The sequence below is a fragment of the Pithys albifrons genome, chromosome 21 (assembly GCF_047495875.1).
Source record: "Pithys albifrons albifrons isolate INPA30051 chromosome 21, PitAlb_v1, whole genome shotgun sequence".
NCBI lineage: Eukaryota > Metazoa > Chordata > Aves > Passeriformes > Thamnophilidae > Pithys > Pithys albifrons.
In genome coordinates this window covers 402,557-503,610 of record NC_092478.1, presented here as the reverse complement: position 1 = coordinate 503,610, position 101,054 = coordinate 402,557, and the positions used below count along the sequence as shown (strand labels likewise).

Below are 101,054 nucleotides of genomic sequence, written 5' to 3'. Positions count from 1 at the left end.
CAGTGTTAGATGCCACAGAGGGCAGGGCCAGGGGTGGCAAAAGCCCTGAGAAGAACAGTCCCAATAGCTTCCCACAGCTCGGCTGTGAGCTCCAAATGCCTCCCCTGGGAAACATGTCACCGGTTTCCCTTTCCTTTAGTGTTCTCCAGTCTTTGCTGCTGTGGCAGATGAGATGAATCCCTGTCACTGTGGCTGCTTTACCCTTCTTTCCCTCAGTGAACTTCAATGCTCTGACTTTGGGCTGTTCATGCAAATCCTTTCCATTAAAAAAAATAAACACCAGAGAACCCAGAAGAGACCCCAGACTGTGCCTCTGGAAACTCACTGCCGGCAGCAGAATCCTGTTTCCTGAATCAGAGCCAATTTTCTCTGCTTTGTACCACTTTTCCACAGTTTCATCCTGTAATTGCTAATATGGAGCTTTTCATATATGCTTTGAAAACAGAAACCACGCAACACTGCATCTCTTTTATCCTCCCAGGCAGGATGAAAACCAAACACCTCTTGGATACTGAGAATAAATTTTTAGTTTATCAGTCTAAACCAACACCATGATTCCACAGTTTCTCCTGTATTCCCCATAAATTCCCAGACCACACTTGTGCCCCACCAGCACCAATTCCAAATAATTTTTGTCTCAAAGTTGCTTTGTGACACATACTGCCCTTCAGAGGGACAGAGCAGAACAAAAGCATCACTTCACATTTCTTGTAGCTAAATAACACTTTTTGCAGTCCTTCAAGTTTATCCTTCCCTAAATCCACTGTCTGTGTGTTCTTTCCCTGTCTTATCTTCAACCACTCCTCAGGAACACCTCCCGAGAGCCCATTTCCCATTGCATTACCAAGAGTATTTCCTTTTCCATCACTTACTATCTCCTTGAGGTCCTGTTGGTTGGCATCATCCCCTTGTTCCCCCAGCCTTTTTCTCTCCTCCTTTTGTGAAACACAAGATACTGACACCAGTGCTGATGGAGCAGTGATTCTAGGGATGCTTTTGTATACCTGACTGCGTTGGAGTTTGTGGGTTACAGAGGGAAGCAAAAGCAACTATGAAAGCAGGACACAGGTGCTCACACTTTGCAATGTGTGTTTTTGGAAAGGTGTCATGCTGACAAGCCAAAAACATCTCTACCCATATGAAAGTAGCCCCAGGAGCAGCAACCCTCCAGAATCCCCATCCATCTCTGTCCTTCCCTTTCCCAAAGAACTATCCTTCAACAGGGATAAGGATCAGTCAGCTCAGTGACCAGCTCTCTGGTTTCCACCCAAAAGCAGCCAATTTGGTGAACAAAAGCAAGCCTTATAACACAAGCCCCTGGCTACCCAGCTCCCAGCTCCCTGCTGCAAGAAGCTGCTCACTAAAATCCATTTTTCCCCCCCACCCTGCGAATGTGGGTGAAATTCTCCCCACGCCCAGCCACTCTGCAGATGCATCTTTATCTCTCTGCAGGGTCCTCATCTCATCCCCACCCTTGTCCACACCACCCGAGTCCTTTCCAGAGCTGTCCTCCATCCTCTTCCTCCTTTGTGAAAACAGAATCAAAATAACTGTTTAACAAATCAGCCATTACCTTCTCTCATGTCACCAATTCCCCGCTATCATTTCGTAATTGGCCAATTTTCTCTTTTACCTTCTCTCTGCTCTGAATACGTCTCGGGGAGCTCTGATTGTGTGTTAAAATATCCTCCCTAATTCACTGCTCAATATCTCTTTCTGCTCTTCTAATTGCCCTTTTAACTTGCTTCTAATTTTTTTATAAATCTCCTAATCCTCTTCCTGCACAAGTTGTTTACATGCACCAGAGAATGTATATGTATTAGCAGATGTTCCTGGGTAAATAATGCACAAAAGAATATTACTGCTTCACGCAAGCTGCAATTACTGCTTTCCTCAGAATAAGCCCTGTTTAACCCTCCTATTTAGGGCACACACCCCTGCTCTCACTGCACATCTCCAGGCTATTTCACTCCTGCTGCAGAACATTAACACCACCAGCTCCACCACAGCTCACTTGCTATCTTCTGGGATAAAAAGAGAATTTAAAAAAAAAAAAAAAAGAGAAAGAAAGAATCAAATAATAAAGGGAATGGTATAGTTATGTTCCAACAAATCTTTTTTTTTTTGAAACACAGCTAGAAGAAACGAAACAAAATAGCTACACGACTCGAACACAGCAGCACTACCCCAAGTAATAAACAAATTTGATAGTCTTGGTGCTCTTGATTTATGGACAGCTTCCTGCACTCCCTGCTCACAGGGAGTTGGCTGTCACAGCCCCTGTGCCGCAGACAGGCACAGGGTCAGGCAGCCGTTGTTTGCCATCTGCTTTGTAAAACACTTCCTAACATTACTCAAAATTTCCTTCCTCTTTTCCATTTCTCCTCTCCATTTGTTCCCCGTCTCCTCCTCACAATGCACTGCAGCACCCACCAGATGCTCTGAATCTCGTGTTTTCCAGCTCAAGTGGGATGCTAAATCATGAGTTTAAAGTTACGTATCTCATTTGGATGAAGAGTCGTGTTGTGTTCCATGGAAGGTGACCCTGGCTCCAGGCAGAAGTCCATGGTTTGCACCCCAACCTTTGATCCTGCCCAGGGACAGAAGACATCCCTGTACTGGGCAGCTCTGGGAGATGGGGCTTACTTTGTGCTTACATTTACAGAGGCACCTTGCTGCTGCCCAAGTACCAAATCGGGATTAAGAAGAACGTTCTGGCCACCAGAACATCTCGGCACAGCATCTGTGACACCTCCATTCTGACAAAACCAGGCCTTGCTACACCTTGTGAGGCTCCTGCACCTGCACCAGCATCCTGCCCGTCTGAACCTGCCTGGGGGAACAAGATTTTAAAAAATGGAGTGGGAGGAAAACCAAATCAGATGGAAACAGTAAAAGCTCCCTTCCTGCTCTGCCACACAGGGTCAAAAGCAAAACACTTCCATTAAAACACAAAATTGTTCCTGTGACAGACTGTGGATTTCAAAGGCTGTTTATGGAATAACAAAACTCTTGGCTGTTTGCTGACTCGCCTGGGAAGATTTCCACTTCTCCCCCATATCCATACATGTTTTTCCCAGAAAAGCAGCTTCCACTCCCCAGCAAGGTTTGCCATCCCCAGAAACGGATTTTGAGCTGCATCAGTTGATGCCCCTCCACCCCACGGTTCCTGGGCAGGTACCACAGCTCCCCAACCACAGCACTATGGGCTGCACCTTCAGCACTTGCAGCCGAGATTTAACAACTCTACTTTGAGCCTACCAGTGTGACTTGGTTATTTTTTTTTCTACAGACCTAGTGAAACTTCTTTCAGACCTGATTTTTCAATAGTGCATACAAATTGCTCCCCCTGGAAAAGGTTTTCATAGTTACTCCCTCAGTCCATCCTTCTGCAGCTAAAATATCCTGTAATCAAAGGTGTCGACTCCTCACACTTCTCTGAGGGAGCATTTCTGTGTGTTTTGTCTCATGAAGTGCCTCGCATGACTTCATGTCCTCCGAATAAGCCCTGTTTAGTCCTCTGGGGAATCCCAGAATATTCATATGAATTTCAACTCATGCCATAACCTCATTCTGAAACACAAAATTTGTAAAATAATAATTTTAAAGGAAAAGCAGAGTGACCATTTCAGCACCAAAGGGTCCTGAGAAGGACCAAATATGCAAAATCCACTGGTGCATGAGTCAGCTGCCTGGAGGGTCCTGTCCCACAGCCCTGTGTACCCTGTGTCCGAGAAGAACCATGTCACTGGAAAGAACTGACCCCATTTTCAGGGATCCACCCCTGACAGAGGGAGTCCCTGGGACACTTGCCCCTCTCTAGCTCTTACAGTAATGCTTTGCTAAAGGCACAGCTCAGGGAAGCAGCCCTGCAAAGGAGAACAGAACATGGAGCAGCAAAACCGCATCCCTGTTGTCACAGGAAGACTTCTCCACTCTTTCCTGCATCTACTTAGCACATAGAAAGCAAAAGGAAACAAGAGAACACACACATATGGAGCCTCTGTTAAACTTGAACTAAATATACCACGGGATGCTGACAGCCTGCCTCGGTTCCCTGGTGCTCCAGCTGGCACAGCAGGACCAGCCACTGCTTCCCTGGGTGGCTGGAAGGGCTTTGGCAGAGCCAAGACAGGAAACCTCCAAACCCCCTCCACACGTGCTGCTGACACAGCACTGCCCTGAAATGTTGGTGCCAGCACCCAGATAGCAGAGAGGCACAGAGCAGCCCTGCCTGAGAGTGTCTCCCTCTGTGATGATCCATCTCCCTGTGTGCCTGCAGGATCCCCTTCCCACAGTGCCCAAGCCCCGGGCAAGGAGCAGAGCTGGGACCAGCTAAGGACATCTGCATGAGAGAGATGCACAACACACGGCAGCTGGGGAAGCACCTGCCATCAGAAAGGGAGATGGGAACTCTCAAGGCTGGAACAGTGAGAGAGGAGGGAAGAGGCAGGAGCAGCAGGAAGGAGAGGGGAGGCTGGAGTGGGTGTGTGCAGCCCTGCAAGGGGGAAGGTGGACATATTTGTCTCAAGAGCTGAGAAATTATTAGAGGCAATTATGTGAGCACAGGACGTGAAAAGTAATCCCAGCTGCAGGGAGCTGGAGGGGGGAAAGAAATCATGATGTGATTCAAGGGGGCCCAAGAGAAAAAGCACAAGAGCAGTGATGACCTGGTTTGCAGATGGATCCATTTCTATTTCTGCTCAGATGCTGAAGCTGAGCCTCACCCAGAGCACTCGGCTCTCCAATGGCTTGCGTGACTTCTTCCCTGACTGGTCCAAGTGTCAGGCACATGCATGTACCACATGTCATCTGGGAACCCTATTTGCCTTAACAATCTGCACAAATGCAAGTGCAAACAAGAATTCACTATTAACATGCACCCTTCCTCTTCCAGCAGAACTGGGTTTTAGTCCAGTTCTGTTCCCAGGTGTCAATATTTGGGATACATGCTGATCACTTTAATTCTATTTTCTCTCTTATTTTTTACATCTTTGGAAATAAAAGCTAATTCAAAGTGCCGATTCTGGTACTTCTGAGTTGTGCACTAAATACAGCACTTCTTAAGGAGATTTTTTCCTTTCCCCTCTGCTTTGTAACTTCCCCCAAGTTACACTGTATGCAGAAAAGCCAACACCAGGGAAAGAATACAAAAAGCATCAAGGCAGATCCTAGCTCCTCAGGCTTCCAGCACATCTCAACCCAGAACTAGAGCAAAAGGGCAGATTATTTAAAGCCATTGCATGTAGGCCAATTTTCACTGCAGTTCCTTTTGGCTCTGATTTTCAGGCCCCAGTGGAGTGGTGAAGTCATGAATAAATGCAAGTAAACTGAGCTTATCCACTCTTATTTTGAGCAGTGGAGTTTACTCACCTCATGCTGCTTCAGATGGAACACCAAAAGGTAAGTTTAAAGGGAAAAAAAAAGCCAGGGGGGAGCAGGGGATAATCTACTGCTGCCCTTGCCTACTGGCTCAGCGAGTCCAGCATGGAGCAAGGGCTGGGATGCTGCAGACCTGCAGCAATTCCTGCTCAGGATATTGAACATACAGAGTTATCTCCTGGTGCTGTGGAAGGACTGGAGTTGGTCCCCTGCTGCATGATGGGCCAGGGGAGGCTCCTCTGCCCCTGCTGAATGGGAACTCATCTGAACAGGATTTACAGCAGGTCCTACCTAAACCACTGCAAACAGAAACCTCACTGGAGGAGGAGACATCCCCAGATGACGTTCCCCATCAGAAGGCAGCATGTGGTGGAAGAGAGCTGGATTTTGACTGCAAACAACATTACATCTTTCCAAAATGAAAATAAACAGAGCAAATATTGGAGAGTTTAAGAAGTTGTCACCAGTCTCAGAGCACATCCCCTGGCCAGCAGTGTCAAATGGACGTCAGGACCAACAACCAAATGCTGGTCACCTGGGATTTTCCCCAGGGACAGAGCAAGCTGGAGATGCTTTCAGAGTTAGCCAACAACAGCACTGCAAAGGTTGTGTAATTAATTACACCAAATACCATATTCTGCTCCTTGAAGCTGGGACCACACTTGCCCCCTCACCTGGTTTGTACAAACTAAGTTCCTTTGAGCTCTGCCCAAGAGTTGCAGAGCCTGTGTCTCCCACGTAGACAGGATCTGAAGTCTACAGAGATAAATCCATTATGATTATCATATTAAGTTAAAAAAAAAAAGAGGAAAAACACCCTGCAATTTTATCTCCCTGCAGGCATCCCTTTCACTCAGCTCTGGCCATAGTGGAGCGATGGCCACACTTGTCTCCTTGTGGTCTAAACAGCAGCAAGAGCCAGTTTCTTCAAAGTTAAAAGAAAATAGTAATAATGGAGTCCCCACATTCCTGCTGTGTTTATAAAGACATGTTTTCTTCATGAGCTATACAGCATGGCAGGCTTAATCTGAAATTTCTTTTTAATCATAGCAGGAGTCCCAATTAACGTGTTGGGTAATCGTTCAAGTAGAACTGGAGTTTTATGGCTGCAGCAAGGCAAGGAGGGGCTCAGGATCAGGGGACCAGAGGACGGCAGGGACCAGGAGCCCACCCAGGTGCCACTGGTGGCCTCACACCCTCCGCAAACCACAGATGGGCTGCTGGCGAATGGGGGCAGCTCCCCCCTGCAATTTTAATAGGCAAACCAGTCCCCGGGCTCCCCAAGGATGGGGGATGCAGCAGCTCCATGAAAATCCTCATGGCAAGAGCGGCCACACCGGTGCTGTAAAGCACTGAATTGCTTTTACATGCACCTTCCCAAAGGAAAAATCCCCATCACAGTCACTCCTGCTTCAGTCTGCAGGCGTGTAATCCAACACATGTGCTTCCAGCGCGCAGACCGGGAGGGGGACCTGGCACTGACCTACTTTCTTTTGTTGCTGGAAGTGCTGATCCCTATGCAGAATTCTGTGAGCAGGCAGAAGCTGTCATTAGGGTCTGGCTTCACCTCTGCCTTCCGCCGCTTCTTACATCACCGCAACCACCAATTCCAGCCCAATTGCTCTCGATTTACTCCAGTCCCAGCGCCAGGTCGCTCTGACCTCGCCCTGCCTGCAGCCACGGAAAATTGCCGCCTGTCACGAAGCAGATTTCGGCCAGGCAAGGGGTTACCTGCAGCCTGGGCTGAACGCTGTACTTACCCAGAGGAGGCTGCAGCAGTCAGCACGCCCTGACAGCCCCACCCAGAGCAGAACACGGGCCACCTCACTCCACGTTATTTTTATTTTTCATTCACAAGGAAGTTGGGTCGGAGTTGGCACCGCACTGACCTGTAATGCAAAGCTCTTAAAATTCAAATGCATACACTCAGGGTAGATTTCACTGGGAAGTGTTATGGCAAACACAGACACACAAGCTCTTAAAACAAGCTCCTAAACACATGGGCTTCCATCTGCAGGTTTAACGGGTCTGGCATGTGTGTGATCCTTCTCCAGCTCTCCTCTGGTCCTACAGTACCTGTGTTAGGATGCTGAGCCACAGCCCGGAGGTTTGGGAGTTGCAGGCTCACTGCAGTCACTGGGGCTTGTGTAAATTGGTCTTCAGAGAAAACCAACTCCATCGCCTTATGCAAAAACACTCTTTAGTAACCTACTAAAGAGCCTCCCCAGAATCTCTCCTCCCTGTGCTCCCAGGTACCTGGTGTAACACACTGCCTTGATTTTGCAGATTTTGAGATAAAAGGCTGTTACGTTAAACTCGCATCCTTCAGACTTTGTAAGGCAGTTATTTGAAACAAGTCTTCCCTTTTGCAGTGGCTTAAGAACAGACCATTTTAATTGATTCGTTTGCCCATTACAGATAAACAGAAGAACACCCTTGCAATTGAACTTCAGTCCTTGAAATGCAGAGACACATCAGCCTGCAGGGCCTTTGCAAGCCTCGGAGGCTAATTTCTACCCTTTCTGCTGTTCCACTACCTCAGTCTGGGATTCACCTGAGCACACAGGATGCATCTCCACACCAGGCAGGGGGGAACTGCTTTGCATTGACATTCAGTCAACAGATTTTAATGATAAAACAAATTTAAATCTGCACTTTGATTAAAATCAGAGCCATGGAAAAATCATGCTAAGGTTCATCCAATGAATTTTTCTTTCCATGACTTTAGCAGATTCCTGCCAAGGACTAAATCCAAGGGGTTAAAGCTAAACCTGATAGTATGATAGTTCTCTCCACCCCAACTCTTAGTGCAGCTTAGAAGTATAAATAAATCTGGCATGGCCACCAAGAAAATAATCCCATCTATTTAGCAGCAACAGTCTACTGGGGAGAGGATAAGAGGCATTTGAAGACAAAAACAACCATCTCAAACTGTATATATATGAAATTAAAGGATGTAGGTAATTAATTGTTTGATAAGATAATAAAATCTGTGCTAAGCTAGGGCCATGAGTCAGAGAAATGAGAGATAGAAAATATATTCATCACTCAGTCCACCTCTTTACCAACACATATTTTCTAGCATTTGTCCAGTGTAGGTTTTGTTTTGTTTTTTAAGTCAATGAATCAACTTTTTTGATATTCAGCCCAATGCCAAACAGGAGCTATTGGCATTTGCTGAGGATGAATAAATAACTAGTAATGGTACAGTCTTGTGAGATGGTCCAGAAAAATCCTGGGAGAGGTTTCCCCAGGACAGGGCTGGCTCAGTCACACTACCCTCTGCTTTCTAAAAGAGCATACATACCTACATATGTATAGATTTCTGTTGTTACACCACCCGCCAACGAGAGCCGCCCATCCTGCCCCTCTCCACGGATGCGTTTTTGCCTGCTGCTCCATCTCCCCGAAATACCAAGTGACTTGTTTTGAGAAAGCTCATTTCTCCCAGCACCCTTACCTCACTCTTAGCAACCTTCTATTTAAAGTCACAATCTGTTGCAGCAAACCAGCTTAGGAGTGTATAAACAAGCTGTTATGACCCCGCTGCAGGAAGGGGAGGAAATGGCCTATGCTTTAAAGTCAGCTGCCTTCAATAATTAGAAGCAAGTAGACAAACATGAAAGCAATGACACTTCAATGTTCCGTTATTTAAAGGGTACACTGCTGCTCCAGTCACTCGGAACCACCCAGGTATGCAGCCCCATGCAATTAGTCAAGCAAAGAAGAGTGTCATCTGCCACAGGAGGGGGTCACAAGCTCTTTCACCATTGCTGTTACTTGAAGTACGTGGGGCTTTTTATTTTAATCAGTCTTTGTTTCTTAGTATGCGAGAGCAGCTGCTTCTCACATCAGAAATCCTGAAAGGTTTTTATTAGTCCTAATGCTCCATAGAAGAATTAAGAAGCAACAGCACATATGTTCTGCTCTGCCCCAAAGAGTGGGAAAGGGAGGGTGATTAACTCTTCTGCAGCAGCACAGTCCAGGGTGCATGACTTCCTTGTACCCAGAGTCAGCTGCTGATGGAGTGAACACATCCATGCACAAAGCATTCCTTTTGCAAAGCAGCAGGCTCTGCATTACTGGCCTGAGAGGGAGAAGCTAAAGGTCCCACAAAGAGCAGGGGGAATGATTCTTTTGGGGTTGTCAGGAGAGGAGGCAATCTCCTCGTGAAAGGCAAAGCAGAATTCTGCTTTGTTCTGTCTCCCAAATGGAAAGTGAGGAAAAAGACAGAATCAGCACTAACACCACACCTGGGAAGCTTACAGTGCTGCATGGTTTAAACCTGAGTGGGGCACATATCTCCCATTAGGCTGTCTTGACATTACACTCACAAATAACCCTCAAGTGCTTTTAGTGTAAAAGCCTGAAACTTGTTTGCTGAGGGACTCGTTCACATCAGCATCCTGAGCAGGGAGCTGACTTCTTCAAAGCAGCTTTCTTTAGGGAAACACAACACCAAGGAGAGCAGGCACTCAGCAACTCCAGGAGAGATTAAAGAGGAAAATTAGTGAAGCTGCAGCCTATGCCCATGCCAATAAGAGCAGGCGTTTACCACCACTTAAATAATTAAAAAGATTTTTTACTGGTGACCAGGTTGTCACCGACTCATCTCCCAGCCACCCATGGATGCAGGCAGCAGTGACAGCAGGGTTGATCCAAGGGGATTCTGCAACCCAGGAATCCCAGCACAGTGATCTGCAAGGAAGAGAGAAGGAAAGAGAGAGGAGGGAAAAGGGAGAAAGAAGAGGAAAAACTTCCTGCATTCCCAGGAAGCTCTGCTATGATTTCTTCTGGGATAGGACCTAGGGTTTGTTAGAACAATTTTTAGCTAGACCATGTCATGCCAACTACATTAAAATGCGAAGACTTTGGAAGCAATTATCCCAAAAAATAGCATGCCAGGCAGCACAGTGCAAGTAGGCAATTATGCTGCATGTTAAGAGGCAGGATCCAGGCATTAGCACCCAAACCTGCACACGTGGGACACACACTGCATTTAGTGTATTTGCAACACACGATCTAATAGTAAAAGCAATTATTAGCTACTATTAATACTGATGGATGAAAATACATAGGAAAGGAACCTGCATCATTAAATATAAATTATTTATACAGAAGGGGTGATACAAGCCAGGAGTAAAGACAGCATGGTGTTGGATGCTCATCTCTGCCCCCAGCCATGGAAAGATGGGACAGGATGGTCCATGGAGGAAGAACAGCCTTTGGAGGCCTCTGTGCTGCATCCCAGGCTCACATGGAGGGTGGGTACTCCAGGCTGAAGCAGGTGGGTTTGAATCCCACCTGCATTTCCTCTCCACAGGCCAAGCTCACAGGTAGCAGCCGCTTCCTGAGGAGAATCTCTCCCAGATTTTCCAAATGCAATTAAGTCATACACAACCTGTGGAGGGTAAACCAGAAGGATGATACTCCCTGTCTTTTTACATACCCAAAATATTTCCAGGCAGTCGGGCAAGGCAACAACTGCAATGATGTAAAGCAACATCACGCCAGCTCCTAGAGCAGGAAACAGGACTTGGCTCAAAGCTTTTGTTAGGGAGAAGAGGGTCCTTTCATAACACAGCCCTTTGTTCTGCCGGAGGAATTCAAATGCTATAAATTCATTCCCCTGGTAAATGCAGCAGTTATCAGGCATTTTACCACAGGATTCCTGGTCTCCTAGTGAAGTTAAATGCAGTGCCATTACAGCAGCACTTTAACGTGTAAATATTACATTCCTGGTTCTTTAGGAGATGTTCATTTAGTGAAATAAAATCCTGCTAGTAAAACACCTGATCAAACCCTTCAGCTGAACTGGCCCAGTAATTGCTCTAGGACTGGAGGGAGTCCAATGACTGGTTGCAATTTATGACCACTTTAGAAAAAAATCTACCTTGAAGCATCCGCTAAGGAGTGAGTTGTAGATGAGATCATGGAGTACATTTACATCGCAGCTTTCTGTAACGTTAAGTGGCCACTAATTCGTGCTGAATTCCTTTGTAATTCTGATGGAATCACATCTGACAATCACATAAATAGCAAAAAATTCCTCAGGAATAATGTTACTACAACAAGGAGTAAAAGGCAAAGGAATGATTCATCTTTCATGGTGAGACATGCCCTTTTCTATCATCTCTACTCACCCAAAATAATTTGCCCAGCCCAAATTTCACAGCCAGGGCTGACAGACACCAAGTTGTAAAGGGGTCACTCTCCTGAGCCACACAACTCAACCACAGTTGCAGTTTAGGGAAATACAGTTAAAATGTGAAGCTGTGAGAAAGCATAAAGACAATTAAGCAGTGAGATGAGCTGCCTGAGGGAGGCGGCAGGAAAACCTTGATGAAGATTTTGCTGCAGGCAGGGGGCTGCATTAAATGTCCATTATCTCCACTGTTATTAAAAGTCCAAGGGTCGTGGTTGGAACCGGACAGAGAGAAGGGATGCAAAATACAACCATTTTAACTCCTTCCATTCAGCACAGAGTCAGGATTAGAAAAGGGCAGAACAAGAAGATCACAATGCAGGAAAAAGCAGAGTCAAAAGTGTACCAGGAGACTATGATCCAGCTCGAGAGTGTAACATGGCAGATCAGAGTCAGAATCACGTCAAAGACATGGAGGGGAGGGCTCTACACAGATTCTAAGAGGTTTGGTGTTTTCTCCTTCCTGCAGTGAGGGTGCACCCTCTCTGTACCCTGGAGACAAGTGATAAAGGTGGGCCTGGGCTGTCTGCATTCCCCCAACTCCACAAAGCAAATGCACTGGGTTTGTTGTGGAAGAAAAGCAGTTTCTTCACCTTGAACAGCCCAGCCCCACTCCAAAAGGGCTTTATTAGAAAAGCCACAATCATTTGGCACTTGAATAGCACCAAAATTAAAACAGAGCTCAGCTCTCCAGTCGAGCCTGCACATGGACAGCTCTGGGGGCAGCAGAGCTCCCTCCTGCCTCCCCACTGTCCCTTGGGACTTCCACTGGGAAATCCACTGGGACATCTCCTCTTGCTCCGTGGACACAAGAACCCTGGACATGAATTTAAAAAGCTGCATCTTGACTGGCTCAATTAACGAAGTAGCTTTAAAACTTCGTTATTTGCCTGGCACCAGTAAAAGCAGAGTCCATATGCTGAACTAGAACAAGAACTTGTTTGAGGAATTGCTGGCTGAACTGTGAGATGCCAGAAGCCAGATGGGGGATTTATACCAGCACAAGGCTGGCTCAATGGGCAGGGGCAGCTCCAGCACAGCGTGTTCCTGGAGGAGAAAACAGTCACCAAAGCTATGGGAAAGGGTTAAAAATAAAAGTGAGCAACTTTCTTATCATGTACTCCTTGCCTTCCACTAAATTAACATCGGAATCAGAAATCAGATGATGCTCCAGGCTGCCTGAAAATTGTTTTTACATTTCCAGTATGCCTGTGGCCAAAACCTAGACAATATACATTTGGTGTGAGGTGATTATTTAATGAATTAAAGCAGCAGATAGATTAGGAGGAGATGAAGCTCCATTTTTCTGTTCTCCTGAATAAAGACTTTGGGACCAATTTCACCCAAACAGCAACAGCATCACTAGAAGGGTGGCTGGCTGATTTCTCCACTCTTTTGGAAAGCAAACACACTCTCCATCTCTCACAGAGGCTTAGGGGCCTGGGTGTGAAGTAACACAGGGGGATACACAACATGAAGTTGCATTTTCAGATTTCCATTGGGTGCAATAATTACAGGTACACAGTAACTGCAGCATCTCTCCATAAGGTTGTTAATAAAGTTCACCTTCACTAGCTCAACCCATTCCTCTTTCCTAAAGACTGGAAGAGATTTTATAGCAGATTCATCACCTCCACCCTTTAATTCTATTTTTGGAGTCTATTGAACTTTTGCATATGTTGAAATGAAAAGAGTCTATATTAACACAACCACTTTTTTGTTACTGTAATGAGAGCCTTGAAACCACCACAAAGAGAAACATGCCTTTTAGCAGCTGAAACAAATTATTACAGCAACTGAGTCTTAAAAGGAATTTCAAGTGAAAATATAGTATTGCATGAAGTTGTTATGGCAACTGATGTTGTAGAGTAACTGTACTGGGGTAAGTTTTCCTCCTTCATCCTGCTCAGCAAAGTCTGGGAAAAACTTTGTGATAAAGTTGTGCCTTAATTAGTCAAATAAGTCACAAATATAGCTTATCCCAAAATCCTTAACATTCCAACCTCATGCAGTCTGTATGCAGTTAGTCTACTAATGAGAAAATATATCTACTAAAGCCCCACTTACCATTAAAAATCCTATCCAATATTTTTCTAATACAATTTATCAATTTAAACACATTGCACAATATAATATTCTGCAGCATTCCATTAAAATGATAAATAGCTATGGAAAAAACAAGGGATTAAACATACGGTAATGTAATCTAACAGTACTTAAACATAAATAAAAAACTTAAACATGGTTGGGAAATGTACCATATTTCCGAGTAAAAAGAGCCCAATCCACTCTCTGGGTTGGAGCATTAATAGGCCAGAGGAAGCAGAGCAATGAGGAATGACAGTCAACTTCAGAGGATATAAAATGTCCATTAGGCTTTGTTATAAGATTACATCAAAGCAGTTCATATGTTTTAATCTGGGGAAAGAGAAAGCAGCTACTTGGGGTCTGTGCCTGGGGGCTGCCTCAGTGTTCTGAACCAGACAGTTTGCATAATGAACAATTTTTATTCAATCAGGATTTCAGCACAGTTAGTTCACACTCAATGGGCTCTAGCACAAATGGGGTTGGATATTGATGCTATTCTTCAAGCTCCACCTGCTGGCTCCAGAAAAAGTGCTGGTGGCTTTCCAAAGGGCCAGTTTGTGGGGGGACATCAAGTTATTTGGATAAAAATCTAATCCCAGGTTCTGCACTTCTTGCCTTTCTCTATTTCAAAAAAACCCCAACAACAACCAGCCAAAAAACCCCTCCCAAAAACCAAGCCAAAATAAAAATCCAACCAAGAAATCCCCAAACTGTAAGCCCCTGCTTTCTTTGGATTGTTTCAGTGATGTAGCTGATTTGTTTAGGCAGATGTTGAGCATCAATCGAGCTCCTCAAGCAAAGGTGCACGAGCTGCCAAAACCTGCCTGTTTGATCCCACCTGACCACCCAGGGAGTTGCCCTGTGCTCAGAGTGCAGCCAATAGGGCAGAGCAGGCAGGGAAATCATTCCATTTAGCGTGTGCCTTCTGCACAATAATTACTTATTTAAATTTTACTCTGCTGCTTGAGCCATTAGAAAATGCACTATAAACAAAGGAGATTTCATGCAGACCTTAGACAGGCACATGATGACTTATCTCCCAGGATGAACAGCTCTCAGAGATAGCTGAAACAAGGTTTATAGCATAAACCCCATTTCCAAGGGTTATTCCAGTGGCTGCACTGCTGGATCACCTTCAGCTTTAGCAGCAGCACAGAACTCACTTTCTCCATGGATGCAAATCGGGGTCAGGAACAGCTTTATGGAGAGGAAGAGCCCAGGCAACACTTTGCTGCACAAAACTGTTCACTAAATCCTACCATGAACATTTAAGGGTTTCAAATACACACTTGATAATTCAGAATTAATTATTGTGGGCATATTAGAGATTTTTCTGCCCACACCTCTGGATTGTGCCTATTGATCAGGCACTGTGGCTGCTCTCAGCTCCAAGAGGAACTGTTGCAGTGAATTTAGTTTCCTGCCTGATTCAGGTAGGCTTTGCTTCTGACTGGCACCAAATCCCTTCTTCCTATTTCCAGAAGACAAATAGTTCCCTTTTAATCTAGGCCTTCCAAAGCTCCTGCCATGCCTGAGACGTCCTGAATGCAGAATTATGGCTTTCCCTGGTTTTTGCTCATTTGTCTGGAAGCTGGTAGATTGTTATATCTCACCCTCAGTACTTTTTGGCTCCATCCAGAAATACTCTTTTATCAATTCATCTGACAGCAATCCAACAAGAAGGGTGTGTTGGAAGACGATGCTAATCCAGAGAGACTATTCTTCAGTTGGAGCATTCATGAAGTCTAATGAACTATTGGCAGAAAGGGACTTCTGTAAAGCAATTAAAACTTGCTTCTGTGAGATACAAAATACTGCAACTAAAAGTTAACGGTGCCAAGCAGGGGAGGTGGATTAGCTCAGGGAACATAAATTGGTGAGAGAAGCCACTTCCTTCTCCCCCCCAAGCCTTACGCATTAAGCAAAGCTGAAATAATGAATATGTATTGCAAGGTGTTTGCTACAAGCCTACTTATAAAGTGCACAGCCAAGAACTCCTGGAAGGGGGATTTATGGGAGCAGTCACACACAGCTGGCACACTGTGCTCTGCAAGCTGCAGTCGGGAGGAATGCCCCCTCTGTAAGCACTTAGCACCCACCACAATAAACTGCAGTGTGTAAGCAGAGTCTAAAGTTTATTTTCAGGAGCATCCCTTGAGGAGGAATGCTAAATCATCCACCTTAGGCTTGGCAAATTCAATGAGAAACCTGAGCTGGGAGAGGGGACGTGGCACAGCTCTGCTCTGAGATACCCAGTGTCCTCAAAATGCTCAAAGAAGAGGAGATAAAGCACGGGAATAGGGTGTTGCTTGGGGACTGGACCAGTCATTAACACCAGATGACATCCCATTAATTACAGGAAATGACACTAGCAGGATCATTACAATGCTGTGATCTTTCACTAACTTGGTTAACTGGGACAAAAATCCCATCAGAAACTAAGTTTTAAAGTTTCACAAAGAAATCCATCTTCATTTCTTTGTCATTTTGTATTTCTTTCTAAATAATTAAAATGCTAAATCAAAATAGTTACTCTTTTTCATAAAAAGGAAAAAAGAGTCACCTTTTTCTTAAATCTCACTTAGCAAGAACCCTGCTCTCCCCAAAATCCGAGACAAGGCCAAAGTATAATGAGAACAAGTCAAGCAAAGCTTTCCACGAGGTGAAGGCAGCTCCTGGAGCTTTATCATCAGGAGGAGCCTTGGTGATACAGGCTCCAGCTGCAAGGGCTGGCTTAAGGGCTGCTGCTAAAGACCAGGTCCATTGATAGGTGGGATATTATATGCCACATCTTTCTTCTACTCCTCTAAGTCTGTACTGCTGCATGGACGAGGTCTGAAAACTAAGATATATTTTTTGAATTATTAATCTCTTTGCAGAAGCAGAACACTTGGAGACAGCATGGAAAATAGGTTAAGGCTCACAATAAGCTGAATGAGTTAAATCAGAATCAGGCAAGTATGCTGACAACCAGCTACCATGACTCTTAAGCTTACAGGACAAGGTACAAAGGCAACTAAAAGATCAAGTCAAATAAAATGAACATGTTGGATTTGACTAGTCTATAAGGAAGGGTCAAATATTGGAATGCTGGTGGGACCTGTGGCCAACATGGAATGACTGACTGAAGCAAAGAAGGACTGACATTACTTCTCCAAATTATAAATTCTGCTTCCCAATCTATCTGAATGGATTAACCTCAAAACATGAGATCCGGAATTTAAAGATTCAGAATCCAGAAGCTATTATGAGTCAAGAGCAGGAATTAGCATTTGAGTTATAAATATGCTCTAACAAACTGACAGGAGTCGGCTTGCTGTTCCTTCCCTTTTTGAAGATGGTGGCATCATACTCGCAGTATTTAGAGATACAAACCTAGAAGTGATTTTCACATCCCAGCTGGATGTTAACAGCATGGCTGGTTGGAGAACCTGCTCCTCATCTAACCAGTGCTACCAGGCAGGAAGCTGTTACGGCAAGGGAGGGTCTTGGTTCTCAGCACAGGGGATGGGAGTTGTCCAAAGAAAAAGGGCTGTCCTGGGACATGAGTCTGTGCCATGCCACCCTGAGTTCCTACAGGTCCTCCCTTATCCAAAAGAGACGCAGGAGAGAGGCAGACACTGGCACACTGAATAAACAGGAGCAACTGATATCAGAGAAAGTCTCCAGGCAGTAAGTAATGAAGGCACTAAATAACTGTACCCGCTATTCGGATTTTCTGCCAAACATTAGCCAATTTAAAAGGCAGCAAGAGGCCTTTTACACAGAGAGAATTTCTTTGAGCGCCGACTTAAAAGCTGAAGTTTGGCAGGAAAGTGTCTGAGAAGGATGGGGGAGAGGTAAAAGCCAATTTCACCTGGTAATCTGCTACACTATTTGTGTCCTAGCCAGACCACACTTCATGCATTAGGAACACACTGCAGCTCTCCTCCGCGCTGGGGAGCGGGGAGCTAATGGTTTCTATTACAGGCGTGTGCCGAGGGTGGCTGTGGCATGAACATCTGTCTGCAAAATAGATGTGAGCTTTGGAAACTGCCTAAACACCTTCCTTCCCCAGCAAACGGGGCCGGCAACGGAGCTTTCTGGGCTCCCTCCCAGCGTGAGAGGCAGGTGATTGACAGGGCTCGGAGCTGAAAGCCCGCACGTGCTCCCACTGTAAATAGTGATGCTTAAAGCCTCAGCCTAACTGAGTATTTCACAGGCTTCAACTCAGTTACTCTAATGAGGATTTCCACATACACATACACACACAAAAAAAAAAGTCTACACATTCTCAGTGCAAGGGGAAAAAACCAAACAGCAAAATAAACAGCTGGTGAAGTGAAATACGAGGTTAGAGCCCTCTCTGATTCAGGAGAAGATTATTAAAACAGCTATAAAGATGGTGTTGGCATCTCTTGAAATGAGTTTGTTACATTCAGAAGAGGCAGTTATACATGACAAACCATCTTCTGTTTAATTAGTGGGCTCTGCATGGAACACTTCCAGGCGGAGGAGGGGAGCAGATTGTTACCCAGCATCTCAATTATGGGACAGAGCCTTAACGATTCAACATGCAAATGTTTTTAACTGACCGCAGAGGGAAAAAAGGAAAGAGGCAAAAAAAGAAGAAGGGGAAAAAAAAGAGCTGTTCAGCAGAGTTAAGGAATAGGAGCTTTCTCCCAACCTTCGGCAAAGTTGGACTGTCTTACTACACCTGTGAGTGGTCAGGGTTTATTTCTGCCCAAAGAATGGCTTCTACTTGCTGGCTGAAAAAAAACTTCTCTGGGGAAAACCACAGTCATACCCATCTTCCCAACCCTGGTTAAAAGCCTCCTATTCTTCCAACCAGGTAAAATAATTCATGGTTCAGGAACAGAGCAGGACCCCAGCACGCACCAAAGCTCTGAAAGTAAGCAAGCAGAGAAAGGAAATTCTAGCTAATACAAGTTAAATATAGGTTATGTTAGCTGCATTTTACAAGCACTAAGAATGTTATTGGAGAAAGCTGTCACTTTTAATGACAGCACAAGCTCCAATTACCACATAGCTGATACACTTGGGATTTGGAAGTTTTTTTTAAATCACTTGAAATCTAAAAAAACCTTCATTATCAGCTTCTGAGTTGGATGTAAATAACTTCACCTGGTGCTAAGAAGTTTAACATTTCACAGGGCACATGAACAACTTACAGCCATTTATAAATGCAGCTTCAGCTTCCTGGCAATTTAAATGCAATTCCTGGCAACTGAAGCAGCAGGAAAGAACACAAGGCTGGGCTGCAGAAGAACCAGCTGGGGAAGAGGAGCAAGGCCAAGGGAGACATGTGAGTTACCACCCTGGGGTCAGCCAAGACCGTGTGGATACAGCACCACTGGAGCACGGCAGGAACACACACACCAGGCTGCAGGTATCTGTCAGTTCAGGGAGAAGACTAAATCCTGCTGCCAGGCTTAGAAAAGGCCACTTCACCTTAGAACAAAATCACATACCCCTCTGAGCCTAAACCAGAGCATTTGCTTTGAAAATAAAAATGCAGCTATGCTGATAGGAAATTCTTGGTCTGATGGAACCTCCCCAGGTCTACCAAGACATGTCTTGGATTCCCCAAGATTTCACTGCTCACCAAGGTTAGCAGAACCAAAAGCAAGTCAAAATAATCTGCAAACTTGCTTACAAAAAGCAGAAAGCTCCTTGGAAAACTCTGGTTTCTGAGCTGAAAAGAAACAGCACCACATATGCAGATGCTTCAGCCCCAAAACCTAATGCAAGAGGCAGCAAAGCTCAATGCTGAAAATTTCTGTTCCCCACAGCTCATATGAAAGCCTTACAGTCAGCAAGAAGAAGGGCAGCCTTCTAACTTGTGGCAAGCACAAAGTGGGATTGAATCATTACTTGAAGAACGTGTTTCAGTGTCTATAAATAAAAACCAGCAAGGCTACTTGCCAAAGAAGCTCAAGTCAATATTGCTTTTCTATATGCGCTGTCAAACTTTACTTTTAGACAGTATATTAATTACATAGTCAATAATTGTGGCTTTCATTAGTGTATTAAATGCCTCAATCAATAATATTTATCCTTCTCAGAGTCAGCCTTCACCAAAAACAAAGGGAGGAGTATTTTTTGATTCTGCAGTTCAAAAAGTCAGTGCAGCACAGCAGCAAGGCTTTAATGGAAAACATAAAACACTAGAAACAGACAAAAATCGGATTATTGCTCTTATTTTTCAGCCTTTTGTACAATAAGCCATCAGGGAATTCCGAGAGCTAAACTGATGGCAAAAAAAATTAGATTTCTTTCTCTTAATTGCTCAGCAAGTGATGTCAGAGTGGACATGACAAATGTTCACATCTTTCATTTCTCCATCAGATAAACCACCAACCTGGCTCTGCTCTGCCAACTTTCTCAGGATAAACTCTCAGAGCAAAGAACCCATTTCTGGTGCATCCTCTGCAGTGCAGCTTCTGAGGTGCCTTTTTATCCTAACCTGGACCATCCCTGGAAAATACATCCCTGTGAGAGGTAACAGATTCACGTGGGACCTTAACTGAGCTGATCTCAAAGAAAAATCACATCAGGCAACAGGAAAGATGCTCAAGAGGTTTTTGTTGTGTTTTTTTTGTTTTGTTTTGGGGTTTGTTTTTGTTTTGTTTTGGGGTTTTTTTGTTTTGTTTCAAATCTCTCTTTAAGGGGCAAAAGGTTTGGGATAAATTAAAAAAATGCCTTTGCAAGTGTTCATTTTTTTAAGTAACTTGCAAGAAGAGTTATATACAAGGATGGAAAAAGAAAAGCACAACAAGCAGCCCAGGAACATTCCCAAAGGCACGCTTTTGGCATGGCACAGAAGCTGAATTTAACAACAAATCAATGCAATATAAACAGGAAAAAACTAAAAACAAACAACACCCTACCCCACAAACACAGACACCTATGTATTCAAATCAAATACACAGAAAAATGTGTAACAGGCCTCATGAAAAAACCCATCTGGCAATCCAAACTACTTTTTTTTTTTTAATATGCATATGATTGAAATGCAAAAATGTAAACATGAAAAACAGACTTAAACTGAGAGAAGGTCTGTGGGCCTCTTGCATCCTCACAGATAATATATTAAAGAGAATTTCCACTCCCTGTAATAAGATTACTGATATTTACTCCACTACTCCAATATTTATGATGCGTAAGATGCTGCAGTCCACTCCTTTCTGAGAACACAGGCTTTGGAAGGAGGCAGCCCGATCCATTTCGTGTTTTCCTAAGCCTTTTATATCAAAGTGATGTGAAATTTCTTTCTTTCCCATCTGAGTCACTTGAGCAGCCCTGAGGGGCATCTCCTGCAGCCGCTGAGGAGGCCCATGGGGATGGAAAAGCCCTGCGGGGTGACCACTCCTCCAAAGTGGCCACTTCAAGGTCACTGGTTCAAGGGCTAGAAGGCAAGAAGGTCAAAGGAAAGGGAAGATGACAAACCAGGACAGGGAAGGAAAGCATGCCTGCCTCCCCCCCTCAAGATGTTATGCTGTATCTTGGGCAGCAAATGCAAATATCACTGAGAATTAGGAATCAAAACATCAGACTCATCAACTTCCACTCTCACACCCATTGCACTAAAAGGACAATCCCATCATGCTGGAACATGGGAGCCCACACACACACACACTCATCCAAGCTGCCAGGCAGAGCATACACAGCACAAAACAATCAGCTACCCAGTCACTCTTGATCCATCTAAGACCACCATTTACTCCTTACCACAGTTCTAACAATGTATTAGTCCTCTAAGCTTTACTTTGGGGGGAAAAAAAAGCCTCAAAGAAACAATAAACCACCTGATGCATCTTAAAAACTAGATCTGACTCAAACAGAATCTTCCCTCCAGGGACTCATAAGGGTCACTAACAATTAATTTAAAATTCACGCACAGTGAAAACACTGTTCAATCCTACCAGTGGGAATGAAGACAAACAGCAAACTACCTGAAGGCAGCAGGGCAGAGCAGGGTCCAGCTCCTTCTCTCAGCCATGCAGAACTTGCTGTTCCCATGTAATTGCCTCTGCACCTGCCTGTTCGAAACCAGCAGCTGCCAAATTTCATCTTCACTGTGTACTTTTAATTTAAAGCAAAACATGAGCAGCCACAGGAATCCTCACCTCACAGAGATCTAGTTACAAAGAATTCCAGAATCCTTCCCACTAAGCAAATACATATTCAGTCCAGGTAATGCTTGAAGCCATTCAGCATAACCTGGACAGGAGCAGCGGAAATTTATGAAGGGCAGAAAGACACAGGTTATTTTGCCAATAATCCCAATTAGCTTTGTGAGTCCACTAAATGAGCACAGTCAAAAGAGGCGAGAGCCTTCTGAAGAGTCCCATTTTCCACGGCCTGTGTCAGTAGCTGCACAGATCTACCAGGGTTTGGATGGTGTGGCCACCTGGCAATGAGGTGGGTGGAGAAAGGAGACACCTCCACAGCTTCTCTACCCCCACTCCTCAGATAAACTGCTTCAGAACTTCACCTGCCTCTGACTGACAAACTATTTATTAACCAATTACCTTCAGCAGTTCTAGCCTATGATCAGGGAAGGACACAAAGTAGATAGATGTATGCATATATCTTTTATGTAAGTGGGAAATCATATGCCCCTCTCAGGATTCATTTTGCTATATTAGCGCTTCTAAGCCCCTCCTAAAAAAGATCCTCATTCTCCTACTCAGTGGTGGAGTCCTCCTCTGTACTCGCCCCAGCTGAGTCTCTTTTTTGCCTCTCTACGTAGCAGGCCAGAGCTGTTCATAGCATTCAAGATGAGATCTCACAGCAGAAGCTTATATAATGCTATGGCACTTGTATAGCTACACTAGAAATACCTTGCCTCACATAGCTCGATGTTTTTATCATATACTAGCTGATTAAAGCATGATTAAAACCCTCCAACTCTGCAGTCACTAATGAGCATCCACTTTACAGCAGAGGGTTGTTTTTTATTAGTCCTCAAATAAATGGCTTTTCACACAAACTGTTTTAAGTTGATTTTATGTTCCAGTTTTCAAGGTCATTCAGCTGATCCTGTGAGATACCTTAACACTCTTGAGTATTGAGACCTTCCCTCTCCAGTGCTCTCGCTGATGGCACAGCAGAGCCAGCAATGTGGATGTACAGCAATTCCCTCAGGGAGAAGGAGCTGCCCCAGCAGAGGCAAGTCTGCAGCACCCAAGGCTGCAAAGCCAGCAACATCTGCCAACACAAACACCCATAGACACTTCTAGTGCACACGGGCCCAGGAATGGGAAACAGCTTCAAGGAACATTGTGCACAACCACTTGTTCCCAGTTCCCTGAAACTGGGAAGGAGGGATAGGAAAGGAGGAGCAGAACTAAAAGACTGGTTAGCAGAGTGGAAAGATGGATTATCACCACTAACCTACCATTTGTCAATCCAGAACTGTGCTGAAGACTGTAATTTTCTACTCACTGCTTTATAAGCAAGGTCAGAAGGAACAAACACTTCAATAAAAAAATGCAAGACATCAGCAGAAGAACCCAGTCATGATCCTGAGAATCCAAAAAGGAAGGGGTTGTGTTTGCAATTAATGGGCCCAGAATAATGTGCTTCATGTCCATCAATGGAAATGGCATTTACAGTACTTAAATATCAAGACTTTAGATGACAAACAGGAAATCATGGGGAATAAAGGGCACCAACTGAATACATGAAGAAACAGTGCTCTATGGAGAAAATAAATAAATAAATTTCAGTTTTGCTAGCAGAGACCCACTGCAGCATTGCCTGGATGCTTGGAGCTGTGCAGCAAATGCCAAGCTGTGAGCTGCAGCCAGGGAACACATAATTAATGTGATTAGGAGCACACAGAGCTAGCATGCTCTGCTGACTGAAAAGCCCAGTAGCATAATTACTGTTTTCTGTACTAGCTCTATGTCTGAACAAATCTCAAAGCCTGGTTAGTTTTAGACTGCTGTGTAAACGTCAATAAAAATCCCAGAAGTGCCAGCTCATCAGCATTCTCAGGCACAGAAATGGTGGAAATATCACCACATTTCCATGCTGTTAACATCAGGCAAAGAAGTCTTCATTCTTCAGTCTAACCTTAGAGTTTGTAATAAGGTAACATCTCCCCCAAGTGAATGCTTATTATGAAAGCTAATTAATTGCTTTCCAGTAATGAGAAATCTTTGGTGTTCAAAGAAAGCAAAATTCACTACACAGGAATTAAACAGTGTTTATTGAAACAAAGCTCTCCCCATTTAAAGATCTGTTTCTGAACAACATCATTACAAATAAAACTACAGAAACTGAGCACACAAATATACAAAATATGTATAGCCAGGAAAAGTGAGCTAAAAAAAAATCAGTCAAAAATCCATAGTATTAATTGAAGAGAAAACTAAAGCAATGCTTTGTAGTTGCCTGGATTTCCCTGGGGGATGGAGAGTCAATGCTTATCTGCCTTCCTCAGAAGAGACAATTTTGATTAATATCAGACCCATCTGACTCAGTCTATTAAACCCTGAAGGAAGGATATTCTTCAGATATAAGAGATATGTCTTTGATTAATAATTCTACCATATTGCCATTCCAAGCATTAACAACTGTATGGCACCTGTGGAAAGTGAAAGCCTTTGAATTCTATGGAAAGGAACTAACTTTTACTAATAGACCTGTTCTCTTTTGTCCATATCTGAAAGCAGGATGACACTCTTCCTCCTACCCTCTGCTGAACAAGTCAAAGTGTCAAGGTTGTCACTACTTCCTTGCAAAGAAGACAAAATGGTTATATAATTCAGCTTTACATACAGTAAGAAAGCAAAGTTACTTTAGACATTCTGAATGGTTTGTCTCAAGACCCAGGCAGTGCCTAGAGATTTCTCTTTCGTGCTGTCACAGCTTAAAAGACCATGACAGTCTACAAATGGTGGCCATCAGAGCACACTCTTACCTGCCAGGGGGGTGTCTCCAGAGAAATGCATCAACTCACTTAGCCCACTACACTGTGTAACTAATGCCAAATGGTCACAAACAGGGCGGGGAGAAAGTCAGTGTAACGTTAACTCTGGAGTTTTTCCTGGAAGGTTTGGGTTCAACCAGCCAGCCCCAGGCCCCTCACCCCAGCTGAGCGTTTCTCCTGATGCTGGCAACCAACCTCTTGCCGTACTCTGTGTGGTTCACAGGTTTGACATCCAGTGCTGTGGCCTTAATACGAGATTCATCCTGTGGAAAGAAATTTAGCATGTAAAAGAAGAACACTAAGCACTCAAGGCATTTGGTTCTAAACTCCTTCTGCCCCAGTAACTTACTGCTCTTGGTATCTGGGTTAGCTGGGAGTGCCAACACGGCTCCCAGAGCTGTTATGCTGTTTTCATTTGAAACCAGCCACTCTTGATGAACCTGAGGGAGCAGCGTGGAGCCCTTCAGCACTCAAGACTGACGGTATTTGTGTGATCCTTGGAAACTTCTCTTCACTGTGAGCAAGAGAAACCTCTCCCCACAAACATAAGAGGAGGAAGTCACCTCCTATGGAGACAAGTCGAACTACAAAAGCCACATGCTACACGATTTGCCTTTTGGGCAATACTTACATTGTAAGTCTCCAGTTTCACTCGGATCCTGAACTCGTATGTGCTGAAGTTTGCATTCTGGAACACTTCTTCAAATGCCTGCTCGTTCTGTGGGAAGGACAAAGACAGGTTTTCATCTGCAGACACTCCAGGCTCCTGCTAGTGCCGTGAACTTTGAGAGCAGCTCAGCTTTTGTGGGGGTTGGCAAAACAGTGAAACTACCCGGACCACACGGGCAGAGCTGGGTCTTCCACCGCATTTTAGATGCCAAAACTGTAACTTAAACTTTTTAAGACAAAATAGGAAAGCTTTTTGGCTGCCTAAACAAAATAACATACAATTGCACCAATTCTGCAATCAGGTGTACCTAATAAAAACATTCTAAAACTACACAAGATTCTCTCATGGTGCCAAACTGGGTAATTCTGATGTTCTGCTACGATCACAAACTTCGACAGAATTAACTATTTCCCCATTAATTGCCTTATTAGGCATTCTGGTTTTCTGCTTATCCATCAAGGCTGTGTGTATTCTTCACGCCCTGACACAGACCTATTTAAGAGGATGTTCTATAAAAACCATGGATGCATGTTTTGAACATGCTTTTACAACCATTAGAAGACTCTATCACATTTAAACATAAGCTGCTTCAAATTACCATATGAACACTAAACATAATCATTTCTAACAGAGAATTTGTCAAAACAGTAGAAAAGGAGCAGGCAAGTTGTGGAGACTGTGAAAAAAAAAATTTATCTTTCTAAAAATGATTTGTAAGAACCTTTGCTGACATTCCAAAAGAAACCTGCAGCCCATGATGATGCCGACAGGTAATTATTAACACATTTATCTACCAGATGCACTTGACTTGATCAGTCACTGCAGCAGCAGACAGAGCATCTGATCTGGAATTGAACCCACCCCAGTTCCAGTCACATTCCAAGTGTTACATCTACTGTTTTTCACTGTGTGCAGCACTATTTTACACCACATAATAAGTCTCCTAAGGTTTAGAAAAGCACAACAAATGAAGGTGAACAGGAGCAGCTAGTTTCCCAGATTGCAGAATTTAGGTATATCCCTCCTGAATATTAAAACTCTTCTTCTGACCATCCTACAGATTAGAAGATAAGTCACTTAATAAAGCATTTGGCTTCTCTTTCCAGCTCAGTCACAAACTATGCTAACCATTAGTGAGCTGAAAATGCCCTCAGCATAGCAGTCACTGCTACCCCACATCACTCCTTTGGTAACTAACAAGCACAGTGGAGCAGCAGATGAAAAGCCTTGCACATGCATCTGTGCTTCGTGTGGTCACTGACTGTACATGAACTCAAACCATACTGTGAAGCAGAGAAAAGACTCCCACCAATTTCACAAGACACTGCATCAGCTCTATCAGAGAAAAACCACTAAGAAAAGCCTACTGCAAATGCATTGAGCACCATTTTTTAAAGGCTCATAAAAGTGTCAAATCAAAACCAATTTCTCCTGGAACACAAAGCATTCCCGCTCAAGGGCTCACTCCATATTATGTTCCATTTTCTATCCTCAGCCATTTCCATTAGGCAGCTCTTCAAAAGACATTACATGTTTGTACTGGTACATAGGATCTGCTGTCTCTCCTTCCCCACCCAGTTCTCTTCAGCATTAAAAGTGACTAAGGAATTCTGTTTAATCTGTAGCAGAGATTAAGCACGGCTGAAGAAAGAAAATATCGACAAGTTAAGGATGCCTGAAAACAGAAATGCAAAATTGCAAGCACATCTCACTGGAATTCCCCAGCAAGACATCTTCCTACAGAAGAGAGGAGCCCAGCCTTCCCAACACCACAAAAACTCAGCATCCCAGAACCACAGGCTCTACACCCCTCACCTGTACAGCCAGAGTGCAGGGAATGCCCCAACCCACCCCTGCATGTAAACTACAGGAAAACTGGCCTTGCTTTGCAGAAGCAGAGAAGGTCAACAACTGTATCTCAGGGTAACAGCCTCAACAACCCCTCCGGGTTCCTTTCCCTCCCACAGACAAGCAGTGGGTTAACCAGCAACTGGGGTAGCTGTGGAGTCCTGGAATCAACTGGCCTTAGCCTGGGAGAACAGCAATGCTTATATTCAAGAACCCATCATGCATTCCACATCATCACTTAAAAACAAAACAAAGCCATGCAGTTTTTATACAGTAGACAAGGAAAATCAGAAAAAGATTATTTTGGTTGGAAGAAAGAATAATGCAACAGAGAAGCACAGAGTAACAAAGGAAAGATAACACTTTCTGTTAGTGTTTAATGACTTAAAACCTTAAAAAGCTGCTCTCATCTGCCAAAGGAAGATCATCTCAGCATCTCTGTCAATGACCCATTTTACAAGCCATGGTTTTCATATGACCTACAGCATTTCTGATGATGTTTGGGGGGAAAAAAAGCCTTAACAGAAGTGGGCTCACACACAGTAGTTCAAAAAGCTTCCTGCCTACTTACAAAGATACATACAAAGTGTTCTGGAACTTTCTGGTTTTGTAAACAAATTTCTGGAACACATTAGGGAAAATGTTGTCAGCAATTATTGCTAAAACAGGAGTTTTTTGCAGATTCTTCCCATCTAGGTACAATGATAAAACAGCCTGTCTTTCCTTCTGGAGTCAACACTGTTAAAGCTGTCAGTCCTCTCCAGGTTGTAGCACTATCATCAGGTGATCATTTGCCTCTCAAGGTCCAGGTGATGAGGACAGGCTGATCTCCAGTTTTCAGCAGCCAAAAGAGCTCAGAAGCAGACAGACTGACTGTGGGAACAAACTATGGGGGAAACCAGGCAAATCTCTGTTCTCCAGGCAGATGGCCCGTGGAAAATAATCCTGAGGAGAGTAAACAAGTCCCTGCCAAGAACTTCAGACTGTGGAGAAGCAATGATTTGTGAACTTGTAAAAGATACTGACATGTAACATCTGGAGAACAACCTCAGGCTGAGCTGAGCTGGCCTATCACTTGAGAACTGGCAATTCAAATGCTTCACAATTGAAACAGAATATTCCTTTCTTTCACATGGCACTTTTTTGTGTTTTAACTAATTCTGTTAATTTCCACAGCAACTGCATGAACATAACCCCCTGCCTTTGCCACGTTTCCTGTCATGCACACACAGGTATCAGACCAATCTCTGATGGATCAGCATTGGTGTTCCACACAAACCTTACATCTTTTTAGGGTTGCCTAGAAAGTCAACACTACAAGAGTATTTCCTTACCAGAAGGATCAAAAAAAAGCAACAGATTTGAGGACAGCCCAATACAAGATGTGCAAAACACAGTTCAACGTCTAGACATACAGTAAAAACGTAGTAAGATACTTGACTGACCTTTTCCTTCAGTTCTCCCAGGAAAGCTGCACTTTGCCCAAGAATGAATTCTGCTGCCTCTTGAAAACAAGTCACCCACTGATACTCAACACAGTCTGCAATGGTCACCTAAAATACAACAAAAAACTAAAAGGTTATTTTGTCCAGTTGCCTATCTAGAGGAAAACAACAATACAAAAAAACTACTTCACAGCTATAGAGTTTTAAATTTCCAGTAACTATCAGAGCCCTACCTGTATGTACTTTCAGTTACTGAGGGTGAAAGGCAGTGACTTACTACCTTTTTTAAAGCTCCAGAAAATGTCACAAAACCAAACTCAAGTTAATATTGACAGTAGATTGTGTCACAGGAAAAGGCCAACAAGATCACAGTGGCAGACACTGATGGATATTCAGCTGTGTACTGCTCTCACTGACGAGGTGTGAGCAAGAACAGGTAGCCCAGAACAACCACCACCAAGGGGGACACCATTAAGTCTGCACACTGCATTTACTTTGTACATACCTGAATACTTGAGCATAAATTCATGTTTGTGTTGTGTGGAAACCAGCAAAAACATTCAAGGATAAGACAAAGCACTGAAGACCAAGAACCAGCCTCACCATGCATTTCCTGGCTGATTTTACAACTAGGAATGGGGAAAGAGGAGACACACTCTGTTCTGAAGGCCTTGAGTGTACCCTCAGTATACCCTTTATTTTCTATGAGAATAGCTCTGCTATGTAAAGTAGTTCCTAGAAGTTATCTGATGGAAATAATTAGGAAGCAGTTTGTGTTTTAGTAAGACTGCAGGGATAGTTCCCCTTTCTCTGCATGTCCACCTGGCACAGCATTTCTAAGCAGCAGATACAACCCTAATTTATAATGTAAAACAGAAAAAGATTCAATGCTTCTGGTGTAAGTGGGCATCACAATAATAATACTCCGCAGTCAACTTTCCGAAGCAGACTCCATTAAAGCATGAAACAGAACAATACCTACAAAAAACTTGTACTAAATATAGGTAGCAGCTGTAAAAGTGCAATTACTGCTCTCCAGAAATGCCATTTTACTTCAGTTTATCTTCACTACTGAAGAGGCGGAGGCCATCTGTACTCTGCACCGCGTCGCACACTCGGAAACCAGAAGCAACTCAGCCAGCACCAACTTCTTGGCAAAGAGAAAAGCTTTTAATTGGAGCACGAGGAAAACAAACTGCTAATCAGCTCAATGAAACATCCCTCACTCAGGTACAGCTTACAAACCATCTCAATACCCTCTAACTCACAGGCATCATGGACAGACAGCACCAGCTCCTCGTTCCCACCCAGAGCGGCGCTGGGGCTGCGCGGGGAACACGGCACGGCGCACGCTCGGCTCTCGCCCAGGCACTCACCAGGAGCATCATGCGGTACTTGAAGTTGGGGAATTCACGGTCACACTTCTCACAGCGGTAGAGTCCATTTTGCTGGTCTATCACCTTCTTGTTGCAATCCGGAGAGGGACATGCCTGGTACATGGAGTTCTCCTTGCGCAGATGTACAATTGTGCCCACACAGCTAAAATAATCCGCCTAGGAGGGTGAGTGTGCACCATTAGCCTCAAAATACTCAATGTTTTCCAACTCTGAATTAACACACACAAGCAAGGAACCCATACTTGGATATTCAGGATTAGAAAGCTTAACAGCTATGGATTACTGGGCAACTGTAAATCAACCCCTCTGTTGCAATAATTTTCAGGCTTCCATTATGTTAATAAAGCCCCTACAGCAAGATTATTTTGTGTTTCCATTGCAGGAAACTCCAATTGCTAGGTTTTTCTTTAGATAAAGCATATTTGATTCTCCATTGTGTCTGTTCAAATCTCCACTTTTTCACAGGATTAAGATTCTGCACTTTCCTACGCTTCTTTTGGGAACCAATACAAAAACCAGAAAGCCCATTGTGCAGCGTTACAGATAAGCATTTGATTAAACTATAGCCTACAGAACAAAATACCCACTCACCACACTAAAATAATCATCATAATGGTTTAAGACCACGGTCAAGTCTTCCAGCAGAAAAAGAGAGGTTGCTTAAGAAGCATGTGCAAAAATTGTCACACAAAATAGCTGAATACCAGCTGAAGTGGAAGTGTTCAAGGCCAGCTTGCACAGGACCCTCAGTAACCTGATCTAGGGAGTGGCATCCCTGCTCATGTGTGGGGGTTGGAACTAGATCGTATTTAAGGTCCCTTCTAACTCAAACTAGTCCATTATTTCCAAAGGGTTTTTTCCATGGATAGAAGCTCTTGTGTACCCCAAACAGCATAGCACTTAAGTCCAAAAGAAACATTAAAAATAAGTCAAGAAGCAATACAAGCCTAGAGAGGTTTCCAGATTGGAAAGCCAAAGACCTGGGGTTTATTACCAGCTTTTCTATTGACCAAGTGTGCACCCTTGAAAACCACTTCCTCCTAATGCACCCGTTTGTCCTAGAACACTTTGTGCTGTTTATATGAACATCTTTGGGGTGAAAACATCCCCCCTCCATTTATACAAGGCTTAGAATTCTCTTGCAAACACAGTATCACGTTGCATCACCAACAAGCTTGACTTTATCGCAAAAAATTATTTAATAGCATAAATTCCAAGAGAGCAAACACACACTGCTCAACACCTCGACTACTTCAATAAGCAGAATACCTGCATAATGTTCAGCTTTTTATTTTATCTCCAGTACACAAGGCTTGGACTAAGTGCCCATGCTTTACCTTATCTCCTTGTCCCAAGTTCTCAGCCTTGACTTCATACAAAGTCTTCCAGTTGGCATTTGCTCCAGCTGCTGGCCCACCCCTCACATCAGAGATCGAGGCACATTCCAGCAGCTGCCCCTCAGAGTCAAACCTGGAACCACAGAGACCAACTCCTATTTTTGGAACAGACAGACTTACGAAAAGCTTACGTTTATTTTCATGTACTCGATACATGAGGGATTTTTTATCAATGATTGCAAAGGAAACAATTACAGTAATATGTGTATATTGCAAACAAAAATAGCATTTCAGAATAAGTTAATAGTCTGACTTAATTAGCACAGTATTTTATAAACCCACAAAAGGAGGACAGCTTTGTTCTATATAACTGCAATTTGTTTGCCAGCTAGTGGTCAAACCACGCACTGCACACTTCTTAGAGGCAGCCAGATAACGAGATTTAAGGGCATCAAGATATTTCCATAATTAAAATTAAATTACATGGTACCATTATCTTCGCAGCAGCTTCGAAAGAAAAAGCAAATAGCATTGAAAAGATTATGCTTCCTCTGTTAAAATAAGAAAGCACAGCTCTTCAGCAAAAGGTTGTACTGCCGTGCCATTGTGATGGGCTTTGTGATTTCAGAAATGCACCAACAAGGCTCAAAAATTGAACTTAATTAAAGTGTGACAGTAATAGCCAAGACACACAATCAATTTTATTTTCAACAAGCCTCTGAAGCACAGAAGATCCACAGCTATGGATGGACAAATGGAGCATGCTATTTATTTTATCCATGTTTGGGTGATGTAACCAGACCCTCAACACCCCAGGATTCATGAACACGATGCTGTTAGCACTCAACCCTATTCACACACACACAAGCACCACATCTCACAATATTCACAGTGGCAGCAGACAATTAAACAGCTACCTACAGGAGAAGTAACAAACAAAGAAATCACTTTGTTTTCTCGTGATAAAAGTGCTATTTTGCTATCTGAAAAATATCTGGTGAGGACTAGACACTGGAAGATGTCAAATAGTCCCTCCATACTAACTGAGGGCATATCAGATTCCACACAATGGAAAAGCCTGTGGAAAAAAATACTGTTCTCTCAAATCATTCCTCAGAACATGGAGCTGGTCAAGCCTGATTTCATGCTGCCTTCCAAGGCTTTGGGTCAGCATGCACTACTCCCATTTCAATTTTTTAAGGTCTGTCATGGAATTAAAAGTTTTTTGAATTGAACAACTTAAGAAGAACAGCCTTCCAGGCTCTAAGGCTTCCATGCAAGAGAAGTTTCTATAGCATTGGAAGCCATATCCTCTGCCACCTTTCCTCAGTACTCAAGTACAGAGAAACAGAATAAAACAAATATTCTGCAGCAGGTTGAAATAAATCAACATAAACACACTCATACCATCCTCGGAGTTTAAAAGCCTCTGGGCTATCAGGGTTGATGACAACTGTACTCGAGGACAGGACAGACAGACTTCTACCACCAAAATCTGAGACTCTGGCTCCTTTGATGGCAATCACAGGTTGTCTGGAACCATCAAACCGTTCAGCCTGCAGGTGTGAAAAAACAGAGCATTGGCAGCACGTTACAGCAAAGGTACTGAACCTGGGGTCATAATTCACAGATCAGGACAAGAGATCAAACCTGAATCAAATCATCTCACAGTATCTGAAAGGTAAGATTTGGAACGACGTCATTAGAGTTTAAGCAAAGGCAGCAAACAATTAAAGGTGTAATCCAAGAGCCTGTTTCCCAGGGAAACAGAGAATCCCTCAGTTACACCACTAGTTTGTTAAAAAGGATTGATCCCCGCCATTAGCAGTTTTACACCAGCATTTTAGAAAGGGAGATGAGGTTATGGGAATGAACACAGGAGAAATTCTTTCATCAGGAGATCAACTTGCTCAGCTTGACTGAGCCAACCACGTCCATTCTATCAGCAGTTAAAGAGGACAGGTGCAGCTATGCTGACCAAACACTTTTTGTCAACTTTCCATTTTCTGTTTTTTCCCATAAAGCTGCTTTCATGTTGCTCAACTGCCATCACTTTGTTACCTGAATAGTCTGACACTACCAAAGGACCTCATGGCATGAGTAAGGTTTTGTAAGGTACAGATTTTCTGGACCCCACCACCACTTAACAGGCAAAGGGAGGATCATTGGCTTAAAGATAAAAAACAAAATGGAGTTGCAGTCGTATTCACTGTATCCATGAGACACAAAACCATATCCTAGCAGTCATGGCAATGACTGTTATAAAGGACATGGAGATTCTAACCCTAACTGTGCCAGCTGCAAGCCACATATCAGTCCCCCTCAATGCTTATTGAGTCTCTCTTCTACAAGCAAGCAAACAGATTTAATTCTGTGAAGTGCAGACCCCGATCTCTGTTGGAAGTTATGGCAGGAATTGAATACCAGTAGTCTCTCCTGTAACAACCTGGTTCAACCTCAAGACTTTGTGATAATGAACTTCAAGTTTACTTCAGTTCTACCAGCAGATGGATAATGGTGTTTAGGTACCTACAGTATCAGTGCACTCGACCATTTAGCATAAAGCACCCCTGTCAAGCTGGCAGGATCACTCCCACTTTATACACCAGAAGGTAAAACCCTAACAGCAGTGGAAAACAAAGTAGCCTGTTAAAAAGATAAGGAAGCAGTTTACTGCAACTACTCAAACTTTCGCTTCCAAGGCTCTGGTGCTTTAAACTCCTGGTTTGAGATACAGCCTCTCAACCACCTTGTTGTGCAGCAATTTATGCAGGGCAACGTGTGTCCCACCCTACAAATAAAATTCATCTCAAATGAGACAGCTATAGCCACCAGGCTTTTCCATAATCAAGCTGCAACTCATACCCTTTCCTAAACCAGGAGCCTGTTACCTTCAGTAGTTTGGCTTGAGACATAATGTCTGCAGTTGTTCAGAACACATTAGTCAGATCATGTCAGCAGTTTGTCAGAGAAAGGTTAAGAACATCACACCTGAATGCAACCAGACAGTCTTTCACCTTCTCTTGGCCCCTGATCCTTAAACACCAAGGACTGTGTCACTGCTGTGTCCATCTCGGATGACAACAGCACTTCCTCACCCTGCACAAAGGAGCCTTTGCTTAAGGACAGGTAAGAGAGCACATACCTCATTTCCCCACAGCGTAGCTGTCACCAGTTTCCCTGATGTATCCATCAGATGCACATTCCTCTTTGAAACCTCCCTATTGTTAGCTTTCACTGTGATTTTACTGACATCTTCATAGCTCTTACAAACTCCAATTACATCTGAAAAACAGTTACTCAAAGGTCACAATTGGGGAATACAAGACCACAAGAGAAGCATTCAAACCTACTGTCAGATTTTTACCTTGTATCCTAGCTCCCTATTCAAATGAAATCTGATATGGAAATTAAGTGTATTATGGTAGGAATGCTCCACTACAGAACTCTTCAGTGCTTTAATTTTGTTGACACATTCATTAAGATATTCATGAATGCAAGCCTCACCACATTAGAGAGATCAAGGCATTGTACTATCTTTTCCCATCACAGTCTGTCAAAGGACTTGAGTCCTGATCATGTAACACACACTTGCTGTTAAAGCACAAGCAAGAGCTTCGCAAGCAACTGTAACACAATGAAGCAACTGGAAGCTGCAACTTAAACAAGTCTGCACCTCTGGGTAGCACGAGCTAATACAAACCCCTCTGCACTCCCTACAAATACACCATTTTTAATATTACAAATCAACCTCTAAAATTCCCAGCTGAATGTCTCTGAACGACAGGCATTTTGTGCCTCTGAAACCTGAGAACCCTCACCCCCACCCAAGCCTCCAAATTTTTCAGGGTACTCTGCCCAACAAATTACAGAAAAACAAACCTCCAATACTTCACAAAGCAAGCCAAAACAGTCATGCAACTTGGACTTGGATGCAATTAATTATGCCAAAATCACTACAGAGATAATTAGATAGTGAAAGAAAGCAAGATCACAGAAGGTATGAAATGCACACGTGCCGAGCAAGGACATTTTTCTTTCCGCCCTTTTCTGTGGAAAACAATGACCATAGTACAATAAACAAGTATCATTTACTGCCTTAAGTTTGAAGAAGAAGTTTAAAGAAAACATATTACACATTGTTAGAGAACAGGGCAAAGACATCCAAACAGGAAAACTGACTGAAGCATCACGGGTTAATTTCAACTCGGAGATGACAAGACTCACATTCAAAGCACCATATGCTCAGTATTCAGGACACACACAAACTTCAAAGCATTAGGGTTTGCCATTTTGCTACTTAGACTGACCAACAATGGAGTCTTTGGGCGTGTTCTCCAAGTCAGCGATGGATACGAAATCAAACTGAACGGATGGAATGTGCTGGGCATCGTCACAGGGCACAACTGAAGTGTCATTACTGAATGTAATCTCATAGTCATTCTTAACAGCTGAATATTGCTTGTTAGCAGTCTTCAAATGGCCTTTGGTAAAATAATATACCTACACGAGAAAGCAATGAAATGGGGTATTATCAGCAGTCAGAGAAAATAGACTGTGTTCACCTTTAAAAATTCTTGCTGTGCAGAAGTTCCTCTTTTCTAACTCCTGTCAGTCTAAGAAAGCACAAAGATACCATACCTTGTTCAATTCAATGAGTGGAAAGAACTTGTCTGCTTGATCGTTGAATGCAGTAGCTCTAATCTCACCCTGCAGGAAAATAGAAGAGCTGGTCAGGACTGAAATTTGGCATGAAAAAAGATTAAAAAAAAATCTTTGCACTGTTTAGTGGCATCAGTTCTGCAGACACAGTGGGGTCTGCCAGGCTTGCTCCAGGCATGTGAGAAACAAACAACGCTCTCTTCACATTTGTAGTTATAGCTAAAATGACATATCCTACACCTGACAATCACACCTCATATTCAAGTCTCATTAGTGTATCTACTGCTTCAGATTAGAAGGCACAAGAACTGTATCCATCATATACACCTCTGAAAATGCCAGTGAAACTGGCATTGATAAAATAAATTCAAATAGACCCCACAGCTCCACAAGTTAACAGGCAGTATATTGCAATGGCTCCCACACTGACATGATGTCTTTAAGAAAGAATTAATAACAATTATACACTCACTAGACATAAATAGTTTTTTTAAAAAAAAGTTTAATACAGACAGTATGCAGAGAAAACAAATGCCTGGTGACAAGACATTACATTATTAACCTCACATTTTATACTCAATATAATCCAGCAGAATCTTGTTTGTTTTCACGACAGAAGGCTATAATTTGATAAGAGGCTTGACAAACTGCAACTTTAGTTAGATTAACCAGATACCATTCCCCAAACAAACCACAGTGGAAATTTCTTAGCATTACAGTAATTTGTACTCTCGATTTCCTCATGAAAATTGAAAGCTTGTATCTTGGAGGCAATGCTTTTCTCACTCCCCATTTTGTAAGGTGCAGCTCAGCAAAGGATGAAACGTCACTCTCAATCTACAGGAAACCTCCACAACCCTCAGCATTAGATTGTCAGTTTGCATAAACAACTATATTTTGAAGCTGCAAAAATCCAGTCACACGCTATAGACCTTGATGAAAAATAATCAGCAATGCTGCACATTTAAGACTTCATTCTGGATAAAAACTGGCACGTTGATGTGCAACTTAATGAATGCAGGAATACAAGTTTCAGTTGCAATAAGAAAAAAAATCATTTCCTATAACACACTTTATTTCCTCTATTCTGTCTTTATGAAGGGTTCATCAGCATCTGGCATACATTATCTTTGTCTCACCATATGACACTTACACTTTCATCAACCAGCTCTATAGAAAAGAGCTTCCCTTCGCCACGGGAGTTGCTCCACGTGCGGATCTGGCCTTTCTGGGTCACACGAGCACAAATGGTCCACCTGAAATTGTGCAAGAAATCACTGTACTGTATACATTCATTTTTTTAAAGAAACAGATTGAATTGACAAACGTTTGGGACTGGAATGTCACTGTCTAAAAGCCAGAATCGTCCCACAGCACCTCAGCAACTCCACCTTCTTTTCCGCTGCGTTCTATTTTAATGGCCTACACCATTAAAGGCAGAACGTTGTAAAGAAGGCAACAAAGCAGCCATAAAGTATGATAATAATAGTGAACAATCCTTCTGCATTGAAGCAGGCCTCAAATCTTTTACTCTTCTAGGGTACATTTCTCACACAGCAGTTTGCCTGTTCTGAAAAGCCACGCTAGAACTCAAGAGCTCAATTATAGGATTCACATTTAACTTGAGTAATCAAATCAGTTTGCATAACTTAAAAATGTCATTCACTAAATAATTACATCCTCATGCTTTTCAACAGCACAGTAGCCAAAGTGAAAAGCTTACTGAGCTGTTTTGTCATTAATTTACCCAAAAGAAGGTTGCTTTAGGAAAAAAAACCAGAGAATTCAACCAATTTTCAACTAAAATATTAAAAACCTATCAAGCCCAGCAGGGCAGCTGCACCAAGACAATGCCAAGGCAAATCTGAGATTGCTGGAGTGTTGATGCAATTTTAAAAGATCAAAAAATCCCTCCAAAAAACCACAACACCTTCCTCCCCCCCAGAAAACAAAACCCCAAACAAGAAAAAAACCCCAACAAAACAAAACCCATCAGCTGTTTCCATGGAGGGGTTTTATTGCTCTGGGTGGTTTTCTGGCTATTGTTGGGTTTGTTTGAACTTAACCAATAAAGTCAAAAGAACTCAATGAATAATTTGACAGAGATCATACATGAAAAAGCAAGAAGAAACTACTGCTCCTTCCTGCCTGAGACATGAGGAATGCCTGGCAAAGCAGACTCACTTGGACTGGTATGGGTTCAAGCTGGCGATGGGCACCACTTTGGCCTGGGACCCCCCCGGCGTCTTCCCTGTGCTGGGAGCACTTGCTCTTCCAAACTGGTGGGAGGGAGCGTGGTACTTGGGAGCAGCAGGACCTGCCAGCAAACACAACAAAGCAGAATTGCAGCCTCGCACAAACCAACTCACGCTGCAAGGTCAGGCAGAACCTTTCCCACCATGCCATGGGGAATTTTCTGGGCTGCAAAATGCTGCAGAAGAGACACTCCCAGACCTTTAGAGCACTTGTACTGGAAGTGGAGATGTCTCCAGTAACCACTTAACACAGTTTAAGTGGGAAACAACTATTTAGCAAAATAACAGAATCACAGAATGGTTTGGGTTGAAAGGGACCTTAAAGATCATCTTGTTCCAATCTCCTGCCATGGGCAGGGACACCCCACTCTGGACCAAGAGCCCCATCCAACCTGCTCTTGAGAACTTCCAAGGATGGTACATTAAACTTGAGATCTGCACCACCTGATGGAGTAACTAAGGAATGGTACCCCACAATCACATAATTTTCTGACATGAAGTGATATTGGTAGTTCCAAACTCAAACTTGTCAATGTATAAGCACAAAACTCTTATAATAAGCTGTAAGTAATGAAGGGGAAGTTTGTTTTCTGCTCCGAGTTTCTACGCAAATGTCAAAATTTTACAATTTAAAAATACTCTTTAAACACTGGGATAAAGAATACAGACAAGTTAAAGCAAGAATTAGGACTGACAACTTTTTAGCACAAAAAAAAATTCTACAGACTGACATTTAAATTGACTGCTTCTTTCAGTATCACAGTGAAATCTTGATCAAAAAAAACATGCTTCTGGATGTGCTATCAAGTAATTTCAGTTCTGCACCACCTAAACTGTTTGGCCTCTATATCTGAGCATCAGTAACAGACTTGTTGGCCAGGTCCAAACTGCAGTTTAATTTTGGTGACCACAGTATGAAGAAATGTACCTTGAATAAAGTTGTTTCCTATTTTTTTCCCTTGGGGAAAAGGAAAGGGGGACAGTTTTCCCCCACTTCCCCTTTTAAATGCAAGTGCACAGTAGCCTCTTGAGAGAATTTCCCTTGTCAAGCTACAGGTTACTCTTCAATGGAGCATTTCTTGTGCCACACCGTCACAGAAAGGATTGTATTTAAATTTAAGCTGTAGTTTCTCACTAAACAAATGGAAACCAGAATTCCTGCCCAGGATTAGTCTTACCTGCTACTGACAAATTGCCATTTTGTTGCTGTGGGCTTGCTGCTGGAGCTGCAGAGCGTTGCTGCCCTTGCCCTGGTAATAAAGGAAAAAACACCAGAGTAGAGCAAGGAGCACAGTAATGACAGCCTTTTAGGAAATAAGACCTGCATGAAAAAAATAATTTAAAACACAGAGAACATGCTGAAATTCAAGTGCCATAAGACAGAGGAGTAGCAAGCTATCTGTTGAACATTACCATGGAGGAATTTCAGTCAGATCTCTTTCCTCAAGCAACTGCTTTCTACTTGGAAAGAACTCAGGGCTGACAGTGATTTAAAAGGACAGCCCCAAAGTAATCTTGACAACTTTTCAGAGTTTACTGGCTGCTATTGCTCTGACAGGTAGTTTCTGCTACTACCTAACAGCTAAGATAAAAACTGTAGAGAATTCTGTCTTAGAACTCAGAAAGGGCCAAAAACCCACCGGGTAAAGTCAAGCCTGAAGTTAACACAGGACAAAGAAAACACTTGCTGTATTTTATTTCCAAAATATGAAGATACTTGGTGGGTGATGGAGTCATCACTTCAGCATTCACCAGGGCCCTCCTTGGCACACAGCAGTACATTGCTTAGGGAGCAAAGTGATGCCATAGCAGGTATGTATCATCCATTTTTTTAGATTCCAGGACTTTTACTTGCTTTAAATTGATGATAAATTACATGAGAAAGAGCAGACTGACATATCCAGAGAAAAAGTACATTAAAAGACTAATGTACCATTCAAAAAATTGAATTCCTTTACAGAACAATTTGCCTCTAGATGAGAAAATATCCAACACTTTTGTCCTTTTGGATACTACTAATTCTTAAGCCACTGGCTTGCAAGACCTACACCTGAGCAGGCAAAGCCTCCCTGACTTGGGACGTGAGGAGAAGATGGTCAGAGAAAGTGGAAAAGGTCAGACCAAGCCTGTAAACATGACAAGGAACAAAAGAAGAGAATCCCATGACAGAAGGATGGCACAAAACTATGGTAAAGGAGCAAAGCAACAAAAGGAGACCCTGATGTGGTACAGCCTACAGAGGTAACCCTCTGGTTATGTTTAATCCAAAACAAGGTCCTTGCACAAAACCCACTCTGATCCTCTAACTTGCTGCAGTAGAGCCACATCAGTAGAGTCACATCAGTGAACTGGTGACAGAAGTCTCCCTGGCAACAGCATGACGTCAAACAGCAAAATGTGTATTTGCTGCAGGTTCCACTAGATGGAGGAGCCAGGTCTCACCCTCACTCAGTGGCCTCAGGTGCTCAGAGGGTCAGCACTCAACACCCAAATTCACTTTGTGCAAGAGAAGGCAGGAAAAAAACCCAACAAAACACATTAAGAGAAAATTATGTTTGGTCAGGGAAAGAATAGCCAGGCAGAACAGGAATGTGAATACGAAACAGCAAGAGGCTTCCTTGCTACTTTTGTGCCAAGTGTGTTTTTTCTCTAGGAATTTTAAAAAAACACACCAAAAACCAAACCAAAGGCCACCACATACATTAGAACACTTGGTGTTATGAAACACAAACCCGCATTTTAATGGCTGCCTACCCACAGCCCAGTGTTTCTCAACACAGTAAGAATAAATTCACACATCTGTGCATGTGTTCAAATACAGAAGCAGCAGAAATATCTCTCCAATTTTCTCGCTTGTAGAGCCCAGGGACTCCTAAACTGTGATTTTTGGTGGCTGGTGGCCTACAGATCACTTGAAGTGCTCAGAAAACCGACGTGACTGCCTGGTTTTTGCTGCTAGTTTTTATTAGCAGGAGGTGAAAAACTCACTTGAAATACCTGATCACATTTCTGCTGTATATACTGGGTTAGGCAAACCCAAGACCTTTAGCTGGAGCTGCCCCACAGCCCACTGAAATGCAATAACCAGCCAACAGGAATCCTCTGCTTCCAATAATTTGTTACCAACAGTTTCTGCCACAGTGCCCTGACACAAAACCTGCCCTGGAACTGAGCAGCAGCACAGCAGTGAAGGAAGAGAAGGGATGAAAATGCACTTTGAAAGAACACACACCTAATTGCAGTGGTGGGGAAGGACAAGGATAAAGAGTTCAAGTGAATGTAGAATTATATAAACATTTCAACATTGAAAGATTAATGACAGAGGTTAAACATAAGTAGCAAATAATTGTCATAGTGAAAAGAAAGTCCAGCGTTGGAGTAACTTGAATGAGATTAACAACAGTAATAACACAACCATCTAGTTTTCAACAAGAACTAAACTGTTCAGTCTTAATTTTCAATACTACTGTGAAATGCTGCCTGAAAAGTTTTTATGATTTGTAATAAGAAGACTGTGTCTTCTGCTTCCTTGTTAGGCAGATTAACCACCTCCTGCTCCTGTGTGAAGTGGCCACGAGCCAGTTTGTCACCCCCCTGGGCCCCACTCTGCTATTACAGGCTGGGAAGGAATATGCCTTAATCCTAGGGCTGCCAATTTAAGGTCTGTATTTCAAGTAAAATCAAAAGGAAGACTAAAGACACATTTTTAAATACCTGAACAAAGTATATTCAAGATGCTTGTTCTGCATTGGCTGAGTGTCCCTCAAAAATACAATTTCCCAACATACACAGAAACTTAAAGAATCTGCAAGTTGAAAGACAGCTCTGCCATTTCATCAAGACCTTCATGACAAATCTGACAGCCTGTACAGCAGCAGGGTTGGGTTAAGCAGACTTAATATAAACTATTACCATCTTCTGTAACAGAATCCTTACTTAGTATCAAATAAAAAGTTATGATGCCTGCAGAGTAACATCAGTATTAAAATGAAATACACAACACATCAATTCTGGCATCTCTTTAGTGCAAGCCCACACTTACTATGACCACAAACCTATGACATCTCCAAAAGCTTTGATTTGAAACCTTCACTGCCAAGTGCTTTTGTAAGCCCAATAAGGAACACAACTTTGATCAGAGTAATGATAATTTTACCAGATTTTATAGTCTTAAAAGAGTATTTTCAGCTCAGTTCTGTCAGATACCATGTTCTCAGTCGTTTCTAGGCAACAATGTAACTGAAAAACACTATAGTTCACAAGCTCATGTATCACATAAGCAGGGACATGGAAGAAAGGTACAAAACAGTCTGCTCAGGAGCTATTCTGAAAATCTTGGTCTCTACAGCAACTGTGGGATTAAACCATAAAATCTGAGATGTCAACACATTTTTAAACAGCAATTAGCTAAGTAACTATCAAAGGAACAAAGGATTTTTTAGGCTCATTTAACAAATGCCCCTCTAATTCCCTTGGGAGAAGAAAAATTAATGAAGAAAGATGTCTTTGCCTTTGCAACAAAGTCTAATTCCTACTTCGTTCAGTAAAGTAGATTTTTAACCAGATCAGCAGTGTACCCACCACCACTGTTTGTCCAAAATACCCTACAGAAAACTCTTCCCAACTAATATGTGATCCCTTAATAATAAAAATATATTAATTCACTTCTACAAGTTAAAAAAAATCTACATGAAGAGCTATTTGGTATTAAATTTCAGCGATTATCTGTATATACCTCACAGGCAGAGCTGTTCAAGTATTTTCTCCAAGAGTTTATTATTCTCCCTCTTTTTTAAAGTTCAGAACTGGAAGAACAAGAGACCTTTGAATGTATCTCGGGGGGGGGGAAATGTTTTAATTTTAAAAACATTTGCATGAGAAGTGTTAAGTTCAGAACATGGAAAATGAAGAACACAGTTGCTTATATAATTTAACAAAACTAAATAGATTTAGCAGGTCAGATTAAGGTCTGCCCAGTGCACCACCCTTTTCTGGGATGGCAGGGGGGAACTGGTGCTTAGGGAGGTCTGTGCTGGCCATGTTTCTATACCAGTCTCTCATCCATGTCCTTGGAGCAATCTCAGTTTTAGTGCTTCCTGCACCCAACGTTCATGCAGAGGATGTATTGTTATGTTTAACAGCCCTTAATGGATTTCTCTTTCACATCTAATGCTTTTTGAACCTGTGCCAATTTTTGGCACCTACTTCACCAAGTTCCATAATTTAACTGTGCAGTTCAGGGGTGCAGCCTTTGTTTTAAAACCACTGCCTGACAAGATGAGAACTAAAGAGCACCAAATGAATGTAGAAAACAGAGGGAGACTCATCATTCTTTATTCATCCCCTCCATGCCATCTTATACTTTTATAGATCATTATTCCATCTTCCTCCTGCTGTTTTCTTTCCAGACAGAGGAAATTATAATCTATTTGATTACTCATTATGAGGAGACATAAAAGAGCTTCCGTTTACTTACTGGAACTCGAGGCAGAGACCACTAACATATAATAAAAACTTGTCAGTGTTGTAAGGTAGATCCTCCCAATACCATGGGGAGACTGAGGTCTTCAGCAATGGTGTAAAGTTTATTAAACTATGAACAAAATCCATCTTGTGTTACACAAACAGAAAGGATTTCAAGACCTGGACATCACTGCTCCAGACATAAGAAAACTGAACATGTCTGATTGCTTTTTTTAAGTGAAAGAAACAAGACAGGTGAAAGGCTCTCAGAGCAGACAGAAAGGCATTTGCTTCCTGACACTCACCTTCATTGTACGGCTGTGGATTGCCAATATTCCCACCAACCTCGTCAGCAGTTTTCAGGATGTTTAAATCCATCAGTATAACCACTCTCCTACAACACAGAACAAACAACACAGACTGTCACTCCCTCAGCAGATCCATCAGACTCTGAATATCCTTTGCTGCAGGTAAGAGAATGAAACATTAGGGGCTGATTCCTTGGAGGAAGGATCTGGAAGAGAAAAGCTCTCCACTGCAAACTCAGCACTCTCTTGAGGGACAAGCAGGCTTGAAACAGTATCACACTGCAGGAAGGACAGATCCCACAGCTACAGAAAATACTTTAAACACGATGTTGTTTCAAGCACCAAAACCATACCAGATTTTACAAGATATATTCCCTGCCTCAATAGTTGCTGTAGTCTCAAAGAATACAAACCTCAGTTCATACACTGCTAGACACATACATAGTTTTTCTGTAATAACTTCACCTGGATCTCTTCTCTTTTTTCAGTATCTTACCTGCTCAAAGTTTTCCTCCCATCTTATTTCCTCAAATTTTAACAAAAATCCAGATTCCACAATACCTAAATAGTAAGGTGCCTCTACCATTTCTTTTCCACAGCAGAGAATTTTAAGTGAATTTTAAGTGAATTTTAAGTGAATTTTAAGTGAATTTTAAGTGAATTTTAAGTGAATTTTAAGTGAATTTTAAGTGAATTTTAATGAAGCCTTATACAATATTTGGAATAATCCAACTGGAGTTGTTGTATTGCAACTGGAAACTTTAAATTACCAAATCACTGCACTGGACATATCAGGTCCCACTAGAGTTCACATTCTGCAATTTGTTTTATTCCTTCAATTGCTGGTGCTGTGACTTTCCCTCTTGCACCCTAAAGCCTGAGTATTTTCAGATAACCCCAACCAAAGCATTTGGCCTCTGGTCATGAAGTGCAGAGTCCCCACTAATGCTGCTGCCTTTCTGTAGAACTGCAAGCACAGAAACCCAAATACCTTCCATCTTTCAGGCTGTTGACAATGAACCTGTTGACCTGGCAAACACATCGGGCTGCCAGGCGCTGCTCCTCCACCAGGGGGTTCAGCTGTGTTGCCAACATGAACGCTGCAGGAGAGAAGGAAAACACTGAAACAACTCCCACATTCCGGCCCCAAAGGGGCTGCCGTGGCTGGACACAACCCTCCAGCCAGTCAGGCATCCCCCTGGATCTACAGCTGGCTCAGTTTGTTAAGACATGGAAAACAGCTCAACTGCTGACAAGTCACCAAAACTGAGTACAAACTACACTGTACTTATTCTCCACACTTCAGAGTGCAGGGGCATCTAGAATGATTGTATACCAAAGAAGTGAGAAAAAGATGAAGCTAAATTACCCTAAAATCACTGTAAAAATTATAGTATTACGTATGTTTCTATATTTTCATTATATCCTTATCAAGTTAAATGCTTAAGGCTCACAAAGAAAGTTTTGGAAGAAAAAGATTTCACCAAATGATAAAATGCAGTTTCACACTTTGGAGTCTGTGGCCCAGCATGAGCCACATTCTCCTTCCGTATTCATCACTTTACCCCCAATCACTGGACCAGACACTTTATCACCATTAGCACCTGCACACTTAAACAAACGCCCCTGCAGCTCGTCATACTCACAGGACAGGGTGTTAACGCCATCGCTCATCAGCACTCGGTACCGCGGGGGGCCCGTTCCTGTCGCAATAGCCCGAGTATTCTGGGGCAAAATGAACCACGTTACTCTCTGGCATTAGGCATTTTGTCACTTCAAAAACAGAACGTGACACCATCAGCAAATGGTTTTATCTATTCAACTTCTTGAGTATTGATATCAACAGCATAGTCCAAGTAATACGAAACAAAATTAAAATAATTAAAGAGCCAACAGCCTCCTTGGCTCCTCCGCAGAGCGAGTTTGGCTGCACTCAGAAGCCTCTGGAAGCACACGCAGACACTGAGGGCCTGGCACAGGAGGGACAGGGCAGGACTCACCATGACCTGCAGTACGGGCTTGGACACGCTCTCCCCCTGCATGATGGCCTGGAGAATAAAATGAAACCGAACTTCAGAAAAGTGTCACCTCCTCCCCCGGGAAGGCCTCGACACCCACAGCTACAGAACCGCAGAATCCCTGAGGCTGGAAAAGACATCGAGTCCAACCTGTGCCGGGTTCCGCCTACGGAGCTGACTGAGGGGGAACTGCCGTGGACGGACAGAGACACCGCTGTGGCCGTCACTGCTGGACTCGGCCGGCCCCTCCCGGCTCCGGGTCTGGTTCTCCCCTCAGGCCCGGGCCGGACTCGGTGCCCGGGCCCGGTATGCCCTCCCGCCCCGTCCCAGGACCCGTCCCAGCCCGGGCCCCCTCACCGCGATGGCCCCTTCGCTCAGCCGCACGCTCATGGCGCCGCTGCCGCCAAATCCTCCCGCCGCCGCCGCCGCCGCTCCCCTCCTTCCGGCGCGGTTACGTCCCGCCGTGCGCCCCTGCCAGCGCAGCGCTTCTATTGGGTGTCTGGCACCGTACGGCGGAAGTGGCTCTGCATTCACTGCGCGGGAGCGCCTGGGCGCCGCCATGGCAGTGGCTGCGGCGGCGCTGCGGGGCCGGTGACGGCGCCGCCCGTGCCGGGGTGGCGGGGCCGGTGACGGCGCCGCCCGTGCCGGGGTGGCGGGGCCGGTGACGGCGCCGCCCGTGCCGGGGTGGCGGGGCCGGTGACGGCGCCGCCCGTGCCGGGGTGGCGGGGCTTTGCCGCCCGGCGCTGGGCCGCGCTGGAGCCGGCCCTGCGGGAGCGGCTGGCAGCGGCTTCGCTTCACGACATGGTGCGACTGGGCTGCGACATGCTCCGGTGAGCACAGGCTGGGCGGGTGTGAGGGAGACGTGAAGCTCCTGCAGCGGGTCCAGCGCAGCACAAAGGGGGTGACTGCGGCGCTGGGGAATCTCTGGCATGAGGAAAGGCTTGGGGAGCTGGGGCTGTTTAGTCTGGGGAGGAGGCGAGTGAGAGGACCTCACTAATGTGTACGCATATCTAAAGGGAGGGTGTGAGGGCATGGACAGCAGGACCAGGGGCGACTGGCAGAAACTGATGTCCAGGAAGTTCCAGCTAGGAAAAGTTCCACGTTCCTACCTGAAAGGACGGTGTAGCCGGGTGGGGATCGGTCTCTTCTCCCAGACAGCTGGAGACAGGACAAGAGGACACGGCCTCAAGCTGTGCCAGGGGAAGTTTCGGTGGGACATTACGAAAAATTTCTTCACATAAAGAGTGATTAGATTTTGGAATGAGCTGCCCAGGGAGTTGGTGGAATCACCGTCCCTGGGGGTGACCAGCCGTGGCACTTGGTGCCGTGGTCTTGTTGGCAAGGTGTGATCGGTCACAGGTTGGACAACCTCTGAGGTCTTTTCCAACCTAATTCATTCTGTGAATACGAGGAAGAACTTCTGTCCTCTGCAGTGAGCGAGCACTGAATGGGCTGCCCAGAGAGGTGGCTGAGCCTCCTTCGCTGGAGATGCTCCAGAGCCGTCTGGACGCCATCCTGTGCCATGTGCTCTGGGGTGGCCCTGTTTGGGCAGGCAGGTGGGACCGGATGACCCCTGTGGGCCCTTCCAGCCTGTCCCACCCTGCGGCGCTGACCCCCGTGTCCCGCAGGACGGAGGAGACGGCCCTGGCGCGGCTGTGCCGGAGGGCGAGCACGGACAAGGCGGCGGCGGCGGCGGGCGCGCTCCGGGAGCGGGGAAACCGCGAGTTCGGCCGCGGGCGGTACCGCGCGGCCCTCGGGCTCTACTGCAAGGTGGGTGCGGCGGGGCAGGACCCGCTCTCGGCTGAAGGGGGTCCCGCAGCCCCTCAGGGTGGGAGGGAGGAGCAGCCCCTCGCCCCGCGCTGACAAAAGGGCGACATGAGGCGATCCTTGGGGGGGCCCTACAGCCCCTCGCGGCCAAAGGGGATCCCAGGGAGGGGTTCCCATGGCCCCTCACGGCCCCTCCAGTGAGGGGCGAGGGGCGGCTCCCACGGGGGGATCTCTGGGAAGCGGGTCCTGCAGCCCCTCATGGCCCGGGAGTCCTGTGAGGGGATCCCCAGCAAGGGGGTCCTACAGCCCCCACGGGGAGGGACTGAGGAGGGGTCCCGGAGGCAGCAGCATTTCTCTGCTCCCACAGGCTGTGTCCCACGAGCCCCCCGGCAGCCCCGAGCTGTCCGTCTGCTTTGCCAACCGCTCTGCCGCCCTCTTCCACCTGGGGCACTTCGAGGTAAGCGCTGGGAGCACCCACGCCATGGGCTCCTGGGTGTCCCTGGGCACGGCCAGACACCCACAGGGTGGGCTGAGCCCTCCTGTGCAGCAGGGGGTGTGTACGAATGTGTCCAAGGACAACACTGCTGGGGAACACCCTGGAGCACAAGTCTGATGAGGAGCATCTGGAGGGGCTCTGGCTGGAGAAAAGGAGGCCCCAGGGGTCCTTCTTGCTCTCTACAAACCCCTGAAAGGAGCTTGTAGCCCTGTGAGGGTCAGTCTCTTCTTCCAAGAAGGAAGGGACAGGACAAGAGGAAATGGCCTCAAGTTGCTCCAGGGGAAGTTTATGTTGGGTATTTTGAAAAATTACCTCCCCAAAAGGGTTGTCAAGCCCTGGAACAGACTACCCAGGGCAGTGGTGACATCACCATCCCAGGAAGTGTTCAAAAACTGTAGATGTTGCACTTAGGAACATGGATTAGGGGTGGGCTTGGCAGTGCTGGGTTAGTGGTTGGACTCAGTGATCTTAGAGGTTTTTTCCAAGCTTAATGATTCTCTGATGTTTTTAAGAGAAGGGACTTGGGCAAGGAAGAGCCAACACACCATCTGAGGTGTTACATATAGCACAGTGTTTGCACACAGGAGTCAGGTGGGTGCTCTGCAAACACCCCAAGAACAGGTATTTCATTGTTAGAACAAGAGACTGTAGGTCATATGTACTTCCCAAGCTATACTTAAAGCATCCATCATTTTTTCAACTTTCTCAAGTGTTCCTCCTTTCCTTCATATATGTCAGGATCCTTTATTTGGGCAACAGATCAGCTATGCACATGGAATTTGCTTAATAACATATAGAAAGCTTTAATGAGAATATCTTAGGTGGAATAAAAGAGCACGAGTCTCAGGTGATTTTCAAGTGTGGGGGTGACAGTGTGTGTGTGGATCTCTTGAGGTCTGAGGTGATTGACCCCAACGCCGGGCTGCTGTTCTAGACTACGGTTCTGGGCTGCGGTTCTAGGCTGCGGTGCTGGGCTGTCAGGATCTCTTAAGGTCTGGGGTGACTGATGATGCATCCTTAAGGACCAGAGAACCACCTGTATAATGTGAATGCCTTGTAGCCAGTAGAATCTATCCATGTTTGTGAGGTGAACTGCTGACCAATAGTGTGCTGGCATGTTGGATACAGGAGTAGATAAAAGTGAAGCTGTTACTACAAATCAAGTCCTTTGTCTTGGGTGAGCCTTCTGCTCCCACTGCAGCCTGAGCTGTCTCTGCCTCCTCGACCACTGCTAAGCTGATCTACATTACCCTAATAAAGGGTGACCCCAATATTCAAGTACATGTAAAAGGCCTTGTCTTTGTTCCTAGGTTTGTTTGGAAGATATTGCCAGGGCTGAAAGCCATGGCTATCCAGACAGGCTGCTGCCCAAGGTGTTGCTGCGGAAAGCTGAATGTCTGCTGTGCCTTGGGAGGTTACAGGATGCAGCAGATGCCCTCAGTGTGGTGGAGAGTAAAATTCATATGGATGGGCTCATGACTAGTCCCACACACCAGACACTACTAAAAAAGTTAAGTCAACTGAAGGTTAAAATACATAAGAAAGAGAGGTGTCCAGAGCCTGCACCTGAAGCATGTGGTGACATGCATGGAAAGTCAGAGATCTGGGAAGAGAATGACAGTATTTCAGGTGCATCTTCATCTTTGAGCTTGAATTTTGATACAGAGAGAGGACGTCACTTGGTGGCCTCCCAGGACATCGTGCCTGGACAGAGACTGTTGAAAGAGGAGGCCTTTGTAAGTGTGCTCTGCCCCGGGGAGAGCCTTCCCCTGCAGGACAGCGAAACAGCGTGGGACACTCCAGTCACTAATGCAGATCTTTATTGCCACCGTTGTCTGAGGCAGCTCTTGGCCTCAGTGCCTTGTCAGAGGTGCAGTTATGCAAAGTACTGCAGCCAGGACTGTGCAGATGTGGCATGGCAGCAGTACCACAGGACAGAATGTTCTCTGGGAGCGCTGCTTCTCACTTTGGGGGTCTTCTGCCACGTGGCCTTGAGGACTGTTCTACTGGCAGGATTTGCAGAGGTTAACAGGCTGGTGAAATGGTCCCATAGTGGAGACAAGGACCCTCATAACTCCAAAGCAAGAGTCGCATGTCCAGGTGAGGCACCAGACGCAGGAGCTGGTACCAGAAGTATCCCTGGTTGTAATGACACTGGACAGTACCAGAGCTCTTACCAAGCTGTGTTCCACCTTTTGCCTCACACTGAGCAGCACAACCCTGAACACAAGTTCCTCTGCATGCTGAGTGTAGTAGTTATGTGCAAACATATGCAAGAAGCTGGCCTACACACTGCTGTTTTGAATCAGGAATCATCTGAGTGGTCGTCCAAACCAAAGACATCTGAAAAATCCTCAGATGAATTGTCTCCAGAGCTGAAGACTGTGGCAGAAGCAATGCTGAGACATGTATTGCAGCTTCAGTGTAACGCACAGGCCATCACTGTAATGCAGGAGTTGGGTAAGATAAAAACTTTTAAGTCCTTTTCTGTTGTCACAGAATCATAGAATCATTAGATTTGGAAGAGCTACCTGGAGATCGTCCAGTCCAACCCCTCTGCCAAGGCTGGGTTAGCTGGAGCAGGTGACACAGGAACATGTCCAATTGGATTTGGAATGTCTCCAGACAGAGAGATTCCATACTCCTCCTGGGCAGGCGTTCCAGTGCTCTGCCACCCTCCGTAGAAAGAAGTTCAGCCTCATGTTGAACTTCCTGTGTTTTAGTTTATGGCCGTTGCTCCTTGTCCGGTTGCTGGGCACCACTGAACAGTCTGGCACCATCCTCCTGACACCCATCTTTAATGTCCCCTCTCAGTCTTCTCTGAACTAACCAGGCCCAGCTCCCTCAGTCTCTCCTCATAAGAGAGGTGCTCCAGACTCCTCAGCAACCTGCTAGACTCTCTCCAGTAGCTTCTTGTCTTGTACTGAGGAGCCCAGAACCATCCTGTCCTTGCTCATCTGGCTTGTGTGAAGTGAAGAGATTGAATTATCAGCAGTAAAAGGCTCCCACTACAGATGAAAATTACTTGCTTAAAATTTAATGGTCTGTTCCATGCTGGCCTGTTCTTTGCTGCACATGCAGAGGGTGTTTAACTGTTATTTATTGCAGCAATATCCCCAAAACCTTTCTCAGTGGTCTGCAATTGGTCACAGTGCTCACTGTACAAGTTGCATGGGTTTGTGAGCATCCTGCCTGTTTTCCCTCTGTCTCCAGAGCCCGGAGACGGGGCTGTTGTGAATAAGAAGCCCGTGCGCCTGGCAACAGCCTTCTTTCCTGTGCTCAGCCTCCTGAACCATTCCTGCTGCCCCAATACCAGCGTGTCTTTCAGTGGGACAACTGCCACTGTCAGGGCATCGCAGCCAATCCCAAGGGGCCAAGAGATTTTCCACTGCTACGGTAAGCAGTAACTCTGTGTTTGTCCAAGGCACAGATGTCAATCACCTCTCCTTGGCATTCTGGTGGCTATTCATATCCTAATTCTCAGTATAATGTTGCTGTAATCTGTCTTTATGTGTCAGCCTGGACCAAAGATATCAACACAACATTTTATCTCTTGAGTTCACTGTTAGACTTTCAGTCTCCAGCTGTGTCCTCTCCAAAACATGTGCAGTCTCAATTATAACAAAGATCCATTTACCCTGATATTAAGAACTGTACCTGTTTAGAGATTTCTACCCTTGCTCTTGCTTTTCAGGGCCTCACCAGTGTAGAATGAGGGTTGCTGAGAGACAACAGCTCCTCAGTCAGTATTTCTTTGAGTGTCGCTGTCGGGTGTGCCTCGATGAGTTGGAGTCTGATGTCAAGAGTGTGGTGTCCATGAGAAACTCATTCTGCTGTCCCAGCTGCCAGGCTCCAATGCAGGTAGTTCGTCTATAGTTATGATTGTGGAACTTACTGGGGTGTTTAAGGTTTGGGTCTCTGGGAAAGCCAAGAGTAAAAGACTTCAGTTCAGTCCCTGCTCAGAAGGCAGAAGCCGCCGTAGAGTCATGACAGTATCTCCTTGTTTCTTGTAAAATCAAATAAGCTAATAGCAGTTTACAAAACAGTCACTTTATTTAATGAATGCAACTGAAAAACAATTTAGCTCTCTATAACACAATACAAAGCTAATGGAGATGGAAGGTAAATGCTGAGTTGAACATGAATGGGGATGATCACAGGAATGATTTCCACAGGAGGAAGAAGACCTGCTTTGTTGTTCAGATGAAGCTTGTGCAACCTCAGTCAGCAGAGAGAACCTGTCACACCGTTTATGGGACCTTCAGCAACAGATCAAGAAAGCTTTAGACCTGCTAAGAGACAGGAAGACTGGTGAGGCTCAGCTTTCTGCTCCAAGGTCAGGAGCTGAGGAGTACATGTTGGGACACGAAGCTGTAGCCATGAGATGGCACTGTTGCTCATGCCACTGACAGCTTACGGTGTGTGGCCTGCTGTCTCTGGGGACTTCAGGTTTATGGGTTTTTATACCCCTGATCTGGGTATTAATCTAAGCCACACATTGTTCCATAGTAAAGTAATTATATAAAAAGAACTCAGGGTAACACTGGAGTTAGGTATTCCCAGGCCTTGCTTTCCTGGAGTGAGTTGGGCCTACACGGGGGTAGATGAAGTCAGTGTTGAATCACAACAAAATCCCAATTAGATAGATTCTACTTCATGGGTCATGGAAAACTGGAGATTGGCCATAGGATAAATTTTGTAACCTGTTTTGTTATAGATCAGGCTATCAGAATTCTTCTGAAGTGTCAGATGGATGCTGGAAACTTCTTATCTCCAGAGCATTTGCTGATGGGAGAGATGGAGGATCATCTGGCACAGGTCTATGCTACCCTTGGTATGACATTGTCTTCTCATTATCCCATGTGTTCTGAACTTGCTATTGAACATAACTAGACTCTTCCCAGACTGCCCCTTACGTTTTTTCCCTAGTTTTGACAGCAGGGCTCTCAGAAAGACCAAAGCTGTGTTCCCAGCAGCCAGTGAACAAAAATGTGATCTCTTGTTCTAGATTGCCTGTCCTGGTTCTGCGGTCAGCAGTGCCCCCCAAATGCTGTGGACATAGTTCATCACACTGTGCATAATGCTGTCACATTCTTTGGGTGGCAGTAGCTCTAGAAAGTATTTATTCATTTCTCATTTCTTTTTTGGTTTTGTTATGTTTTTCCATCAGGGAAGTGGCAGGAAGCAGCCAGACACCTGAAAAAGAGCATTGAGATTGTGGAAATGCATCATGGGCCAACAAGTGAAGAAATAGGTCATGAACTTTTCAAGCTGGCACAAATTCTTTTCAATGGGTAAGTTTGGTTTCATCCTCAGCACCTTCCCTGCATCACTCCTGTGTGTCTGATACAGTGTCATGGCAGGTGGTCCTTGGCACCTTGAGGGTGTCTCACAGGACACTGGGCAATCTGGCACAGTACCAAAGTTGGCCATTACACGAGTGCAAATTTCTTAACTCCGTGGGGTTCCCTTATGCCTCAGGAATGTCTTTGGACCTGTTATCTCTGCTTTGTGCTTGTCTGTTTTTGACTTCTCCCTGGATCAATTTATTTGCTGTCCAATCATTTTATTCTGACAACTCATCACCCTTGGTGTTTATACCTCGGTTGTATTGTTGTATGTTGCTGACATCTTCTCAAAGGAGGGAATGAAATCCTCTTGCTTTATTGTCAAGGAAATCTCTGGACTGCTTCTGAAAAGCTTCTCACAATACCTCCTTTAACTGAACTAATTTTAGTGGGAACCACAGTGAGGAAATAGTGGATACCTATACTCAAAAATAATGTTTTCAGATTTTGTCCATCTCCTTACCTTTTCCTCCCCCTCGTCCTCCCTTCACAGCTGAAGTTGCACACAATTTGCCTGGTGCTGAAAGGCAGGGGAGGGTGGGATCTGTACCCATGAACAGGTTTAGGTTTTCATTAGGGAGGGCTTAGAGGTTGTGTAAGTCAAAAAGCTGAATTAAGTATTTTGCATACTGTTATTATCTTCCTATTTCAGATTTGCAGTTTCTGAAGCTCTGAGCACAATTCAAAGAGCAGAGAAGATTTTGTCAATGCATTGTGGTCCTCAGAGTGCTCAGATCCAGGAACTACAAGAGATGAAGACCTGTCTGTCAGAGCTTCCCAGAAGCATCTTTCAGAGGACTTAATTTCCCTGTCAAAGGAAGCTGCAATGTGATCTTTCATCAAAGATAAGTGTCATGTGGTAAGGTACTCATGTAGTACAAGCTGCAAAATCATGTGTAACAGCAATTTGAATGAAATCTGAAATGCACTTTAGTGAGGCTGTTGTAAATAAAATGACCAATTCTAACATGAGAGGTCTGTGTGTGGTATGGTGGGAATAGAGGCTGTTCTATGATTTCTGGGTGTGGGTTGGAAGCAAACGCTTGTGTATGTGTTGTGACACTCTCCTGTGTGGTACCCTGAGCATTATGAACATACAGTCATCCAGTGCACACTCTCTTCTGTTTTTGATACTGTGAAGCACTTTTCTTGCCAGTGTCAAAAGTGAATGGTTGGAAGGGGTGAGGCAGCAGGGTGGGAAGTGCAAACTTGAGTCTATAAGAGGGGGCACTGCAGAACTTGGAGGGCTCCAGCACAGGTCTCAGTAATGAGGGATTCAGTGTCAACAACTGGTGTGATGTTGGAAAACAGGACAGAGAAGAATGAAGTATACACCAGGAATTTCTTGCTTTCAGGACACAGAGTGGCATTGTGGCTCATTTGGGGAAATTGGGAGGGAAGGCACAGGATGTAGGCAGACCATCTTTCAAGGGAGAATTCTGGGTCTTGCTGAGATTAATAGCAAAAGCTCTTTTATTGCAGCATGAAGGTGAAAGATTTGCAAGTTGTGTCTTTGTGCAGCAGAGCAGGGAGTCAGTATCCCTCCCAAACCCACCCTTTCCATTTGGGCCCTACCATTGCAGAGTATTGTGATGGGAGTTAAACACCCCTGGGATCCAGGATTTTGCCGATAAAGAGGAGGGTTCCAGTGGTATCATCTCGCAGTACAAGAAGGAAAGGTTTGTCCACATGATATTCTATGGGGAAGGTCAGGCGAGCAGCATTTGCTCCAGGATTTGGTACAGCTCTTTCCCCATCTTCACTAAGCTCCAGCATTGCCTTGTGTTGCACATGAGATAATTTAAGAGGCTTAGCAGAAATCTTGCTGAAATCAGGTGATGTGAAAAGAGATTGGAGCCCTGAAGAAAAGAAAGAGAACTCCATTAGCTGAAAGCATGGATTGCAGGGGGGAGCAGTACTGCTAATGCTGTGATCCAGGAGGGTATGGAGCTGCTCTGGCAATGTTTATTGAGGGTATAGAGAGAAGCATCTTGCACCTGTTTGTACTGAGCTTCACCCTTTCAGTGTCAGGAGCATTGTATGCGCTTGGTGGAGAGATGTCGTAAAACCCTGAGGAGTCCTGAACTGAGGCAATTTAGTTGCTGATGAAGTCTCTCCACACCGACCTAACTAATAACCCACCAGCTTCATATTTGAGAGCACGAAGCAACTTGCCCACTGCTTAAACCCTGGCAGTCTTTAAAGGAGGTGCGATGTACGTACTTGTCTCCTTTAGTGTGCTGCTAAGTGCCTCTTCATAGTTCAGCTTTAGTTTGGGCAAGCTTAGCACAGCATGGACTGTCTTCAGCTCCTTGTCTACATCATGGACAAACTCTGAAGTGAGACTTTCCTCAATCAGAGTCATATTCTGGGTCACCTTTGTAGGCAGGAAGAACATGGCACTGATGCCGTCTGTCAATGGCAGCTGGGCAATCTGCAAAGCCAGAGATAAGAGAGAAATAAGAAAGGGTCACAGCAACAATAAACAGTTTTACCCATCCTGTACCAGGCACAGTCCTGAATCCTGAGTGCCTGGTCAGCCTCTCCAGTTAACATTTGTTCTTCCTCCCTGCTTGCCTTTGTCTGACATGATGCTTCCTGACCCCTCTGGCTTTTCCCCAGGCTTCCATCCACCCATGCTGCACTTTTCCTGAAATTACATGGCAAGTGTTCTCTCAGCTGTTGAACCCTGCAGCACTGCTTTGGAGGATTCTCAGCTGGAACACCTTTGAGCTCATGCCACAGTGAAAGATTGGTTGAAAGAGGTAGAGATGGAAAAATTTTAAGAGATGTGCCCTGCCCTTCTTCACCAACTTCAAGTCAATCAATACAAGCTAGTAGGACCTTGGCATTATTTAAACATTTCTTGTCATATAGCCAATGTAGAAGCAGGATAATCAACATACTGCCTTTCAAAACAGGGATTGCAAAACTAGCTGGTGGGAGGAAGAAGGCTGTCTTCTGGAATGGGTTAACAGGTAGGTGTAGCTGAACCTGCTCCTCAGTATGTTTAGAAGCTCTTCTGCAATATTTGCTCTCTGACCTTGCAGTTGAGTTCTGAGTCAAAACCATATCGCAGTATGGCTTTGGGGTCTGACATCATGGACACTTTCACAGTTCTGTCCTCATCCAAGTGGAAGTCCTTCAGGGCAGTCTTCTTGGTGTCAAACTTGGTTTTCCATGTCCCTGTTTTTTAAAAGATAAAATTGAGGATTTTCTGGAATAATAGTATATGAAGCCAGGCTTATGTCTGTGGCTGAAAAGTCTTGTGCCTTAATATACAGTATTTGTGTTTTAAGAGTTGAGGCATAACAGGGATAGAAATAGACTGATTGGAGCTACTGATTTACTGCCATCTTTGGACCCTCCTTTTCATCTGAGAATTGTCTAAATGGCAGATAAATAATCAAGCCAATGTATGGGTGGAGTAGCTATTGTGCAGTTGATGACTACTTATGTAATTGCAAAACTATTTTAAAGGGTAACAATTGTGTCAATACATGTAAAGTGCTCCTCTCCCCACCCTTTATTTTCCTCCTTGTCTCTAGGCAATAATTCTCCAGGACACTGGCTTGCAGCACACTTTAGAACAGCTCTCTAGTATCTCCCTCTGTTCCCTCTACAGTGGTAAAAAGGCTCAGAACAGTCTGAGCTGTGCCTTCCCTAAGCAGTAATATTCTGTCTCTTAATGGAGTTTTGTGAGCTTAAACTTTCTTCTCTGGTCTCTTGCAAACGGGTCAAGATTCAGCTTCCCAAGAGTAACAATTCTCCCCTCGCAGCTAATTTTGTTCAGGTAGTGTGTGTTTTTTCTTCTAAATGTTCTCAAACACTTTCTTCTGGCACTCTGTCTCCCTGGCAGTCTGTTTGCTTTATTGGAAGTGAGAGTATTCCTTCACATCTCTTCTAACACATGCTTGATGGCCTCTCTCTGTATCCAAGTACACAACATTCTTACCCTTGAAGGAAGCAGCTCCAGCAAGGAGAATGCTGACATCTGAGGGTATGTCCTTCATGAACCGCATAATCCTTCCCTTTGTCTGCTGCCGGACCCAGTTGTTGATTTCTTGCAGGTCTAACTGGGCATTGCCACTTAGTGCCCTCAGACGCATCCTGTACGACTTCTCTAGTTGGCTGTAAAATCCAGGCTTTGCCCTGAGTCCTGGGGAACAGGAACATGGGTATTGCTCCCTTACCAAAACAATCTCAAGGCAACAGATTGCAATCCAAAACCCAGCAGCAGGTCTCTCACACAGTGTCTGTGGCTGTGTGTATACAGAAACTTGCTTTGAAGAAGAATGATTGAAAGCCCATCAAGGAAACTGAGCCAAATTCTATAGCCACCAGTGCTGGAGAAGGGGATAACTCTCTTCTGAAAAGTGAAAAAAGGAGATAAGAACTGAAGGCTTGGACTCAACATCAGCCTTTCTTCTCTCTCCAGGCTGCTTCATGAGTACAGATTACTCAACCGACTGGATTCTTGGAACCAGCAGGTTTCAAAAGATAGCTCTTAGCTTTCTCAGCAGATGTTTGTTGCATGCCAAAAGCAGACATTTCAAATAGTTCTGCAAGGAATTAAACAAAGGAATATGTCTGCATGTTATCACAAACAGAAAATGTGATCTGTGGTTCCTGGAAGCCCGCAACACCTGCCAGACAGCCTGGAGTGAAGGCAAAATTCTCAGCAAGTTTCTTTTTAGGACTTTTGCATATTAACTGCTCTGTCCCCAGTATCTTTGTGTGCATGTCTGGTCTTTAAGTGCACACAGACTTCCCAGGCCTTTTCTGAAGCAGCTAGAGCATTCCATGCACTGTCTGCGTCCTGGCTCAGCAGGATGTCAGAGCCAAAGCTGTTAGTGCTGTGTTTTTCAGTGTATGTGTATGTATGTGTATGTACACACAGACACCCCTAAAGAACTACCTGCTGCTAGTTATTTAGGTAAAATTTAAGAGATGGGAAGAAGGACTTTTACTTTTCTCCAGGATGATCCGGGAGGCACTTTTCATGCTCTTCTCTGGTCCAGTCACGCTGCTCAGGAGGTCCTTGTAAGTGTCATGGACCTCAGCTTTGTTGAGTAGATCATAGAAGAGAGCACGAGAAATTACATTTTCCGTCCGTTCTCCAGCCCCTGCCAAGAGCAACAACAAAATGAGGGAAGGCCTGTCAAGCACACAGTGGGTGAGGAAATGGGGCAAGAACTCACCAAGTGAGAGACCAGAAAGTGCAGTAGCCAGGCTGAAGGGCGACAGCAGCACATTGGCCGTGGCTGTCCGGCTGGACTGCTGGCGGTACAGGTCATAGCCAAAGTTGGAGACTGCAGCTGCCAGCTTGTTTACAGGGGTCTTGTAGAATGGATCTTCCTCTTCCTCACCAGCGTTGGCTCCATCAGCAGTGGCAGAGTTCTAGAAGGTACAGGGAGTGCTTTGTTAGACTTGCAGTTTGCAGACACAGGTGCAGTTGTGATAAACACGTCAAAGACAATCTACAGATACTCTCCTGTGATTTATAGAAATTCTGGCTTAATCTTAGAGATGAGTGTAGGAACAGCTACTTTAAGGTGTCCCAGTAAAGCCAAAGGCAGCACTGAATTTGGAATCCACTATTTCTGCCTCATGGTCATCCCCTGATGTAACTACTGTGGTTTTATCTAGGTAAAGCAGGAGTTAGTCTCATTATGCTGCTAAATAAAATCCTAGTAACTTAGGAGTGTAGTGCTTAATCTCCCCATAAGATTCTCTAAAATTAAATTGCGTGCTTCAAATATGTCTCCCTCCCTCTTTGCCTATTGTCTCCTACTCACCTGCTCAGTAGCTGAGTTCTGGGCTCTGCCTGGGACAGTTAGGAGACCCAGGAGAAGGAGAGCCACTGGAATCTGCATGCCTGAACCTGTGGAGTAAGAACATGGCAGAGACAGTTTGAGCAACCGAGCAAATCCACCTCTACCACTACTGCTCACTGTATCTGGTTGTGACAGGAACTGCAGTGACACATGCTGCTGCTTGTCCTTCCAGTGGTGAAACACACACCTGATCTTAGCCAAGTTTTCTCTAGTTGGAAGTATCCAGTCAGCCTGGCCCCGGTGACTTTAAAGCTGGGCAAGCATACAGTGTGAGTGTGCCTGAGCACAAAAGCAGATCTGTGTGGCCCAAACCACACTGATGTTGGCAGTTACAGAGTGCCAAGGTCCAGAAAAGCACCAAAAACTTTCTTCTGACTTTTAGACTTTAAAAAATTCAAGACTTCATTTATGAAAGGTACCAAATCCATATTGTTGAACAGGGCAGAAGGCAACACTGACTCCTCACTGCTCTGTTACATGAGTTACCTGCCTCAGGCAGTAGTTTGCCATGTTTCTTGTGTCTGCATATACCTGAAAGGTGACACAGCTTTGTGCATCCTTTGCTTCTTATTTGCAATTTGATCAAATAAAACAGAAGAGTTTTCTTAAAAGACAATAAGGAGAGGAGGTGGGAGTAAATACCCAATGCTGGGCGAGATCTGGAGAAGCAGCTTGGTTTATTCAAGTTTTTTAATGGAGGTGGGGGAAAAGTACCAAACTCCCCAAAGCTGTTTCTTCTGTGGAATACATTTTTCATTAGTCCAGTACTGGTATATGTAGCCCTTCCAGACAATTCTGTCAGGTCCAAAGGGCAGTGAGTAAGCCAGGGTTTTGCTGTGGGTAAACCAGAGGTACTGCAGTGTCATGCCCCGAGAACAGACGCCACTGAGGCTGGTCTGAAGCAATGTTTAGATAGATTCCCAGAAATTAAAGGAAGAGGGTTGTATTTAACTAACCCCTGTCATCCAGGCATCTAGAGAAATCAGAGAAAGAACATGTGTTTCAGATTAACTTCAGCTGTAAAGAAAACATGCCTGCTGCTAGAAATACACGTGGCTGAAACAGCCCCAGTTCAGGACCCAGTTCAGGCAGGGAAAGGCAATTTGCTGTCTCCCTTTCCTGCCTTTTCTTCTGGAGGCAGCTCTCCCATGGAGAAAAAGGCACCACGGTGGAAGTTTTAAGTTTTCATCTGCATTCAGCCAGTGTAACACAGAAGTGGTACCCTTTTTCTTCTGTCCACTTGGCATCCTGCAACTTACTGCTATCCCAGCTGCCAAGCAGATGAAGTTTCTAGTGCAGACAATGTAGATCAAGAGGATTTACTACCTGGAACAACCCAATGCATTCAGTGGTATGACAGTGGATATGATGTTGAGATTGCTCCTATCACTGCAGAGTTTGACAAGGAACAGGCACCATTCTGGAAGCACTATGACAAGCCCCTTGTGAGACTAAGTTAAGCAGGCCCTAGCAAGGGCTCTGTGAGGATGCCTGCACTGAGCTCTACTCTTGCATGCTGAGAGGAAGAGATTTGGCCCAGTCTAGTTTAGAGATGAAGGTTTTCCATGGAGCATAACCTTTTCTCTGAAGAAAAAAACCCCAACCTCAACACAACCTCTGCTTCCAACTGCACTGAGCTCCTGGGAGCATGAGAGCGGAGATTGGTTTTGCAGATTGTATTGTTTTTGCCAGTACTGTCACCAGCTTCATATTTCTCAAACTTTGCCAAAAAGCAATTTCCATTCTAGAAAGACAAAGCCTTTTGCATTTGAATTGGCCTGAACATCTGGATTCTATTTGTATTTCTCTTAGCACACAGCCAGAAATGCAGAGAAAAGAATTTGGTAGGAGAGAGGTGGGATGTTTCAGGCATGATATTAAAATCTGGGGAAGGGGAAGGGGAAGGGAAGGGGAGGGGAGGGAAAGGAAGGCAAGGCAAGGCAACAGCATGTGATGTTAGTCAGGAAGATACAGAAAGAAAACTTTGAGAAATGAGCTGAGAAGGAACTTTGGGACTTGTAGATTTGTGAAGGCCTGCAGGTGCAAAGGAAATCCTTTCCATCTACAATGGCACAAGTCTCATATGGTTTATGAACACTTCTGACTTTAGAGATGCTGTGAAACATGAACCATGAGTTCAGACCCCTGGCTCTACTCGTTCCACTCCACAGTACCAACTCCTGAAGCATCCTGCAACCACCAGCTCTAGAGGATTTAACTGTCACCAAACTGGTTACCATCACAGAGAAAAAGCATGTTCCCAGCTGCAAGGCAGATGTATGAAAGGCAGAAAACCACCCCAGTTCCCAAGGACAGTTCAGCCCCAGAGGCAAAGCTGGTGCTCGTGGCTCCCAATCCTTGGTGAGATTCTCTTGGTAGGAATCGCACCTTGTAACACCTGCACAAGAACCATTCTTCCCATTTCCAGGTCCTCTGAGAGCTCCCCAGCCTCAGTCCCAGCCCTGTGCTCCCCTCACCACTGGCAGTGGGCACAGGTGAGCTGCCCTGAGCTGTCCCTTACCTCAGGCTCCTCTCTACCGATGCTGTCAGAGGCTCCCAGCGGGTACGAGTGGAGGACAGTGTGGGTTTGGTGCAGCCACATCTGCTTTTTGCTGCTTTCCCCAGCCCAGCCTTCAACAGGCTTCAGATTACAGCTTCCCAGGGCTCTCTTAAAGTGCTCTGCTCCCATTTTCTGCTGCTGCCACCCTCCTGCTGAATTGCACTAATTTTTTAACCTTTTTTTCTGAAACAAATGTGCTCCCTGTGCTAAGGGCACTGTAGTGGGTAAAGTAAAGGTTGGAGAGGCAATTGCTCCCTGCCCTGTTTGAGCAAGCCTTTTATCCCAGTAGTGTTGCCATATCTCACATCAGGGAATTTCTTCTGTCTCAGAGGTATGGTTAATGCAGCAGTGTTTAATGGATTTATGGATTTATGTCCAAGATCCAGTGGAGAGACTTACAAAGGGCAATCAGGATTCTGTTGTTTTTTAAGGCAGTTAAGGGGAAGATGCTCGGAACTGCTTGTATCCAGTGATAGCAGCTACTAGTTAACAAGAAGTCATTAACATAACTGCCTGTCCTTAAAGTTTTTAGCCAAAAGAAAGAGGCTAAAAAGCCCAGGACTCTTGTTACAAAAAGATGAATTAAGAGAATCTTGTAGGGGCTTACAGAATTACAAATTATCTGGAGAAAGGAAAGGAGCAGAGGGGTTTCATTATTATTTTCAATAGAAGACTTAAGGGGAACACCCATCAGTGCACATTTAAATCAAGGGAGCATATTTTTAATAAGTTAATTTGTAAAACTCTTTATAACTAGATACTACAGAATATGAAAGATAAACAGGTTTGAGGATAAGAAAAACCAATCCAAAGCAAATTAGTGGAAGACAGGTCCCCTGAAGGCTAACAATGGTTGATGTAACATCAGAGTCAGCAGCTGGGCAATACAACCAGAGAACAGTTGATTTTCCTTGTCCCTAGTCATTCTTGGCTTTCTTCTCTCCAGTCATTTGTTACTGGCTACTGGGAGAGCCAGGATACTGGGCTAACTGGACACGAAGCTAATCTGATCCAGTTGTTTGTCTTCTTGAAAATGCTGGGAGTAAATTGTAGGCAGTACTGTCGTTGGCCCCAGTCGTGCACTGAGATACCTCTCTGGGCTGCCAGGCTGGCTGCTGGCAGGTAATGCAGAGTTCCCATGTGTGCTGCACTCAGCAAAGGGAAAAGGATGGGTTTAGAGATGCATTAGCTGCTGGTTTTGCAAGCTGGAAAAGCAAACGAGGTCATCTGCCTTGTGGTTAGTCAGTCCTTCAAAGGTGATCCTTTCTAACAAGAAGGGTAACAGCTCTGCTTTCAGCTGCTTCTCAGCTTGCTCTGTGAGAAATCATCTGCAGAGAGGTATTTGTACTTGTTAGTGTTCCATCCTCAGCCCAGGAATGGGGGTGTTGGCTGTGGAGATACTTTCTGGTGGTTTTCATCTCTTTTTGAAACCTTGTTTGTGGTATTAAAATGCCTTTTATGGAAGGATCACTATAGAAGTTTTTATGTTTCATCTCTATCTTCAAATGAAATCCATCTGTTTAAATACAGGTTTCCTTTTAAATCATTTAATCAGAGTGGTAGTTGCATAGAATGCTATTATAGACCAAAGCCAGCTTTATTCCTGTAGGTGAAGAGTATCCCTGAAATGGTGCATTAAGCTCATCTAACAAAATCCGTTTTGTTAAATCAGTACAAACATTTTACTGTTGTTCTGGTTTGGGTTCAATATGGTCTCTGAGCAGTGCTCACCTCTGCTGTGGAAGTCCTGATGATATGAATTTGCTCTAGTAAGGAAAAAATACATCTAAAATTAAAGATATTGAGACTTATTTGATATTCTGAGCCAGTGGTGCAGATGGATAGAGCAGACACCCAGTGCTAGTCATGTCTTTTCAGAATACAGCTCAGTCAAAATGAAAGCTTTAGCAATGCAAAGTGGAAATTCCTGAGCAGAGACATTAATATTACTTTGCATTTTACAAACTGCCTCTTCTGGAAACCCGCTGGAGTGAAAAAGAGTCTTATGGTTGGTGTACCTGATAATTTGTTGAGCGAAGCACCGCCATGGAGGGCTGCTGTACTGTCAAATAAGGTGAAATTAATAGTTTGACAAGAAGAGCTTGGAGGAGGAGTGATGGCAGAAAGACAGAAAATAGGAAATAAGAACCAAGCTGTGCAGGAAACTGAGAACAAGGGAAAAAACTTTCTGGAAGGGGGAGCTGGAAGGCAGAGGCATCAAAAGGAAGACTTGAGTTTCAGATTATGCAGAGGTTGCAGTGCAACAGGGTGGCATTCAGGGAGGTTACAGTAGCCAAAGCAAGACTTACCTACGGCACAGAACAGTTTTTCTGAATGTTAGGAATGAATGTGTATAAATAAATAAGCTCAAATGTTCCCTGTGGGCTACAGCTGTGCCCTCATAGTAGGGCTGAGTTCTTGTGGGTTTACTTGTTAAAGTTGCATGGCCTGGTAATTACAGCCTCATTTTGAAGGGTATGTATCATTACATTGGTTAGGGAAATAGACGTTATCTTCTGCCATTCTTCCCCTTTTAGACTGAGAGAAATGTGTAATTGCAGGTTGGAGCCAGGACTTTTTATTCCCCAAAGTCGCCTGCATCCCCAAAATTCGTGGTTAGTGACTCAGCCCTTCTCTTGTGCCAGCAGATGGTGCAGACTATTCAGGGACGGAGGCTCCCAGAAGCATTCTGCTCCTTCCTTTGAGGGCAGACAGACTTCCCAAGTAAGAAAAACACTGCCAGAAGGGTGGCCCTTGGGCTCTGGATCTGCTGTTTCTCAAAAACAGAGCACCATCCTTTTTAGCCAGAATCTGAGGGGGTTTGGAAGCAGAATTTACTATGGACAGGAGTTGTTTTGTACAAAAATAGCTACAGCATGACGGGCTGTGGTGAGTTAGGCCCTTATTTCTAAGTGGTAGGATGACTTGGTTGGGTGGAGGGTTCCCAAAATTCCCTCATAGAATCACAGAATGGTTTGGGTTGGAAGGGACCTTGAAAATTATCTCACTCCAAACCCCCCTGCCATGGGCAGGGACCCCTTCCACCAGCCCAGGTTGCTCCAAGCCTCATCCAACCTGTCCTTGAACACTTCCAGGGATGGAGCAGCCACAACTTCTCTGGGCAACCTGTGCCAAGGCCTCATGAGCTTTCATGATAGTGCACCACTGCCCTGGAACAAGGACCATTTCAGAGCTTAAGATGGGCTGTGCCCATCTCAGACAAAAGTGAAGCTGTAACAGGATGTTGCCTTTTGCCAAAATAGGGCAAAACCAGTGACATTCAGCTACAGGTGTCAAAATCTGCTCTTCTTGGCCTGGAAGCTGTCCCAGCCATCCACAGCATTGTGCTGTAGAGTCAGGTGTATCCCAATAAGGCCAAATCGCAGGTAACAGATGCCAGATCAGCACCTTGGATCCTCTGAGTAGCACCCAGCAATTGTCAGGTTTTACCCAGATCCTTGGTTAAACCTGCATTGCTGCTCACAGCAAAATACCCTCTTGACCCTGTGCCCTAGTTCCAGGAATTTTGCCATCTCACAAAGCTGGCTCTGACCCAGAGAGTGTCCCCTGCACACCTGGCAGGTGAGATGCCCAAAACTTGTTGGATTCAGTCCTTGGAGAGCCTTTGCAAATTTGCCATTTCACCTCACAGCCCCTGTTGTCCTCTGTGATGAGGTGTAGCAAAAAGCAGGTCCTTTGCCAGAGCCTCTCCTGTCTTTCCTTCTCTCATGCCCAGACATTTTTCCTCCCAGACTTTGCCATTATTCACTTTCTGTACCTTTTTTCCTTTCTCGGTTGGGCCCTTCAATGCAACACCTTCAGCAAATATATTCTGCTTTATTCTTTATTATTCTGCCAACATAAAAATTACTAAAAAACACTTTATAAAATATGACTTGAAAAATCTAGCATTAGCCAACCTCTAGAGTTTGCCAGGAAAAGGGCTGGAGATCAGGATCCAAAGCAGTTTCCCACTGCAGAGCCTCCTACATCAGATCCAAATAGCCAAAGGGTGGGAAAAGGGAATCTTTTCAAAGAGGCTGTGCCTGGAAGTGACTGTGACTCATCCTAGAGAAGACAACTGGTTATTAGTCCAGTTGGTCCAGAGGTCATTTTCTAGGTGGGCACAGATGGTTTTCAGAGGGAGACATGTTCCCAGGAACTGCAGAAGGAAGAGCCACATTAATACATCTCTGGCTGTTGTCCAAGCTGCCAGATGCTAGTGATGATTCCAGGCTATAAGGGACTTTAATAAGATCTTAATAAAGAATCTAATGACAGTCCAGGGACAAGAAAGTCTCCCTTCCATGACTGAGAGCCCTGGAAGGGAAATCCAGGCAGAACAAGTTTTTCAAGTTCAACAGAGGGGAACCTCAGCCTGGAGCAGCTCCTCAAGGCTGGAAGGGGCTATCCCGGGGCTGGTCTCTAGGGATCTGTGAAGGAAAACAGTAATGAATTGTCTCCTATGGCCTCAGAGGGAGGTCTCTGAGGGCAGGAGGCCTCTTTCTGCTGGTCCAGAGGGTCAGGTTGCAGTCCCAGAACACTTGGGTTCCACTCCTCTCTTATTTGGGCATGTGGTGCTTATTGGCATCTATGGCTTCACGTGAGTCCTGTGGTTCTTGGGTCTGGGGAGCAGCACCAGGGTTGGGGTTCTGGATACTGCCTATGAAAAGTGGGATGCCTGTTTCATCCTCAAAGATAATGAAAACAAAGGGCCGGTCAAGGCTGAAGGCAGAGGCTGAGCGTGACAGCGCAACGCTGGTAGCAGCAGATGCTTCCACCCCATCTTCTTGAAGCTCCAGGGTGGACTGATGCTGTACACTGGATACAAAGAGAGGCCCATCTGTGATCTTCTGGAGATTGGGGCTTGTGAACAACTCCTGGAGGCCTACAGAGAAAGGAGATGAAGTTAACCTTCCCCACCTGGTGCCACTAGCTGTGATTTTTCTCAAAGCTGTCTGAAGAAAGTAATTCCCTGATCTGTTCCTACATGTGTTGTCCACCAATAAAGGTCTGGAGAACTGACAGGCAAGAGAAACAAAAACTGCATCCAGCCAGGTTCCCCAGGCCTTCTGTATGAAGAGCTGAGGGTGCCAAAACCAGAAGAGTTTTCACAAGCTTTATCCACTTCATTTAGAATAGAAGTGTAAGACTTAAAGTCAAGCTTAAAAAGCAGCAGCAAGTCTGAAGGGTCTTTTTTGCTAGGCTGGAAACACTTTTACAGAGATTGTTTTTTTAAGTAATTCTGCAAAACAAAGTGAACTCTTAAATTATTCTCATCTGGAATGGCAGTGCCTGGTGTTTTATTTCAGTGCCAAGTTTTGTGATCTGCATTTTCTGTGTTGGCAATTTCCCTGTCCTAGACACTGTATTAAATGACAAAGTAAGAGATAAAGACTGATGCACAGGAGGAAGTTGGTCTTGGCTACAAGGAGGGGAATAGAAAAACTGTGAACACTGCCTTCTCTGTAGTATCATGTTGTTAGAGCAAAACATTTGGTGCTAGGCAAGCAAAGAGTAAGGAGGAGGAGAGGAAGAAGGGATGGGAGAGTTTGAAGTTCTGGAGCAAGCTGTGAGGCACAGCTTTAGAAACAAGGGTGGCAGTTTTTAGTGTCAGTGAACAGATGCCATAGATTGAACAGCCTGTGCAAGGAGGCCTTACCCATTTGACTAAGAACCTTGTTGAGTTCCAGCTGGTAGTTCAATTTTATTTTTGGGATCTTCACTGTCGTGGGCACCTCTCTGGGGAAAAGCCTGCACAGTTGTTTGTAAGGGAAGTTCTCCAGCACATGAGAGGGATTCCAAGTATACTGGTTTGGTACAATGACCACAAAACTCATGTTACTCTTAAAGGGAAACTTGGCCACCTGGAAATAAAACCAACCAGAAAGATTTAAGGAAAAGGAAGGAAGGAAAGTCCAGAAAGTGATACTTTTAATTTAGTCTTTTTCTAACTGGTCTACAGAACTGGTCTTGCTATTGGATGAAAACAGCTTGATGAGAAGGAGGGGTCTGATTTCTCCAGAGGAGAAAGTTTGTTCAAATGACAGCATTAGATTTTAGTATCAGCCACTGACTGGTAAAGATTGAGCACATGGCAGAGTGGAAGCCCATGTGCACAAACTTTCTATGCACTCTGGCTGTATTCTGAGAGCTCCAACTGTACATTGTCTGAGGGAATTCCTTTCCGTATTTCCTAATTAATCTTTAACTCAGAGCTTTAAAACTCTATTAATTCCCACTTAGTGGAAGTATCTCTTTGTGTTCTTTCCTAGAGACTGAGAGCAGAGATTTGATATTCTTGCTAGAAGCAAGGACAAGGGATGATTATTAAATTTTTGAGAGCTATGCCTGTTAAAATAACATTTGGGGGTTTTTGAGAGAATACTTGCAGTCAGTAAAATACCACAGGAAGAGGAAATTCCAATCAAAACTTGCAGTGCTCCTGAGAGAGCCCTACCTGAATGTCCTGGGACTCCAGTGTAAACCAGCTCAGGGGGTACTGATGGGCTTTCATCATCTCAACTGGGACCACGAACTTACTGTCAAGGTGGAATACATCTGGCCCAGTGAAGCTAATGTTGAACTTATTCGTCCAAAACCCTGTCAAAATAAAAGTTTTGAAATCAACAAAGTTAAATTTGGGTAGAAAAGACAGGAACTGCCCAGCTGGGTTCTCTAACAAGGCAGAGAGTGACCAGGCAAGTAGCAATACAGCAAAGAGAAGTTGGTACCAGGGGTGGAAGAGACCTGGCAGCAGGAAACTCTTATGATCCAGAGAGGGGCTATGGAATAACAAAAAGAACAAGGATTAATCCTCATGCTTCAGCGTGGGAGATGAGTGAAGGCTACAGAGAGAAAAGAAACAATGTTTGTGCTTTGAAAATGAGGAGTATTGCCTTTGTGCTGCTCCAAGACCAAGGTAAAATGTTTGTAGATTAGTACTGAATTTGTTTGGTCTGTGCACGACCCTCAGTGCCTGACCACTGTGCTGTAGTCAGAAGAGACCTTTAAGATCATTGAAATAGGACTGGATGGACAGGGATGTGCCACTGCCTGGGATTCTAACCAGGAGGCAAAGATATTGCAGGTCCCACCTGCTGCATTCTGGCTCTGCTGTCAAGTAACATTTTTAGCACATGTGAAGCAGTTGGGAATCATCACTGTAGAGAAATCTAAGCAAGAGGAACAGCAGATGTACCAGAACACGCAGATTGACTAGCAGGAAGCAAGGAAAGGAGATACTGTTCAGCTACAGGGCTTGCAGAAAACTAGATTTCTAACTATTTCTCTTGGAAAATAAGGAAAGCCTGTGGAGCTCACCATGGAAATGAATTGCATTGAGCAAGAGCATCACAGTGTTTTCAGGGAGCTGCTGTAGGAAGGTGGGTATTTGCCCATGAGTCGCTTCCTTTACCCAGTTGTTTATGGCTACAAGGTCATTCTCACTGATTCCAGAAAGGGTCATGGGCTTTGCTTCATAGAATCTTGCAGAATCCTCCAGGAACTTCTCTTTCACCTCAAATCCTGGCAGAGGGGAAGAATGCTGCACTAAGCCATCAAACATGGAAATGGTTTGCTCAGTGGCTCAGCCAGTAGCATGACACTCCCAGGAGGAATGCCTAGGGAAACAGAGAGGTCTCCCAGCATGGCACATGCTTCCATCACTCTCTGTCACCAGGAGTTTTATCCTACACCAGTACAGACCCCCGTGTCAGCTCTCACCTTTCTGCAGGTACAGACGCGATGCCAGGCTGAGGGTGGACCCTGAGAGTCTTCTGCGAAGGGTGCCCAGCATGTGGTGGAGACAGGGCACTGACTGCAGGTGCATCACCTCCAGCAAATGCTTCTCTGTCTGATTTACTGCTCCTGCAAATTGAACTCCTGTTAGGTCATGCCCACGTAGTGAAAAACAGGGATGTTACTCTGGCTGCCTCCCGTTAGAAACATGCTGTGCCTTACAAAAGAGGCTGGACAAATCTGAGAGTCAGAGCCTCAGAAGGCAGCTTCAATTGCAATTATACCTAATTAAAGCTGCAGGAGTAAGGATAAGTGAAAGGGAGCACATTTCATTTGCATTTTGCACACTGGTTGCTAGTCCCTCCAGGAGAGGAAGGTATGAGGAAGGGCAGGAAGTGGTGGGGTTTAGCTAAGAAGTTACCCAGTGCCAGGTGAGACAAGGCGAGGGCGATGCTGAGGGGCGACAGGATCACATTGGTTCTGTTGGACTCCAGCTGGACCTGTCTCAGGAGATCAGTGCTGAACCTCACCAAGCCATCTGCCAGCCTCTGGCTTTTCTTCCAGGTCACCTCGCAGCTTTTATCTCCAGTCTCTCCTTCTTCAGAAGAGGCAATCTCCCCAGGTAGTTTCCTTCCATGACAGCCCCCAGCCCCAGTGATGGCTTCATCTTCTACATTCCACTCATCTCTTGTGTCTGGAAGGGCGGTGGTGAAGGGTGACATGGGTCTGTCAATCTCCTTGAAGCTGCCATCAATAAATTCTACCAGCTTTCCATCTGGCAGGGTTGGGTTGGCTCCCAGCAGATCAGACTGTGCAATTCCAGCACTTTTCACGTCCTGAGGAGAAACATGAAGGATAGCACTGGGAAAGCAGGAGCACAGTGACACCCTCCCTTCATGGGCCTTACTGCACACCTACATGGGTAGAGAAAACTCTCTGGCTTCTCTACTCTGCTGGTCGTTTTGCTTCAGTTTGCCTTTAACCTTGAGGTTAAAAGTACCTCAATGAGTTTGGAAAAGAGAAGGTCTTGTATCCTGTGAAAATGGACTGAGTCTGACAGTGGTTCCTCCTCTGCTTTCTCCCAGGGCCTGCTGCAGGCAAGCTTGAGGTCAAGACCCACCACCTCCTCAGCACATGTTCTGTGCCTTCACTGTTTATAGATCTGTCGTCTCAGCCTTAATTTCACCTTCTCCCCTCACATATTTTGACAGTGCCCCATCTGCCTCATGCACCAGTCAGCATCCTCTGCCACTGTCACAACGTTGATCCAGTTTGGCTCAATTCCTCCTCCAGGTGTCTGTGTTTTCTTGACCTGTCTGTTCTATTCCATCCCTCTTCTTTCCAAGTTTTCTCATTTTTCACTTTTCTAAGCTTTAGCCTGTAGTACTGCCACTATTCTCCTCATCTCTGCATGGTCTTAAAAAACCCAAACTCAATGGGTTGCATCTGCTACGGGTCTTTCTCCCTGTCATACTCACAGCTGGATGTTTTCCCCACCTCTCCATATCAATCAGAAATTAATCCACCACCTGCCAGCCCCTGTACATGCCAGAACTGATGTTAACTCCATATTCTGCCCAGTTATTTAGGCTGGAGCTTCCACTGTGAGGGAGCACAGCATTGGTCACGGCAGGGAATGAAGCCTGCAGAAAGATGGACCTCAATGGCCCTGACACTGGTGGATTTCACTGCCTGGGCTCATCTATCTCAGGACAAACTGGAAACCACTGCAAACACGAGAGCCTAACTTCAGTCCACTTGGGTGGAAACAGTCACTGCTTACCTTCAGCTTCCCATCTTTGTCTGGGAAGAGAAGCTTTTGGTCAACGGCATGTGCCGAAGAAAACTGTAGGAAAAACAGCAACAAAGAAACGAAGTCAGTCCCTGATAATTTCCTCTGAATTTCCAGAGTTGGTCCCACTCCTGCTCCTGGCTGTAGCAGTCCCCACAAGGCAAGAGCACAGGCAGGGCTTTAGAATGCAGACCCAGAGACAATGGAGTCTGACATCGGGAGGTGGAAGTGGGCAGGAGCTGGGAGAGACTGCAGACACTGGAATTGTTCAGAAAGGGGCAGGCTGGATGGGTACAAACCAAAGTATTCTCTAGAGACTGTGCAGTGTGGTTTTGCAACCCTCGATCTGAGAGGGATACGGATTTAAAATGGGGGGGGAATAAATAGCTGTTATTAAACAACCTCCTGGTAATTCCTTAAAGTCATGATCACTAAATACAGTTGAAGCCAAGTTTTTCTAAAGAAATATGAATAATGATAATATCCTCCACAGCTATTTTAGCCAGGCAAAAGATTAGACACCTTGCTGATTAACCGCACAGCAGAGAAGCACCTCCACCAATCCGCCTTCCAGGGCTTCTCATGCAGCAGCGCCGAGTGGTATTTGCCCTGTGGTCTGGTGCAGGGAGCCACCATTCTGCCTTTGCCCTTTGCTGGTGGGGAGAGGCTGTGCTCACACCCCTACTTTGCTGGCGTGAGAACTTACCCTGAGCAGGCTGTGCAGAGCAGATAAGCAGAGCAGACCCCAGAGGAACATCATATTTCTGGAACAGAAGGACCAGCCGAGAGAGGTTATTTCCAGCTGCCTGGCAGCAGCAAGCTGAGCCTGTTCAGATCTACAGGGAGAAAATTATCAACCTGGCCAAAGAGGTTGGCACAGGAGCTCACAGAAGGGAATAGGGAGATGCACAATGCTGCAAAGAAACAACACAGGACTCCTGGGTCCAACGCCAAGGCAGTGAAATCAGAGAGGAGCAGGGACCACACTGGACCAGAGCTGCAACCGCAGCCAGGGTCTTACATGATGCTCTCCCGCTTGGATCCTGCATGTCTGACCCCATTGCCCTCATTTCTGTGGCTTGCAAATGGTATTTCCCTAATCAGTGCTGCACACACTGTGCCTCTGGAAGGAGACAAGAGCCTCTGCTTCTTTCCCATGGAAACCACCGAGATACAAGCACAGCATCCTGAGGTGTGCCCTGGGCTCTTGGGAGAAGGGATACTGACTTGCCTCGGTGGGGCTGCAGGCACTCAGCAAGGGACTTTGCAGGTAGAAAATTGCAGAGCAGTTTCTCAGCAGTATGTCCTGAAATGGAGAGTCCTCCCCTTCCCAGCACTTGCCTTCCCCCTTTGCTGGCAAACCCAGCCTCTCCCACCCCTGCAGTCCAGTTCCTGTATTGGGACAGTGGGAGCAGGGCTTCCAGGGTCACAAACAAAACACCCCACCCATTCCCTGGCCAATACTCACCCAGCCACTTTTCCCTTTCAAACAAAAATAACACATCTTCTTAACATAAAGCCTCTATGCCAAAGCCCAGCCCTCAGCACAACTGCGCTGCTTTCCACTCTCCAAGTAGTCCTTACTTCACCCAAAACTGCTGGGCTAAGACCCCAGTAGTCAAGTGGAAGAAGCAAAACCTGAGGCCTTTTCATTTCCCCTCCGCCCTCACCCCAAATCCTGCAGCCACCCTGAATACCCTGTTCCTCCCTGGTGGTGCCCATCCTTTAACCTTCTGTCAAATTCACTCTAGTCTGCCAGAGGGGCACTACTGCTCATTGGAGGAGCACTTGTTTATACCAAATCCTCTTTCATTTGCCACTTACCTGAGGTTGTTCATGTCCATGTTAGAGCTGACACTTGCTTTAGCCTGGCCGACAGCTCTGCGTGGGGCACACACAGCTCTTGTCCAGCCCACCCTCGCAGCGACCTTCAGCACCACCCCCTGTTTTGGGAATCTGGCAGGCAAATATTGACCTACAGCATCCAGTTAAACATTTGTTTGGGGGAGAAGAGTGAATTCATGGTGCACTTGCAGGAGACACTTTGTACTACCATAGCAAGACAACATTAACACTGAGATTACCAGCTCTGAAACTCCCATCAGCAAAAGTAACATGTGAAATCAGTTGCCCCGAGTAGTGGCTCTTTTTCCTTACAGGCTCTGTGCTGGGAATATGCTCTTTTATTCATAACCTTCAGTGCAAATATAGGGTTTTGGTATTTATTGGTATTTATATTGGTATTTATTGCCACAGGGGTCTCTGGTTTTGGAATTTTCTTTGCAGAAACCCCCAGTTATTCACTTCCTGCATGCCAGCTGCTTCTGCTACACGAGGCACCAGTTTAACAGATGGCAGGTGCCCAGGGCCCCGTGGCCACGCGTGGAGCAGGAGGCAGTGATGCCAAGGCTGGGCTGAGCCAAGAGCAGCTGGTCCCTCCCCTGGGGCCCAGGCACGCTCCAGAGCTCTGCCAGGGCAGCTGGCCCGGGTGCCAGGCTCCTCAGCACGCACACACTGCTGGGGCATGGAGGAAGAGCCTCAGGACGGGCAGAATTCCAGCAGTCTTGTCCTGTGTAGTTTTGTGTCATATGCAGAAGAGACTGTGATCCTTCCCACCTCTGTGTCCTCAGTGGGAGAGGAGTCACTAAGGAGCAGTGGGGAATGCTAATGGGATCACAGCGCTTCCAGTCATCCATTCCTGGGAAGAAGTAGAGAGATGGGTTCAAGCTCTGCAACCTCAAACTGCTTTGGGACATTCTGCTGCAACATGAGGAGCTACTTTCCCTTGGAAAGCAAATCTAAGTCGTTGTGCAGCAGAGTCCTACCCTACATCCAGGCCATCTTCAAAGCATCCCTCCTCCAGCTGCCCCCCAACACAAGAGGTGCCTGAATGAGGAGCTTTAGCTCTGGCTGCAGAGCAGAACTGCTGCAGCCAGCACACCCAGCCCGTCCAGCGCAGAGCTTCCACACACCTGGCTCTGCAGCTCTTTCAAAGAGTTTATTAGAAGTAAATATTTACATCTATTGCAAATGGTTAATAGGCAACATAGGACTGAGAGCTCCCCTTGGACAGGCAAGGACAGCACTGGCCAACCACTCAACCTCAACTGTAGGTGGCTCAGTTCCCCTCCCAGGACAACCCACAGCCAGCACCTCCTCTGTCTAGGATAAGAGCTTCCCACTCCCTTGATACTGGCTCTGGCTAGGCTGAAGGACGGATGGGAAAAGGGCTGCAACAGAAGTGAGGCAACTGCTCCTGCTGCGGGGTCAAAGAGCACACTTGTTGCTTTTGAGGTGGGAACAGACGGTGGTGTCTGAAAGGGAAGGTCGGAGGGAGACCATGCTGGATAATGCCTCTGAGGGGCTCTCTCTCTACAGGGGCAGGAGGGGACAAAACTGGGCACCTTTGTGCTGTCCTGTCTTCCCCAGGAGTGTGACCAGCACGAATGAGAGGATTAGAAAGATTTCTTGAGGATCCCTGCCAGTGCCTGGCACACTGGGCATTCCTCACCCCTTACACATCATCACTGAATGCTGGGGCAGGAACCAACAACAGCCCTACCCTACTTCTCCAGAAGCCAAAACCCTCATGGGAGCATCTTGTTCTGGCCTCCCTAAAGGATCACATTCCCATCTCAAACTGTCCCTCTGCAGCAGCCCATGCCTAAACAAAGTGGCAGAGCAGATGGGGTTTGTGCCTTGGCTGACTTCCATTCCAGTCTTTGTCCTGGAGACAGTACAGCAGCAGCAGGGCTCTAGGCAGCATCTCCTCCTCCCATGCAGGCTCCAGCTCTGCCTGCAGAACCTACAGTTCTCAGAGTACCTCCTCTGGGCCTGGAGCACTGACCATAGGAGGAGGAGGTGCCTGGCAATGTGCAGCTCTGAAGGCAGCAGTTTCCAGGCCCAGCTTGTGCTATCCTAGTAAGACTGTTCAGTGGTTCAGGGGGAAAAGTGAAGGGTAAGTGCAGATGGCAGTAGCTAAACTATTGGTTTTGTCAAGGGGCACTTCCTACCCCTTAACTGAAGGAGGGAGGGTAGCTGTGGTCCCTGTTATTTTGGAGGGCAGCTCACAGTCCCCTGGGGTCAGGCACACATGGTACGGAAAGCTCCAGGTCTCTCTGCAGGGGTGACAGTGACCTACAGTGCCCAATATCTCTCCCAGCAGCAGTGGAGATTTCTCAGTTATGGCTTTTTCCTTTTAACAGATACAGAAAGAGGTTAGAGATGCTTTACCGAGTGCTCACTAACAAGTACACCTCCCCCTGCATCCTCTCTTCAGAAACATCTAACTCTGCCTCCTCCAAAAGCCACACTGCTGGCTTCCAGCTCCACCACCAGCATTGTGGGAGCCACAGGCTCCTGGGCTGGGGTCACTACGCCATAAGGCGGATGATGCCATTGTCTGAGCCCAGCAGAAGGTGGCACTTCATGGACAGCACCGCCAGGCTGGTCAGTGTACCCCGAAAATTCTCGGAGCTCAGCTTGGTCGTGCTGATGGGCAGAGCTGAGGACTCCAGCATGGAGTAGACGCCGATCTTGTTGGCCACAGTGCCAGTGACCACTTCGTTACCGTAGAGGTCAAATGCGTGGATAGGTTCAGATGCTGACTTGTAGTGGTGCAAAGGTTTCTGCTCCAGTTCCTTCCAGACAGTCAAGGAATGATCCGAAGAGGAGCTGATTAGCACATTGCCCTCTGCAGCCTGCAGCAAAGGAAAGGCCAGTGAGCCAGCATTCCTGCTGTAAAGACTCCCAGTCACACTGCAATCCCTTGCAACAGCCATTTCCAAGCAACTGATGGTACTGAGAACTAATAGCAAGGTATTAGGATGCCCTGGTAGCTGGCAACCTCCTCAAGTGCGATCCTCCAAGAGACAGGCTGTGCCTCTTCTCAACAATATCCTGATACCAACACAACTCATTCATCATCTGTTTTTACTGCAGTGGGTAAAGGGATTACCATGCAGTCTCCCTCTTCATTAAATCACCTGCTAAACTATTTTCCTTTTCAGGAAAAGGAATGAGGAGGCTCTCTCACAGTGGAAAATACTGATGAGGGCAGGAAAAGCCTGGAACTGCTTATTAGCAGAGCTAGTGAGAGGGTAAACAACCCACACTGCTGAACTTTGTTTAACCTGCGTTTGGGTCGAGGACACTGGAGCCCCAGCACTGCCCCCTGAGGGTGGGTAAATAGGGACAAGAGTTATTCATTAGAGCAGCACTCTCCCTAGGAAGCTGAGAGCGCCGTGGAGAAAGCAACACATTTGCTGCTTCATGGGAGCCATAGATCCTCCCTGCCCCTGATGCAGACTTGCTCAGCAGGGACTGACACCCAGGAGGGCTGAGCTTTGTTCAGTACGGGTTGGACCAAGAACAGCCACTGGCAGCACTAAGCATCAGGCAGGAGAGCTTGAGCAGCCTCTTAGGGACACAGCAAAGGTGCAGGAACACTCCAGGATGTAGTAGATAAGCCTGCTGGAAGGATGCTCCATACAGCCTCAGAGGATCAACGACGCCTCACCATGACCCCAGTCGAACCTCTCACCTTGATCTGCAGGATGTCTCCCTCATGGGCAGGCCACCCCCGCATGATGAGCCCTGTCCTGGTGTCCAGCAGCACAATGAATCCCGAGGAGAAGCCAGCCATGACACTGCGCCCATTGGGACTGACAGCCAGGCAGCGGATGAGCCCCGCGCTCACCCCACTGGCCAGGCGGAACTCGTGCTGCAAGAGAGACGGTCCAGCTATGGGGGGAGAAGGTCAGGGGAGCCAGCACAGGAGACCCTGGGCTCCAGCTGGCTTTCATGGAGTCATCACAGCTGGCTTTGAGCCAGCCAGGATCCCATCATTAGCACAGAGATGGAGAAGGGAGGCTTGTAGAGCTCCAGAGACCCCTACCTGTAGTCCTGGCTTCCTGTGGTCGATGAAGCGCAGCACAGAGTCTGCGCTGGCCACAGAGATGCTGTGATAGGGAGGCGGCATGGTGGTCACAGCTGTGATGGGCATTTTGCTGTCTAATTCATCAAAAGTCCGGAGAAGTTTGCCTGTGAAAACGTGATGGAGATACTATGGCAGCAGAGGTACAGAGAAGGCACCAGAAAATCTCCATTTCTTCAGTTCTGTGCTGGGTTTTAACAGGAGCCATCCAAACTCAGTATGGCCCCTCTGTCTGTAAGGACTGGACCAGTTCCCTCCAGCCAGCCCTCATCCTTGCCCTTCTTACCTGTGAACTGGTCCCAGATGTGCATGGTCCCATCACAGCTCACCACGTACTGTGGTGCCTCCAGCTGGCTCACATAGAAAACAGACTTCTTGTGCTCAGTGTAGGTGAACCGCGGTGGCACCTCGCTGGTGCCATCCCCATAGTTGTACAGGGGCCAAAGGCGGACAGTCTTGTCCTTGCTGCCACTCAGAAAGAAATCCTCACTGCCAAGTGGGGCCACACATTTGATGGCCCCCGAATGCCCTGAGAAACTCTGCAGCTTGATCTGGTGAAAGTGGAAGCGGGGGTCATGCTGGCTCACCCCAATCTCATACTGCCAGTAGGCCAGCCAGTTCCCACACAGCATGTGGGTGCTGCGAGGAAGGTCGTGCTTGAGGGCATTCTCCTCACTGGATGAGCTGGGAACAAAGCCATCAGTGCCAGCACCGAGGCGAAGTAAGCCGAGCCCCTCACGCTGTGTGTCCACAGGGACCTGGATGCGGTTCCCTACCAGCACGCTCCCAAAAGTGCCAGAGTGACTGTCCTCGTGGGGGCTGGAGAAGGGCTCAGCCCACCGCGTGTCTAGGTCTGAGCCTACCCCACTTGGTGCCTGTTCCAGGCCAATGACCTGCAGGTTCTTGGGGTTCACGTTCTCCAGGTAGAGGCTGGCCAGCTTCTCCACCAGGGAGTGGTTGGGCACAACTGTCCGGATAACATCACCTGCAGAGAGAGATCATGGCTTCAGGGCAAGGACTTTCCCCATCATCACCCCCAGAACAGGGTCGGTACAGGGCTGTGAACACAGCATTGCCCACATGCCAGCCACATGCTGCTCCCAGCCAAAGCTGCCTGAAGCCCAGGGAGCTCCCAATGCAACAAGCAGACCAAGCCACAGCACAGAAGCTGAGGGTTTCCTCACACATGCACAAACTACAGAGCTCTCTCACAAATCCCTAGAGCTGGTGGCCAAGCCATACCTAGCAAGCAGGAGAAGGGGATGTAGGTGATGTAGGCCATCTCAGGGTTAAACACCTTCTGTAACTCCACCAGCACAGATGGATCCAGGGCCAGCAGCTTTCCATCTGAAAGGGGCACCTCCATCACTGGCACCTCACAGCTGCTCAGCTGCTCAGCTGTCAATCCCTGACAGGAGAAAAAAGGAAGATGCCCAAAATCGCATGTTTTCATCACACAAATAATTACACAAACACGGTCAGGGCAGACCTGCTGATACCAGTACTGCTGTGTGCAGGTATGCCCACCACATTCCTGCATTTGGGTACTGGTGGGGGATGGCAGGAGGACCTCTCCCACACCACTGACCTGGTCCTGCAGCTCCTGCAGCAGCGAAAACGCCCCAAAGAAGTTCCTCACTGTCTCACTCAAATGCTGCTGCACCATCTCCTGCCCAATCCGCAGGCAGATCAAGGCAATTAGGCTGATTGTCTTAACACACAGGACAACACGGGCCTGGGCAGCGCTGGGGAAACTGAAAAGGATGTCCATTACCAGCTTGCCCACCACAGATCCCTTTTTCTTGTGCGTCACACCTCCTGCCTTCTTCAGAACTCTTTGAGCATCACAAGCTGTCTGCCAGTTCAAGGAGGTGCATATCAGGGCAGGTGCAGCCCCCTAGTCCTGGGAGCATTAAGAACCATTTCCAAATCCCTGACTTTGTGCCAATCCTGGCTGAAGGCATGGCAGACTGCCATGCTTACCTGACAGCTGGTGAAGTGAGGAAACCCAGCACTGGGAGCAGCACCTCCTGATTGATCTTGGGGAGAATGTCCATCAGTGTGGTGTCAGACAGACACACTACAATCTTCTGGGTCAGCGTCACGGCCGCCAGCAGCCCGGCCTCCTTCCGACTGTTCAGCCGGACCCCGCCGGAACCGCCGCTGGGCGCAACCTGCAAAAGAAATCCTTCAGTGCCAGGGCCACCATCTCCCCAGCAGGACACAGCAAGGGTGACCCCAGGATCACCCAAGCTCAGCCTCAAAACCCAGCATGGTAGTGCTGGTCACTGCCCCTGGAAGAGGAACCTGAGCACCAAGTCTCAACAGCAATTCAAGTCTTGCACTCAAGGGACTAGCCTGAAAACTGATGGAAAGGTGAGCCTGGAGAAAATGGAATGACATCCCCAAGATCACAGGGCTCCTCCGCAGAGCATCTCCCTACAGGAGGCCCCCACAGCTGGGAAATTCAGAAGGGAGAGCGACAACACCATGCTGGCCCAAACCATCTTGGACATCCCAGAACATCATATGCCAACACAGAAAGAGGGGAAACCTTTACAGATACACAGTTTAAAAGCAAGAATCAGTGACTTCATCCCACGCCATGTGACTCCTGGATGTGCAGTCTGCAGAGGAACAGCCCTTGCATGACATATCCAAGGCACAAATTATGGGCAAAGCCACTGCTGACTTCTAAAATTCCAGCTGCTAATAATTTCATGAGGCAGAAAAACACATCCCTTTTTGCTGACAATGTACCAGTGCTGTTATGGCAGTGCCAAAGAATTAATAACATCAGCAGCAACACTGAAAGATTTCTTCTAGATTGTGCTATTTCCTAACTACCAGACAAATCAAACACCCAGGAAAAGAGAGCCAATAACAAAACCCACAGACAACTCCCAGCTTCCGCTGTATTTCTTGTACACCTGCCATCTTCCAGCTCATCAGAGAGGCTCTTCCTCTCACAAAATAGCCACCCTGCCAAATTCTGCAAAAAGGATTGACTTTATCCTATTTGTGACCTGCAAGTTCCATCACTTTAATATCAGGTTGCCAAATGCTGTTTCACAGGGGTATTAATCCCCTCAGTGTCCCCGAGCAATGAGCTTAGTAAAGCAAAGCAGAACAGCTGGAGCTGTAATTGCAACTGGGTGGAGAATGATTTTGCTGAAAAATGGGATTTTTTTCCCCCTGAAAAATCTCCCCTTCAACACTGGAAAAATTGACAATGCCTTTTTGTTTTCTTTAAATGAACAGCTGTGGCCTCTTTTTCTCTATGTTTAAATTATCAAAAAGCTACTAAAGTTTTCCATTTAAACAAGAATCCATAACCAAAGTGTTTATAACCACTAAAAAGGGAGCAATACGAAAAATAAGCCTGTTTAAAACATTCAAAACCTTTTTTCTGTGAAAAAATAGTTTTTCACCCGGCTGCATTATACATCTTCCTCTTGCTTTTCTGCTGCAAATTTCTAGATGAAAAGTTGGTGAGTCTTGCCAGTTCTTTTTATACAGTTCAGAACTCTTCAGCCTCTTCCCAGTTCATCCCTATCTACACATACAGACCTCTAAGAACACTCGCTCCAGCAATCCCACAGCAGCCCAAGCTGCTACTCCTGCCTGTTATCACAATCCCACCCTTCTGCCAGCTCTGCTCCAGCACACCTGCCCAGCAAAGCAAAAGAAAAGCTTTTTCTCTGGCTTCACATGTGTCAGATATGGGTCTGACAGGGAAAGCCCCTGGCTGAAACGGGGGAAAAGGGGTATGTACACAGCCATGTGCTTTGCTGGGAGCAGTCTGGAGCTTGTGCCAGGGGGTGAAAGGGCCTCTCCTGCCTTTGTCAGCCAACACAGCCAGGGCTGCTCGGCCCACACTGACCGAGACAGAGCTCAGCCAAGCTCAATTTTTTTCTGCAGGATGCTCCTGGTGAAGTTGAACTATTTACTGTGCATCCTCCTTTTGTGCCTGGACACATTTCTCACCCCAACATGCATTGAGAAGAGGGGAAAAGGCAATACTAACCAGGTAGCTGATGTAGGGCAGGTACTGGTAGGTGAGGACGGGCTCTCCATACAGGTAGGCCACGTGCACGAGGCAGGCCAGCACTGGCCTGGACACCTGATCTCCCAGCACTGGCCGTTTCTGGTAGATATTGCCTGTGCTCAGGGGACTGTTCTCATCGCTGCTTGGTACAAACTGCTGCCTGGTGGGGCCTGCCCAGAGAACACACTGTGAGCTGGAACAGCAGCTGCACCCAAGCCGCCAGCAGGCAGATTTGGGGCACACCCCGGACCGCAGGGTGCGAGGAGCAGACAATACAGTACCGATGTAACAGGACGTGAGCAGACGGAGCAGGTTCCTGGCGATGAAGCGCGATGTGAGGGTCGGGCCCAGCTTGGCCGAGAGCCACCTCACCATCTTACAGGCTGTGTCTGCAAAACAGAAACAGTTGCAAGGACAGAGCCTGGCACGGCACAGATTAGTTATCACCCGCCTGCTGCCCTCAGCCTGCCGGTCCCAGTGCCAGCGCCCTGGCTCTCAGATCCACATGCAGACCTAGCTTTTAATGCTGGGTTCATCGCTGTCCCTATGCTGGGACCTTAGACACCCCCAAATCTGGACCCACTGCTTTTAGGCTCTGCCCTTTATTGGGTGTTTGCCATGCTTGGCAGACAGGCTCAACACTGGCAGGGTCTTACCCAGCAGTATTGTCTGCTCTTTGTCATCAGAGTGATCCGGCAGCTCCTCTCCCTCCCCATCCTCTGGCTCACTGCAATCATCAGCCAGGGTGACATCCACAGAGGCACCAGCATCAACCACTGTCAGCTCTGCATCAACCACAGGGTCATCGTGCTCCTCTTCATCATGCTCCTCTTCTTCCTCCTCCGAGTCCTCGCTCTGTTTCAGGTCCTGGCTGCTGTCCATCGACTTCAAGCTGCTCTTGTCCTTCTGGGAATCCCCATCGGCAGGTCTGTCCTCTCCCAGGGACACCTCACTGGCGCTGCTCTTGTCACTCAACCGGCCAAGGCTGAGAGATTCCTGCTCCTGAGGCTGCAGAGACTCACCAACATAGAGGCCGCCCTGGAATTCCTCGCTCTCGGGCGGGTAGGCCTGGTCACAGAAGCTCACACCAGAGGTGTAGTCGAGGAGGTCGAGTGCAGCAGAGCTGTGCTCCACATCCATTTTGATCTCCTCCCCATACACATGTGACACTGGGCTTTCCCCTCCACTCTCATCATCCTCAGCCGTGCCGAGGAGAGATTTGCTTTCCTCCCGCGAGCTCTCGATGCCAATGAGGATCTGCAGGATGTGGGGCAGCAGGTTGAGGAGGAAAGACTGCAGCCCCAGGCGCACAATCAGCTGGGCCACAAAGCAGTCTGTGTACAGGTAGAACCTGCCATGGCGGTGGCAGGGGATCTCGTATGCTCCGAGCAGTGGCTTGAGCAAGTATTTATTGGTGTTCTTCGGACCAAGGGACTTGGCTATGGGTTCAAAGAGGTACCATGATGCATAGACAGCGGTGTTCTCCTCAGACATCAGAGATAAGATGAAGGGCAGAAGAATCTCCAAGCCTTCAGGAGTGATTTCAGAAAGGATCCCCTCCAGCTGCTGCCACAGCTGGAAAACAAGCTCCCGTCCTTGACCTTCATCCTCTATCTTCTTCGCCTGATAGGTGAAAATGAATTTGTGCAGAGCCGGGAAGTACACGGGGAAGGGGACAATGGAGCTGAAGGGACTGAGGAGCTGCATGGGACAGGGTGGGGGGAGGCCCTGGGAGATGGGCTGGTATTCAAACAACTGCACTGTGGCTTTGCCTGGCCTGGTCTTCAGAAGCTTCTCCACTGGCACATTCAGCTGCAGCAGGACATGCAGCATGTGCTGGAGTGGGGCCGGGACCTCCTTGGGATGGTAACGACACAGATTACGCACCATCAGGAACCGCTCCAACAGGGACGCGTCAGGCTTTGAAGGACGAATCCTTGGCGCAAATATAATCTCAGCTACCAGAACACCCAAAGCTTGCATGTCCCTCTGGAAGAGATCTGAGAGACCCAGAGGTGGCTCTTGCCGTGCCTGCTCCATTAGCTGCATCTCACTGCTTAAACCTTTAACCAAGAAATTGTCCAGTTTCTCCAGTTCTTCCAGGGCCTGGAGTGGATTGAAGCCTTCAGGAAGTGTGATTTTCATGTCAACCTGATCCCCAGTGCCTGTCTTGCTTCGATGGAGAGGTCGGACACCTGAGGATTTGACGTCAGTGGCATAAGCAGGGAGGGTGGAGGGCTGTGCTGAAGGCACAGTGACAGAGGGCTGGTCAACAGCTCTACCACTAGCAGAAATTGAATCCAGGGCTTCCATGCCTTGCTCTAAATCATCCTCACCAGCCATGGATTTCTCTCCTGACCAGGTGGTTTCACTGGGCGTGGCCTCCAGGACCATCCCATTAACTGCATCCATCACCTGGCCTTGGATATCCTCCAAAATCACAGTCTCCCGGATGTTCTGGAGAAGAGGACGGGCAATGGCTGGAGCTTCAGCAGGAGTGTAGGCAGGTCCCACCATGCGCCTGGGATGCGGCTGGTCAAACAGCTGCACGACCCCGTAGGTCGTCAGATGCGTGTGGTTGTCGACTAGATGGAGGCAGACATTCTTCTCCTTGACTGCATCCTTCCCCAGCAGCTTGTACCCAAACGTGAGGTCAATCCAGTGGTGGAGGTCCTGGGAGACCTCACGGCTCTCAAGCAGCGTGCGGTGAACTTCAATGAACTCCTCGTAGGAGCTGCACCAAGACGGTACATCCAGGTCGGGCATGTCTGGGTGGATGGATCGGAAGATGGAGGGGTCCGTATAGAACTCTGGGATGCATTCATCCGGTGTCCAGCTCTGCATGCGCTCCATGCTGGCTGGGTATTCGTTGGGTTCCCACTGGGACCTCACGTGACAGCACAGCACTGCCTTGGGTGTCCTCCGAGCCGTGTACACGTAGTAGGTGATATCTGAAAGGACATCGGAGATGTGATGAGGGACATGGAGCTGCTCCCCACTTGATCCCCCAGCAACAAACGCCTGCTTGGTCATCTCATAGGTGAAGTCCAGCTGCTTGTCTCCCTTGTTGAGACGGAACTTGGATTTCCTCAAGTCCCTGAACTTGCCATTTTTGGTAGTGAAGTCCACCACCCACGGAAGAACTGGGTGATAATTGGGGTCTCCCATTCTCCTCCCAGCCAAACTGTTTAGACGCATAAGGTAGTCGAAGTTGCTGACCTGCCCATGCACCCACTGCAACACCAGGTCTCGGAGGTCCTTCTGGCAGGTGGTGCACCTCCCCTCCTGTCCAATATGTCTCTGCTCACTCACTTGTTCCAGACCAGCCTCCAGATTCACTTCCTCTGCCCTCGGTTCCTCATACTCTCTGAAGTTCACACGGAGGCGACTGCACAGCTTCTCATCCACAGCCACGTCCCGAAGGGAAAAGGCGCCACAAGCCAGACCCGCCTGGTGACAAGCCCTCATGGCCTGCAGCACATGGAAAAGGAGGAAGAGGATTTTGGCGTGGCTGTTGGTGAGCTTGGCCGGGCTGAACGTTACGATATCATGCAGACAGTACTGCACATACGGGTACACAATGTACAGCATGTCGGCCGACTCAAGCAGAGCTTCAGCCTGCAGCACGTTGGGGCAGGAGGACACCCCTTTGGCAGCCGCCAGGCTTTCCTTGGCAGGGGAAGCACTGGGCACGTTCCTGCCCACCTGAAGGACGGGGCAGCCATAAGCCTTCTGCAGGGCAGCCCGCAGCGCGTCCAGCGCCGGCACGGTGGGCGGCACATCCGCGTGCCGGTACGGCCGCACGTACCGGGAGTGGGCCCGGCACCACAGGTTGCGGTAATTCTGAGTGGCCACGCTCTGCATGAAGCCGTGCAGGGTGTCCAGCTGGTCAGTGGCCGGGGGCTGTGCCCGCAGTCGGTATGCCAGCCGGTCCTTCCGCAGCCCGTGGATCTCCACCCGCGTCCAGCCCGGGGGCAGCTTCTGCACAGAGTGCTGCAGGAACGTCCTCACCTCCACGTCGCTCAGCCCCTCCGGCCGCGGGCACAGCGCAGGCAGCACCCGGCGCTCCTTCAGGCTCGAGAGCCATTTCAGCGGGACAAAGGCGGTGACGTGGGTCCTGTCGGAGGCAGTGGCCAGCTGCCGGCAGTCGATGTTCAGGTCCTTCTCCACGCTCTGCAGGAGGCTGTCCATGTTGGGTCCTGCTGGGAGAAGGTGGCCCAGAGAGGCTGTGAGCGAGCAGAGCAGCACAGAGCTGTCCCACCCTCCCGCCGAGCAGGTGTCACACACGTCTCACTTCCCCATTGCCAGCCGGGCAAAAAAGGCTCCTTGAAGAGCCTGGTGACGGTATAAAGGGGTGGGGGTTGCAAAGGGACCAGCCCGGGCTGGGAGGCACAAAGTGTGACCTCTGCAGCCCGGAGGCTCTGCTTACACAGCCCCAGGCCCAGGGAGGGGTGCATGGCACCTGCAGAGCCGAGTGCTGGGGAAGGGGATGGGATGGGACCCCTGCACGTGGTGGGGGCACATGATGGGACTTCTGCAGCCGCAGGGCTGGTCGGGGGACACACACCGTGGCACCTCCACAACCAGGGAATGGGACATGATGGCACCTCTGCAGGCGGTGGGGGCCACAATGGCATCTCCACAGCCCCAGCTTTGACACAGAGACACGCTGGGACATCCAGAGCCACAGGGGCTGGTGTTGGGAACTTGATGGGACGCGGGGGTGCGAGGGGCAAGATGGGTCACCTGCAGACCCAGGCCTGGTGTGGGGAACAGCGGCGCCTCCGCAGCGCCGGGGCTGACACAGGGCGCGCCCCCGGCCCCGAGCCACGGCCAGGGATGCGGCCCTCGGTCCCGCAGGCCCCTCGGTCCCGGCGGGCTGAGCCCCGCAGGCCCGAGGGCCGGACCCGGGACCCTCCACCCCCGCGCGGGGAGATCCCCGGCGGCCCCGCGTTACCTGGCGCGGCGGGGGCGGCCCCGGCCATGCTGGTCAGCTGACGGCGCTCACACACGGACGCGCCGCCATTCGCGCGGGGGAGGCCGGCGCTGGCGGCCCGGGGGGCCGGGCCGGGTTCGCTGCGGCGGCCGCGGGGCGGGCGGGGCCGGGGCGGGGCCGGGCATGGCGGCGGCGGCGCGTGACGTCACCGTGACATCAGAGCCGCCCCGGGCTGTCAGCTGGAGCCGGGCGAGCCGCGCTGACGAGGCAGGCGGTCTTAAAGTGGTCCCCGCCCGACACGCGCGGACCCCACCGGCAGCAGGTGAGTGCCGGGAGGAGCCGGCGCGGGGCAATGGGGCCAGCCCGGCCCCGCCGCCCCGAGACCCTCCTGCTCTCCACCCCGTACGCTGCGGGGCGCTGCCCAGCCCCGGTGCCCCAGTGAGCCGAGCCGGCTGCGCCCGCCGCCGCCCGTGCTCCGGGCCCGGCGGGGCTGGCGCGGGACACGGGCCGGGCAGCCACAGGCACGGCCGCACCGCGCGCGGCCCCTTTAAGGGCGCCGGGGGCTCCCGCCGGGCAGCGCCGCATGGCGCGGCGGCGCGTGGGGGTCACGTGCGTGGGACGTGGCGGCAGCTGATTGGCCGCGCGGGCCGGCCCGGCGCGATCAGCTGTTACTGGGGCGAAGGGCAGGAATCGGCCTTAAAGGGGCACCGCAGCCGAGCGCGCGCTGCCCGCGCCGGCCGGGCCCTCGGCGGCTGCCGGGCGGCCGGATGGGGAACCGCGCGCAGTGGCTGCCCAGGACACAGCGCGTGAGCGGCGCCGGTCTGGCCGGGCCGGGCCGCCCGTGCCCTCCGCTGTCCCTTCCCCGCCACCCGCGGCGGGCGCGGCCCCTTTAACGAAGTTGTCCAGTCATCGCGCGGAGCTGCCAAGTCATCGGGGCCATCCGAGTTCTCGCGGCCACGCCCCCCGCGCCCTCCGATTGGTGCGCGTGGCAGGCGCTCACTTCTGATTGGCCGAGGACTTGGAGCAACTTCTCGGAATCGGGGCCGTGTCCCCGGCCTGGGCTCCGGGAGGCACCGCCCGAGGGCTGTCGGGGCCGCCCCGCGGCAAGGCCGCGTCCCGCCCGGGGCCCGCGGAGGGTCGGGCCCCGTCGGAGCCGCCCCGTCCCCGCCGCCGCCTCACCCTCCTGGAGTCGCCCCCTCAGCGGGCGGAGCGTGCCGGGAGCGCCGCACTGCGAGTCCCGGCGTGCCCCGCGGCGGGCCCGCCCCGCGGTTCCCACGGCAACCGGCGGGTGGGCGGGGCAAGCGCGTGCGGCGCCTCTCCATTGGCTGGCCTTGCGCCGCGCCGCGCCGCCATTGGCGGGATCGGGCGGCAGTCGCGGCTCGGGGCGGGCGCGGCGCCCCCGGCGGGGATTGGCGGGGGCGGGGCCGGGGGCGGGGCCGGGGGCGGGGCCGGGGCAGCCGCGTCACGACTCCGCCAGCTGATCGGGACGGAGCCGGTGCGCGGTGGGGAGGACCGGCCGCGGGCACCGGGCGCGGCACCGGCCGCTGCCGGGGCCGCACCGCTACCGGCACTGGGCCCAACCGCGCCGCGCAGGTGGGTCCGCCGGCACCGCGCTGGGGCGGGTGGTCAGAGCGGCCGAGCCCCCCGCGGGAGCCGCCGGGGGTCGAGGGGCTCCGCCGCTGCCCTGCGGGGAAGGGAAGGTCACCTTCCCTCGGGACGGGGCAGTGGTGCGGGTTCAGCTCGTTGCGGCGCGTCCCGACCCCGCGGCACCGCCCGAGCCGGGCGGCCTCGCCCCCGGCGGTGTTGGGGCGGTGTTGGGCCGGGGCCGGGCAGGGCTGGCCCGGTGAGGCGGGCGGGGCCCGGCCGGGGCCTCCCCGCGACGGGCGGTGGCCGCCCGGGCGTGACCTTCACTCCGGGACCGGACTGGGCAGACTTTGACCTGAGGCCGCGGGCACGCGGGGAGCATCCCGGGCGGCGGAGGGAGCGGTGGGGCCGTCCCGGTACAGGGGGAGGGGGAGGCACCGGCGGGGAGGGCTGACCCGGTTACAGCGCAGGGAGGCACCGGCTGCGGGCACAGCGGGTTTATTGGCGAGGCGACTCCCCCCGGGGCCGCCCCCGCAGCCGGCGGGCCGTGTCGGTGCCGAGAGGGGGTGAGCGGGAGCCCCGTTACCGGCAGGGCCCCCGGCAGCCCCCGGGGCCGGCGGGGTGGTGGCTCCGCGGTGGGTGCTGATTCACGGGCCGGCGGGGGTGGAGCAGGGCCGGGACCGGCGCGCTGGAATCCGCACCAGATGTACCCGGCACGCCAGGAATGCTCGGCATCCCCGCCGGCCCGGCCCGCACCGAGCGCCTCCCGCACCCCCCGCGGGCCCGGCCCGGCCGCCCCCCGAGGCCAGGGGTGGCCCAGAACTCGGTGTCCGGCGCCCAAAATGCTGGTGGGGTGGAAAGGGGACTTTTCCCAGGCCGAGGGGGAAGCACTGGGGTCTGACACCAGCCCTGTGGTTGGCATCCTTACCCTCCAACAAAATGACTCAGGGTAAAAATCTGTGCTCGTCAAAATTCCCACACTGGTGGCTTGGCAGCCTCCTGACTAAGGGTGTTTCCTGTCAGGAGGTGATTGGGACCCTGCCAGTGCCGATGGATGCCCAAGGTGAGCTGCCTGGCAGTGCTGTAACCCCTACCTGCAGTGGCCTCCCTGCCCTGCCAGAGCAGGTTGCCTTATCTCTCATTTTCCAGCAAAAATGGCCTTGGATTTCCTGTTGTCTGTGGTTTAGGGCTGGCTGCAGGTGCTGGAGCTCACATACCACCTGCTTTGGGAGAGGGGAGGGATAAGAACAGTTGGGGCTGGAGCTGCCTGTGAAGGGGGGATTTCAGTCCCGAGGAGCTTCCCTGGGGGGGAAGACAAGGTGGGGGATCAGGATCTGGTGCTGGGGTGGGGCAGAGGAGCTGCTGTGGGTGACAGCTGGGCTCGACACGGTTTGATCCTGGCTCTGATCTGTGTGTTCCCTTCCCAGGTGCTGCTGTGCCACCCTGCTCCTGGCTAACCAGCACCAGTTCTTCAGTGGCAAGCTTTATGTCCTTCTCCAGTAGCTAAAGCTGCCAGTTGAAGAACTGTTGAATGTAGCCACTCTCTTCTTGTCACTGGGACCTTGGATGCCAGCCAGACCCATGCCCGGAGCAACTGGGATGAGCCAGTCTGCAGCACCCTGTGGATTTGAGGGCTGAGGATGAGTCCGACTGGGATGAAGAAATCTCCCCACAGCCTCCAGACAGAGCCCTGGCCAGAGGATTGCCAGGCAGCCCTGCCAGCACAGCTGTCAGCAGGGTCCCCCTGCAACGGGTGGCACTGAGCTGAGGGGAGACAAAGGGGCATTAAACTTTCTGTTCTCCTCAACAGTTCAGTTTTAGGAAGTTTGATTCCCATGGGGTACCCAGACCTGCCTGGTAGGAAGATGGTGGGGGCTATGGAAGCTGTGGGGGCCACAGCACCAGAGTTCAGTCTCCAGCTGGTGCTGCATTGGGGTCTGCAGGTGGAGCCAAAGAGGTGAGCCAAGGCTGGGTGCAGCCCACAGGTCTGACTTGCTGCTGAGCTGGGTCCTGCCCCATGGAGCACGGGGAGGGGGCTGGCTCACCCCGCGCTGCCCGGAGCAGGTCGGGGCCGGGCCACTCACTGGCAGAGGGTGACTCAGGGCTGAGTCACGCGCGGCTCTGCAGCCTCTGGACGGCTCTTCCCGGAGCCACCGTCTGTCCTGCCAGGCTGGGCAGCCCCGCCTGTGCCTGCTCCTGGGCCAGCACCAGGATTGCAGGTATTTTGGAGTCAGCTGTGCTGAGAGGGGCCCAGGTGAACCTTGTTGGGCTCCTCCATGGTCCAGGCTCTGCCTTGGTGGACAGAAGCAGAAGACTGCCTTGAAAAGAACTTGGAAGTTGCTCTCCAGGGGTGGAGATTGCCCCAGGCTTGCACTGAGTGAGAAAGAAACCCTGTGTGAAGACGGCAAGGGCTCCAGGGAGGCTCTGCACTCCAGGAGGTGCATTTCCCACGAGTCTGCCAGGACCACCATGTCCCAGGCTGCCTTGGTGGCTGGAAATCAGGGGAGTGTCCAGGCACTGCTGCTCAGGGCCTGAAAGGAGGAGGGCAGCTCATCTCAGCTCTGAGGGCGGGCAGGGAGGAACAGCCTGTGCTGAAATGTCTGCACAATCTCAACTAAATCTGCCTGCCTGGGCTCCAGCTGCCCAAGGCTGGGCTGTTCCCAAACTTTGGCACCCAGTAAAGCACAGAAAGGGGCCTGATGTCCATTAAGTGATAGAAGTGGAGCAAATCTGTTTTCTTGGGGTCTTTCCTTGTTATATAAAGGTGTTCTTGGCATGTGCTTGCTGATGACTACAAGAAGCTGAATTTCTGGGGTGATTGTAACCCAGAGGGAATGGGGCTGCTGAACCCTTGGAGTTAGTTCCTCCAGCTTGAGAGGAACTGTCTCTTCCACCACAGCTGCCCTGCTGCAAGTCCACACAAAACAGCTGGTGCCTGCTCAGTGGGCAACACTTCCTGGAGTTCACTGAGGGGGCAGAAAGTCGTGTGTGTGGTGCCCAAGAGCAGAGGAGCAGCTTCCCAGGCTGTGCTCCCTTTCCCATGCAGCACATGGATGTGGATGGGAGCTGGTGCTCCAGCCACCAGCACCTCTGCCTTTGTGTGCCTTGGTGTGCAGGGAATGCACAGATTTGTTATGAAGGAACGACCTGCACTGCTGAAGACCAGCTCTTTCCATGGTAAGATGTGGCTACTTCAGGACAGAGAGTTGCCTTGAGCAGAAGCACCAAGCCCACAAGGTCAGGAAATGCAAAATGTCGTATTTCAGGTCAAATTCATATGTGAGAAGGTGCCAAAGGGCAAGTTTGTGTATTTAACACAAAATCAGCACTGCAGTATCTCACCTGCTGAGCAGAGGGCTCAGGCTCTGGCTGTCCTGCAGCTCATGAGTTGTTTTAGGCTGACAGTAAATGTCCCTGTGGGAACTTGCCCAGCTCCTGGGACTTGCCCTTCCTCCTGCAAAACCCCATGTGACTGCTGAGTAAGTGCAGGGTTTCCTGTAGAAAGCACAGCTTTGCTTGCTGTTGCCTTACAAAAACATAGTCACTCTTTACTCCAGCATCTCTCCACCTCCCCGAAGCCTCCAGCATGCAGGGACAAAGCAGGAGAGGGGATGCTGACTGGAGCTGGGATTTCTCTGCCGGAGCCTGGCTGCTGGCAGGAGGGGGAAGCGCTCCCTGCGGCAGCCCAGGCAATACTCAAGCCAGCAGTGACAATGGCAGCAGGTGCTGCTGGCTCGGAGGTCCCTCTGTCCTTAGGGACAGGGTATTCCACGTGAGTTTGTGCACACAGACCACCCAGTTCCCTGCCGGGAGAGCAGCTTGTCTCGGTCACAGCTCCCCTTGCTGGACAAGTGTGCTTTTGCAAAGGAGAAGGTCAGCGTGACCGGTGTGCTGGATTAAAGGTCGCTGCCAACAGGGAAGAAACCGGAGGAGCTGGTTTGTCTGTGGATGTGTGGTGGCTGCTGCCTGCTCAGACCCTCAGCTGAGCCCCAGGCCATGGGCAACCTCCTCTTCTCCAGCCCAACAGATCAGTAGAAGAGAGAAAGTTCCATTGTGCTTTGCCTCAGGACACGACCGAGCAGCGAGTCTGCAAACACACAATGCAGGCACTGGGTTTGCTGATGGTTTTATTTCTCCAGGATAGGAGGATGTAGAGCTGTTAACTCTTGGTTACATGCCCCTCATAGGGGCAGGTACTGAGCTCAGGTTTGTGCCAGCAAGGATATATTGCTGATGTCCCAGGCCCTGCAAACGAGTGGAAGGTTAGGGATTTGCAGTAGCTCATCTCAGTGTCTCTCAGTGGGCTCTGTTGGTGTGGGGAACAGCACAGAGCCACCCACCAGCTTGGCCAGGGTGTCACTTACTCTGCTTCTTCTTTGGAGATTTGTTTCCCCAAGTATAAAACTTCTGCAATGAGAGACACCATGGGGTCACAGTTCAGGCTGGCAGCTGCAGTCACGAGGCCATCCCTGAAAGGGAAAGCAAGAGATCGTGGATCTGCTCAGTGTACATAGCCCAGCATGGCAGTATCCCTGTGGCACCCTGACTGGAGATCAGATGTATTGTGGAGGGCTCAGGGTAGAGTGGCTGGTGCTGCAGCCTGCACAGGGATGTGTGGCAGATCTCCTGGCACTGCTGGGAGCTGGGCACTGAGCCTGGGAGCAGCAGGACAGAGGGAGAGGAGATGTGTCCCAGGCTCCCTGCCCAGCTAGTGTCTTCACTGAAGCTCATCCTCTTTTCCTTCCCTGCTTTGGTTTTCCCTGAAACCATTTCTCTGCTGGTTCAGTGCCCAGCAGCTGCCCGTGGTGCTCAGTTTACAGGAAGTGATGTGGAGCCTCTGTGGGATCTCTGCAGGCTGTAAGGGAGAGGACCCTGCCCTGTTACCAGGGCACTGCCATGTCAGCACATGGACTGGCCATGGATTCACTGACCTGATGTAAAAGATCAGGAACTTCTGTTGCTCCAGGCTGCCTTTCACAACCGTGTCTGTGTATCCCTTTCCACAGCCTGTGAGAGAGAGTGTCACAGCCTGCTCAGGGAGCCCTGGCACAGCAGCTGCCACCCACCCCACCTCAGAGCCATCACAGGTATGGACAGAAAGGACAGTGACTGGCTGGGACAGAGGACTGGACTGGGACTGGGCAGGACTGAGGAGGAGGCATGAAGGTCCTGGGCAAACAGAACTGATTCGGAAGTGCATGATTGCACCATGACCTTGAGCCTTTCCTTGGCTTGGAGAGGGAGGTTCATCTTCTTTCATGAACTCTAAGCTGCTCAAAATCAACAAAGAACAAGAGCTGTGGGGTAACGTTCAGACCCATGGCTCAAACTCACCACAGCAGCCAGTCCAGAACTGGAGCTGCCTCAGGTGAGCAGATGGGCAGGGAAGATCTGCTTTTCCCATCTCTCTGCCACTCCTACCTGCATAGCGGATGCTTTTCCCAACCAACGTGGTCCAGAAGAAAGGAACAGTGTGCAACTCCTTCCCTTTCTTCAGCATATTTAAGGCAGCACAGTGACCTGTGACAAACCAACAGAAGAAATATTTTCCTTGAAGTTGCTCAAAGACGTGTTCTCTGCCTCTTGTTATCCTGCTGTCCCTTCTGCCCCATTCCCTCCATGCCCATCTTCAGGGGAGCTGGAAGGTGAGGTGGCTGAGCACTCACCATGGGCTTCAGCCACTTGCTGGTGGTGGATGCTGGACTGGTCCCTGTTGAGCAGCACTACTGGAAAGGAGACCACGTCCCCCGCGGCGAAGACATTTGGGATGTTGGTTTGCATGTGCTAATGGGACAAAAAGCAGTTAGTGCAAGGATGAGAAAGAAGTGATCAGGTTGGACCTGGGGCACTCAGCTGGCACTCACCAGATCCACCAGGATGGCACCCTTGTCATCTCTGGTAATGGAGGTGCCCTTCAGAAATGCTGAGTTGGGTGTTGATCCTGCAGGGAGCAGAGCAGGGACAAAAGGCAGGGAGGAAATTTGGTCCCACAGCAAACATGTCCCTCTGGTTCCTGTTCAGCCTGCTCAGAGCAGAGCACTTGCAGCAGTGGCTTTTGCTTGGGCTGATGCTGAGCTAGTCCAGGGGCAATAAAACCAGGGCCCAGGACACAGCAGTGACCTGTGGAGCTCAGTGAGTCAGCCAAAGGCACTCAGAGTGTGACCGGCTCCTTTCCCCCAGCCAAGTGTTTTCTCATAAGCTGCTGACTTTATCCAGGTGTCTGGGCCAAGATGAAGAGCTGGATGACAAGACAGTGGGAAAGAGACTGCAGGGAATGGTGTCCTGGGAATGAACTATGGTGCTCTGGGCTTGCTGGCTGTTCCCCCATTCCCAAAGTGCCTCACTCTCCCAGCTGGGGTCTCTTACCTGTTCCCACCACTACCACATCTGCAGGTAATTTCTCTCCGTTGGCAAGAACAGCCTCAGCAACCTAGGAAGGAAGAATTGTTAACAAAGGGTTAAAAATACTGTCCTAATTCCCACAGCCTCTGTGCTGCTTCTTTCCTTGCTGTCTTTTTTCTTCCCCAGGTTCAGATCACCTCGTCCAACTAATGTGTGTTGCTGGGAATGCAGAAAAAAATCACACTGTTGTCCCTGAAATAGTGACACTTACTGGTGCCCTTTGAGCCCAGAGCTGTGCTCAGTAAAAAGAAAGGGAGGTCTAGACATGGGAGAGGAGAGCCTAGATGTAGACACTAGATTATACCTCAGTCTGGGATTTTTTTCCCCTAAAATTAGCAGCTCAGAGATCACAAAGGCATGACTGACCTTTCCATCTTTTCCTTTCAGCTCACAGAGTTCTGATTTCATGTGGAACTTCACCCCTTTATTTTGCAGCATCTGAAAAGGACGGGTTTGAGTATTCATTAGGAAATTCCAGGCTGTTCTGCTATAAAAACAACTGTACCCAGCCAATCCCCAGGCAGGCAGCTCAGCTGCTGCTCCAGGCTGCAGACAGGTTCCATTTGTGTCCCTGGCTGGTCCCTGGAAGCCTGGCTTTCCCTGTAGTCCTGGTCCGGACTGGTGTGTGAGGTGGGCTTGTGATGAGGCAGGGCTGGGCAGTGTGAGGGACCAGCTGGAGGTTGGGACCAGCTGCATGTGCAGAACTCCCGGGTGAGTCGTGTGAGGCCAGTGCTGGGCACGCAGGGTTATGGCTCAGCTCAGGGCCAAGGTCTCCTGGGCTGTTGTGGCTCACTGGGCTGCTTGGATAATGTATATTCTCCATCCTGGAAGTTAGACCAGGTTTTCCTCACCTTCATGGCAACACCTCCAACCTGTGGACCCAGAGTGTGCTGGAAAGGGAACTCCTCTCTGTCCACCACTGAGATGGTCCCAGCCTTGTCTGAGAGGAAGGCAGCTACCTCCATTCCTGCAAGGGAAAGGCATGCCCAAGGTAAGCCTGCTGCAAGCATCGACCTGTACTCTCCTGCTTGGAAGTCTTTTCCCCTTCTAGGAGAAAAAAATCTGATGTGTTGCCACTGCTTAACTGCTTTGCTATGCATTTCTGGGCTGAGGTGTTTAGCTTCCCCCAGTCTCTGTTCTTGTCTCTTCCAGACCTGGAAATTAGGAAATGCAAAGAACAGTTCCTGGTTTTGAACAAAGTAGCTCCCTTTCTGTGCCTTGTCCCCTGACTTTCCCAGTGCTTCTGGGGAACCAGCTCCTCTGAAGGACAGAGACCTTTTCCTAAGGCACATTTCCCTCTGTCCATGTGCAGGAATTGTTTATGGCTCTGACAGTTTCTGGCTATCAGAGGAAAGAGTGAGTGGGTGCTGTGTAATGTACGCCCCCAGGAGCTAAAGGGTTCCAGGGAGGATCCCATCTGGGTAGAAAATAAACATCCCTTCCCTGAGGGGCTCTAATTAACCTGCAGAGGCGACAGGAGTGGGTTTCAGGGCCCAGTGATAGCTTGACACCCCCTCCAGCCTGGTACCTACGAATGAAGCTCCTACAACCACCAGGTTTCTCCCAGTTGCCAGCTGTAAGATCTTGCTGGAGTCTTCTGGGGTTTGGAGCAGGCACACGTTCTGCAGGTCTGCACCTGGGACTGGGAGGAAGTTGGCGCTGAAAGAGAAAGAATGCTGATGTGTCTCATGATTAGAAACTAAACGGAAAGAGTGAGGAGGGAGCACAAGCCCATGGCTGTGTAATCCCCTTCTGCCCTTTTATGTCATTTCCTACCACCTTCCTCACACAACTCCACCTCCACATCCCAGTGCTGACTTATCTTGTCCCACCTACAAATGCCCCGTGCACTCACTGGCTGCCTGTTGCAATGAGTAGCTGGTGGTATTTCTGAGAGGAACCATCCACAAAGTGAACCTTCTGCTTCTGGAAATCCACAGACACTGCCTGGAGGAGAGAGGCAGCAGAGATCAGACAGGCTCTTCTCACCCACTGATGTCCTGTCTGTCTTGTCTGTGGCTGTGTGCCTTGTCTCTGGACACAGGTGAGAGGAGAGATGCTCTCTCCAGGTCTGCCCAAGGGGTGCACAGGTCAGTGTTGTACCCAGGACACGGACACTGTTCCCAGCACTGGCCTGGGAATGCTGTCCCAAAGATAATACGTGTCTTCAGGACAGCCCTAATTTATACAGATGTGTCATTATTCCTGCAGACTCATAGAATGGTTTGGGTTGGAAAGGACCTTAAAGACCATCTCATTCCACCCCCCTGCCAGGAGCACAAACACCTCCCACCATCCCAGGTTGCTCCAAGCCCCGTCCAACTTGGCCTTGGACGTTTCCAGGGATAGGGAATCCACAGCTTCTCTGGGAAACCTGTGGCAGCATCTTACCACCCTTACGGTAAAGAATTTCTTCCCCTCCCCACAGCAGGAACAGGAGCACCCTTTGAGGACTAAGCTCAACTGCTCTGGTACCTCTTTCTCTGTCCAGAACTCTATGCCCTGAGCAGCAAGGAATTCAGGTTTCCTCAGGTAGATATCCTCAGCTTTCAAGTCCATTTCCTGGAAACACAACGGAAATGTGAAATAAAGCTCTTATTACAGACAGCAATTCTCCTGCAGTGTTTGCTCTCAGCCAGTTTGCTTAAGAGGTAAATTTCAGATTAGTAAATCCCAGCTTCCCACACTCCCCAATCCCCAGCATCTTGTCCCCTCTCAGAAAAGCCATCAACTCAGACTTGAGAGGGAAAAACTCAGTAAAAGGAGACAAAACCATCAACTTGTGGTGGCCTCTGATCAAAGACTTTCTGGGAGGGAGAAGTGAGATGTTTTCTGGAAATTGTACCCCTGTTCCTGTGAGCATCTCAGCACTCCTGCTGTGCCAGAACTGCTCACAAAATTGCTCCCCCTGGCCCTTAGTGTGGGCCATGGCACACGTGGTGCCCAGGCACGGTCCTTGCCCGTGTCACACACGAACCTTGCTCAGTTTGGACTTGTCATATGGAACATGTTTCTCTTTGGTGGCCATGATGATCCTGCCAGTAAAACCTTCTTGGCGAAGAGTCTCTGCACACACCAGGGCAGCCACACCTACAAGGGTAGGTGCTCATCTCAGCCCTCACACATCACTGGGAGGAGGAGGAGCAGCTGAGCCCTCCCTGGAGATGACAGTTGCAGCTTACAGGGTGTTTGGAGAGGGCAGAGCACAGACCCCTTCACTGACCTCCCCCCAGCAGCAGCATCGTGTTCTGGTTGAGAAGGCACCTCCTGTTTGTATCCTTCACCCTCGAGCTATTTTCAAGATCCTAGAAAAAAAAGAGAAATGCTGAAGTCATACCCAGCCCAAGGTGCTGCTTGTGCTCAATGGCAGCAGGTAAGGTCAGTACCTTCTTTTTTGCTGTAACAAACACCTTTCCACCTTCCACTGTTACCTGAAGGGGGTAAGGAGAGGACATTTAAGTGCTGCATCCATGAGGTTGTGGTAGGAGCTCTTGTGGGAGGGACTGGTCCAGTGGGCCACCTAACTCTGATCTTGGATGTCAAATCATGCTGAGGAGCTCATGAACTTTTCTCCTCATCCCAAGACCACTCAGGAAAAGGTGTAAATCCTTTTTTCTTCCCAAAAGAGCTGTGCTGGCTGTGAGTGATACCAGGATGTATGGCATCACCTTTCATTGGAAGGAGCTTTAGGGCAGGGAGTTACATGACCCAGTTAATTCTAGGATTCTGTGATCCCAAGAAATCAGCCTTTGCATTGTAGCTCTGTAGGACCTGGACCACAGAGTGGCAGCCAGGACGGGGGGTTTTCAGCTGGTGTCAGGGACATGGAGCTTGTGAGAGAAAATAAATGTGAGAGTACAGAAGACATGACCCAAGATGGGAGGAGAAAAAGCCAAGGAGTCACCTTGAAGCAGGAGATACAATCCAGAGAAGGGTATTCCTCGATGTCTCCAGTCCTGATGTTAAAGCAGGCGCCGTGCCAGGGACAGCGCAGCCTCTCCCCTCTCAGGACCCCTGGGATAGAAACCCCTCACAGCTGGGCAGTGAGAACCCACCTCCATGGCGTGGCTTCTCCCCCTGCCCCGAGCTGGGGATACCTTTGCTGAGTGGGGCACCAGAGTGGGGACATTTGCTGCCCAGGGCACTGAATTCCTTCCTGTTCCTCACCAGTAGCACTGGGTAACCAGCCACCATCACCTCCAGGAGCCTGTGGGAGAGGCAGAGAGGTGGACACACAACCACCTCACTCACCCCTCCCACCACCAGGTACTCACTCTCCATCCCCAATGTCGTCCTCCTTGCAGACCTCGGTGGTGACGGTGTCGTCGCTGTCCATGCCAGTGGCTGCTGGGAGCAGGTCACTTAAGGGGTCCCAAATTCCTGACACAGTAGGAAAAAACCCTCAGCTAGTGTAAAACACTGATTTCCACCCCCTCTCCCCCCCGTTTTAACTTTGTGTCCAAAACTAAAGTCCCTTCCTCTGTCCTTTTCTCCTCTGACTTAACCCACTTTTTGTTTTCAGCCCCATGTCCATTAAACTCAACTGAAGTACAGGGTTAGTCAGGAGATGTGATTAAAGACTTTTGTAAACAAATGCAATTTTTTATGGAGAGTGGTTGCTGATACATCCCATGTCTCCCACAAACTGGGTGTAAAGAGCTGCTTCAGCATCTCTGAAACCTCTCCAGTATTTGTGCAGAGATGTTATTGATGCTAATTACTGTGAATACACTGACCCCTGCCCAAAAAGCCTCCTGGGCTAGAAAAGTAACAAAGCCCTTAGTCCTTAGTGCTCTCTCTGCCTTGGTAATCAGTTGAGAGGCTGCTTAGAAATCTCCCTCTCTGTTTCGGAGAAAAAAAATCGGAAATGGAGCAGAGTAGAGACATTTGAAGCAGGTTTCTGTGCAGGGTTGGTGACTTGCTGTGGCAGAAACTAAAATTGTTGACATTTTTTGGTCTGTGTTTTTGCCACCTGCCACCTGTGAGAAAGATCTACCCTTTTCCTGCCTAGTTCTAAGGAGAAGGAGCTGATAAAGTGAAAATTTCATCCTTGAAGAAAAAGACTTTGCATAAACTACAGTTATTTTGAGTCTCTCCTATTAGTTGGACTGCCTGGGGAGGAGAGAGCTGTTAGGGGGGAAACTAGAGGGAAAGAAAAAAGAGAAGAATTTGAAGCAAGAGAAGAAGCAGCAGCGAAGTTTGGTAGCTTCTTCCCCAGGGGGAGGGGGGAAGGCTTCAGTGCCCCCTCCCCGGGCAGACATCTCCGGGGGGCTGGTTTGCTACGAGAGGGAACCTGTTACTGCAGTGAGTTGGCCGTGGGTGGGTAAGACTTTAGTGCCAGCCACTCCCTTGGTGAGTGGGGGGTGTTGGCACACCTGGGTTTATTGCTTTTTTGAAGGCTTTTTTCCTTCCTTTTGCTTCCCCCTCCTTTTCCACCATTAAACTCCTGTCATTTTAACAATCTCTGGTGAATAAAAAACCCCATTTGTTAATCTTTTCACAGCATCTCTCACGTTCTGGCATCTTTTCGAACTCACCCTACAGCACTTGCTCCTTGCAAATCCCCATTGCGACCCTGCCCCGCTCCCAGCTCCCTTAGGAGAAGCACTGGTGGGCACTTACCTGGCCCTGCTGGGAGGGTTCAGGCATCTGGGCCCTGGCTCAGGAAGCCACCAGCTCTGCTGTCTGCAACTTTCCCCTCTGAGGTGACACCCTGGTGTCTCACCACAAGCCCTTTGCCACTGCCAGCCCACGGCTGGTGATGCTCTCCCGAGTTGCACAACGTCCCCGTCTGTCAGGAGATGCAGCTCCTGGAAGCATCCACTTGCCAGGGCATTTTATCTGATTTCTGCAATTGATCTGTGCCTAATTAAGTGTATTTTTCTTGCGTTTAGAGTTGCAAAAGAATTGAGAGCACATAGGAATTATGGCACAGGTGTGGTGTAAAGACTGGGTGCATTGAAGAGTTGGACTCTGATCCTTGTGGGTCCCTTCCAGCTCAGAATAGTCCGTGATCTGTTATGGGCAGCATGAAAAGAAACTCGAGTGGATGCAGTGACATCCCATTGCAACTTCCTACTGCCCCTTTCCCTGATGGAAAACATTCTAGCTCAACACAACATATTTTTGCAGCACTTCAGAGTGGTATTACTACTTCTTGCATGTTTCAATAACATTTAAAATTCTTTAATTTGATCTTTTAGTAAGATTTTTCTCCACTGATTTTAAGGCACCTGGAGTGTTCAGAACCTTTGCATGTGCCTTACACCCCAGCTCTGCTCCTGATTCAGTCACCAGAGTCCAGGCACACTATTCCATCGTTGCTTGGAGCATGCAGGATGGCACAGAGCAGGTGCTGCTTTTTGTATTATTTTTACAGCAGAGTGGGAGTTGCAAAAACCTGGGAGTAACACCTACGCTGTTTGTGTCTACTCTCGTTCTTATCTCTATTTCACAGTCAATATGTTTCACAACTCTGAAATATGCCTTAAAAATTAAGGGGGGGAAAGTTTCCAGCAGTGTGCTTCCAGCATCTCCCTTGCAGAACCAGAGATTCACAGCGAGCAGCTTCCTGCACGTGGCACGTTCC

At 47.9% G+C, this 101,054-nt stretch overlaps 6 protein-coding genes across 13 annotated transcripts; 1 reads left to right on the top strand and 5 right to left on the bottom strand.

The window, feature by feature from the left end:
- Window positions 1-23,875: 23,875 nt before the first annotated feature.
- RPA1 (replication protein A1) lies at window positions 23,876-46,460 on the bottom strand. Its single transcript, XM_071575207.1, has 17 exons — window positions 46,378-46,460; window positions 46,003-46,050; window positions 45,649-45,727; window positions 44,994-45,102; window positions 44,000-44,088; window positions 39,410-39,481; window positions 38,161-38,293; window positions 37,130-37,232; window positions 35,956-36,024; window positions 35,625-35,817; window positions 34,460-34,599; window positions 32,722-32,870; window positions 31,315-31,447; window positions 29,957-30,133; window positions 28,581-28,688; window positions 25,249-25,335; window positions 23,876-24,880 (listed from the first exon to the last, which is right to left on the bottom strand). Exons 1-17 carry the CDS (start codon window positions 46,408-46,410, stop codon window positions 24,773-24,775), a joined length of 1,830 nt encoding a protein of 609 aa, XP_071431308.1. The 5' UTR covers window positions 46,411-46,460; the 3' UTR covers window positions 23,876-24,772.
- A 106-nt stretch (window positions 46,461-46,566) lies between these two features.
- SMYD4 (SET and MYND domain containing 4) lies at window positions 46,567-54,594 on the top strand. Of its 2 annotated transcripts, none has more exons than XM_071575238.1 (10): window positions 46,567-46,850; window positions 47,649-47,790; window positions 48,155-48,244; window positions 49,594-50,743; window positions 51,497-51,679; window positions 51,978-52,144; window positions 52,459-52,594; window positions 53,001-53,117; window positions 53,454-53,577; window positions 54,284-54,594. In XM_071575238.1, the coding sequence occupies exons 1-10, from the start codon at window positions 46,822-46,824 to the stop codon at window positions 54,432-54,434; spliced, it is 2,289 nt and encodes a 762-aa protein (XP_071431339.1). In that variant the 5' UTR covers window positions 46,567-46,821; the 3' UTR covers window positions 54,435-54,594. The 2 variants fall into 2 exon arrangements, with proteins under 2 accessions (XP_071431339.1, XP_071431338.1); XM_071575237.1 differs by lacking the exon at window positions 46,567-46,850 and adding an exon at window positions 46,927-47,230.
- Window positions 54,595-55,081: 487 nt separating this feature from the next.
- SERPINF1 (serpin family F member 1) lies at window positions 55,082-62,101 on the bottom strand. 2 transcript variants are annotated; one of them, XM_071574931.1, is made up of 8 exons: window positions 61,990-62,101; window positions 59,430-59,515; window positions 58,833-59,031; window positions 58,602-58,757; window positions 57,587-57,790; window positions 56,675-56,817; window positions 55,855-56,065; window positions 55,082-55,490 (listed from the first exon to the last, which is right to left on the bottom strand). In XM_071574931.1, the coding sequence occupies exons 2-8, from the start codon at window positions 59,505-59,507 to the stop codon at window positions 55,231-55,233; spliced, it is 1,251 nt and encodes a 416-aa protein (XP_071431032.1). In that variant the 5' UTR covers window positions 59,508-59,515; window positions 61,990-62,101; the 3' UTR covers window positions 55,082-55,230. The 2 variants fall into 2 exon arrangements, with proteins under 2 accessions (XP_071431032.1, XP_071431033.1); XM_071574932.1 differs by lacking the exon at window positions 61,990-62,101 and having other exon boundaries at window positions 59,430-59,591.
- Window positions 62,102-65,849: 3,748 nt separating this feature from the next.
- On the bottom strand, window positions 65,850-73,601 carry SERPINF2 (serpin family F member 2). 5 transcript variants are annotated; one of them, XM_071575307.1, is made up of 9 exons: window positions 73,385-73,601; window positions 72,267-72,396; window positions 71,552-71,614; window positions 70,190-70,604; window positions 69,754-69,897; window positions 69,352-69,555; window positions 68,489-68,631; window positions 67,691-67,895; window positions 65,850-66,916 (listed from the first exon to the last, which is right to left on the bottom strand). In XM_071575307.1, exons 1-9 carry the CDS (start codon window positions 73,402-73,404, stop codon window positions 66,591-66,593), a joined length of 1,650 nt encoding a protein of 549 aa, XP_071431408.1. In that variant the 5' UTR covers window positions 73,405-73,601; the 3' UTR covers window positions 65,850-66,590. The 5 variants fall into 5 exon arrangements, with proteins under 5 accessions (XP_071431408.1, XP_071431409.1, XP_071431412.1 ...); XM_071575308.1 differs by having other exon boundaries at window positions 72,267-72,324; window positions 73,385-73,598; XM_071575311.1 differs by lacking the exon at window positions 73,385-73,601 and adding an exon at window positions 72,792-73,004 and having other exon boundaries at window positions 72,267-72,324.
- A 938-nt stretch (window positions 73,602-74,539) lies between these two features.
- On the bottom strand, window positions 74,540-87,120 carry WDR81 (WD repeat domain 81). Of its 2 annotated transcripts, none has more exons than XM_071575305.1 (11): window positions 86,501-87,120; window positions 82,200-85,745; window positions 81,825-81,932; window positions 81,523-81,713; window positions 79,479-79,669; window positions 79,084-79,249; window positions 78,738-78,903; window positions 77,782-78,480; window positions 77,457-77,602; window positions 77,103-77,282; window positions 74,540-76,260 (listed from the first exon to the last, which is right to left on the bottom strand). In XM_071575305.1, the coding sequence occupies exons 1-11, from the start codon at window positions 86,526-86,528 to the stop codon at window positions 75,934-75,936; spliced, it is 5,748 nt and encodes a 1,915-aa protein (XP_071431406.1). In that variant the 5' UTR covers window positions 86,529-87,120; the 3' UTR covers window positions 74,540-75,933. The 2 variants fall into 2 exon arrangements, with proteins under 2 accessions (XP_071431406.1, XP_071431407.1); XM_071575306.1 differs by having other exon boundaries at window positions 82,200-85,742.
- Window positions 87,121-92,173: 5,053 nt separating this feature from the next.
- On the bottom strand, window positions 92,174-100,203 carry LOC139681399 (apoptosis-inducing factor 3-like). Its single transcript, XM_071574744.1, has 19 exons — window positions 100,088-100,203; window positions 98,740-98,845; window positions 98,563-98,672; window positions 98,370-98,479; window positions 97,852-97,896; window positions 97,689-97,770; window positions 97,443-97,555; window positions 96,941-97,027; window positions 96,321-96,412; window positions 95,994-96,124; window positions 95,317-95,432; window positions 94,832-94,903; window positions 94,430-94,493; window positions 93,928-94,004; window positions 93,730-93,847; window positions 93,485-93,583; window positions 92,995-93,070; window positions 92,428-92,532; window positions 92,174-92,308 (listed from the first exon to the last, which is right to left on the bottom strand). Exons 2-19 carry the CDS (start codon window positions 98,799-98,801, stop codon window positions 92,266-92,268), a joined length of 1,602 nt encoding a protein of 533 aa, XP_071430845.1. The 5' UTR covers window positions 98,802-98,845; window positions 100,088-100,203; the 3' UTR covers window positions 92,174-92,265.
- Between the last annotated feature and the right edge of the window lie 851 nt (window positions 100,204-101,054).

Excerpts from the sequence above, each read along its gene's own strand:
- RPA1 (XM_071575207.1), bottom strand. The coding sequence starts at position 46,410 with ATGAGCGTGCGGCTGAGCGAAGGGGCCATCGCG. Across the intron at positions 44,089-44,993 it reads AACAGCCTGAAAGATGGAAG|GAGAGTGGTTATACTGATGG; the intron begins GTATTTGGGTTT and ends TCTGTGTTGTAG. Across the intron at positions 37,233-38,160 it reads TTGAACCCATACCAGTCCAA|GTGGACCATTTGTGCTCGTG; the intron begins GTGAGTCTGCTT and ends GCACAATTTCAG.
- SMYD4 (XM_071575237.1), top strand. The coding sequence starts at position 47,052 with ATGGACAGCAGGACCAGGGGCGACTGGCAGAAACTGATGTCCAGGAAG. Across the intron at positions 47,791-48,154 it reads CCCTCGGGCTCTACTGCAAG|GCTGTGTCCCACGAGCCCCC; the intron begins GTGGGTGCGGCG and ends CTGCTCCCACAG. Across the intron at positions 50,744-51,496 it reads CACTGTAATGCAGGAGTTGG|AGCCCGGAGACGGGGCTGTT; the intron begins GTAAGATAAAAA and ends CTCTGTCTCCAG.
- SERPINF1 (XM_071574931.1), bottom strand. The coding sequence starts at position 59,507 with ATGCAGATTCCAGTGGCTCTCCTTCTCCTGGGTCTCCTAACTGTCCCA. Across the intron at positions 59,032-59,429 it reads AGAACTCAGCTACTGAGCAG|AACTCTGCCACTGCTGATGG; the intron begins GTGAGTAGGAGA and ends TGTACCTTCTAG. Across the intron at positions 56,066-56,674 it reads ACTCAGAACTCAACTGCAAG|ATTGCCCAGCTGCCATTGAC; the intron begins GTCAGAGAGCAA and ends CTGGCTTTGCAG.
- SERPINF2 (XM_071575307.1), bottom strand. The coding sequence starts at position 73,404 with ATGGACATGAACAACCTCAG. Across the intron at positions 71,615-72,266 it reads CTCTGCACAGCCTGCTCAGG|TTTTCTTCGGCACATGCCGT; the intron begins GTAAGTTCTCAC and ends TTTTTCCTACAG. Across the intron at positions 67,896-68,488 it reads TGGAGTCCCAGGACATTCAG|GTGGCCAAGTTTCCCTTTAA; the intron begins GTAGGGCTCTCT and ends TTTTATTTCCAG.
- WDR81 (XM_071575305.1), bottom strand. The coding sequence starts at position 86,528 with ATGGCCGGGGCCGCCCCCGCCGCGCCAG. Across the intron at positions 81,933-82,199 it reads AGAGCAGACAATACTGCTGG|ACACAGCCTGTAAGATGGTG; the intron begins GTAAGACCCTGC and ends TCTGTTTTGCAG. Across the intron at positions 76,261-77,102 it reads GAGACATCCTGCAGATCAAG|GCTGCAGAGGGCAATGTGCT; the intron begins GTGAGAGGTTCG and ends CCTTTGCTGCAG.
- LOC139681399 (XM_071574744.1), bottom strand. The coding sequence starts at position 98,801 with ATGGACAGCGACGACACCGTCACCACCGAGGTCTGCAAGGAGGACGAC. Across the intron at positions 97,897-98,369 it reads ATTGTATCTCCTGCTTCAAG|GTAACAGTGGAAGGTGGAAA; the intron begins GTGACTCCTTGG and ends TACCCCCTTCAG. Across the intron at positions 93,584-93,729 it reads GCAAGTGGCTGAAGCCCATG|GTCACTGTGCTGCCTTAAAT; the intron begins GTGAGTGCTCAG and ends GGTTTGTCACAG.